Source organism: Rhinolophus ferrumequinum, chromosome 11, assembly GCF_004115265.2.
Source record: "Rhinolophus ferrumequinum isolate MPI-CBG mRhiFer1 chromosome 11, mRhiFer1_v1.p, whole genome shotgun sequence".
NCBI lineage: Eukaryota > Metazoa > Chordata > Mammalia > Chiroptera > Rhinolophidae > Rhinolophus > Rhinolophus ferrumequinum.
In genome coordinates this window covers 61,235,396-61,359,162 of record NC_046294.1, presented here as the reverse complement: position 1 = coordinate 61,359,162, position 123,767 = coordinate 61,235,396, and the positions used below count along the sequence as shown (strand labels likewise).

The following is a 123,767-nucleotide window of genomic DNA, read 5'->3' as shown; positions in this document are numbered from 1 at the left end:
ACTATGTTTGTGGTAATTTACTGCAGTGACCATGAAAAAAGTACTACAATCAGCAACAAAGTTCTCTTCGCTATTGGAGAAAGGTGAAAAAAACAAAAAAAATTCAGTCTTTCTGTATGTTCTCTCTTTCTTTCTGTCCACGCACACATACACATCTACTCTTTACAGTTATCCTAGCAAGAGTGTTTGAAAATGACGTGATCTGAAAAGGAAGATTGACCAAATCCCAGGCAGAGTGTAGTATTTACTCAAAAAGCAGTAAGAACAAAGTGTTCACACCTGTCTTGGGGTTTGGTTTTCAGAGCCGTCCCAGGCTTCCCAACCCGTTACATGATCTCTTGTCTATCCTAATAGCTGAACCGGACTGCTTTGATTCAGACTATTCTGATGTCTCGTGCTCATTCTTCCAAGGGTGGATTTCTGGTTCTGTTATTTTTATTCTGGCATAATTCTTGAGGCACACACCTTTCTACCTGTCCAAGATATACGCATTTCTGAAAATATCTTATTTTGGGACCAATTTACATGCATGTTATTTCCTCTCTCTAATATGGCTTTAGTCTGAATTTTCTACAAATTTTAGTGAGAGAAAATGACCATTAAATGTAATAATTTGGAAAAGGCATATTTATGAAAGGGAGCAATACTTCAAGTGCCAATTAGGGTCTTCAGCTCCTCTCATAGATAATTGCAACTTTTTCCTTCTAAAAAGTTCATCTAAAAATGAAAAGTTCATCTTTTCATTTTCTTTTTTATTCCTTGTGATCTCTTATTTTTAGACTCCTTCTCTTTGCATTTCAAAATCCATGCAACCCGTTTCGAAAGCACTGTGGCAATTCATTAGAAACTAGCCATAAAAGTGTTCGTATACTTTGACCCAGCAATCATACTACCAGTAAATAATTTAAAAGAAATCAGTTGCTAAATGTACCAAGATATTCCTTATAGCACTAAAGATAATTTAAAAGCTAGATAAAACCTAAATGTCTAGTAACAAGGAACTGGTTAGTTATGACACATCAACAAAATTAAATAATAAATAACAGTGAAATTTATAATTATGAATCATCTAGGAGAAACTGGATTCGAATCCCAGCTGAATTACCTAAACTAGTGAACAGACATGTAAACCTGGACAAGGTATGTCTCCTATAAAAGTCAGTCTCCTCATTTGAATACACAAATAATACTTATTCTCATACTGATAACATGAAGATGAAATAAGTTTATATATATGAAGTTCTTAGCATAGTTCTTGGAAAATCATAACTACTCGCTAAATTGTTACATCTTTGTTATTTATTTTTAAACAAGAAATTAGAAACTGTATGATTATGATTGTGAAACATATAAGTATTGGTAGATTAACATGAACTTATAAGAATAATTTCTTACCTTACTGTTAAGAAAAGAACTCATAAAACAATTAAACGTGGGCTATATAGCGTTTTAATAAGGCTTCTATTTAAAAGAAGATAGCTAAACTATTCCGATGTAAGTTTTAAATAGCTGAATGATTTGAAAGCCCGTAAGGCCTCCAGTGTCATAGGCCATTTTATCTTCACTATATTGTACAAACTAGGAAATGCTTTTGAAAATAAGCTACACAAAGTTTAAAAAAATACAGCTCCTTTTACTTGCCTTTAAGCAATTTTCGGAGGAGTCTAATCAGAAGGGGAGAAGGACTTTATTTCACTGATATGCCCTGCAAAATAGCACAGGCTCACAGTAGGGTGGCGACAATGAGTCCCTTTTTATGGTGACAAAGAAAACTGCTCCAAATCAAAGCCCGTATAAACAAGGGAAATGCTATTTTAAAACATTCACAATCAATGCTAGTTGTCACTCTGCTAGATACACTGGCTAAAATGACTTGTACCCATCTCATATTTGTTTCTACAGATGGAGAATTATATATTTGACTTGTTGGAAAGGTTAGGTACTAAAAATACTTTTTTTTTTTTTTTAATAAAACCAAAGGAACAGAAAAAGTGGCAGCTGCTTATTGCATATTTCTTTCTCTGTAACAAATTGTGACTTGTAATGTGGCAGTGAAAAACAGAAGAGCCGAAAATGGATCAATTTATAAAAACTATACTATAAAACAATGCCACAGAATGTAATGCTGATTAGAATTTAATAAAACTGCTATGGTAGGTGTTTTGAAATACCAGTCATGTAATTTTGGTACCTTATTGAGAGAACCATGGAATCAATGTGGTGGTGGTTTTATCACAGGTGTTACTGCTACACAGGAAGTTAGTTACCTTGAGCCTCTAGAGAAACAAACAATAGTCTCTGTTGAAGTGCAGTGATAAAGGAGGCAATTGGCTTGTGATAAAGAAAGGAGTGACTTTATACAGCTCCCTGTCAATGACAATGAAATTTCCTTAGATGGACTTTTATTCAAGATGCTTTGTAAAAAATGATTAAATATACCATCTGGACTAAAATTTTTCCTTCCAATCTAGCCTAGCTAAGTCATTGTTTTGTATTCTGGGATCAGAGTAAAGGCAACCATGATCACTGTTACTGCTTCTCCAGAATCTTCTGCAGATCCTTATCCAGATTTGTTTTCCCACTCCTTGTTATCAGTTTTATTTCCAATTCCCAACTAAATTGAATCCACGGCTTAGATGCTATTGCTATTTTACTTTAAATCTTTTTCTTTTTTTTCTTTCTGGTTATGCACCACGTTGAGGATATAATCCACAGTATTTGCCCTCTAGTCTCGCGGACTCCCACTGTGTCAGTAAGTAGGCTGCTTCCCATCCCTCGCCCGACTTTTCTCCACTAGGCATCAGAAATTAGACAAGCTGGCAAATGATAAATCTGACAACTCGTGAGACTGAGAAAAGGAATATTGCTCTATAATTGAGTTTGTTAACTATTAGTTCATTTCTTAAGAGTCAGTGACATTACTTCAGCAATAATTGTAAATTTCTAGTCATTCTAGATGAAAAATAGCCAAAATCACAGGGCCAGTTTGTAGAATAGGATGATTTTTTGCTTTTCTTTGAAATCCAAACTGGAACTAAATGAAATGGGATCATTTAAAATTATGTAATTTTGACTTCAGGTCAGTCTTTTCTAGGTAAAAGCACTGTCAAGAGCTCAATTTTTAAATGCATTTATAAACAATCTGAACACTATGCTTTAGACCTTACGGGAATTGCAGAATATTTTAGTTGAAAGGTATTGTACAGGTCAGCGGGTCTCCTCTTAAATTCCCTCGCAGAGATGGAGAGGCTCAGGCACCAGACCCAGGCAGGTTTCTGGGAGCCTGGGTTGTACAAGCCTGTCTTTAAAGCATGGCATCAAGAGTGAAAAGACTGTTCCGAGATGATGCTGAAAATGTAACTCAAATAGTCAAACTGAAGTACGTATTTGAAAATGCTAAGTGGACATATATAAGGGAACTGAGGAAACTGAGGAAGCCAAGACAGCAAATGAATTTGGGTGAAAGGGTGGAAGCTGAAATCTGACGAAGCCGAATACTGTGGCAGCATGATAGGGATTTTTTTTTATAGAGTATGCTTGGCCTTGCTCCTGAATGGGGAGTTATTAAGAGTCCTGAGTCAACTTAAATAAATACTACTATAGACTCAATACTTAAATTCTCTTTATAGAATTCAAGTTGAATTAGCCATCCAACCTATGTGTGAAGAATTGCAGTGATAACCACTTATTATTTTCTAAGGATGTCAATTTTGGTTTTGGAAAGCTCAGAGTACTGGTTAGAGTACTGTTATTGGACCCTTTTAACTTCTACTCACTGGTCCTAGTCTTTTATGCTATGTATTGCTATAATACAAATGTATAGCCATTGGACTATTTTTAGAAATTTAATTGGATCCAAAAGTTCAAGCACCAGGGTTATCTTGACATCCTAATTTACGGTTTTACAAGCCAAGAAAAATAGAAATGTTATTTTACTAGAACTACAGGAAGGCTGATATTCACATAATTGTTCTGAACCTTCAAATGTTTTATAGCATTTTAAACATTTTCTAATACAATGAAATTCTTCTTAGAAGATTGAAAAAAACACTCTTAATAAGATTATTATTGTCATGGTCAACATGTTTAACGAATACATCTTAAGACAGGCACTTAGCCAGATTTGTTGTAGGGGCAGGGCTCTTGTTTTCTGTGACCTTCAAAAGGTCAAGAACTGAAGGTTATTTTATATTTGATGTCCATCACACATTTTGGAGCACTAATGTAAAATACAAGGGAAACATTACGCTCTCTGAGGAAAATAAAAATGTGTTTATCAAGCTCAAAAGAGTCAGTATAAATGTGTTACTATTTTATTAAAATCAAAGAAAGGAGATAATAAAAAAAGAAACATGTCATTAAACAGTCAGAAGGAAAAAGTCAAATATTGCCACATTTTATAAGAGCACTTTTATGCAGACAAGTAACAATTACTCATTACCAAATGGCATAATTTCCTGGGAAATATGGGCTTGAGGAAAAATGTCAAAGAAGATGATCAAAAAACAGCAAGACGAGCACAGGTGCAATCTACCTGAGTTCGAGGGGGGATATACTTTGTATGAGATTACAATTCTGATCATGATCTTCACAGACAAATACCAGGGATTGCCATTGGAACATCCCCGGGAGACTCCAGCACCACTTGCGTTAGAGTGAAGTCAGGCTTCTTGGTCCTACCTTGTTGCCTAAGCCTTTTATAAACGGCTCTGATGCAACAAGCTGTGGTAATCTTCCTTTTCCATGAGGAGTGGCTGACTTTCTTCAGGGAGCTGCTTTCTCTTGCGACGACAATGACAGAACAGGCTCATAAGCCCTCCCAGCACAGCAGTGAGGACAGACCCCACCACAGCTGCCCCAATGAGCCATGGCCAGATCCGACTCGCTTGTTCTAAGTAGGGCTTAATGTAATCTTGAAAAAAGTCCGGCTCTGAAATAGAAAGACATCCCAATGTTTTTACTATCATCGTCGTCCTCCTCCTCTTCCTCATCTTCATCATCATCAGTACCCTTGGGTAGGACTTTGGAGTCACACACTTGAGTTTGAATGCCAGCTCTGCTACTTACCAGCTGCAAGAGCTTGGGAAAAGTAAACCTAATATTTCTAAGCCTCAGTTTTTTCATCAGGAAAATAGGAAAACAATACCGTCTTGTTGGGTTGTTTTAAAGTTTGTAGATAATATCTGATCTGTAAATTATACAGTGTCTGCCCCCAAGTCAGCTACTATAATGTTTTAGCTATTCATTCTGGTATTTGCTTCCATGTTTCTAAATAACAGGCAAATGTTACTATCTCTTAACTTATCAAGTTTATCTCCAGAGTTCCTCAAATACACATGATGATTTTAGCTCTCTTACAAACTCCCCTTTTCTTTCTTCGATCTTTTCAGAATAATAATATCATGATTGGGGACAAATCCACATCTAGGATTTTCATTACTTTTAGTATTTAGATATTATTGACAGTTGAACCAAATGTTATGCTATGATTACATTTCCTTTCTTACATTTTTTCCCTTGAACTTAATAATTTATTGTATCTTTTGCTTGATTTTAAAGTACCCACCACTATTTATAATCTACTCTAAGATATTCCATATCCATTTTGTAATACAATGGAAATGAGAGTGCATACAAAGCTTAACATAACAGAAAATTATGGCTATATGACTTAAGTCTTGAACAAAGTAAAATGTTCAACTTTTGCGCAGTTCCCTTAAAAATAAGAAAGTGTAGTTTTTCCTTTTTCCTTAGGTGGAGTGTGGTTAGTATCTTGCTGAGCCATCATGGACCATGTGGTCCATGTTAAACCCTAGGTCTTATGGGACTATAAGAAAGGAACAGTTCTGGTCCCTGAAATTATGAAGCTGATATTTAAAAATATTCCAAAATTGTTATTTGAGTAATAAATTAATTTACGTAAGCCTTGGGTATTTGAACCTAGATCTGCTCCCCATTCCTACTCTCCCACCCTTGTTGATGGAACTATAACCTTCCTTTATGATTCCATTCCTTGGCAATAGTCAATTAGTGCATGGTGGACCATTGACTCATCATGGGCCAATCAGAATCATTTCTCAGAATTAACTGTGCTGGAATTGAGAGTTGGGTAGTTCCAGAACTGATGATAGCCTTACTTCTCAACATGTGGAAGACAGGATGATGTCAACACACTCCAAAAACTAGAGACAAGAGTCAGAGAATGAATACAATAGTATATTATTGTACAGCAACAAAAAAATGGAATCTTAACCACTTGCAACAACATGGATGGACCTAGAGGGTATTATAATAAGTGAAATAAATCATACAGAGAGAGACAAATACCACAAGATTTTACTTATATGTGAAATACAAAGAACAAAACACACACACAAACAAACAAAACAGAAACAGACTCATAGATAGATACAGAGAAAAAACCAGATGGTTACCAGATGGGAAGTGGGTTAGGGGGCTGAGTGAAAAAGGTGGCGGGATTAAGAAGTACAAATTCCTAGTTACAAAATAGTTATGGGGATGTAAATTAAAGCATAGGGAGTATAGTCAATAATATGGTAGTAACTATGTATAGTGCCAGGTGTGTACTAGACTAGCCAGGGGGATCACTTCTTAAATTATATAAATGTCCAACCACTATGCTGTACACCTGATACTAATATAAAATAATATTGAATGTCAACTATAATTGAAAAATAAAAAGAAACCTGATAATGAAAAAAAAAATCGGAGGATGAGGGAGTTTGGCGGGGAGAGAGAGAGAGAGAATCAGTCCTTAGTTCCTGCTGTCCCTCAGTCAGTTGCATTTCTGTTTTTTCCACAGGTTGAGTCATCCTGTTCCTTGAGTTTTGTAAACTAATGAATTCTTCTTTTATCTAATCTCATTCCTATGGAGTTTCTGCTATTTGAACTTCAAAAAGTCCTACTTATTTAAAAAAGTTAATTGTATGCCTACTACAATAAAAGATAAAGTACCTTCGGATATTCTGGAATTACAATTATATATAAATTTCATATATAATAAAAGTGAGATCCATAATCAAGGAGAAAAGGAGTATTTATTTAATAAAATATCTTGGAAAAAAATAGGTAGCAACATGAAGTAAAATTTAAAATGAAACTCTCACTTTACCCCATAAACTCAATGATGTTCAGAACAATTAAAGCATGGATATTCTTTTATTCAATTCAGAGAATTTGTTAAAAACTAATTTTATATCAAAGCCTAGTGTTCATTCAAAGAAGATAAAGTGGAACTTCCAAGGTTTAAATGGGCTATAGGGCTAAAACCCTGTCCATGTCTCTTACGTTTTGTTCTTCCTTCCTTGGCACTGTCCTTTTGTTAGCTGTCACTAGGATACCTCTAAATACCTTAGAATTTAGTAAGCATAATTTGAACAGTACTGCTGTTTGTGTTTTTGTTTTTTTTTTCCCTATCAGGAAGGGACAAAAACTTGCAAACGATAAACATTATCAAATAAATTATAATATAAATGATTTATAACTTGGAATTATAGTAATTTAAATCTAAACAATGAAAACCAACAAAGCTAAAATAAAGTAATTTAAAAATGTTAAAATTTTGTTCCATCAAACATAAAAGTTATTGCTTTTAATGTATTTTAGAATTGTTTTGAAAATGTGACTACAAATGCCTCACTTATATTGCTATTAGTCACTTCAGTAATTGTACATTTAAAATATCCAATCAAATGCACAGTATACAGAGGTCACATAGTAAATATAATTTCCTTTATTTTATTTTTAAAGATTTAACTAGAAATTAGTAATAAATACAGTTAAGCCCCTACTGTGACTCTTTGAGTCTTTCTATCTTTACTCCTCTGATAGTTTTTGTTCCCTTTCAGTAAAAAGCACCCTTTGGACAGTAGGGAAAAAACAATGAGGTGGAACATATGTATACAAGACACATGGAGAATAAAGAGAACCCACTCTCCCATGGAGTAATGGAGAGATAGTTAGTGTGTGATTCAATATTGGCAACTTACTAGCTTTGTGAAAGAATTAGTCACTATTTTATGTTCTCAATTGAGTTATCTATAAAACAGAATAGATATCACTACCAGATAGGGTTATGAAGATTGGCAGAAATAACAATTTTTATGAATCTTTGAAAACCATTATCAATATGCTGCTTTCTTTATCTACTGTGGATATTTACACAAAGAAGGGAAAACGTGTTACTTGAGACTGTTCCTCTTTGACTCACACTGAGCCCCTTCCCTTACCATACCTCTATCCTTTGCAAAATTCCCTGTTCTCAGTTATCTTAATGTTTTCAAAGAGCCAATCTCCTCTGCCAGCCATTTTAGTATTCCTTGCATTGGCTATGCTCTTCAGATAAGGCAAAATAGGTCAACCATATCTGTTCAGTTAGGGGTCCCCCAAAGGGCAGGAAAATGTTGATAAAATACAGGTTCTCTCATTGACCCTAAATCATGGTTTTGCTATGCCATATACTATCTGGGTGGCCCAGGACAAATTACTTAAATTCTTTAAGCCTCTGCTTTCTCATCTGTGAAAAGGAAAAAGAAATAATAGTACCTACTTCATATGGTAGTAATGAAGATTAAGGGACGTAATGCAAACAGCACATCTAGAAGAGTTCCAGGCACATAAAAAATGCTCAATATGTGTTAGCTATTATGAAAGGACTAAATTTATCTCCTCGGTGTAATTTTCCATCGCTCATACTACCCAAATAGGAGAGTTTAGATTCATTAAATACTCTTTACACTTTATACCTCTATTTTTCTTGTTATTCTTTTAGTTTAAAATATGCCCTGCACTCTTCTATCTGCTACCTGCCTGCTCATCCTTCAAAACCTTGTCTTGCCTATTCAGATGAAATATTCAGAAGTCATTGTTTTGTTTTCTCCTCTATGAAATTTATGACTTTCTTACCACACTTAACACAGCCTCCTGTTTCATTCTTTCTTGCACAGTTGTCTGACTTCCACACTGAATTTATAGCTCTCTGAGGTCTGGCATAAGAGGTAGCAAGTTGGTACATGTCATTCATTTGTTCATTTTGTTTTATTTATCTGTGTATGTTTTCATGAATTATCAATGAGTATAATGAGACATCAATGCTTGCTGAATACCTCTCACTGACAAGCCTTGTGTTGTTTTACAGCTTTTGGTGTTGCCCCTCTGTGTTAGTGGAAAGCAGGGTGTAATGCAGTGAAGAGGACCTCCAAATGTTGAAATCTGACTCCCCTACATATTGGTGTTTGATATTGGGAAAGTCACTTAAATTCTCTTAGTGTCAGTGTCCTCCCCCCTTTCTAGGGATAATAATACTTAAATACACGGTTGGTTAATAATGCACGTATGGAATCTGCATGTAGCAGGCTCTCGAGATGGGGGAGACATAACTGTCTGTTCCTCATTTATTAAGAAGTTATTGAAATAGTTCTTTCTACTCAGAAAAAAAATATGTAAAACCAAGATCTAGATACAATACCACTACCTTAATTATAGTCATAGCAATTATCATTATAATAGTGGTTGTTGTTGTTCTTATTAATATTGCTTGTAATCAAAATGTCCATAATTTTTCTTGGTAATCCAGCAGGAAGTTCCCAAAGGAATTCCCAAACTGCTGGATGTTTATCTGTGCCACGCTGCCCTATGCTCTTTAACACATCTCATTCATTTAATTGTCATAATATCTCTGAGGTATTCTGACCCCAAATTTCAGGTTAAGAAACTGAGATTCAGGAAATTGAACTAAAATTTCCCAAGGCCACACAATAATCAGCAAACAGAGTCATGTCTGAAACCCATTTTTTTTTCCTGATTTTAATTCTAGTGCTCTTTCCATGGTTTTCATGTACAAGATGTATATTAAGCAGAATGAATATAAATTTAAATATTCTTGCAACTTGGTTCATGTGATAAATTGGTGATAAGGATTGCAATGCGCTTTCCCAATTTAAAGGATTTGGTGATAACATTGTCAAAACATAAGGTTTTGTATTCTCTCAAAAGAAATTGGTTGCACTTTATTTAGAAATTCATATGAAAGAAATTGAACGTTACCTGAATCTTGTAGGTAGCTATAGTCATAGCCCAGGTCTCTGGATGAAATAAAAAAATCACCATTTCTGTAGAGAGGTATGAAGGGAACCATGTAGGATTCCCGGTTATGTCCAATGGGTGCATTGGCTTCTGGATAAACTTCTTGAAGAGGTCGGTGCCTTCGGAGCCACTGTTCAAAAATACTGCAGAGGAAAGAATTATTCAGACTAGAAACATACTGTTTATAAAGGAAATATTTGGATTTCTATAGTAAAATAACAATACATATCTGACATATTTTTTTAAAGATTTTTATTAAAAACATAGCACACAATATTATATTAGTTTCAGTTGTACACAATAGTTATTCAACATTTATATAGCTAAAGAAGTGATCACCATGACAAGGTCGGCAACCATTGACACTGTACCATGCTATCACAATATTATTGACTATATTGCCTATGTTGTACATTACATCCCCATGCCTTATTTGTTTTATACCTGGAAATTTGGACCTCTTATTGCCCTTCAGCTTTCCCCCTACCCTTTTTAATTTTCCAGTTACAGTTGACATTCAATATTTATATTTCAGATGTACAGCATATGGTTAAACAGTTATATAATTTAAAAAATAATCCCCCTAACTAGTTTACCTGGCACTGTACGTAATTATTACCATATTATCAACTATATTCCCTGTGTTTTATTTACATCCCCATGATTATTTTGTAACTACCAATTTGTATTTCTCAATCCCTTCACCTTTTACACTCTGCCTCCAACCCCTCTCCCATCTATCAACTGATAAATCAAGTACCCATCTGACAACATATAGTTATTACAATATTATTGACTATAATCCTTATGCTATAGCCTACATCCTCATGACTACTTTCTAACAACCAATTTGTACTTAATCCCTGCACTTTTTTCATCCACCCCCTCAACACCTCTCCCATCTGACAACCATCAAAACATTCTCTGTATCTATGAGTTTGTTTCTGATTTGTTTGTTTATTTTGTTCTTTAGATTCCACATATAAGTGAAATCACATTGCATATGTCTTTCACTGTCTAACATACTCCACTCAGCACAGTACCCTCTAGGTCCATCCATGACGCAGCAGATAGGAGGAACTCATTTTCTTCCCTGGCCAAGCAATATTCCACTGTATATATATACCACCTCCCCTTTATCTATTCTTCTATCAACGGACATCCAGGCTGCCTCCACATCTTGTCCATTGTAAACAATGCTGCAATAAACATATGGATGCACACATCCCCTCGAAGTAGAGTTTTGGATTTCTTCGGATAAATACCAGGAAGTGGGATTACTGGGTTCTTCTTTGTCTCTTCGTATAGCCTTTGTTTGCAAGACTATTTTGTCTGTTATAAGTATTGCTACCCCAGATTTTTTGTTTGTTTGTTTTCATTTTCATGAAAAAAAACATTTTCTATCCCTTTAGTTTCAGTCTGTGTGTGTCTTTCGATCTGAAGCGAGTCTCTTGTAGGTAGCATACATAAGGGCTTTGTTTTCTTATCCATTCAACCAACCTGAGTTTTTGATTCCACTTACATAGAAAGTAATTGTTGATAGATATGTAGTCATTCCCATTTTATTATTCATATTTTTGATTTTTATTTTTTCCATCTTAAAGAAGTCCCTGTAACATTCCTTGTAATACTGGTTTGGTGGTGATAAACTCCTTTAGCCTTTTCTTGTCTGGGAAGCTCTTCATCTGTTCTTCAATTTTAAATGATAGCCTTTGCTGGGTAGAGTACCCTTGGTCTTAGGTCCTTGATTTTCATTACTTTGAATATTTTGTGCCAATCCCTTCTGGCCTGCAAAATTTCTGTTGAGAAATCAATTGACAGTCTTATGGGAGCTCCCTTGTAGGTAACTAACTGCTTTTCTCTTGCTGCTTTTGGGATTCTCTCTTAGTCTTTAACCTTTGCCATTTTAATTATGACGTGTCTTGGTGTGGGTCTGTTTGGATGAATTTTTTTTGGGACTCTCTGCACTTCGTGGGCTTGTATGTCTATTTCCTTCACCAGGTTGGGAAAATTTTCAGTCGTTATATCTACAAACAGATTCTTAATCCCATGTTTTCTCTCTTTTCCTTCTGGTATCCCTATGATGCAAATGTTGTTATACTTGATGTTGTCCCAGAGGTCTCTTAAACTATCCTCATTTTTTTCGGGGGGGGATTCTTTTTTGTTTTTGCTGTTCAAATTAGGTGTTTTCTGCTACTTTGTCTTCCAAATCGCTGGTTTGATCCAGCTGAATCACTGTTTCATGTAGTCTGCTGGTGATATTTTTCTAGTGTATTCTTCATTTCAGTTATTGTATTCTTCATTTCTGACTGGTTCTTCTTCATGGTTTCTAGGTCCTTTTTTATGCTCGCTATTTCTTTATTGAAATTCACATTAAGTTCCTTGAGCATCATTATAACACTTGTTTTGAACTCTGTATCTGGTAGGTTGCCTCCATTTTGTTTAGTTCTTTTTCTGGAGTTTTCTCCTGTTCTTTTGTTTGGAACATATTTCTTTGTTTCCTCATTTTGGCTGCCTCTCTCTGTTTCTTTCTGTGTATTGGGTAGCGCTGCTATGTCTCCTAGTCTTACCTGGTGGCCTTAAGTAGTAGTAGTCCTGTGGAGCCCAGTCTCCCTGGTGAGCTGAACTGGGTGCTCCAGGAGTGTATTTTGTGTGGGTCATGTGTACCCTCTGTTATAGTTGAGCCTTGGTTGTTGTTGGCATGTCAGTGGGCGGTACTGACCCTCAGGCTGACTGGCTGTGGTGTTTGGCCGTCCACAGCTTATGGGCTGCTGTGTGGGGGTCTTACCCCATGGAGTAGGTTTTGCCCCAGTGGGCTCTGGTGCCTGTTGAGACTGCCCTTTGTGTGTGCGACTTGTGGGGCTAACTGGGTGGTGCTGTACTGTGGTCTGAAGCCAGCCTCCAAGTATGTTGGTTCTGGTGCCTCTTGGGAGAGGCTGTGGTGCCTCGGTCAGCCACTGCCTGTGACTGTCCAGGGAGTACCTGACAGGAGCTACAAAGCAATTCATATTTAATTGCTGCCTGCGCTCTACCTGGAGGTGGGTAGGAGAGGCCATGCTGTGAATTGAGGATGGTTGCCACCAGTATCAGGTCTTGGGTAGCTCTGCAAAAAGCCAAGACACTCTGAGGCCTGTTGCCACCTGCTGGCTCCCATAAGTTTCAGCTACTGGTAAAACTTCCTGCAGTAGGCAAATTGGGTAAGGCAGGGTCTCATTGAGTCAGCAGGGTGGAACAGTGGAGCTCACCAAGCCAATCAGGTTCAGATTTGGCTTGTGAGGGCGGGCTCAATACAGGAAAGATAGCAGCTGCCTGCTGGCTGCCTAAGAGAAGGGTCCCACACAGGGAAAATAGAAACTGTCCCTCCAGTCCTCACCTGCAGTTATACAACTCAGTGTTTCCCCACATGTCTCTGATGCCCCTGGAGTCCATCCGCAGGATCTCAGGGTGGGCACCTATGCGGGCCCTTTACAAGGATGTCTGAGTTTCCCGGAGCCTTCTCTTCTACGCACATGGTTGGAATGCCCACTGGTTTTCACATCCAGAAGTTGTGGGGGATCCTCTTCCTGGCACCAGTACTGTGGACTGGGGATCCTGGTGTGGGGGGCTGGGGTCCCTTGATCCTTAGTGGGGAATCTCTGTAACCAAGATATTTCTCCCAATTTTCAACTGCCACACTTGGGTGTGGGACCAGCCTGTTTCGCGTCTCTGCCCCTCCTACAAGTCTCAACATAGCTTCTTTATATCCCGAGTTATAAAACTTCTGTTCATCTAGACTTACATTGGTTCTCTAGATTGATTATTCTATAATTTAGTCATAATTTTGATGTGTTTATGGGATGAAACTAACACAGCATTTATCTACTCTACTATCTTGGATCTCCTAATAGTGATTTATCCATATCTGACATATCTTAAAATCCCAAGATGTGGAAAGATGCCAAATATATTTTTCATGCTTTGAACGTATTTTATAGAGCACCAGTTTATTCTGTCAGGCTCTAATGAAACTCACTAATTTGAAAGAAATATTAGAGGGTAACTTTGAAAAAGGAATTTCTTAGAAGATAAATGAAACTTACATGACAAGCTTAGACCCTTTAGAATGCTGTAGAACAAGGTAATTATTAGTTGAGTGATAACTGAGTTATAGTTGTAAGTTAAATGTGTTTCTTGTAAAGAAAGAACATACGAAACTAAATTGGAATTAATACTGGAATTTGGTCATTTTTTTGGTCATGGTGAATGACTTTCAATTATTTCAACCATCTTGTTATGTTTGGTGAAATGTATGCTTAATGAATCTTGGAGCGAGAAAGAGCTCACTTTCCAAGTAGAGGCTAAAAATACTTGTTTAGTTTTCCAACTTCTCCTGAAGCTAAAGTATGACCTCATGATCAACACTCAGTCAATCAGACATACCCATCCAAGACTTTGAAACAGGACATGATGACACAAAGAAGTGAGGGCAATGGAAAACCAGTCTACTAGTGGACAGTCTAGTAGTAGCAGTTGTGATAACAACATCAAGTTTTTAGGGCCAGTATGGCCAGAGGTACCAGGAAAGGTATTTTCTGTCCTGTGTTCTCTAGCATGATTTTGGCAGATGCTTGGATGCTGACCTCTCCCTTGTTTCCACCTGTTCCTAAACCTGCTTCTCCATGATTTCCTGACCTATCCAATATCCTCTCAGCCAGAGTTAGTTTCTGTTGCATTCAATTAAGAACTCTAACTGGAACAATAGTTTAAAAAATAAAAAGATCAAAAAGGTCCAGTAAAAAAAAAAAAAAAGGTTTATGCTATAGCAGAATTTATAGTGGGTCATTAAAAGTGTGACAAAGAGAATGCTTTGTACTATTAGGTCATATAACATGGGAGGAAGAACCCTACATCACTAGATCTGGAGTCAGAGAACACCCCTTGAGGCCTAGTTCTGTGATTTAAGAGCAGTATGACTAAGCAAATCACTGGGCTTCTTGGAGACTTAGCCTTGTCATTCTTAAGATGAAAGTAATAATATTTGTCCTATCTGTTTTCAAAGGGATTATTCAGTGTGATAATTTTGATGAAAGTGCAAGCTAAGGAAGCTATTGTTACTTAGTTATAAAATTTGAGTTAGGAGGTAAAAGGTTAGTGCACAGTCAAGAGGATGGTATGTTTTGTTTTTTTTGTTTTTTTAAAGTAATAATGCTTCAAACTAACAAACAAACAAAACATTTAAAAAAAAATAAAAAAACATTCTGAAGGACAAAAGAGAGCAAGGAAGCCAGGTGGCAGAAGTGGTGAATCATTTTTCCGTGATGGAAAACAATTCTATTTGCTTAGAGAATATGGATTTCAAATACTAGCTATGGTCAAGGTTGGTTTTTAATTGTAATTAATTGAGGGATCAGCAGAACACTGTAGACACTGAAACTCTGGTCCTTGAATACCAAATGTTCCCTAACCTGCTCAATTATTAAGTATGTTTACTGAGTACGTACTGTGTGTCAAGTTTTGGAGCAACATGAACATTTATAAAAACTTGAATTCTGTGGGTTCTGACAAAGTAAATTTGTAAGATTGCTTAAGCTGTTTGATTCTCCTTTTCTTCATCTACAAAAGGGGAATAATATTTATGTCATGAAGGTATTGTGAAGGTTAATTAAAATACCATAAGTAAGATACATAGCGAAGTGCTTGATAAATGGTAAGCAGAAGCTATCACCATCCCTATGCCCTTCTTCCTCCACCACATTATTAATATCATACTGGGAGGACTTTACGACTGGTGAGAGAAATGAGACTTGCTTTAAGAGAAACGCCAAAGCCATGTATATTTGAGCTGGGTGTTTAAGAATGGTTATTTTGATGGGCAGAAATGGGAAAGGAGAGAATTCAAGAAGGTTCGTTTTTCTGGGTGCCTCTGTTTCCTCAACTGAAATAATTAGAAACTGGCTTAACAAATAAACCCCAAATTCTCTTCAAGTCCTAAAATTTTATGAGTTAGTATTTTTAACTTCCACAGTGTTCTAGTCACAAAAGCATTACTTATTCATTATGTACAATTCAGAAAATATAAACACACAATAAAAGAAAAAAAATCACATGTAATTGTTCCATAGTTTTGTTATATCTAGTTTTTAAAAATATGTGTGTATAACATTACATATATATTTAACGAAAAAGAATTGTATTATGGATAATGTTTTATTAGACATTTTATTTGTACTAAACAGTGTTTAAACAATGTTTACCAATTTTCAACTAGTAATTCTATTTTTTCATGGGAATGAGACTCTCTGATAATTAATCACTCATCCATCCCTATTAAACTGACTGATTTAGTAATAGCCAATATACAATGAGCTACTAGGCAAGGGCTTGAGGCAAAAATTGTGCCTCTTGTCAATTGAGAAAAATTACTACTATACTCCAATTTATAAATAATCTTGTTTCTGCCAAGAAATGAAAATTCTTTACCTAGGTAAGACAAGGACATCAATTCTTAGCACCAAAGGATTTAATGGATGAAACCGTTAATGTGCTCACCCACCTTATCAACCTTTTAAAATGAAGGTATTAATCTTGATTAAATTCTTCATTGGTGGTTCTCATCTTCAGTTAATTTCATCAAACCATGTCTAGAATGGCTCACATCAGAATACTAATGTTTAACTTAGATAATCACACTGACGTTTTGGAGGAAAACATATCCTCTCACCAAGGATACATTTAAACTATATCTATACAGTTTTCTGGAAGTCTGAGCAACAATGAAATGCACAAAATAGAAATACTGTAGGAAAGGTCAAGATGATCACACATGGAAACAAAAACGGATGAGTTTTATGTGTAAAAGTAACACAGGTTTTAGATCTGACATGGAAAGACTCTGGTCACTCTCATCCTTACAACAAGGAAAAACTAGAAAAATGGAAAATCAATAATTTTTCTCAGAACCACGAGAGAAGTGAAGTCCCAGGACAAACTGACTCCCCACAAACTGCAGAGATAAGTGCATTCAGATGAACACAATAGATTTGCTTGCCAGGAGGAGAAGCAGCTGGACCCATGAACTGTAGGAATACTCAAACACTTTGATGAGTGGCTGGAGGTTGAACATGGATCCTAGTGATAATAAGAAACTTCTGGGAGCCACAGTCTGAGGAAGATTCCCGCACATTTGGGGGTTTTACCTCCAGGAACTGTACCAGATTTTCACAATGAACATTTGAGAAAGATCCCCTCCTGGCTCTGTCAGAGGAGAGAGAGAGTGGCCATTGTTAAATATACCCAGAGCCTTCTCCATAGCAAAGCCCCTTTATCCAGGGGAAAAGACTCCAAGAGCCTTAACTCAGCCAGAGGAAGGGAATTCCTCTCAGTCCAGACTCTTCCAGCCTTTCTGTCTCACCTAATGGGAAATAAAATATAGGCCACATGGGTCAGGGCTTCAAGGAAATAGGCTGGGGATGCTGCAACTAAAAGAGGGAGTAGGGGACAAAGAGGAAAAAAAACTGGAGTTGAGAAACACCCTTGATAGTCACAGCCTCCAAGATGTTGGCCAACTAAAAGACTAAAATTTAATCAGAATATTTTAGAGCTCTACCCCCTCCCTCATATTTTATCATGATACCAACAGAGTTCCAGTATAATAACTAAGTCACAGCTAAAAGAGTTTCAAGACAAATAGTGTCTGAGGAATAGTATTCAGGGAAGCCCAAAGCCAAAAGTGGAAATTAAACAAAGATACTAGAAAAATTTGAAGCCTTTGGCACCTATACAGTACAAAAATCATTAAACAGATGATCTGCCAGTTTAACATAAATTCTTACATTAACGACCTATCTGCCTCAGCTCTTATCACCCAATAAAACATGTTTAACTTTCAATAAAAAAATCACAAGGTATTCCAAAAGGCAAAAAAAACAAGATAGTCTGAAGAGACAAAACAGTCATCAGACTCAGCTCATATATGACATGGATTTTGGAATTATCAGATAGGAAATTTACATAACTACGAATAATAAGTTGAAGTAGGAAAAGTAAACAACATGCAAGAACAGATAGGTAATGCAGGCACAGATCCAGAAACTCTAAGAAAGACTCAAAGAAAATGCTAGAAATCAAAACCACTGTAATAAAAATGGAAATGCCTATAATGGGCTCATCAGTAGACTACACAGCTGAGGAAAAAAATCAGGGAGCCTGAAGATAGAAACTTCCAAAAGTGAAATGCAAAGAGAAAACAAAAGGAAAAAGTCAAGAACTTTGGGACAATTTCAAAGGGTGTAACACGTATGTAATTGAAATAAGGAGAAGAAAGAGTAAATAGAGCAGAAGAAATATTCTCCAATCAAAGGAACCAGAGGAGCCAAACAAAATAACTCCCAATGGCCAAAAGTGGAACAATGTAGCCACAGAATAAATAAAGTAGTATTAGATTATAATCCAAAGTATAAAATAAATACAAATGAGTCCATACTGATATAATTTAATAAATAAATCAATAAATGGGGAAATACATAAATCTACCATGCAGGATTCCAAATAATTATGTAGATACTCCAAGTACATAAAGCAGGTGGCACATAAGTCCCCACTCCCTATGTGCTATGTAGTGACTTTCTTCCAAAGAGTACAGTATGGAAGGGTGATAAAGTCTTTTACACTTTAAGAAATCTGACATTTAATATTCTTCTACTTAAGTTTCAGGTGTATAGTGCAGGGGTCAGACATCTGCACAATCTATGAAGTGATCCCCCTGATAAATCCAGTGTCCATCTGGGGCCTTATATAATCTCTACAACATTATTGATTATATTCCCCACACTGTATTTCACATCCCTGTGACTATTTTGTGGCTACTAATTTGTACTTCTTAATACCTTCATCTTCTTTCCCATCCTCCAACCCCTTTGCCCCCTTTGCATCTAGCAACTATCAGTTTTTTTCTCTGTATCTCTGAGTCTATTTTTGTTTTGTTTGCTCATTTATTCTGTTCTTTAGATTCCACATACAAATGAGATCATATGGTATTTGTGTTCCTCAATCTGATTTATTTCACTTAGCATAATAATCTCTAGGTCCATCCATGTTGTTGCAAATGGTAAGATTTCATTCTTTTTTATGGCAGAGTAATACTCCATTGTATAAATGTGCCATGATTTCTTGATCCAATCTTCTATTGATGGGCACTTCAGTTGTTTTCATATCTTGGCTATTGTGAATTGTGCCGATGCCTGACCACTGCACTACATACTGGAAGTTATGTAGAATAATATTGAATGTCAACTATAATTAAATATAATTAAATATATATATATATATATATATATATATATATATATATATATATGGAGGGAGAGAGAGACAGAGACAGAAACAGAGAGAGAGAGACATGGGATGTGAAGTAGTAAAGTACAGCATAGGGAATATAGTCAATGGTATTGTAACAGCTATATACGATGTCAGAGGGGTAGTAGGCTTGGGAGCGGTTATCACTCTGTGAGGGGTGTAAGTTTATGATCATTAGGTTGTTTTGTATACCTGAAACTAATAAAAAAATAAAATTGAAAAAAACAACAAAACAACAACAACAACAACAGAACCTGGCAAACACTGTTTCTACCAGGTCATCAAGTTTATCATCAACAACGGTACATCATGTTGATAGTATGCACCCTTGATATTATGACGAGAATGGTGCTTTACCTCTGCTGTTTTCCTCCCCCAAACATGTAACTCTAGCCTAAATATTAGAAAAACATCAGACAAATGCCAATAGTGAGGAATCCTACAAAACATCTGAGCAGTTCTCAAAGCAGTGAAGGTCATCCAAAACAAGGGAAGTCTGAAAATAGTCATAGCCAAGAGGAGCCTGAGGGACATGATTAAATGTCAAGTGGTGTCCTGGATGGGATCCTGAGACAAAACAGATGTTTGGTCACTGCTAAATAATCCTAATAAAGTATGGACTTTGGTTAATAATATGTATTGGTACTGTTTCATTAATCGTGACAAATGTCCTACACTGATGCAAGAGGTTGATAATAGAGGAAACTGGATGAGGGGCCTATGCAAACTCTGTTCTATCTTTGCATCATTTTTGTAAATAGGAAACTATTCTAAAATAAAATTTATTAAAAACAACAACTACTAATACAGAAGCCTTAACGTTGTTAGATATTTTGGAATTGATTTGCTTTGTACATTCACCACCACCACCACAACAAAAATGTAACACACATATACAATAGAACACATTTTCATTCACTTATTCATCTATTTCGCAAATTGCTGACTATATACTGAGCATCTATAATCAACTGGTTCTGTGCAAGGTACTGTGAAGTTCCCTGTCTTTCTGGTACTTCGAGACTGGTGGAGGAGATAGAGAGTAACCAGAAATTGTAGCAATAAATTTATAATGACAGACCGACACATACTATGCAAGAAAGCAACACAATAACAAGATGGGGTGAGCTCATTTTGTCTACAGCCTGTGGGAAAGTCTTTTATGGTATACTAACCAAGAGTTGAAGAATGAGTATTTAGAGAAATGGTAGAGGTGTCTCTGAAGACTGGAATAGAATTTGAAAAGGGTTTTCCATGAGAGGTACATAGCAATTTCAAGGAATTAAAAAAATGACTGATATGTTTATGGCGAGCAAGGAGAGAATAGCTCAAAATGAGGCTAGAGAGGATTGGGGCCCAGATCATGAAGAGTAGTGGAGGCCATGTGAGAAATATTTGTAGTTTTTCCTAAGAGCAACAGGAAGTTGGAGGTGGTGGGTGATAACATGATAGATCATCTTTTTGAAAAGACTGCATAGTTTGCATTGTGGAGAAGAGGCTGACAGATAGTAAGAGATGATGTACAAGGAGAAAGGAATGAGTGAGAATCAGTGAGAAAACTACGTCTAGGCAAAAAGATAATGTGTGGCTATCCAAGCAGTACAACTGAGGGATGAGATGTTGCAGAACACCCCATTTTTCTGGCTTATGCTGTGGGATAAGATATTTTTATCCCCAAAGATGTAGATTACTGGAAAAGTGGTGTTGCATGAGGAAAGAATGCTAATGTCATAAGTTTTGATGTGCTATGCTTGAAGATGCTTTTGAAACATTTCAATGGGGATGTCAGGTGCACAGCTGGATATTTGGGTCTGGATTTCAGAGCAAGATGTACTCTGGAAATATAAATAGAGATACCGTAAGACTGTAGTAAATAAGTGAAGTTATGAGAGTAGTGAGACAATGATAAGAGAATCTGGAGTTATTTTTCTCAAATGTCATCTTTCTGAAAGGCCAGGGCAGATGAAGTTATCACATTGTCTTTGAAAACCACTGCTTGACATGCCTCTAGCCATCCAGTCAAAATTCTAGTCACTCAAAATGTATTGAGTGACTTCCCATCTTTTCACTTTTTTGTATTATTTGTTTCTTTCATGTAGCCCTAGTTTTGAAACATTTACCTGTTGAAACAAACATTAATTATTAAATGATAATGTCTTAATTCAAACTTAATCAGAGAAATCCCTCTAAGCCTCAGTATACTCGAGTGTAGAATGAGGATGGTGTTACCTACTTTAATATAGTTATGAGAATAAAAATTAAATAAGGAAGTGAAAAGTCCAATAATAACATTTAAGGCTAAAATGAAAGAATATTCGTAAAGTGCTTGACCCAGTTCCTGAAAAGCAATCGTTAATTTATATTTTACTTTCTTCTAAACCCCTCATTTTACAGAGGAAAAAAAATTATAGCCTAAACATCACAGCTAGTTAATAGCACAATCAAGATTGGAATTGCGTGCTCTTGACTGTCATTCTATGCCCTCACCCTCTGTGTGCTTACAAAGGCTGATGGGGCTATTTCTGCAGTTGGGAGAGTACATGTGCTTCTACCAAGGTCTGATGTGCAGATTCTATCTGAGGCAACTTGGAGGGGGTTCTGCTTGACCTTCATCTTGAAATGAAACCGGTGTGTTCCATAGACACCTGCTTTAATTACACAGTACTTACTCTAAGTGTTCCTTTGCTCTAAGGACTCATAGATCTCACAGTTTATACTCAGGGAACAGAAATGAGTACAATACAACACGATCAGGAAAGGATGTACATTAGCATAGCTCGTTCAACAAAAGAGAAAGAGTGAAATCATGAAAAAAAAAAGGCAGAAAAAGAAAAATAGAGAAAGAGGACATAGCATCTCATTGGGTGGAATATTAGTCAGGGTTTTCCAGAAAAACAGAACCAACAGGATGAGTGTATCTGTGTGTGCGTGCACATGCAAAGAGAACGAGATACCGAGAGACACACATAGAGAAAAGTGACCAAATGGCTGAGTACCATGACCTTGACAAGTTGAAACATAAAATTAACCAGCACAGGGGCTGTCAAGTAAGGTGCCTCACCTTAGATGACATTTGAACCTTAGTTTTGAAAAACGAATAGCAGAAGTCTAAGTAAAGTAATAGAAGGGAAAGTGCAGTCTAAGAAGAGTAAAGCACAAGCATAAAGAAATGGAGGTATGATTTGGGGCCTTGCAAGTAGTTCAGAGGGCAGGAAGGAAGGACGTACGTGGGTACATGTGGCTAAATCAAGATAATGTAGGGACTTTCTACACATTCTGACAGGTAAAAAGTCTGGTTATTATTCTGAAATCTATAAGGAGTCATTGGAGGATTTTAAAGAAGGGAGTGAAATAATCATATTTCATTAAGTATAATTAAATGAACCAACAGCTGAATTTGGGGGTCCAAAGAGTAACCAGGTCAGAGATATACAACCTACTGCACTGTGACCACTGGGAAACTTTAGAGCCTCCTTCTGGGTTTAAAACAACACATGTCCCAGTAGCTCCTTTTCTTCATGCTCCTGGCTGACGATAGAACTCATTTAAGAGGTATTTGGAAGTTTTTACTGAAAACAACACTTTCAAAAGAAATGCACTCTTTGGAAGCATAGATTGTCAGGGATGAGTAGCTGCAAATGAAAAGAGTGTTATACAGCTAAGAAATTAAACTGGGCCCAACCTCAATTAAGTTTAATTTCAAATAGATACTCTAAAAATTCCTAGCTCAGTTGTGGAAAGGACAAACGAGTCCTGAGGGAATGGGTAAGGAAGTGAAAAAACCAGATTAAAATCACTTAAGCTAATGATGAAACTTGAGGGAACTTAGTGTAAGAAACACAACATGAGTGATAATGAACCAAAATGAACCAAAGAACTAGAAATTGAAGAAAGAAAGACAGTTTTAGAGGGTTCTTTTTCTTCCTTTTTCTCATAAACACTTATGGGTACCATCACGTGGCAAGGCACCCTGCTATGAACTGCTTGGAGAGCAGATTAAAAGCACGCTGTAGTGCTCCCCGTGTGATTATAATGTGCAGTCAGGATGGAGAGCCACTACATTAGGCAGACACTGCATTCAAATCAAATGAGCCAGGCTGCACGCACAGGCCATAGACAGGGAGAGTGAATCTGCGAAAAGGTATCCTAAAGGACCAGCCCTCCCAGACAAAGTTGAGTATAAGTGGGGGGCAAGCTTTTCATTTAGCTCTCAACAGATATTACTGATTGACCTTCAAATTCTCAGTGCTCTTATCTGTGACGTGGTGAGAATAAAGCTTACATTACCCTTTCACTAAATTGCCATTTATTTATTCATTTTATGTTCTCTCATGTACCCCCTACACGTCAACCACCAAGAATGGATGAGAATGGTTCCTATACTCATGACTCATGCTCCATGTTGTGATAAAGAGATACAAGGGTCAGAGCCAAGGAAAGCTTTAGAGCAGGGATGGTATTTAAACGGGATGAGTAGATTATGGGCAAAGCGTTGCACTCAAAACACAGGGAGTCTGGGCACTGATGCAATTGAAAAATGAAAGTTGTGTGGTATGTCAGAATGGAATGTAGAATAATGCAGGATCGATAGGAAGTGAGAACAAAAAAGTGAGAAGGGTTAGATTGTGAAAAACCTTCTGTATACCAAGGAGAGGAAGTAGTTTGGACTTGACCCCAAGAGTTAATTTGCCACCTAAGTACTTTAGATAAAAAGTGACCATGACTGAATTTGAATCTTAGAAATATGATTGTAGTTGATATGTATAATATATATTACATTAAATAATATCAAATCAAAATGTATTCCATCTATTGGAGATCTATATTAAATAATAATGGATCAAAATATATTATTTCCATCTATTGAAGATCATAATGTATCAGTGGACCAACAGTAAATAAGGCAACTTCTATACAGGCAACTATTACTTTTTTTTAAAAAAGGACATTGTTTTATTTAAATCTCATTAAATGGAAATTGAAAAGTTATTTTTCAATCTCAAAACACACAACTGTTTTGTAAACTCAGGTGGGTTTCTTTGTTTCTTTTTTTTAATTTTTTAATTAAAATACAGCTAACATACAATATTATATTAATTTCAGGTGTACATCATAGTTATTCAACAGTACCCACCTGGCACTATACAGTTATTACAACATTATTGATTATATTCCCTATGCTAAAGAAGTGATCACTATGATAAGTGTAGCAACCATCTTACACTGTACCACGCTATCACAATATTATTGACTATATTTCCTATGCTGTGTATTACATCCCCAAGAGTTATTTGTTTTATATCTGGAACTTTGAACCTCTTACTCTACTTTATCTTTCCCCCCCTTTTTTAAATTTTCAATTAAAGTTGACATTCAATATTATTTTATATTAGTATAGTGGTTAGACATTTATATAATTTAGGAAGTTATCCCCTGACTGTAACCACCTGGCACTCTGCATAGTTATTGCCATATTATTGATGATATTCCCTGCACTTTACATCCCATGACTATTCTGTAACTACCAATTTATATTTCTTAATGTCTTCACATTTTTCACCCTGCCTCCCAACCCCTCCCATTATCACCCCAATAAATCTAGTACCCATCTTTTCCCATACATAGTTATTACAATATTATTGACTATAATCCTTATGCTCTATCCTACATCCCCATAACTACTGTGTAACAACAAATTTGTACTTCTTAATCTTTTTCATCCACCCCTAAACCACCTTCCATCTGGCAACCATCAAAATGTTATCTGTATCTATTAGTTTGTTTTGGTTTTGTTTGTTTGTTTTGTTCTTTAGATTCCACTTATAAGTGAAATCACGTGACATTTGTCTTTCACCGACTGACTAACTACACTCAGCCAAATACCCTCTAGGTCCATTCATGTTGTCGCAGATGGCAAGATTTCATTCTGTTTTACAGCTGAATAATATTCCATTGTATGTATGTATCACCTCTTTTTTATCCATTCATCCATTCAGGGACACCCAGGTTGCCTCCATATCTTGATTTATGTAAATAATGCTGCAACGAACATATGGATGAGTGGGTCTCCTCAAGGTAGCATTTTGGGTTTCTTTGGATAACTACCTAGAAGTGGGATTACTAGATCCTTCTTTTTCTCTCGTTATAGTCTTTTTTTAAAGTCTAGTTTGTCTTGTATAATTATTGCTGCCCCAACTTTTTCTTTGTGTTTTTGTTCCCATTTTCATGAAATACCTTTTTACATTCCTTTACTTTTAGTCTGTGTGTGTCTTTCGATCTGAAATGAGTCTCTTATAGGTAGCATATCTAAGGGTCTTGTTTTCTTATTCATTCAGCATCCCCTATCTTTTGATTGGAGCATTTAACACATTTACATGGACAGTAATTGTTGATAGGTATGTAGTTATTGCCATTTCATTTATATATATATATATGTATGTATTTTCGTCTTAAAGCAGTCCCTCTGATTACTGGTAATACTGGTAATACTCCTTTAGCTTTTTCTTGTCTGGGAAGCTCTTTATTTATCAATTCTAAATGATAATTTTTCTGGGTAGAGTAATCTTAGTTGTAGGTCCTTGCTTTTCATCACTTTGAATATTTTGTGCCAGTCCTTCTTGCCTGCAAAGTTTCCATTGAAAAATCAGATGATAATTTATAGGAGCTCCCTTGTAGGTAACTAACTGCTTTTTCTCTTGCTGTTTTTAAGATGCTCTCTTTTTCATTAATCTTCGGCATTTTAATTATGATGTGTCTTGGTGTGGGCCTCTTTGGGTTTATCGTGTTTTGGACTGTGCACTTCCTGAACTTGTGTGTCTATTCACCAGGTTGTATTCTTTTATATTCTTTCATCAGGTTATAGAAGTTTTCTATCATTATTTCTTCAAGTAGGTTTTTAGTTCCTTGCTGTCTCTCTTCTCCTTCTGCTACCCCTATAATGTGAGTGTCGGTATGCTTTATGTTGTCCCAGAGGGCCCTTAATCTCTTCTCAATTTTTTGGATTATTTTTTCTTTTTGCTGTTCTGATTGGGTGTTTTCTGCTACCATATCTTCCAAATCACTGATTTGATTCTCTACTTCACCTAACCTCTTGATTCCCTCTAATATATTCTTCATTTCCATTATTATATTATTTATTTGTGACTGGTTCTTTTTTATGTTTTATATCTCCACTTTTATGTTTCCTATTTTTTTGTTGAAGTTCTCCCTGAGATTACTGAGCATCCTTATAACCAGTGTTTTGAACTCTGTGTCTGGTAGATTACTTGTCTCCATTGTGTTTAGTTCTTTTTCTGGAGCTTTGTTTGGTTCTTTTATTTGGGACATGTTTCTTTGTCTCCCGATTTTGGCTTCCTCCCTGTGGTTGTTTCTATGTAGTAGGTAGGGCTGATATGTCTCCTGGTCTTAGTAGAGTGGCCTTATGTAGTAGCTATTTTGTGGGGCTCAGTAGCTCAGTGTCCCTGGTCACCTGAGTCACGTACTCCATGTGTGTCCCTTACCCCATGTTTTTGGGTTGTGTGTGCCCTTCTCTTGTAGCTGAGCCTTGGTTTTTATTTGCAACATCAATGGGAGGGATTGACTCTCAGGCTCGTTTGTTGTGAGGACTGGCCGTGACTACAGTGGAGAAGTTGTGGTGCAGAGGCTGACCATACAGAGCAGGATCTACCTCAGTAGGGCTCTGGTGCCTGAACAATCCACCCATGGGAGTGTCATTCTTGGAGGCAGTTGGGTGATGCTCTAGCTCAGTTCGTAGCTGGCCACTGGGGACAAGAGCCCGAGGGCCACCTGGGAGGGGACCCGCTGCAAGTCAAGTTCAGCACAGCCTGTGCCCCACCTGGGGTTGCCTGGAAGGAGCCACAAAGCAATCCACAGATGGCTGCCATCCATTCTGTGCTGGTAAGTGCTTTGCGGTGCCAAGCCATGAACCAAGGCCAGCTCCTACTAGTGCTGTGCTTAGGGCTGCTCAGCCAGAGGTATGGGACATGCTCAAGCCAGATGGTGCTATTCTGGGTTCTACAACACTTTGAGAGAACGTAGGAAAATGTGAAGCATAAGCCAAGGCAAGCGGTTTGTACAAAAAAGCCACTGGAAGCTGTTTGGGTGCATCTGAAAGTTCAGCGGGGAAGGGTCTCCAATTACCAGGGCATGGCAAATGAGTGGCATTGGCCAGCATGATGGAGGCTCAGATATGGTGGCAGCCTGTGTCTGCCCGCAAGGAAGGGGAAGGGCTCAACAAGGAAACAATGGCCTCTGCCAGCTCCTTCGTCCAGGAGAAAGCTGCCGCTCCATCCCATCCTGATGCCAGACAACTCAGTTACCCACCATATGTCCCTGCCGCCTCACCAGCTGCTGCCCCAGTGTTGAAGCTAGAGCTGGTGATTCCATTGGTAAGTCCATGTGCAGTCCCTTTAAGAGGAACGCCTCAGGCTCCAGCCACCCTCCGTCTCACTCAGTCATAACCTCCACTCGTTTTCACAACCAGAAATTATGGGGACTTCTTTCCCTGGCACTGGAACTCTGGGCTAGGAGGGGCTATCTCTGCCCCTCCTAGACCGAGATATTCTTCTTTATGTTTAGTGATCACATGCTGGTGTGGCACCAGCCCATTCTGCATCTCTGCTCCTCCTATCAGTCTCCAGTTGATACTGATACCTCCTCTGCATGTCCTTAGTTCTAGGGCTTTGGTTCAGCAAGATTTCAGGCGATTTTCAATAATGGTTGTTTTGTAGATTAGTTTTAATGTTGATGTGGTCGTGGGAGAAGGTAAACACAGTGTTTACCTACTGCACCATCTTGACTGGACTGCTTTTTTTAAAGACGACTAGGATGTGCCTCTTCCTTCCAAAATTTCATTTAACATAAACTTTTCCATTAGTTGCTACTGTTCTTCATTAGAGCAATGCTTCTGAGGCTCGTAAAATAACAAAACCAACCGGTCAATTCAGTATTAATTCTCTTTTAGTAGGTAGTTATGTATCTGGTATTAAACTGGGAATTTTTAACATATGTCATCGTATTATTTCTCCAGTGGTAGTAGTGAGAGTAAGCACATAAAATATGCCAGGGACTGTCCTAAGTACTTCTCACATAGGAACTCATTTCATTCTCATAACAATCCTGTGGGATATGTCTTATTATTATCCCTATTTTACAGACAGGAAATCTAAAGCAGAAAGAGAATCAGAAACGTGCCCAAGATTACACGGCAAGTGGCAGAACCAGGATTCAAAGCTAGATGGTCTAATCACAGTACCTATTCTTAGCCTTGATGAAGTGTTGCCTCGCAACAGTATTCACATTAAAACACACACACACACACACACACACACACACATACAAACAAGCAGACAAATAATAATCAGGAGTTTGAATAACTTTCTTCAGTTCATTTAGTTAATAAATGGAGCAACAGGAATCAAACGCAGGTTTGCTTCACTTGGCGCTTTCCATGACACCAGTGTTTCCAATTGTGGGTTTTACAAACACATACACACACACACACAGTGAACCTGCATGACTTGCACATTTTCTCATTTAATCAGGAAAAGAGGAAAGTATTGAAAAAGAACCTTCAGTGGAAAAACCCATGGCATTTTATATTAGGAATGAAAGCATAATCTGTCCACTGCTATATCCATAAAACCTAGAATAATGCCTGCACACAGTTGATACTCAATAAATATTTGATAAATAACTCTCCCAGAGGGATTCTAGAATCTGTCCCCTGAGAATGATGAGACTATATTGTATATTTCTCTAAAACATGTGTTCAGGAAAATAGTTGTTGAGCTTCTCTGCAGGCAAGTATGGGCAGCGAGTATGGTAATGTGGGCGAAAAAATGTTTCGAAAGGTAGGGTTCTTCCCTTAAGTAACTTTAGGGAGGAGAGCGCTTACTTCATTTATATAATTTTTGTATCTTTATGTTAGCCAAGGCCTGTGGATGGTATCTGATGTGGAAAGTTGTCTTCAGATACTATAGAGTAAAGGACATCATCACTCATGATATTCACAGTAACATATATTCAAGGCAGGAATAATTAGTATAGATATCATTTCACTGACCCAACATTTCTTTCATGAGCACCAGACAATAGCCTGTGGTTTCCAACATCGTCTGTGAACTACGCTTTTAGTACCATGTCCCTAGGCCCTAAGTGTCCACTTTCAATGGATATTAATAGTCTTACTGCTTTCCCCACATTGTGATAAATATCATGCACTTCTGAGGATTACAGTAGAGAGTTCATACTACATTTATTATATGTACAGATGGATAACTGCTTTATATAGAATGATAACTCTTTTCTTCATACAAAAGGATATTACTACCACTTTGGTATATGGCCCTTCAAACACAAACTCTAAGACAGTCTGTGTATTACGAGGAATCGGTATGGTATGATGGAAATTCAGAGATGTTGTGGAATTGCTCCTTTACCTAACAACCTACATCACAACCTAGAGATCCCTGAATTCACAGCTGCACAAAGATCGTAATTCCATTAATCAATTTTCTCTAAACTTCAACTGGAATTAGAATATCTTTTATTTTCATTGTAGACTTTATGAGTTGTTATTAATAAAAATCACTAAGAACCTCATTCTTCATCTTGGATCACTAATAGGACATTTGCCACCTCATCAATACCCATGTCTGACGTGTATGTCTCTTCTCCAGAACATATACTGAGAAAAATAAACAGGTCAGTTTGGTGCATATGAATAAAAAGAGAGAGTAGTGAGAAACATGGGCAAAGAGGAATAAAATAGAAAAAAAAATCTATGGGTGTCCATCTAAATCATTTTAATGTATTCCATATGTAATGAGAATTACTTTTGCCCTTTGAAAAAGTGAATGACATGAAAAAAATGTATATAGAAATATTTATATGAAAATGTTGTGCAGGATGGACTTTTTGTTGGAGAAAGAGATTAGAGGCAAGTGACCAACACATATGGGGTAGCTAAGTACCCCACTTACAGACATTACCTTTGATTTTGCTTACCCTTTTAGTATAGGTTCTAGGTACGTAGAACTAGGTACTTCTAGGTTCTTAGAACCTATACTAAAAAGGTAAGCAAAATCAAAGGTAATGTCTGTAAGTAAAACAAGAAAGCAAAGAAGGTCATACATGTTTGAACACTAGGGATTCCATCTGGCAGAAGGAAAATTCAGTGTGAGCTCAAATGCTTCTTTCCAATGAAAGGCAAAAATTCCATTCAGACCTAAGATTATTTCTGATGTACCATTAAAGAAACACATGGAACACAAATACACAAATTATTTATGGAGTAATCATGCTAATATCATTGGGAATTTAGATGAGAAAAAATATAACGTGTCCAAGTCTAGCCTAAAGAACAACGAAGATCATGTAAAACATCATTCCAAAAGCAAACTCAACTGGTGCTGGCAACCTGACATCTTAATCACAACAAGTGATTCTGATTGCTGGAAGAAAGGAGCCCACGAACAGATAAATCAAGGACTGAAAAATGGATCATTTTTTTGCGTTTTTCTCTAAAATAGTAGTATATACCCACCTCACTACCTTTTATTTTTTTCTGTAGCCAAAATTTTCATTTACCAATATTTCCAAGTCTTTTTCCTTTTATATTCCAGTTGAGGAAATTGATAAATGTGTTTCTTACAAAGGTCAGTGATCTGAGTGTCACCCAATCTGGAGTCAAAAATATAAGTTGTCACTTCAGGCGAAGGATAAATGTACCATTCTGTTTATACTGGATCTTCACTATGGGAAGGAAGCTAATGCAAAGGAAAGAATCTCTGTTTTCTGTGCTAAAAATTGATCTATAGAAAGGTGAATGATTAGTGAAATGCCTTCTGAAACAAACAATGGATAATGGAGGGAAGAAGACCAAAGGAGCAAACATAGTCCATCTCATAAAGAGTCAGAACTATCAGCCAAAGTGTCCACGACCGTGAGAAAGTTGGGATCTCTATAAGTATCCCAAGTTGTTATCACTTATTACCTACCTTCCCCAAGTGGTTAGTAAAATTCTTGAAATGAGGAAGGCCGCATTAAGTACATCAAGGGAAAACTGGAGCTATGGAGGAATCACAGCCAAATGGCAGAGAGGAATTCTGAGGGATGGAATGGATATGGCAACCATACGTATTTGAAAACTCTTCCTTGGGCCCAGCAGCTAATTGTATGGTATCTGGTATCCTCTGCATACAAGTCTTACATTTGACACATTCCTTGTCTGAAATCTAAATGTTTGTTAACCCCCAAACTCAAAGTCCCCACTCACAATTCAGCAAATATTTATGAATTCCTACTATGATTCTTGCACATAAAGACTTCAGAAATATTGTCCCTGCACTTAGAATCATCCATAGTCTAGAAGGTAAGAAAGATACATGAACATGCAATTTTAATAGACGCTGTGATTGAGATAAAGAAAAAGGAGGATGTGACCAGCTCTGATTGATGGAAAGAAAAAGAGAAGAGGTAATGTTTGAGCTGGAGCTTGAAGAGTAGCTAGAATCTCAGTTGGTGGATGGACAGGGAGGGAGAAGCTGGTAGAGAATTTTAAGGAAGAAATAACAGTTTGCACAATGTCCCTTGGAGTGGGACACATTCCTGATCATTCCACTTAGGATACCTTGACTCTTGCTAGATGAGGAACAGATGAGTGTACTTTGCCTTCAACTGTCAGTGCCTTGAGTTAAGGTATCTACTTTTTATTCCCTTCTCAAAGGATGTACACTTCCCTTCTCTGCATTTAGAGACCTGTATGCAAATAGGACGGAGCTTCATGATTGATCATGCCATACCAAAATATTTGGGGTCTGTCAGTCTGAGACAGAGTGAAAAACTTTGAAAAATATTTTACTTGCCTTTCTCCATAGAAAGAATTCTTCAGGGAGGAATCTCTGAGGGAATTTATATTTGGGACGGGGAAATAGATGCTATAGAATAATAAAAAGTTTTTATTTAGAACATGTTGTAATTATAAAGTTATTGTCTCACAGATCCAAATGCACTCTTCCATTGTCAATAAGATGGATGAATTGATACATTCCATTGATGTCATTCAGCCTCCTTTCCAAGTTGCAAAAGTGTTTTCTCAATAAACCCATGTATACAAGGGAGCCGTAGTGACAGAGATGGAGACTAGTCATATGTTCAACAATATAGCTTTCCTTCTCACAAAGGCTGACCTAGCTATCACCACTATGGAGTGTCAAACACGCTAATACCAGAGACCAACTGTAAGGTTCTGATAAAACACCTTCCCTTTAGAGCAGGGAATAGTTCACTCACCTGGCTCGTTGTTTACATTGGACTCCTTTCATCATAAATCATACATCAGTTGCTTTCACTAGAATAGATAAGGATCTGTATATAGATTTGCTTCCTCTGTGGATAATTCTTCTGCCAGCACCACTATGGATCCAGGGAATGTTTCTTCATTATCACATTTTTCTATTCAACATTGCTTCTGACTACATAACTCATTCCACAGCAAAAGCATTGCCACACTGTGCTCTTTCCTAAGGAATTCACTAGCTTTACCATGCACTCCATTACCTAGAAGCAACTGGTCTAATAAAAAGATGGATTGATCACTCAAGATTCAGCTGGGGTACCAGCTGGGAGAAAATATCCCAAAGAACTGAGGTCCTGTCTTACAAAGCAGTATATGCTTTGAATTTCTGACCAATATTTCTCCCATGTGCATTCTCTACAGGTGCTAGAAATAAGGGTGGAAGTGGGAATGGTTCCTTTCACAATTACGTCTTATAACCCACTTACCTAGGTTTTTCCTTCTCACCAAAATTTTGAAATTGTCTGGTTTTTAGTTTTGTTTTTTTGTTTTTTTAAAGTAAAAAGACTGCTTCTACTAGGGTACATAGACTATTGCTTTGAATTGGAAGTTTAATTGAAGGATGTTTTAGGTGTTTAATGCCACTGAGCATATTTATAAGAAAGAGGGATGTTACCCTAGTTGAGGCTATTGATCCTGATTATAAAACGATATTTAGATTGTTGCTACACAGTAGTATAGGAAAGATTATGTATGAAATTCAGGGCATTTTCTGGGGGAATTTTCAGCATTTCTATATTAAATAGTAACATCTAATGGAAGACTATAGTAACCGAAGAAAGGCAAAATGACTTAGAATTCAGAATCTCTAGGAATAAAAGTTTGGGTCATTCACTAGGTAAAGAGCCTTGGCTCCCCAAGACACTGGTTGAGGGCAAACAGAACATGTTATGGCTAATAGAAAAATTATACATAACTATGGCATTATAAGCTGTTATGCAAATCAGTTCTGCATCAATCATGTATATTTTCTTCCCTGTTTATTCTAGGTATATTTTTACTGGCTACCTAATTTGTGCGTCTGTCTTTGTATATACACATTTTAACATATTAATTGTTTTTCACATCTCCGTTCTTCTTATTTCATATAACAATTATCAATAAAATATAATTTTACAATTTAGTTTTTAGTGTACAGAATATTCAATATAGACTGTGACAGAATTTGAGAATCATATAACATCTCCCAGACAGGGATACTGTGATTATTAATTAGAAATGAATATAATGGTTTTTAGGGCTTTAGTTATCTCTTTTTGGGGATAGAATGAGAGAATCTGTTTATAAAGAGGGGAGAAAAAAGCATAGGTGCAGCTCTGCTTTATTATGAAATGTAACTATGTAGAGGAAGGTGTGTGTGTGTTGATTCTAAATGGTCAAGGGTGGACTCTGCTAGTCATTAGCTAGTGTTTCTTAGCCCCGGAGATACCGTGTTTCCCCAAAACTAAGAGCTAGCCGGACAATCAGCTCTAATGCGTCTTTTGGAGCAAAATTAATATAAGACCCAGTCTTATTTTATTTTATTATATTTTAATATAACATAATGTAAAACCTGGTATAATATAATATAATATAATATAATATAATATAATATAATACCGGTCTTATTTTACTATAAGACCGGATCTTATATGATATATAATATAATATAATATAATATAATATAATATAATATAATATAATATAATACTGGGTCTTATATTAATTTTTGCTCCAAAAAACACATTAGAGCTGATTGTCCAGTTAGGTCTTATTTTCGAGGAAATAGGGTATGCTGTACTCCACTTTGTGATACTGGGGCCGATACTCTGTAAGCCCTATTATCTCCTTTGTTAGCTGGATCCCTAACAGACACTGGCCACAGACTGGAAGAAGAACTCAGGACTTGTTTCCTCTTGTTTATTTCAGCAACTACTCTTTACCCTAAGAAAAGTGATAGAGTCCAGCCTCCAGCTTTTTTATCAGCATTCCCAGAATCAGCACCATCATCCTCTCCAAGAAGTTCAACATGAGTTGGGCTATAATGTCCCCATCCCCAGAAGTCTGAGATCTAGTTCTCTAAAAAACTGTGAAATTAAGAAACTGTGGTACATTTATACAATGGAGTATTATGCAGCCATAAAGAAGAAAGAAATCTTACCATTTGCAACAACATGGATGGATCTAGAGAACATTATGTTAAGTGAAATAAGTCAGACAGAGAAAGATAAGTACCATATGATCTCACTTATTTGCGGATTCTAAAGAAAAGAATAAGTGAATGAACTAATCAGAAACAGTTTGGGAGACAATGAGGAAAAACTGAGGGTTGCTAGATGGGCGGGAGGGGTGGGGGGTGGGGGGGAGGGTGAGGGGATTGGAGGGCAATCGGTGACCATAGGATGGCCACGGGCTTGAAAATTAATCTGGGGAACGTAATTTGGTGGTTACCAGAAGGTAAAGGGGTTGGGGGGTGGGGGATGAGGGTGAGGGGGATCAAATGCATGGTGATGGAAGGGGAGCTGACTCTGGGTGGTGAACACACAGTGTGATTTATGGATGATGTGATACAGAATTGCACACCTGAAATTTATGTAATTTTACTAACAATTGTCACCCCAATAAATTAAAAATAAATTAAAAAAAAAAAACTGTGAAATTCCTGAGGTATCGGTACCAGCTGACTAGAGACCCCCTACTCAGAGGTTTGAATTCCTGCTCCACGATGTCCTTCTTTTAATACCAAATAGTGCCAGGAGATACCAATACAAGCTGAACAAGGGCTCCTCGTCAGAAGCCAGAGTCCAGTTCTGTGAAGGCCCTCCAAAAGCCACTAGTTTCCATTATCTCTAACCATTCTCTTATCTTTTCCCAGCCCTAAGGTTGGTACTGCTTCCTCCGGTCCCTATCCTTGTGTTTTTCCTTTTTCACTTTTTAATTCTCTGATCTATTCAACCTATTATTTGTGTTAAAATTTTTCTGTCAAAATAACTGGCATTGTTTCTGTTTTCTCATCGAATCCTTACTGATACAGAACACACACACACACACATCTTTATTATTTTTTATAATAAGCTATAGAAAATAAAGCTCTTCTTGGCTAACTGGTTTATGGATTAATTTTTTTACAAAAGAAAAACCTAGCCAGTAATTACAGAGTATACTTTGAAGACATAAGACATAGAACGGTATCAGAAATACTCAATGTGTATTTGGATTTCATATATTTTACACATGAAAACACATATTCACATACTCAAATTGTTCCAAACATACCTATAGGTTTTCAATAACAGAAGCATACATCTGTTTTTAAATTAAAATTAAAATTTACACATATTCTACCAAACAGCCAAATTTGGAAAAAATAAATACATGTTCCACATGAGGGGAATGTATAAACAAGTTGTGGTACAGAGGTTTCTAATTAATAAATTTGGAAGGGGAATTTAAACAATTAAAGTGAATCTGTATAAATGGGTAATACATGTCAAAAGATACTATTTTAAAATGAATTGATTGGCATTACTTTGAAAAAAAGATAAAAATTAAATTAAAAAGATTACATACTGATTTGCACTAGCAAAATTTTGAGTACTCACTAGCCATATGTGCAGACATTGATGACTAGCTTTCTTGCTCATATTGCACCCTGATGATATAACAATCTATGAATATAAGTTTTGAACCATATAGGGCAGTTGCATGATGCCAAAGATCACAATATAAGTAAAACACCACTATCCAACAGTATTTCCATTTTTCTTCTTTCTTCTGCCCCTACTTGTGCCCACGAGACTGTCTGAGAAGGGAAGCACAGCTCTTTCAGTTGAATCCCATAGTAATAACAGTGCACCACAAGAATTACTCGGGATGGAAAATGGGACCACAGCAGCACTTGAGCCTTTTCTTTATTTATTCTGAGCTCTGATACTTACTCATGAACTCTGAGTCTTAATACCACTCCTATTTCGCAGTTCCTCTGAGAGCATTCTGTATCAGCATCTGAACACCTTTTTGTGTCTTAGTTATTATTCACTGCTCTCAGGATCCATTTCTCCCTCTCTAATCTTTGCCCCAACGTTTTGGCTTGATTACTTCCATCTTAACACTTACCATAGACACTAACTAGTATTGCCTTAACTTTGTGACTGAGAAGAGAGGACGATATGAATACTTGTTAGCAATCGGTTCTGCTTCTGCTTGAGGTAAAACCATTGCAAGGGAATATCATTCCCAATTTAACAGAAAAAAAAATGTTGTAATTTAAAAATCATATTTTTGCCTTATCAGAGAGCTAGAGTCATAAGAAAACCAGGCCAACTGATTCTAATGGATGGCAAGACATGTTGAGAGACAGGATATGTGAACTGTTTCAACTTTGGCAGACTATAAGAGGAAAGGTTAAAAGCCATAAAACGGAATAAGAGGGAAATAACTGAAATTTTAACAAATTGATTAAGTTACATGTGGACTGTGGAACCATTTAGAATTCCTGAGAGTCCAAGACACAGGGTGAATACCCATCCACGTAGCAGCTATTTTCCACAGGCCTTTACTGGATGCCCATGGGAAAGAATGGGAGACAGAAAAGGAGACATGTTTGTTGGGATTGCCCAGGTCTGAAGCTGAAGGAGATGACATCTGTGCTCTGGGCTGCATGAGCACAGTCTGTTAATTGGCTGCTAGTGAAGGGTAGCAGGAGACCTGCTCAGATCAAAGATATTTCTTTGATAGGAAGAAATCCGCTGCAGGCAAATGGGAAGAAACATTTGCACCTCCATCCAGTCCTTGCTTTGTTGCCAGGCAAAGATTAGCTGCCTCTGGGAGAGGACTAAGAATTTCGCCACTAAACTCCAACCTTAACTGACATGAGGCAAAACCTCATGTTATGAATCTTGAAGCTTCTTCTGCTTTTTTTTTTTCGCCGTGAGATGAAAAGGGTTTTGCTGCTTCTTTTCTTGAGGGAAAAGCACTTAAAAAACAAAACAAAAACTTTTATACTTTTGATAAATATATATGCATCTTTCTCCTGATAGATTGCCTTGTGTAGGACACAGCTACAAAAAAAAAACAAACCCTTTCATTACTGCCATTTTGACTTTTTGAATTTAGTAATATGTCTTTCCTGAGTTTTCAACAGATTCTCCTCCTCATTGTTATTTCTAGATTATTGTGACATTTTGTACTTGACAATAGTTATCTTGGTTCTTTTTGACTACAGGATGGAAATAACATTTGTATCATACATCTTTGGTTTTCTCTGTTCTCTACTTTGCCAATCCTACATGGAGAAATTTTCTTTTGATATTTCCAGGAATTCTCATATTATCTAAATACCTTAATTAAAAAAAGTCATATAATAAAAATACATTTAATGAATAATTTGACGGATAGGATTCTCAATATAACATTTCCTATGGATATTTTATATAACATCATTCATTGATTAATTTTCCTTAGAAGAAAATATGGGCTAATACCCCCTTTGGAATGATCTTCAGAATTGAAGCCATATATTTTTTTCCATAGGTTAATCTTAAAGGATTTCAATGTGCTTCATTTTTAATGTTTTTTTTCCTCTCATTATGAATTCAGTTGTGTCTTACTGTGTTTTTTAATTTTTAAAGATTTTTATTAAAAGATAGCTAATATACAATATTATGTTAGCTTCAGGTGTACACCATGGTTATTTAACATTTTTATACCTAAAGAAGAGATAACCATAATAAGTCCAGCAACCGTCTGACACTGCACCATGCTATCACAATATTATTGACTGTATTCGCTTGCCCTACATTACATCCCCATGACATGTTTTATACCTGGAACTTTGAACCTTTGTTCCCCTTTATTTCCACCTCCCACCCTTTTTAATTTTTCAATTACAGTGACATTCACTATTACTTTACATTCATTTCATATGTACAGCATACTGGTGAGACATTTACATAATTTAAGAAGTGATCCCCCTAACTAGTCTAGTTCTCACCTAGCACTATACATAGTTATTATCATATTATTGATTATATTCCCTATGCTTTACATTATACCCCATTGACTGTTTTGTAACTTCCAATGTATATTTCTTAATTCCTTCACCTTTTTCAACCTGCACCAAACCCCCTCCCATGTATCACCCTGATGGATCTAGTACCCATCTGACACCATATATAGTTATTACAATATTATTGACAATATTCCTTATTCTGTACCCTACATTCCTATGACTACTGTGTAATAACTAATTTGTACTTCTTAATCTGTTCCCCTTTTTACCCATCCCATTTGGCAACCATCAAAATGTTCTCTGTGAATTTTTTCTGTTCCATTTGTTTGTTTATTTTGTTCTTTAGAGTCCACTTATAAGTGAAATCATATGACATTTGTCTTTCTTTGTCTGATTTCCTACACTCAGCACAATACCTGATAGGTCCATCCATGCTGTCCCAGATGGCAAGATTTCATTCTTTTTTATGGCTGAGTAATATGTATAAATGTACCCCCTCTTCTGTATCCATTCATCCATTCAGGGATACCTGGATTGCCTTCTTGGCTATTGTAAATAATGCTACAATGAATGTATGGGTGACCACATTCCCTTGAAGTAGCATTTTGGGTTTCTTAAGATAAATACACAGAAGTGGGATTACTAGGTCTTTTATGTTTATTTTGTAACCTTAGTTTTAAAGTCTATTTTGTCTGGTGTATGTATTGCTACCCCAGATTTTTTTGTTTGTTTGTTTCCATTTTTATGAATTAGCTTTTCATATTCCTGTACTTTCTTTTTTTTTTAATTAGTTTCAGGTGCACAAGACAAAGTAATACTTAGACGTTTATCATTTATATCCCTCACACTGTGTGAGCCCCCCTCCCCCCATTCACTAACCCTCTGACATCACACAGAGCCATTACATTTCCACTGTCTCTATTCTTAATGCTGTACTCCGCTTCTTGTAAGTATATACATATACATACACACACACATATAGGACCTAGAGAACATTATGTTAAGTGAAATAAGTCAGACAGAGAAAGACAAATACCATATGATCTCACTTATATGTGGAATCTAAAGAAAAGAATAAGTGAATGAACTAATCAGAAATAGTTTTGGAGACATAGAGGAAAAACTGAGGGTTGCTAGATGGGACAGGGTGTGGGGATAAGGAGGAAGGTGAGGGGATTAGAAAACAGTCGGTAACCACAAGATGGCCACGGGGTTTTGAAAATTAATTTGGGGAATGTAATCAATAATGTTGTAAAGATTTCATAGGGTATCTGATGGACACTTGTCTCATTAGGGAGACCACCTCAGGGATGATGTAGATGCCTGATCACTCATTGTGCACCTAAAGCTGTAGCTGAACAATAATGAATATCAACTACAAGTTTATATATTCCTGTACTTTCAGTCTGTATGTATCTTTTGATCTGAAGTGAGTCTCTTGTAGGCAGCATATATATGGGTCTTGTTTTCTTAACCATTCAGCCAACCTATGTCTTTTGATTGGACATTTAATCCATTAACATTGACAGTAATTGTGGATAGGTATGTAGTTATTGCCATTTTATTATTCATATTTTTGATCTCCCCCCCACCCTTTATCTTAAAGGAGTCACTCTAAGGTTCTATGTAAAACTAATTTGGTGGTGATGAACTTTTTTAGCTTTTTCTGTCTTGGAAGCTCTTTATCTGTCCTTTGATTATAAATGGTAGCTTTGCTGGGTAGAGTAATCTTGGATGTAGGTCCTTACTTTTCATCACATTGAATATTTCCAGCCAATCCCTTCTGGTGGGCAAAGTTTCTCTTGAGAAATCAGCTGACAATCTTATGGGAGCTCCCTTGAAGGTAACTAACTGCTTTTCTCTTGACACTTTTAAGATTCTTTCTTTGTCTTTAACTTTTGGCATTTTAATTATGATGTATCTTTGTGTGGGCCTCTTTGGGTTCATCTTATTTGGGACTCTTTTTGCTTCTTGGGTTTGTATATCCATTTCCTTCACCAGGTTAGGGAAGTTTTCCATCATTATTTCTTCAAACAGGTTTTCAATTTCTTGCCCTCTGTTTTCTCCTTCTAGTATCCCTATGATCCAAATGTTAGTTGGTACACATGATATTGTCCCAGAGACCCCTTAAACTGTTCTCACTTTTTTTTGATTCTATTTTCTTTTTGGTGTTCTGATTGGGTATTTTCTGCTACCTTATTTTTTAAGTCACTGATTTGATCCTCTGTTTCATCTAATCTACTGTTTTTACCTCTAATGTATTCTTCATTTCAGTTATTGTATTTATTTATTTATTTCTGACTGGTTCTTTTTGTTTGTTTGTTTTCTATCTCCATTTTTATGTTTTTTATCTCTCTCTCTCTCTCTCTCTCTCTCTCTCTCTCTCTCTCTCTCTCTTTTTAATTCTCCCTGAGATCATTGAGCATTTTTTAAATCAGTAGTTTGAACTCTGTGTCTGGCAGATTACTTCTCCCCATTTTGTTTAGTTCTTTTTCTAGAGCTTTGTTCTGTTCTTTTATTTGGGACATGTTTCTTTGTCTCCACATTTTGGCTGCTTTCCTGTGTTTTTTTCTATGTATCAGGTAGAGCTGCTATGTCTCCTGGTCTTAGTAAAGTGGCCTTATGTAGTAGGTGAACTGTGGAATCCAGTGGCTCAAGTCTCCTTGGTCAGCAGAGCTGGGTACTTTAGATGTGTTCTTGTGTGGGTTGTGTGTGCCCTCCTGTTATAGTTGAGCCTTGCTTGCTATTTGTGTGTCAGTGGGAGGGGTTGACCCTCTGGCTCATTGGTTGTGAGGAGTGGCTGTGATACAGTGGAGGAGATGTTGTGCAGAGGCTGGCCCTACAGAGCAGGATTTACTTTATCAGGGCTCTGGTGCCTGCCCTTTGGTTTTGTCATCCTTGTAGATGGCTGGGTGATGATCCAGCTCAGTTCAAAGCTGGCCACTGGGCCCACCAGCCCCAGGACCTCCTGGGAGAGGACCTGCTGCAGATCAATTTCAGCCATTGCCTTTGCCCTGCACTTGACCACCTGGCATGAGCCACAAAGCAATCTTCAAATGGCTACTGTCTGTGCTGTGCTTGGAGGTGCTTTAAGAGGCCAAGCCACAAACAAAGTCCAGGTGCCACTAGTGCCAGGCTTAGGGCTGATCAGCCAGAGGTACAGGACACACTCAAGCTAGATGCTGTTTGTCTGGGTTTTGTGAACTTTTCAGAGACTTTAGGAAATTTTGTGGCATGAACCAAGGCAGGGGGTTTATATGAAAAAGCTGCTGGAAGTGGCTTGGATGTTTCTGAAAGTAGGGTGGGACATGTTCTCAGGAAATCAGGGTAAATCAACAGTGTTATCCTGGTTGATGGAGACTCAGATTTTGGTTGTCTGTTTTTGCATGCCGGGAAGGGGGAGGGTTCAACAAAGAAATAATGGTTTCTGCCAGCTCCTCTGTCCAGGAGAAAACTGCCCCTCCAGCCGGTACCCTAAAGCCAGACAATTCAGTTTTTCCCCATATGTCCCTGTTGCCTTTGGATTTGCTGCCCCAATGTTGGAGCTCATAGTGTGTGAGTCTGTCAGCAAGTAAGTCCATGTGTGGGCCCTTTAAGAGGAGCTTCTCTGAGTGCAGCTGCCATCCGGCTCACTCAGCCACAATCTCTGCTTTTTTTTTTTATAACCAGAAATTATGGGGACTTCTCTCCCCAGTACTGGAACCCTGGGCTGGGCAGCCTGGTTTGGCACTAGGACTCCTTACTCCTCTGGAGGGGTCCTCCATAGCCTAGATATCCCTCCTGATTTTTAATGGTCACATGCAGTTGTGGGACCAGCCCATTCTGTGTCTCTGCTCCTCCTACCAGTCTTGATGTGGCTTCTTCTGTATGACCTTAGTTATAGGGCTTCAGTTCAGCTATACTTCAGGTGGTTCTCAATGATGGTTGTTCTGTAGTTTAGTTGGAATTTTGATGTGGACGTGAGAGAAGGTAAGCCCAGTGTTTATCTACTCTGCCATTATGATCAGAATCTATCTCTTATTATGAAAGGGGAAAAAAAGCCATTTCAAAAACTATTTTTCTTAATTCTTCTTCCTTTTAAACAAGTTGCTGTCTTATCTCTCTAAAGCATGACCTAGTTTGATATTTTCCATTCCCATCCTGTTTTCATCCTACTACAGTTTGACCTTCTTTTCACCACCTGTTATGGGCTGAATTGTGCCCACCCCTCAATTCGTATGTTGAAGTCCTAGTCCACAGGACCTCATAATGTGACTGTATTTAAAGAAAAGGTCTTTAAAAAGATAATGAAGTTAAAGTGATGTCATTAGGGTGGCCCTTATTCCAATGTGACTGGTATCCTTTTAAGAACAAGAAATTAAGGTCAAGGCACATACAAAGGGAAGACCATATGAAGACACTGGGAGAAGACGGCCATATACAAGCCAAGGAGAGAGAAAACCCTGCCAATAACACCTTGGTCTTGGACATCTAGCCTCAAGTCTCCTGAGAAAATAAATATCTGTTGTTAGAGGCCACAGTATTTGTTATGGCAGCCCTAGCAAACTAACATACTGCTGTATAGATAATGTTTCTGATGTGATCAACAGTGACTTCCTGATTGGTATAATGATAGAACTGAGAGATGGGGACTTTCAAGTAAATTAAAATCCTATTTCAGTTAATTAATAGGTCTGAAACTTTGGATAAATATTTAATCTTTCTGATCCTTAGTCTTCAAATTTTAAAAAGGAGGGTAACAAGTTCTTATTTTAAGGACAAAAAAATATGGCATATATGGAAATGTCTTGTATAGCATTAAGCAGATAGTAATGAAACTTGTGATATTATAGCTCTTTCCTGTTGTTCAACCAACATGTTTCTTTAATTAAAAAAAAATCACTGCTACGTTGAATAACATAAATCGTACTTGGTTTATCTAATATTTTTTTCTCAAACTTACCACAAACTCTTCCCTTCCCCTTCTTATCCTACCCCATTTAAAGTTGATGAGCTCCTCTCATATTTCAATTAGGAAATAGAAGTAATCAGATCAGAATACCCTAAATTTTTCAGTACCAAATTTATATGCATCTACATATGCATCTACAGTGGAGCCTTTGTCTCCCTCCAGGTATAAAGGAAGACCAATCCCTAGTCATTGCAAAGGCCCACCTCTCCATTTGTCTTTGGAATTCAAATCTCAAGAACCTTGCTCTGACAAATTTTTCCCTCTCACTATCATGTCTCTCTTCCTTTACTTTCCCATTTCTAATAGCGTACAAATATTCTTTCACATTCTCTATCTTTAAAAAAATATATAAAAGTTCTAATTACTCCTTTGATCCCATACCCCTCTCTTGCTTTCCATTTCTCTGCTCCTTTTCTTGTTAAAACCTTTCAAAAGAGTTGTTCTGGACCTACTTAGTCTGCCTCCTGATACTTCCATTCTACTGAAATTGCTGCTCTCGTGGTTATATCTACCCCCAAGTTTTCAGACCTAATAGGCACTTTCCTCTCCCAATTGTATTAATCTCTTAAAGGAGTTGATAACATTTGTCCACTTCCTCATTCTAGAAGTTTTTTGCCTACATGGCTTTTGTGACTTAATATCCATGTTTGCCCCCTCCCTCTTTGGCCAATGATTCTTAGTCTCCTTTGCTAACTCATTTATATCTCTTCATCCTCTCAATGATGGGGGTGCCAGACTATTTATGGCTTTTCTTCCCTATACTCAGTCCCTGGGTGATCTCATTCACTTTCATGATGCTATATAATGCCTGTAGTCTAAAGATTATCAAATATATGTCTCTTTCCTTTCAGTTTCATAGTCCAAGATCTAACCAACTGCTTGGCAGCCTCTCTTAGATATCTAATCATCATATCCCAAAATGTCCCTTATATATTAAAAAAGAGAACTCTTGTTTTATTTTTCTTTATTAAATATATTACTTATTTAGTCTTTTCTGCTTCAGCAAAGAACCTCATTGTCTTCCCTAATGCTCCTATACCTAGGAGTCATTCTTCTTTTTTTTTCAATTAAAGTTTGAATTGGGGTGACAATTGTTAGTAAAGTTCCATAGCTTTCAGGTGGACAATTCTATAATACATCATCTATATATCACATTGTGTGTTCATCACCCAGGGTCAGTTCTCCTTCCATCACCATATATTTGATCCCTTTTCCCCTTATCTACTACCTTCCTCCCTCCTTACCCTCTGGTAACCACTAAATTATTGTCTGTGTCTGTGAGTTTTTGTTTCATCATTTGTTTGTCTTGTTCCTTTGTTCTTTTTAGTTTTATATACCATGTATCAGTGAAATCATATGGTTCTTTACTTTTTCTGTCTGACTTATTTCGTTTAGTATAATGATCTCAAGATCCATCCATGTTGTCACAAATGGTACTGTTCATCTTTTCTTATGGCAAAATAGTATTCCATTGTGTATATATATTACAACTTCTTTATCCATTCATTTATAGAGGGACACTTTGTTCCCAAGTCTTGGCCACCATGAATAAAAGCTTCAATGAATATCGGAGCGCATATATATTTACAGATAAATGTTTTCAGATTTTTTTGGTAGATATCCAAGAGAGGATTGCTCGATTGTATGGTAATTCTATTCTTAATCTTTTGAGGAACCTCCACACTGCCTTCCATAGTGGCTGTACCAATCTGCCTTCCCACCAACAGTGTATAAGGGTTCCTTTTTCTCTACAACTCTGCAATACTTGTTATTATTTGTCTTGTTGATGATAGCCATTCTAACTGGTGTGAGGTGAATTTGACTTCAAAGGCAAGGGAGTGAAAAACTAAAATAAATGAATGGGACTATATCAAGCTAAAAAGCTTCTGCATAGCAAAAGAAACCATCAACAACATAAAGAGACAACCAACCAAATGGGAGGAGATTTTTGCAAACAATGCCTCCCATAGGGGCTAATATCCAAAATGTATTAACTTATACAACTTAATAACATAAAAACAGACAATCAATTAAAAAATGGGCAGAAGACCTGAATAGACATTTCTACAAAGAGGACATACAGATGGCCAATAGACATATGAAAAAATGTTCAACATCACTAATCATCAGAGAAATGCAAATAAATGCCACAGAGATACCACCTAGGAGTCATTCTCAATTCCAACTTTTTCTTTTTAGCATTACCTAGTCAATTGACATGGCCAGTTGGTTTTACCTCTTAAATAGAGGTGGACTCAGTTTTACTTCAAAAAGGTCCGTCTTCACCTTTCTGGTTGAAATTACTATCTCTTCTCACTTGGACCAATGCAATAGAGTAATCCACATTCCACTAAACTTCTCACCCCAACATTTCACTTATCACAGCAGTCAGGATAACTTTAAAATGTCAGTATTGTTAACATTATTTCAGTATCCTGATAAAATGATGTAAAGTCTTTCCACTGTACACAGGCCTCTGCTGATCTCTGCTAATCTCTTGAACCTCATCTTTCACCGGGTTCCTTGTTTACCACCTTTACCTTTGCTGGTCTCCTAGAGAAAGGCTTAGCTCTTTCCTGCAGTGGGCCCTTTGAATTTGCACTTCCTGCTTTCTGAAACATTTCCCCACCCCAAATTTTCTATGGCTGCCCCTTCTCATGTCAAGTTATAGCTTACTTCCTCAGTGAAGTCGTCTATGACTTACCTATCTAAATTGGAAACTTGCCAAATAATTCTTTATAAAATACATATTTTATCTCCCATAACAGTGCTGAATTGAATTTTATGCTTATTTCTTTATTTCTTGCTTTACTTATGTTTTCCCTTACTGGAATGTAATCATCTTCATGGCAAGGACCTTGGCTGTCTTATAATTGTGTACTGAGGACTTTCTGATGTGTTTATAAAAATATATTAATTCACAAACCTACAACTTCAGAGAGCTACTAATATTAGCAGAATTTTATACTTAAGAGAAGGAAATCTTAGGGGACAATGAACAGCTTGCCAGAGATCATATAGCTAGACATAGCACCCTTGGGGCTCAAAATGAGGCATGTCTGATGCTAAATTTTATGATCTTAATTTCATGATTTATTGCCTGCTAGTCTCCTGATTTTCAGGCTTTTGATATATTTAAAGCCTTGTTCATCCCTTGGACCTGATATTTGATGCTTTTTCAATAGTCTGACTTCTGGCTCTCCAGATAATTATGATGAGGAGCTTCCTGTAGTCGTGTTTCTTCTGCCATCCTTGGTCAAATATCCCCCTCGTGTTAAAAATTCCATTCTGTCTCTGGACCTCCCACCTTGCACCACAAGACCTCGAAACACTCTTCCCTCTACTTTGCAGAAAACTGTATCCGTGGGCAGGTCACCTTTCTGGGCTCGGATTTTACAAATAAGGGGTTTGGATTGATCTTAACATTCTCTTTCAGATTTAAAAGTTCAGCAAACATATTGACAACTCATGTTTCTTTATCCTTTCATTGGGATTTTTTATGTTATCAATATTTTAACTTAAGCCATTTAATTTTCGTAGTACAAAAATATATTGATACTACAAAGAGTTGGGAGATTTTCCCAACGTGGGGAACGTTTCCCCACGTCTGAGGAACGTTAGTTAGGTTAATTCACGGCTTCTTCATCAGCTAATAGAGAGCAATTCAATTTCCTTAGAGTAATATTGTAGTCCACAACAAAATGTGTTTGATAACCCAGCAGATGGCTGCCTGTTTCAGAATAATCAATTATACAACACTTTTCTCTAATAAGTATTTACTGAATGTCTCCTCTGTGCCAGGATCTGTTAGGTGCTGGGGTCTGTGCTAAACTCTAGAGATGAGCAACACATAGACCCTGTCTGCAAGGAGCTCAAAATTTAGTGGGAGAGCCAGACAAACCTACAGATAAGTCTAACAAAAGTGACTGGTATAAGAGCTCAATCCAACAACAGGAAAAAGAGCGGTGGGAATATGGATGAAGACAACTATAATGAAATAACTGCTGCTTGTTCCAGGGAATTAATTCTCCTGCTTTAGAAAACAAACAGGGAGCACTTTTAAAGCTGGTCACAATCCAACAGTAGGAAAAGGGACCAAGAAATAGAGAGGTCCTCCTCTGCCATCTGTCTGATTCCTAGTGCCGCCTTTAAGAGATTTCTCTTGTTTCTAAGCTGCCTTTCTGATCAAGCCTCAGCCTTGCTATCACCAGCAGGCAAGCAATCTGCTGTTCATCCCTGAAGCTCCAGGGACCTGCCTTCTGCCTGGACTATTTCTGGGCTGCCAAGCTGGCAGGCACTTGGCTTGTGGGCACGTGGTTCAGTGCTGCCTTCTTAGCAGGGTGGCCCAGGGGATGATGCTTGGGGAGCAGAGTGGAGGGGAAGCTTCAGTGACAAATGCAGCCAAGAAGTCACTCCAAAAGGTATAATTAATCTTTAGCTGAGGAATGAGGCTGGCCTGCCATTCCAGGATGTTTTGTTTAAGGTTTGTACCTCGCCAGGATCCCCATACACGCAGGAGACAGGCTACAGGAGGACCAGTGATGTGTTGTCAGTACTGTGGAGCCCTCAGAAAAGACAGAAGAATAAAAGCACTGTGTGTACTTTTAAAATGTCCCTTATACTCTACTCTTTTCATAAGAACTAGTCCTTGTCTAATGTGTTACGCTTTATAAAGTGTAAAGTGACATTCCTAAGAGGAAGGAAGTCTGATGACTGCCATTTTATGAGGGAGGAAACTGAGGCTAGGAGAGGTTCAGCAACTTTTCTGAAGGTCACACAAGAGTCATGAAGCAGAGCCAAGATGTGCTCACAGGCTTTCTCACTCCGGGTGTCATGGTTCCACGACTTGAAGACTTAATCTTCCACACTTAGAATCTTAGGAACTAGTCTGTGAGCCCCTCCGGAGTGGGTGTCCCATGGTACCGGCCCCATCTCCAGTTCTCTTAGCTCCTGAATCAGTGCCTGAGGCTGATTAAAAGCCCCACCCGTCAGAGGAGGGTTTAAGAATCAGTAAAACTGCCGGCTTAAAACTTTTGGACAGTCCTGAATGGCAAACTTCCCCACCTCTAAATTTTTTGTTCACGTTTACATTCCCTGCCTCCTGCTATTCCCCTCACCCCCACCCCCCAGTTTGAACTTACTAAGTTTTTACCAACGTTTTTTCTGCCTGGCGGACTGGCCTCCTGTGGCAGTGACTAGCCCTCAAAATAGCTACCCCTGTGGCAGCTCCTGTTCCTCTGTTCTCTGTTGGGGGAAGTGTTTTTTCTCTTTCATATATGTATGAAAAGACAGGAAAAAACTGTATTAAAATTGTAATAATATATACTGAAAAACAAAAGATGAACACAAGTCACGTTTGACTTCTGCAATTACAAGAGGTGCCTAAAAATGGTTACTATCAGCGTCCAGACACTTCTGATTACGGCGAACTACTGCTTGAGCAACGTTGACCAAGTGTCCACTTGTATACATCTCTTGGCAACCCTGGTGTGCGTATGTGTGTATATATATACATACATACACACATACGCACACACTCATAAGCACTCAAATGTTAACTGTTTTTAGTATTTAATAGTGCTTTAAACTATTGCCTATTTCCTGAAGTTTCTTTTAACCTCACACTCTGTGCCTTTCTTGTTTTGTTTTTTTTCCCTAGGAATTGAATGTCTTTGCCACTAAACTTCACAAGTCAAAATCCTAGTTATTCTTCATAAAGCCACCAGTCATAAGGGTGTTCCAAACATTCACTGAACATTTCACAAGCATTCATTGAATATCCATCCCATGCCAGGCATGGGGATAGGTGCTGCAGATCCTGCCTTGAAGAAGACTGTTCTAGTGGTCCTTGCTTCATTGGTGCTCTTCTCTTGGCTCCCACATACCCTAGACTATTAAACCACTATTACTCCCAGATTACATTTTATTTTATGTTACTTAGTTATTTACACATCCGGACTGCTTCATGGGTGTTGTAGAGTTAGGTTGGTTTCAAGTTTCTAAATTTTCTGTCTTTAGCACGTCCCAAATCTGATCTTCTTAGAAAAAGAGAATAAACAAAACTCCATCCTATTCTTTGTGTTAGGGTGATTACTCCTCAACCCTCTGTCTTTGCCAAAAGGTTTTTTATTTGTTTGTTTTTTACAGACTTGAGACAAGCTTAGCCTCCCTAGTCAGACCTTAATCTGAATAGCAGAGAAAAATAGTTTTAACTATGAATTGGACTTATTTGTCAGTTACCTATTAATCATAACAAAAAAGCATGATTAAGCTGTCACTAAGAAACCCTCTAAAGCCTGTAGTTGTGGCAATACATTGTACTGTCATTTCTTCAAAAAAACATTATCCAGAGTATTGTAAGTTCCAGAAAGGACCTTGGAGCTTTAGATCAATGCATTCGTTTAACAGATAAGAATACTGAGAAACAAAAAGTTAGGGACTCTGAAGCCATGAACAAAAGATTAAATAAAAAGGAACATATAAAATCGATTAACTTCTGAATAGTGAGCAGCATACCATTAAAACTTTAAAAGATAATTAACACTGCAGAAAATATTTGTAATGTTTATGACAAAAAGGGCCAATTTAAAAGTATAAAGAGCCTATGTGGTTTAGTAATAAAAAGATAAATAAACCAAATATAAAATAAGCAAAGAATATAAAGATGTTTTAGAAAAAAATATATAATTAATCTATAACATGCCTAGAAAATAGAGAAATTCAAATGAATATTTTTCTACTTGTAAGAGTAGCAAAGGTTAATAAGGTTTATCACACCTAGTACAGGGTGGCAGACACACTTTTATTCTCTATTTGTGAGATTGTAGCTGGCAGGGTCTTTTTTGGAAGGCCATTTGGAAATTCTAACAATTTTAAACATAATAAAGTATAATAAACACCTTTCAATTCCAGTATTAAGAATTTGTTATTTAGCTATATTCAAAATCAAAATTTTTGCTAAATTATATATATAATATATATTACATATTATATGTAATATATACATATTTATATTATATGTAACATACATATTATATGTATATATATACATATTATATATATGTGTATATATAATATGTATATATATACATATTATATATATGTGTATATATACATATATATGTATATAAATTATAATGAAATTAGTGCTGACCTTGTGGAGACCCTAAAATCTGTCTTAAAGTCTGTGTTTCAGAATATGAAAGAGATAATAAATGACAAAAGGACAAAACTTGGAAAGTGCATTTTATTTGACCTGGTTTATAATACATAAGTTTGAAAAAAGTTATGATATTTGTTAAAAAATATTAGCAAAGTGTTCTCAGTTTTGATGGCCTTATTTCCTTGATTTATTGCTTATTTCATTTGCCTGCAATATAAAGGATTATTTTTACTTTTAGATAGCAGAGATTCTGTGTGTAACCAGAGTAATTCCTGTAATTGATATTAACTTTGTTATATTCTTGATGATTTAAGAAAGGAAGAAAAAAAAGAACAAAGTTTTCTCATCTCCACTTACAAAAGAACTAAGATTCTTTACAATCTTGTTATCTTCTTTTTTATTTTAACATGTTTTCTAGACACTTAGATTAAATATAGAACCAAATATTGTTTCTCAGGCACCCATAATCATATCTTAGTCAAGTGTCCAAGTCTCTTCTGACAACTTCTTTGATTTTGCCGTGCCCAAATCAGATCCTAAATAAATAAAATGTTAAATAAATCTTTTAGAATATCTTTTATACCTAAAAATACCTTTGTGGTTTTCCTGAAGGGCTTCTGGAAAATCACAAAGACTTGTTCTTTTCACTTTACAAAAAGAGAGATTGCTAGAAATAGTTAGGATTTTTTTGTTTTGTTTTGTTATTATTGATGAGTTATATTGGAAAAGTACTCGAACAGGGGGAGATATTTAGCCTTCCCTAGGTTAAATTTGTATAACTAAGTGTCATTAATATAAGTATTTTAGAATTTATATTCTTTATGGGACGTTCCTAGAGATTCATCAGTGCTCTCATTATCCATTTTATGTTTGAATTTATCAGAGTCCTGATGGTGCTTTGCCTGAAATCAGGCACATCAGTATAGTGTTATCAGTCATAATTCAGTATTTAAAATGTTAAAGTAGGCCACAGCCTTGATTGTGTTATATTTGTTTCTTTGTTTTTTAGAGAAGTTTTAGCTTTACAACAAAATTGAAAGAAAGGTACAGAGATTTCCCATATATCCCTTACCCCCACATACACCCTCTCCCCTATTATCAACATTCCCCACTAGAGTGCACATTGTTACAATTGAGGAACCTACAGCAATACGATATGATCACCCAGAGTCCATAGTTTGTATTAGGGTTCACTTTTGGTGGTGTACATTCTGTGGGTTTAGACAAATGTATAAATGACTTATACCCCTCATTATAATACCATCCAGAGTATTTTCACTGCTCTAAAAATCCTCTGTGCTCCACCTATTTATCTCCCCGACTCCCACCCTTGGCAACCACTGATCATTTTGTAGTCTCCATAGTTTTGCCTTTTCTAGAATGTCATACAGTTGGAATCTTTGAAATCTTATAGTATATAAGATTGTTTTTCAGATTGGCTTCTTTTACTTAGTAATGTACATTTAAGTTTCCTCCATGTCATTTTCTGGCTTGATAGCTTTTTTTTTTTTTTTTCTTTTTCTTCTTTTTTTTAGTGCTGAATAATATTTCACTGTCTGGATGTACCACAGTTCATTTATCCATACACACACGGAAGGACATTTTGCTTGCCTCCAAGCTTTGGCAAATATGAATAAAGTTGCTAAAAACATTCATGTGCAGGTTTTTTTGTGTAGACATACATTTTCAGCTCCTTTGGATACATACCAAGAACAATTGCTGGATCTTTTGGTAAAGAGCATGTTTAGTTTTTTAAGAAGCTGCCTAACTATCTTCTGAAGTGGCTACACCTTTTTGCATTCCCACCAGCAATGAATGAGATTCATGTCATTCCACATCCTGGCCAGAATTTCGTGTTGTTAGTGTTTCAGATTTTGGCCATTTTAATAGGTTTTTAGTGAGTAGTATCTTATTTTAATTTGCATTTCCTTGATGACATAAAATGTGGAATATCTTTCCATGTGCTTATTTGCCATTGCATGTCTTCTTTGATGAGGTGTCAAAGAATTTTATCCATTTTTTAATCTGATTTATTTTCTTATTGTTGAATTTTAAGAGTTGTTTGTATATTTCGTATAAAAATCCTTTATTAGATGTTTGTTTTGCAAAAATCTTTTCACAGTCTGTGGCTTGTCTTGTCATTGTCTTAACATACAATGGAATTCTATAAAGCTTTTAAAAAGAGAAGGATAGATCTGCATGCATTGGTGTGGAAATATACCTGAGATAGATTATTAAATAGGAAAAATAGTACAGAATCATGTGCAAATATAATTCTTTAGTGTATAAAAGACAGATATTATGCCTTTATCCCCTGGAAACACAAGAACAGAATGGCAAAGTGAGACTTCTCTTATTTTGTTAATTTGTCCCTTTCTATATTTTTCCAAATTTTCTAAGGTTTTTCTAGATGGTAGAATAGGTTTTAGGAAGTTTTCCCCAATTTTTAAAAAAGGAAAAAAAAATTGTATTAAAATGATGCTGATGGTAACCACTTTGAGCACCTCTTGTAATTGCAGAAGTCAAATGTGACTTGTATTCATCTTTTGGGATATTATATTATATTAATATTTATATTATATTATATTATAAAAGATATTATAATGTTATAGGAATTAAGTAATATCCCAAGTCAACTTTTATTCAGAAATCAATTTTAAAAATAAGTGTTTAAGAAAGTGTATGAACACCAAAATTATCACAGCAATATAATATCTTAACCACCAATACCCATATATATGGAAGGGAGGAAGAGGATCTTACCAGAAAAGACAGATTGAACTCTTTTTTACGGAGTCCTTTTTGTATTGTATTGTCCTTGTGAATTTTTGGCATTTTGTGATCTTTACTACCATTGCAATAACTTTAAAGAATTCTAGACTTCCCAGACACCTTGATGCCCTCTAGACTACGAATCAGCAATCTCTGGCTTATAGGCCAGGTCTGTCTCCTACCTTCATTGTAACTAAGGTTCTATTGGAACACAACCACATTCATTTATATATTGTCTGTGGCTGCTTTCACACTATAATAGCAGAGTTCAGTAGTTGTGACCAAGACCATACGGCCTACAGAGCGCAAAATACTTAGTTTGCAGTCTATTAGAAAAAAAGAGTGTGCTGACCAGTGCCAAACCACAGAATTCCTTATCTATACCAGATAAGAGAAAAAAATTGGTCTTTAGCAAGCCCACCTATAACTGTATTTATAAAAAATGCTATAATTGAATGCAATATCTGGAGGCATGTTTGTTTAACAGAGATAAAGCCATTATGCAGATGTGTGGATTTTAGATGCCAATCTGCCCTGCCACCTTTGAAAATTCAAAATGTCTCCCCACTTAGAATTGTCTCCTAAACCTACTTTAATATCAGACAGCTGTATAATTATTACAATAACTAAAGCATTATCAGCAAATGGCAAAGTATTTCTCATTCAGCCCACACAGCCAAGCTGACGAAGATTCTGAGGATGGAGAGGGAAGAATCATGATTATGAACAAGGATAGAGAAGTGTGGATTATCATAGAATACTGTGGCACCTGAGCTGTCCTCTCAAATCTCTTCTTACCGAGACTCATTTCTTCAATGAGATGGTCTATTCACTGCCATTCAATTACCGACAAATGTATTTATTGGGCACCTACTATGTGCTGAGTATATTTGCCTGAATATTTCACATTCATTCCTGCCTCTATGCAATGCTTAGCTTTGGAAAACCATTTTCCAACTCTGGGACATATTTTCTTTGACGTATCTAATTTCTATACAATTTTCAAGACTAGTTTCAATTTTATCTCCTCCACGAAGTATGCCGAGACCATGCCTGTCTATAACTATCTCTCCCATCCAGGGTGTATTAGAGACAGTGCATACTGACCAGTGAGACCTAATATATACATCTTTTCCCAACTTTCCTTCAGTATATATTGAGTATTACAATTTTAATACAGTTTTTTTCCTTTCTTAAAATGTGTATATAGTTTTTTTGGCACTGATGTGTTTGCATGTATGTGTGTATAAAAGAAAACAAACACCTAAAATATTTTAATTTAATCTTTAAAGTTTTTCAAGGAAGACAAGAACATATCAGGTCCTTCAAATATGATCCTTTCTTTCCCATTACTTGCGTATTGATTGGTGCCTGTTCTCCAGCTTGGCTATAACAAAGTTTCTTCAACTTGCTATTCTCTGATTTATCTATTTTGTTGCCGAAGTATGACATATGCTTTCTTACCTTCCTTGTCATATCTGTAATTTCTCATCTTCAAGAATCAATCTAAGTGTAGCCTTTTCTAGAAAGAATTTAATTTTCAAGGCAGAGTTAAGTTCTTCTCTTTCTGGATTCATATATCTCTACTTCTTTTACAGGCTGGACCTCATGCTTCTTTTAAGGACTGAGCTCATATACCATCCATTATAGGTAGCTTTCCATGATATTTTTTTTTTCTGTCTTTTTGAATGACTGGAATCATTTGGAGTTCAGCTCTTTTTATTCATCTCAATAAATAAAAAGTCATAGTATCTCACATGGGATCTAGATATAGTAAAAGCTTAAAATGTTTGATGAATGAATTAATTTTTAATGAAAGTGATTTATCCTTAATCAAAGAGCAGTCTGGACTCATATTGCATCTCATCAAGGAATTGTTCACAGTGGTTACGGACATGATTCTATAGTAAGACTGTATTGTTTAACTCTCAACTCTGTTTTTTACTATAATTTGGACCAATTGTTGAATTTCTCCATCTCTCTTGTTTTGATCTATAAAGTAGGGATAATAAATACTAGAACCTACATTATAGAATTGTTGGTATAGATTAAATGAAACAAAATTTGTAAACCTTTAGAATAGAGCCTAGAACATAGTAAAAAAATAAATGTGTATTGTATTTTAAAATTATTATATTAGATCCATTCTCTGATTTTTTTAAGTGATAAAGAGAATTGGAATTAGCTTATGTTTATTTTTGTTGTTGATGTTTGTTTTGTTTATTAGCACATTAAGCTTATGTCTTTATTTGCCCAACACTAGTACCTTTTAATGGCAGACTACTCGGCCACTGGAATTTTATTACTTTCTCTGCATATGAGATTTGAGGCTATTTCTTTGTTTTAGATGCCAAGCTTCCACTTTCTTCTTTAATTCATACTTCCAGTTTGTGATTGGTGTGAATAGTGGTGCGCTGTCCATGTCTGTGGTGTGAGATAGGAGTTACGCTCCTCATCCTTGAATATCCATCCTTGTCTTGTAGATCTTCTCTTTTTAAGGACTGAGCTCATATACCATCCATTATAGGTAGCTTTCCAAGAATGTCTTTCACAATTGTGCAGAAATCACAATGTAGTATAGTTGTTTACTTGTCTGTATTTACCACTAGACTATGCTTTTTCAGTGATTCTGTCTCATTATTCTTTTCTCAGTGCCTAGAACTATGTCTGAAGGTCTAAAGACATAGTAAAATCTTAAAACATGCTCATAGCATTAAACGCATGTCACATTTTGCTGTTCAAGACTTGCAAAATAATTTATTCAATTAAAATGGCTTCTCTATAGAGTTCCTTTTGTATTTTCTAGCTGTATTAAATTTAACTTGCTAAGGTTTTTAAAAATTACTAACTTGATAAAAATTAATTATACATCTATTAATTACATGTTAGACAAAACACTGAGAAAAACAAATATAAAAGGCATGGGCCCTGCCATTAAGTAGCTTACAGATTAGTGGGAGAGACAAAGCACAAATGAGCAACATAATCAATAAGAAAGATAGAAATGATGTGCCCAAAATAAAGTGTAGAGAGAAAATGTGTGAGAGGTGGGAATAGTGGTGTGCTGTCCATTATTTTAACAACTAGTTCTCAGAATAAAAGCCCTGGTTTATAGCATTTGCCAATTTCATGGTGTAAATACTCCCACTTTAGCTGATTTCAAGCTACAGCTTGAGGTCACTGAAGGAAAGTTGGGAAAAGATGTATATATTAGGTCTCACTAGTCAGTATGCACTGTCTCTAATACACCCTGGATGGGAGAGATAGTTATAGACAGGCATGGTCTCGTCATACTTCGTGGAGGAGATAAAATTGAAACTAGTCTTGAAAATTGTATAGAAATTAGATACGTCAAAGAAAATATGTTCCAGAGTTGGAAAATGGTTTTCCAAGCTAAGCATTGCATAGAGGCAGGAATGAATGTGAAATATTCAGGCAAATATACTCAGCACATAGTAGGTGCCCAATAAATACATTTGTCGGTAATTGAATGGCAGTGAATAGACCATCTCATTGAAGAAATGAGTCTCGGTAAGAAGAGATTTGAGAGGACAGCTCAGGTGCCACAGTATTCTATGATAATCCACACTTCTCTATCCTTGTTCATAATCATGATTCTTCCCTCTCCATCCTCAGAATCTTCGTCAGCTTGGCTGTGTGGGCTGAATGAGAAATACTTTGCCATTTGCTGATAATGCTTTAGTTATTGTAATAATTATACAGCTGTCTGATATTAAAGTAGGTTTAGGAGACAATTCTAAGTGGGGAGACATTTTGAATTTTCAAAGGTGGCAGGGCAGATTGGCATCTAAAATCCACACATCTGCATAATGGCTTTATCTCTGTTAAACAAACATGCCTCCAGATATTGCATTCAATTATAGCATTTTTTATAAATACAGTTATAGGTGGGCTAGCTAAAGACCAATTTTTTTCTCTTATCTGGTATAGATAAGGAATTCTGTGGTTTGGCACTGGTCAGCACACTCTTTTTTTCTAATAGACTGCAAACTAAGTATTTTCCGCTCTGTAGGCCGTATGGTCTTGGTCACAACTACTGAACTCTGCTATTATAGTGTGAAAGCAGCCACAGACAATATATAAATGAATGTGGTTGTGTTCCAATAGAACCTTAGTTACAATGAAGGTAGGACACAGACCTGGCCTATAAGCCAGAGATTGCTGATTCGTAGTCTAGAGGGCATCAAGGTGTCTGGGAAGTCTAGAATTCTTTAAAGTTATTGCAATGGTAGTAAAGATCACAAAATGCCAAAAATTCACAAGGACAATACAATACAAAAAGGACTCCGTAAAAAAGAGTTCAATCTGTCTTTTCTGGTAAGATCCTCTTCCTCCCTTCCATATATATGGGTATTGGTGGTTAAGATATTATATTGCTGTGATAATTTTGGTGTTCATACACTTTCTTAAACACTTATTTTTAAAATTGATTTCTGAATAAAAGTTGACTTGGGATATTACTTAATTCCTATAACATTAGCGTTACCATGAAGGCAACAAAAATCTGTCTAATAATCATCTAGACTAATGGTCACTTTCTTATTTGATACTATGTCCACGTTCTTGGGAACATGAATGAGGTGGAGATGATGATAAGATGAGAAAAACATCTAATATGCAGTTTCAGTTTCCTTATCTTTAAAACAGGAAAAATAGAACCTGTTATATTTTCCAAAGAGAAAGACAGTATTATTTAATAGCAGTTATAAATCTGTGCCCTTTATTCATTAGCTGTCGTGAGAAAATTACCTTATAGGGGTCAAAAAAAGATCCCTACATTCATCTGTCATGATTCAATGCTTTATTTCCTCCTCTCTTGAAGAATTCCAGAAACAGACAGGTGACCTTCCTCCATGTACTTTTTTTTCTGCTATCCTATTGTCATCTATGATTAAGTCCCAAATCTATATGGTTAAGACATTGCACATGTAATGGAAGAGGATTACTAAGGGGGAAAAAAGCCCTCAGAGAATTAGATCACATTAAACAGGATGGTTGGGCCATTAGTTTGCTTCTGGTCTGGAGAACTACTCATATAATGGTCAGGTATGATTGAGATCAAAGACTGTATCTGTTACTATCTGAGGGTCTGAGGTTGGAAAAGAAGAAATAACAATAACATTGCCAAAGAAAACTATGTATATTAATAAGAGATGTGTCATAATAGGGCCCTGCCCAGATGGCCTGACATCCCTTACACCAGCTCTGTGTGCCCACCTCCCTGATTCTACATCCTACTCTTAACCACATGCTGCTGCAACCTTCAGAAGACTTCCCTTGGGAACTGGAGGCACATTGTCTGTAATCACTAGTCCTGGGAGCTTCACAACTCCTCCCTCAGTGCAAACTGTAGCCAATGGCTGTTTAATATGGGAGTCCAGCAATTCAGGCAGGATAAACTGAGGTGTACTTTACACTTTCAAGATCTGGCTGACTGCCAACTGAAATTGGAAAAAAGAAAAAGAGAGAGAGAGAGAGAGAGAGAGAGAGAGAGAGAGAGAGAAGGAGAGAGGAGAGAGAGAGAGAAGAGAGAGAGAGAGAGAGAGAGAGAGAGAGAGAGAGATCTGGCCAAGCCTCGGACTTCAACTGAAATTGTGCTCTTATTTGGCTTCTTCCTCCTTCTTATCCTGCTCTACCCATTCTCTTACTGATTTGGCTTTCCTAAGACACTTCAATAAAACATTTGCATCCAATTCCTTAGTTTAGGGTCTGGAGAACCTGATCTGAGATGATAGACCATTGTAATTCCTTAACACCAATAAACACATAATTTATAAAGAAATGTCCACCAACCTGTCAACAAATGCATGGTGAAGAAGAAAAATGGGATCGTTGGCAGATCCCTGTACCTGAGACATCGTTCCGTTCATATAGATGTGCAAGGCATTGTGCATACTGCTTTGAGAGGCATCTGCTATTCCAGTGAGTGGACTGGCAAATCCTGTTGGCAAAAGGAAAATTGAAAAAAAAAAAATTAGTTTGCTTTCGTGATTGAAAATTCTAAGTGACTATCTCATTTGGTTTATAACTACTATTGAAAGCCTAATTCAAAGTAATGAAATCAATGATAAAATCCATTCTATATTGGGATGCCCAGTGAATATTTTATAAATCTGAGGAATTTAGTGGTGTTAATCTGGGTACCCTGGACTGATTCATCAATGGAATAGGCTGAACCAGTCTGTGTGTCCTCCCTCCTGTTGCTTCTGCCTATTATTTCTCCTTTAGATATTGAAAAGTAGTGAGACTTTTTTTTATAATAATCAGCATAGTCACTGTCACTTCAATCAGTAACAACACTTAAGAGCAGATCTTTCTAACCTGTTATGTGTCTCTATGCTTTCCGGTTCTAGTGGTTACTTTTAATTACTTTTCATTTTGGTTTCTGGTTCCAACGAAAGCATAAGATGTGTGACCTTTCACATTACTATTCATCTTCAACAGTCCAGGGGACTGCCATCATGGTTTTAATTTTGCAAAACATTCATTTCAAAGTTAATCAGAACTCCATTAAATGGTTCTATTCATTGCATCAGGAATACCAGTAGTGGGAATAATAATTATAAGAGTTATTATTTTCTGAATGTTAATTGAGTTAAATGCTTTTTGTGATGTATGTTTACCAATCTACAGGAACTCTGTCAGTTAGAAATTATTATCCTCATTGAAAAGAAGGAAAAACTGAGGTTCAGAGAAATTTGGTGTTTCCCAACGCCACAGAGGTAGTGGTAGAGTTGTGATTTTAGCCCTTATCAATTACGTTTCACGATCTGAGCTCTTGGTATTTTGTGTTCTCTCTCACACACTCTCTGGGAAGAGGTGGAGTAAGATATCATTCAAGTCCATTTAGGCAAAACAGAAAACATAAGCAGGACTCATTCAGAACCAGACAAAGAAGTCAGAGTAACGAAGTTAAGTTCCAAGCAGGAACCAAGTTGGAGGAATATGGCTGTGGGGACAGAGTCCCAGAGAGCAGTTGCCAGGCTCTTGGCCTCACGTGGAAAGGTGCTGGCTCGGGTAGTAGATGGCCGTCAGCTGTGGCTAGTTGGCCGTCAGCTGTTACCAGTTAGCCATTGGCCACTGATATAACTGCCCTGGCTGCGTTGGTTGGAGAGGAAGTCGGGTGGAGTCGGCCGTTTGTTAGACAGAGAAGCGGATGGCAGGTTACAGGTCGTGTGATTCCAGCCTCCAGTGAGACTATAGTGGTATGACTCCCCTACCTATGGCTCCGTGGGTGTTCCTTTTTGACCTAGCCACATCCTGCGTTCTTATGTGGGGAGCGGGAGCAGAGACCCCGCAGGCCACCTTGCACGACAAATGGCGGAATGAGCAGGGTCTCTCTCCCGCACGACAATGGCCAAGGACATATTACTGAATTTCAGAATTTAGAGATACCAAGCAAGCAGCAAATGTGAGTAAGATAATATACTACAACTACTACTACTACTAATAATAATAATTATAGACACAGTGAATGCACTACGATTTGGGCAGGGGAGTTCTAACTGTATTTTATGCAATTAGGATTATTGTATGATCAATGTCTTCATTTTTAAAGGTATAATTCTTGACTTTTACATTTGATGCTTTGCGGCTCACAGTATTTCTGCTCCCTCAGCTGGTGATTTATTCCCTTTTTTTGAGCTTTTTGTACTCTTTCTAAGAGACCATACCAAGCCCTGTTGCCTCTGGAAGCTTAGCCTAAAAACAAGCACTTCCCTCCCATCCAATGATTATTACAATATTATTGACTATATTCTTATGCTGTACTTTACATCCCCATGACTGTTTTTGTAACTGGCAATTTGTACATCTTAATCCCTTCCCCTTTTTCACCCTTCTCCCCAATCCCCCTCCCATCTGGTAACCATCAAGTAATAACTTATTAAAACACATAGACATATAAAATATTTTACAAAACAATTATTAAATATAAAAAGGAAAATTTTATTAAAACTTGTTTCTTAATATTAATGAAAGATTGTTAATTAAAAATTAATTTGGAGACCCATGGATGAATATTATCCATATCTAGAAAGGATCAATTTCAGCATAAATTCTATTCTAAATTTTTAAAAAGAAATCTAAGTCCTGAGAAAATGTTTTCATATATGACTAGATGGGAAATGAAAATATCTTTATAGTAATTTCACTTAATTATTTGAACTCCTTTTTAGTTGTAATGCCAAAAAAACATACTGATCCATCATCAAAACGATCTGATCCATCAGCTGACAACTCAATCAAGAATTCTTTCATGGCAGCAATGCAAACAATTATGAATCTGTTTACAAACCACTTGACTTGCAAGACTTTTGCTACCTAGTCATTAAACTCATTCCGTTTAGCAACACTGGCAGCAATATTTTGAATCCTCTCTTGTTTGGCACATTGTTTAGTTTTTAGCCTTTCTGGGAATGCACTGTGTTGAGAATGGGTTCAGGATAGGGTGAGACGAACTCTTTTCTTCTGAAAAGTCAGAAAAGGGAGATTGTGAAAGGGGAGGTCTTAAAGGAGAACTTTCAGGAAGCTTCTCACTCAAATTCATTTAGAAAGTATACTTGGGAGGAGGACCTGGAAATAAATTTCATTAAAATCCTCTGTGCCATGTCCCCTTTAGAAAATCCTAGTGAACCTGCAGTAGTGTGTTTATCCCAGTCTGAAGATACTGCTGTAGAGGAAAAACTTACAGCTAAGCAGAACGGGGTTTAAATTCTATGTTACTTACAAAAAATATGTCCTTTGTCAAGTTAGTTATTGTTGTTGAGCCACAGTCTCTTCATGGATAAGAGAATACTTAATGTCTAATAAATAATTAATGGATAATTAATGACGAGGATGAATTTTGATAGCAGGTGTGAAGCACCTACTATAGAATTTCATGCAAAATGAATGGAACGGTGGTAGCTGTCGTTTCTCAAAGCTCATTGCATTTGATAAATGGGTGCTCATCATGAGAACTGCTAACCAAGACTAGCAGAAAGGACTCTTTTACCACAACTCCCACCATCGGGACCATCCAGCGTCAGACACCTCTTCCTTCCTGAACTCCATTTCTCTACATTAATCTGCTTGCTGCTTGCCTTCATCCAACACTAAGTGATCCTCGGAAGTAGGATTGCCATTGTAAGATAAGAGTGTTTTCAGCAAGGCTAGTTCTTCTTAACTTCTTTTGCTAACTTGCCCCATGTTGCATCTAGGAAGCACCAGTGTTATAAAGGAAAGACATCTGAATAGAATTTTTCTCAGAATACACTGTGATATGTGCTCAGAAATAGTTCAAAAAAACAGGTTCAGCAAACAGCGAGCCCCTTTGTGGTAGGTACCAGACTGGTAATATAAGCAATATGATTATATTAAAAATTTTAAACGAACTACAAGTACCTCGTGTCTTCCAAGAGACTGGAAATGCCTCAGAAGTAGGGACCAAATATTTTGCTTTGATTTTCCACAGTGAAAAAACAGAGCCTTGCATATCTTTGCATTAAAAGAAAACCAAACAAAATACTTCTCAATCTTCCCTTACACAGCTCTATTATAGGGATTGGAAATAGGAGAGATACATTTCTCTCCATAAAATCTATAAGGGTCCTTCAAAGAGCTCTACTCTGCTACTTAATGAAATACAGACAATGTATGGATGTGAATAATATAAAAATATAAATAAATTATTTTCTATTTTACATCTTTACTCAATTTATTTTGGGGCTGGTAAATCACCTTGGAAAAGTAAGAAATGATTACACCAACATCAGTAGCTTCTCTTGCTGAGATTTTCATTCTCTTTTAGAAGAGCAAGTCAAAGAGGAAATTCTAGGCACCGAGTATGTAATAATAATTCATACAACAAAATATTCAAATATCTTTCATGTACGTGATCTCATTTGAATTCCAGAACTACTTGTGATATGAATATTGTCATTGTTCCAATTTTACAGATGAGAAAATTTAACTTTGTACAAGTTAAATAACACATCCAAATTCAAGCTAGTAATTGAGGGAAGCAAGAAATTGAATATAGCTCTGATTGATTTCAAAACCTGTGCTCTTTTTTGTACACTAGAGTGGAATTGTATCTGTACTAATTTGCTGACACACCTTAGGAACCTCTCTTTACTATGTACTGTGCAATGAATTTATTGACTTGCTATTTTCATCCATTAACAGAAAGGTGAAGAACGTGGTACTGCCTCACGCTTGTCCACAAATTCCCCATGGATGGAAAGTCTAATAAGCCAGCAGGGACCTTGTTAGCAGTCACAGATGCCAAAATGGCTCAAAGTTCTTGGTGAAGGGCAGTGACAGTTGCCCAAATTATTCTGTGTTATGCCTTCGAATCTGTGTGCTTCGTTCCTAAGGGAAATTAATAAACACAGTTTCAGGCTGATTACAACAGGAAACTTCAACTTGTCAATCTCTCTCTTTCTCTTTCATTTCTTTCCCAATAGTACTCTGGAGAGTTTTTGTGTTTGTTTGTTTGCTTTTTAATATTGATGCCTATCTCTGATTCCTGGAGATTCAGATTTAATTGGTATAGAGTGGGGTTCAGGCACTTGGAGTTTTAAAAATACCCCAGGTGATTCTAATGTGCAACCAGTGTTGAAATTCACCAATTTAGGCTAAATTGCTCTCCATCCTCTAAATATGAACTCATACTTTAAAAAATTTACCTCTGAATATATTATTTTCTTCACTTGAAATTTTCTCCTCCTATATTCTGACAGTCCAAAAATGCTTCTGCCTTTAAAATCCCACATCACATACTTCTGCCTTGAAATATGTCCATACTAGTCACTACTCCAACGTGTACCCTTAAAAATGATGTTTCAAATAATTGAGCAACACTATGTGGCAGGCGCTGGGTGGGCGTTTTCATATATCATCTTCTTTAATTCAGTACGCTCCTATCTAGCTAGGAAGCTGGGTTATAAATGATATACTTTATCTTTCCTGTTAGATTTTGAAATGTGAAGAAGTACATCGTTAAAACTTCAGAACAGAGTACATTTAATTTATTTGATTTAATTTTCAGTGCATCTCTAACCAATTTACCATTTCATAGTCTCAGAGATATAATTGGAGAAAAGAAACCAAAAAGAAGATAGAAAAATGTACATTAGTGCATCTGAAGATTGAAGACAAGTGACTGTTAGACCCCCTGACTATATTCCCCTTAATTTACTCTCCTAATGTGCGACTTAATTCAGAAACTATGAAGTGCATATCCTCACACGGTTACACACAATGATTTTAGGAGGTAATATTTGATGGCTGAATACTTTAAAAAGGCTTGTAATTTAACCTACTTGCAGCAGAAATATAATATTGCAGATCAAAAAAGATCTTGGATCTAAGCAAGTCCTTAGGTATAATGGAAGCATTAACTTCCCATCCAATTCAGGTTTTCTCAACTGAAGAACTAGCTCTGCGGCTATAAATTGCAATTAATTAGCATTTATGTTTACTAAGAAATACTTTTAATTTGACTCAGGGAATTCTTTCAACTACGGGAACAGAGCAATGAAGCAAATATAGTGGTGGGTGATTGTTTCTTACCGTATAATTGCATATTCGATGATAGCTAACGTTACAAATGCTCCACAAATTCTGTGGTTCTGAAAAATGTGGGCCCCGAGCCAGCAGCATCACCTGTAAACTTGTTAGAAATGCAAACACTCTACCAGTGTCTAGCTCTACCAGAAAACTACTGAATCACTGAATCAGAACGTCAGCAGGAATCACCATTTGTGTGGCAAGTCTTCCAGGTGATTCTAATACACACCGAGTTTGAGAACCACTGCTCTAATTATCTTCATTGTTCCCACAAAGACAGTGGTGAATCAGTCATAATTAGTCATGGTCCTCTCCATAAACTCAATAAAAAAGAGCAACAGAATTATTTCATGTGTTATCTTCAAATCGTTTATTATTTTAAACCTCGGATTAATTTCTGCTATTGGTAACCTCAGTGTTTTTTTTTTTTTTGTGTGTGTGTGTGTATGCTGTGTTTGTGCACCCACATGTGTAATCATTTTCTTTACATACATGTTATAAATACATACTGTATACATAATTACATTATACTCTGATTTTTCTTTTCAACATTTCATAGATCTTAGCTCCAGTTTATAAACATCTTATACATCAAGAGTAATTGTCCATTTCTTCATGTAAAAGTTGTCTGAAACTTGTTTTAAGGTAACATTTTATAATGGCTTTCTACATTCTAAGATTAGATTTGTGTGTTTGGGAAGCCTCAGGGACACTGACCCACACAGAAAAGTCATTTAGATCATTAACTCTGAAAGACTGAAAGAAGCAAAGATCTTTATAGACAAACGGTTATTTGAGCTGTATTCTTTTCCCTGTTCTTATGAACCTGGTATTTTTGGTGTATTTCATCGGGTATGTTAAACATTGATAACATATTAGTGCTAACTATTTTTGAAGCAAAGGTGGGGTAAGTAACCATCCTTGGCTCTGTTTGCCTCAGACTGTTCTGGTTTGGGCACTGAAAATCCTATGTTCTAGGTAGGGCAGCTTCATAACCATGCAACTGAGTGTTCCCACCCAGAACTACCCACTTTGTTTAATGTCCTGTTGCTGCTATCTTGAAATTCTTAGTAATTTTTGAACACGATGTTCAATGTTTTCATTTTGCATTGGGCCCTACAAGTTATGTAGCTTGTTCTGGTCCTGGGAAAACCCATAGTCTTGGGCAAAGGTGGTTAGTTACCCTGCAAATGTTCTATATAACAATCCCTTAATTGGCTTTATTCGATAGGGCATTTCTATAATATACAAGTCAATTACATTATTTAAATGTGTCCTACTATCTCATTTATGTCTTTGCTTTTTAATTAGGCAAGATAATTTAATGATATTTTCAATGCAAGTCACAGATTCCCTGCATATCTATAATTTTCCTTCATGAATATTATAACATTTGCATTACATTATAGTTCGCAAAACACTTTCAAGCACATTTTCTCATTTGACATTCCCACTAGTGTAATAGCAAAGATTAACCATGAAATCTCAGAGGAGAAATGTGGAGGGGTGTGGAGAATATTTTGATTTGTAGCATACGTCAGTTTCCAAGGTGTAAATATTCCCATGATTGTTAATTTCAAAGTCCCAACTTAATGTCATTGAGTAAAGAGTTGAGAAAAGATGCTGTCAGTTCTCACGGCAGATAGGAGTCAGGTCCAGTACACCACTGGATGTTCCTTATATAAAGGAGATAGAGTAAGTACCAACAGGCTCATATTGCACATGAAGACATTGAGATTGGGGAATCTAGAAGACGTATTAAAGGTCACATGTCTTCTGAATGGTTACTGCCAAAACTATATCCTCAGTCTTCTCTTTCCCCTATACTATTCTACTTTTATCTTTCATACCTATAAATTTGTATATAGGAATCACTGTTCTGAAAGTATAACAAGAGCATACATATGTCAAGGATAAAAAAATTAACATCAAAAAAAGTTAGTTGTAGGGAAACATAATTAACACTCTACTTATATTAGATGAAGAGTAATTATTTTTTAAATTAAATTTATTGATAGACATAGACAATAGTTTAGTGGTTATCAGGGGGTAAGGGAGGAGGAGGGTGATAGATGAGGGTAAACAGGATCAAATATATGGTGATAGACTCTGGGTGGTGAACATACAATATGATATATAGATGGTGTATAACAGAATTGTACACTTGAAACCTATGTAACTTTACTAACCATTGTCACCTCAATAAACTTTAAACAAATAAATAAAATAAATATATTGGGGTGACCTTGGTTAGTAAAATTATATAGGTTTCAAGTGTACATTTCTATAATACATCACTATATATTTGACCCATTTTTTCCTCTTCTACCATCCCCCAACCCTTTAAACTCTGGTAAACACTAAACTGTTGTCTGTGTCTGTGAGGTTTTTTTTCTTTGTTTACCTTGTTTGTTTCTTGCTTTCAGTTTTATGTCCCACATATAAGTGAAGTTATATGGTTCTCGACTTTGTCTGAATTATTTTGCTTAGCATGATCATCTCAAAATCCCTCCATGTTGTCACAAACAGCAGTATTTCATCTTTTCTTATGGCTAAGTAATATTCCATTGTAGATATGTACCACATCTTCCTTATCCAATCATCTATCAAAGACACTTTGGTTGTTTCCATGTCTTGGCCACCATGAATAATGCTGCAATAAACACCAGGGTACATATCTTTACAGATAAATGTTTTCAGATTTTTGTTTTGAGTAGATACTTAGAAGAGGGATTGCTGGGTCGTATGGTAATTGTATTCTTCATTTTTTGAGGAACTCCATACTGTTTTCAATAGTGGCTATACCAATTTACATTCCCGCAGCAGTGTATGAGAGTTCCTTTTTCTCCACATTTGTTATTACTTATTTGTTGATAGTAGACATTTTAACTGGTGTGAGGTGGATTCTCATTGTGGTTTTGATTTGCATTTCCCTAATAACTAGTGAAGTGAGCATTTTTCATATATTGGTATCTGTTGGGTGTTTGTCTTCTTAGCAGACGTGACACTTGAGTTCCTCTATCCATTTTTTAATTGAATTTTTTGTTGTTAAGTTATATGAGTTCTTTACATATTTTGAATGTTAGCTTCTCATCAGAAGTGTTGTTTGCAAATATCTTCTCCCATTTGGTTGATTGCCTCTTTGTGTTGTTAATGGTAATGGTTTCTTTTGTTGTGTGGAAGCATTTTAATTTGATATAGTGCCATTCATTTATTTTTGCTTTTACTTCCCTTGTCTTTGAGGTCAAATTCATAAAATCCTCTCTAAACCCAAGATCCATAAGTTTGGGTTCACAAGGTCCATAACCTATGATTTCTTCTATGCAGTTTTATTGTTTCAGGTCTTATATTTAGGTCTTTGATCCATTTTGAGTTAATTTTCATGTTTTTGTTCATGACTTTCCAATTTTCCCAGCCCTATTAATTGAAGAGACTTTCTTTCTCCTTTGTATGTTTTTGACTCCTTTGTTGAAATTTATATATGTGGGTTTATTTCTGGGTTCTCAATTCTATTCCATTGGTCTCTGTGCCTGTTTTTCTGCCAATAGCATGCTGTTTTGATTATTGTGACTTTGCAGTAGAAACTGAAGTCAGGGAATGTGATACTTCCAGTCTTGTTCTTTTTTCTTAGGATTCCATTGGCTCTTTGGGGTCTTTTGTGAGTCCACTTTTTTTGCTCTGTTTCTTCTAAAAAATGCCATTGGGACTTGATGGGGGTTGCATTAAATCTCTATATTGCTTTGGGTAATATGGCCATTTAACTACATTGATCCTTCCAATGCATAAACATGGAATATCTTTCCATTTCTTTGTGTCTTCTTCAATTTCTGTTAATAATGGATTATAATTTTCTATGTATAGGTCCTTCACAACCTTTGTTAAGTTTATTCCTAGGTGTTTTATTCTTTTTGTTGCATTGCAAATGGAATTATTTTTTTCATTTCTTTTTCTGAAATTTTATTTTTAGTATGTCAGAATGCAGTGGATTTTTGTACATTGATTTTGTATATTGCAACTTTACTGCATTTGTTTATTATTTCTCAATAGTTCTTTTTTTCTTTTTGTGGAGTCTTTAGATTTTCTATATAAAGAATCATGTCATCTGCAAAAAGTGACAGTTGAACTTCTTCATTTCCAATTTGGGTGCCTTTAATTTCTTTCTCTTGCCTGGTTTCCCTGGGTAGGGCAATGACTTACAATGCTATGTTGAATAACAGTGGTGAGAGGGGAATCCCTGTCTTGTTTGGTGATCTTCAAGGAAAAGCTGTCAGTGTTTCACCATTAAGTATATTACTGAGGGTTTGTCATATATGGCCTTTATTATGTTGAAGTACTTCCCTTCTATACCCATTTTATTAAGTGTTCTAATAATAAATGGATGTTTTACTTGTCAAATGCTTTTTCTGAATTTATTGATATAATCACATGGTTTTTATCTTGTGTTTTGTTTATGTGATATATCACATTTATAGATTTACATATGTTGAACCATCCTTGGGCCCTGGAATGAATACCTCTTAATCGAGATGTATTATCTTTTTAATGTATTGTTGTATTCAATTTGCTAGTATTTTGTTTAGGATTTTTGTGTCTGTATTCATCATAGTTGTTGGTCTGTAGTTTTCTTTTCTTATGTTATTCTTAACATAAGAATTTGGTATCAGGGTAATGTTGACCTCAGAAAATGAGTTAGGAAGTATTGCCTTTTCTTCAATTTTTTGGAAGAGTTTGAGGAGGACAGGTATAAAGTAGTCTTTGAATGTTTGGTGGAATTCACTAGAGAAGCCATCTGGTCCTGGACTTTTGGGAAGGTTTTAGATGATTGTTTCAATTTAATTACTATTGATCAGCCTATTTAGGTTTTTCAGTTCTTCATGATTCACTCTGGAAAGGTTATATATTTCTAAGAACTTGTGCATTTCTTCTAGGTTATTGAATTTGGTGGCATAGTCCTTCATTGTATTCTCCTATGATCCTTTGAATTTCTGTAGTATCTGTCATAATTTTTCCTCTTTCATTTCTGATTTTATTTTTGTCTTTGCTCTTTTTTCCTTAGTGAGTCTAGCCAAGGGTTCATCAATTTTATTAATATTTTCAAAGAATCAACTCTTTGTTTCATTATTTTTTCTGCTGTCTTTTTGTTCTCTATTTCATTGCTCTCCTCTAATTTTTATTATTTTCTTTCTTCTGGGGACTTTTGATTTCATTTGTTCTTCTTTTACTAGTTCTTTAAGATGTAATATTAGGTTGTTTATTATGGGATTTTTCATGTTTCTTATGATAGGCCTCTAATGATATAAATCCCCCTCTTAATACTGCTTTTGCCGCATCCCCAAAATTGTGATACAATTTATTTTCATTCTCATTTGTTTCTATGTGTCTTTTGATCTCTCCTTTTATTTCTTCTTTGACCCAGTCATTCTTTAATAGCATGTTGTTTAATGTTATATTTGTGGTTTTTCCTGCTTTCTCTTTGTGGTTATCTCCAATTTCAAAATGTTGTAGTCAGAGAATATGCTTGCTATGATTTCAGTCTCAATTTGTATCTCAATGAGAATGTTCCATGTGCAGTAGAAAATAATGTATTGTCTGGTGTTCTAGGATGAAATACTCTATAGTTGTCAATTATGTCCATTTGGTCTAAGTGTCATTTAAGAGTGATATTTCCTTATTGAATTTCTGTTTGGATGATATATCCATAGGTGTCAATTGTGTATTTAGGTCCTCTTCTATAATTACGTTTTTGTCAGTTACTACCTTTATATCTGTTAGTAGTTACTTTATATATTTTGGTTCTCCCTGATTGGAAGCATATATATTGATAAGTGTTATGTCTTCTTGTTGTATTGTCCCCTTTATCATTATGAAGTGTCCATCTTTGTCTCTTGTTACCTTTTTTATCCTGATGTCTGTTTCATCTGATATAATTATGACTACACATGCTTTTTTCTGGATGCCACTTACTTGGGGAGCATTGTTTTCCACCCTTTCACTTTGAGTCTATATTTATCATTGTAGCTGAGATGTGTCTGTTGGAGGAGCATATAGTTGGGTTTTGTTTTTTGATTTTATCTGCTACTCTTTGTCTTTTTATTGGTGAATTCAGTCCATTTATATTTAGGCTGGTTATTGATATATGAGGATTTCCTGTAGCCATTTTATCTTTTGTTTTCTAGTAGTTCAGTCCCTGCCTCTGCATTTCTCCCTTGCCTCCTCCCCTGTTTCCCTGATTCACCCACTTTCAGATGTTTTGATGAGCAGATCTCTCAGATGTGTTTATGTGTGGCTTAGGGAATCCTTTGTTGAATTATACCCATTTAATTTGTTGTAGCTTCAAGGGGAGATATCAAGGGACACCCTTCATGCCACCATGTTTCTGACCTCCAAGGATAATTATGTTTAAGATGCTTTGATTAAAATCACTTGAAAATATGTTTGAATTTTTCCCAGGTGTGTTTATATTTATCAACCTTCAGTTTCAAATAGGGTCTTCTCTATACTTACATGTCACAAATCCTCATCTTCACAATTTAATTATAAATGAAGTATGATTCATACATTTTCTTATTTCTCTTTATTACTACTTAGTTACCATTTGGCAACAAAGATTACTGTTATCACTGTACTTTCAACTTTTGGGTGGTAGGCATTAGGCTAATTGTTTTCTTATGTTCTTATGAAGCTTAAACCTCACAGTAACTGTAAAGATGACAATATTGTTTTCTAGTTCTTTTCTAGTTTCAATAGTACCCTTTTCCCCTGAATTATTTTCAGGAAAAAAGCTATAAAAGCTCAGGCACCTGATCCAGCCCTGTTTTCTGTAATATACTGGTTCAGGATAGAGAAGGCCCTATGATAGTGGTTCCCACTCTCCCTCTTCCTTTGGATGAATACTGTATAAGCTTCCTATCACAGGATTTCAGATGGGATACAGTCAGCTGGATCAGTCAGATTCCTGTCATAAAACAGAGAAAGCTGGAATTCTTTGGTAGTGCCATCAATATACAAGGCCAGATGTTCACCTGCTTAGCCTAACGTTTATATCTGTCAAATTTAATTCCCTTCCTGAATTTCAAAAGTTTGTGAAAGAATATAATTGCATCTCAAAGGTTGTTTTTGAAAAGTAATTCTAAGTAGAAAGTACTATCATTTTGTTACACTTTGAATATCAGTTCAATTTAGAACGAATGCTTTTCTGCAACAATTTTTGTCCACTGGAGGTTTCAATTACTCATCTCCTCTGTTGTCTAGAATTTGGTTTCTATAAGGAGCTAGAAAATTGGGCTATGCATTGGGATGCAAGACAGTGACTCTATTATTTAATGATAATTTTCCATCACAAAGGTGTTCTAATTTACAAACATTAAATGATATAATATTTATAACAGCACATGAGATAGGTACTGTGATTATCCTCATTTTGTAAATTAAGGATTTCAAGTAAAGACACGTTAAACTTACCAAAAGCCATCTGGCTAGTGAGTGATAGTATCAGGATTTTAACCAGGTAGTCTGACTCTTAACCACTACTCTCTGCTTCCTCTAAAACTTGTTCTCTCTATTTGGAAGACTTGGGGACATGATCGCCCAGTTGATGATCCAATTTTGCTACCTATCAGCTGTGTGACTTTGTCAAATTATTTAGAGTCTCAGAATCAAAGTTTTCTTATCTATGAGATGAATGTGATAATAAATATGTTATAAGGCTTTTGAGAGGAGTAATTAAAATAATATATATAAAAGGTTTTAGGAACTGAGGAGTAAGACTATATTGATGTCAGCAGTTGATATCAGCAGTGATTATTAATTACAGGGACTCTCTGGAAATTTGTAAGACTATTTTGTTAGGATATTGGAAAGAATTTGTAATTTCCCCCACTTTTCTTCTTTGCACTTTACCTGACCTGCTCTAACTCATTCTTGAGGATACCAGATCCTCCATCAGAGTTTCTCTGACAATAAACACTTGGTTAGAACCCTCTGTTTAATAACACTTGTACTTCCCTTTTTAAAATTATTTATTTCCTTTGGTTTATAATTACTAATTCATGGTCCAGTTCTTAATTGGACTGTAAGTTCCAAGAGAAAAAATAATATCTGTGTCATAGTCACTAGTTATTCCTATATATTGGAAAGTTCCGCAAACAGTAGATGCTTTGTACATGTTTTTTGAATAAATAAATATGGGGTATTTATTTCTTTCTCTATTTCCAAAACCCAGTCCTTAACCACTATGTTCTGCAGCTTCCCTATTTTTTTCTCGCACAATTTTAAAGTCAGGTAAGATAGAATTTTTTGAAATGTGCCCATAATGTTCCAAGGTTAATGACTAAGATGGATCATGGCTCTGAATCTGTCTCTTATGTTTTTATCTAATAGGCCATTTTCTCAATGTTCTCCTGATGGAATAATTAATTGTATATAGAGAAAGGGATGAGCAGCTTGTATGAGTAATGGCTATGGTGTTGCTCAGCATGGAGGAGATAATAGTAGATGTTAGGAGAGAAGAGATAGCTGATTCTTCATTGAAACAAAGCATGTTAATAGAAACAATCATCCACCCATCAATTATGGACTACACTTTGGGAGAGGCCATTGAGAAAGAATATATAATGGCTAGCAAAAACAGAATTTCACGAACTTTTTCTACTTGGTGGAAAATGGGATAAGTGGGAAAATATTGTTGAAAGGGGGTTGGGGGGAGAAAGCAGTGGCCAGTGGGAGAAAATAAATTTTATCTTTTTTCAGCTGAGAATTGAAAGGCTTCAGTTTTTAATGAGGCATCCCTGCCTAAAATGAACCCCCTCAGCAATTACTAGATCCTAGAAGGGAAAAAAAATTAAAAAGGCTCAAATAGAAAGACACAACAAAACGTGTTCATGAAGCCCGTTTCCCCAAACTCCTGGATGCACAACAATTCACGTATTTAGGTATGGCCCTATGAATAAATTGTGGCCTGTAGAATGTGGGTAGAATGTAGGTAGGCCACTGCCAGGCTTGACCGGTGTATTTCTTCTGTAAGACCCTCTGAACACCTTGTTCCCTTGTTTCTCAGGAAACCGCAGATCCATCAGAAAGCTGGGGGATGGTACTCACTAAAGTGGCCATGCGAAAGACCACTCACCAAACCTTATTAGAAAACTGAACTTTGTGCAGGCAGGAAATCAAACAATTTTTATTAGATTAGGCCACTAAGTTATGATGGTTTGTTTGTTATAGCTTCTATGGTTCAGTCAATCTGGGCTACCATAACAAAGGTAGCCCAGACTGGGTGACAACAGACATTTATTTCTCACAGTTCTGGAGGCTGGAAGTCTGACATTAAGGTGCCAGAATGGCCAAGTTCTGCTGAGGGCCCTCTTCCAGGTTGCAAACTGCTGACTTCTTGTTCATGGTGACTTTTCACATGGTAGAGAGCAGACGGGGAGCCAGGTCGGCTGTGACTCCTACAATGGCACTAATTCTGTTCATTAGGGCTCCACCCTCATGACCTCATCGAATCCTAATTAAATCTCAAAGGCCCACCTTTTAATACCAACACATTGGGGGGTAAGGTTTCAGCATATGCATTTGGAGGGGATACAAACATCCAGTTCATAACATCCTCACATGCTACTCTAACACAGTCCAGTTCTCTTAAGTTATATAATAAAAGCTCACAAGGTTAATAACTTGGAAGGTCTGAAGTAAAATAATATTTTGACACTTCATTCACCACTACAGAATTAATTGTTTTATATGAAACTTAGTAGACAGACCGCTGTGGTAAGAGTACTTGATTTTAATTTTACATTATTTCAATCAACACTAGGAAAAGGGATTGTGACATAAACTACTCTCCTTTTTTCACCAATACCAATTCTCCTCTTTCTCCTAATAATGATTATCCTAAATGTAGAAGGGCACATGGCCACTAGCTGGAGATGACATGTTCCAGTTCCCCTTTAGAGCTAAGCATGGGCATGCCTGTTTAGCCATAAGGATAAAATGGAATTGAGAGACACTTCTCACTTATGCCTTTAAAGAGGAATAGACATGAGTCCTCTTCCCACTGATTAAGATGACATTAGAATGAAGATCTAGAGATAGAAGCTGGGAGTCGAGAATACGTGATTGCACTACTATTCCTGGGATGTCTACCTCTGCATTGTTTCATGAGACCAAAATGAACATCTGTCTTCTTAAAGCCACATTATTTGGATTTTCTTTCTTACAATATTTTAAAGTGAGCCCTAATTAATAGAAGGAGAAATAGACTAATTCAGCAATATCCTATGAAACTAATGGGCTGTGAAATCTCAGAACAAATAGTTAGAACCATAGTTGGCGTTTGGTGCTTATATGTGATGTTTCTTACACTGATAAATTATCATATTTTAAGTATTTCTACCTATGAAACTGATCCTTTTTATTGGTGCATTCTCTTTTACTCATTCAAGCAACTACATTTATAATTCCAAGTCCACAAGATTTCAAGTCTTTTATTGGTAAGTCATCTACTGTGAGATCACTGTTACAAGGTTCTGAATTTACTACAGGAGGAAAAAGAAAAAAATATATAGTTTGAGTTAAAATTATTGATAAAAGATAATATTCTAACACCTTGAATAAATTCTAATAAAGATTTTCTTCATTGTAATATAACAAACATTATCTTAGAGATAGATAGTACAGAAATATTGTCTATATTTTATAAGTGAAAAAGATGTGCTTTGTGAAGTTGAATGACTTACCCAGGGTCTCATGTCTTAAATTCAAGTGATCCCTCTTCAATGATGGTCATATACGTATCATATTTCTAAATATTTTCCAATGAGATTATGAGCTCAGAATTGGTATTGATTTTGGATTTCAGTTCTGTCACTTATGATCTATATTGCTGTACGCAGATGACTGCCTTTTTGACATTTTTTAAAAATCTATAAAATGGGGATAATAAGTAGAATTTACCACTTAGGATAAAGTTGATAAAAGGTAGATAAATTATTTACTAATGTACTTAACATTTAATAACCTCTCAATAAATGTTAGCTTTTAGTTTTCTTTGGCTTTTAATTTTAAGGGAGGATAGATTTATAGTGCAGTAAAAATGCAGAGCCCTAGGGAATATCATTTATGTTAAATTTTACGATAATTTCATTCTCTAGAGCACAATACCATAAAATTTGGGTGGTATCCTAAGAGTCGTACAATGCAGTAACTTCAATTTTTTTTAAGAACTGCTAGATGACCTTTATGTTGAGGAAAGTAGCATATTATGACATACTTAGCACAGGAGACAAGTTTCTGTCTCACGTGTTTTCCCTTGGATCCAACTAAAGCTCAACTACAGATTTCTACTAACCTAAATAAGTAAATAATTATATCGAGCCTCTTAAACTTAACTGTAAAGAAGGAATGGAAAATTATTCAGTCACTGGTATATAATTTATTGCGTCTAAAAAGATGTAGACTAGAATTAATCCTTGGTATTCGTAGATGTAACATTTTAATTTTAGACCACATTTTCCCAAGTAAATTTCTGGGAATTTACAAACCAAATGATTTTTAAAGAGTATTTGGGATAATAAAAGACACAAGGTGATGATGGTAGATGGGTTTTATTGTCAAATTAGCTGTAAATATTTTGGGTTAAACAAATCAAAACAACTCTCTATTGTAGTCCTTCTTAGATCTCTTATTCCAAGTTGTGTTTTGAAGCTATAAAAGGGTATGTACCATCTATATTTCCTAAATACCTTAGTCTAATGATCAACTTTTCTATTTATCCTTCTCTATACAGATATGTTTAAAGAAAAAAAAATACTTATTTCAGTGCATCGTTAGACAATTTATATCAAATTTCCAAAGCCAATGATACATAACCATTCATATTTTTTTTTGCCAAATCAGAAATTTGATTCAACTGCAAGACTTAAAAATAGGAGCAAGACTCTTTCTTAACTAGTAAGCTAGCCTACTATCCACATCGCCATTGCCTTATTAAAAGGTTTGTAGTTCTCACCTTACTACAACATAAATAATAGCCATGATGAATTGATACGGAAACCCATTCCTTCATAAAATATGACCATGAAGTAAAAAGCAACTGCTAATGCTGTTTTTATAAATAAAAACAAGGCCAGGTCATCAAAGAAGGATGGTTCTTAAGATTAATAAATATGTTTTAGAGGTATTTACAAAATTAGAGATTCAGATAGTTCTTGGTCTACTAGAACTATGATGTATATTTAAGGAAATTCTTTGTAAACAATCTAGGTTCAGGTGAATTTTACAGAAGTTATTGAGCAATTATTCTCTGGGGCAATAATGCTTCTATTAATCTCAAACTTTCGGGAAAAAAGGTGATAATAGCTATTAGTGGACTGCAACATTTAGAATAAAATCCATATTATGTTTGCCTTAAGCCTGCTTTTAGACATATGAATAATTGTAATATCTTGGATAGTGCTACAGATTGCATCTCTTCATGTTAATGAATCAATAACTGCCAATGCACAAGAGTGTCATTCATTGTTTGACCAAGAGAAGGTTCTTAGTATTGTGGTCTTTTATTTCATCCATCTATTTAAAAGTAAATTTCAAATATTAGCCTAAAACTGTTTTGTTTGTATTTTTGTTTTGTTCTATTGTAATTAAACTTTTAATTTTGAGACAACTCTAGATTCATATGTGTTATAAGAAATAATAGAGCGAGCTCTCCTGTGTCCTTTATTCACTTCCCCCCAATGGTAACACCTTGAAAAACTATAACACAATATTACAGCCAGCATATTGTCATTGAAAGAGTCAAGATACAGAACACTTACATGTTGAACTACCTTTGTATTTTTAGAATAAACTTCACTTGATTCATAATGTAGGATTCTTTTTTATATACTGCTGAATTCTATTTGTTAATATGTTGTTAAGGATTTTATATCTACATGCCTGATAGATATTGGTCTCCGGTTTTCCTTTTCAATTTTTTGGATGATATTTTCTTGTTATCTTTATGTTATTGATTTCTAGGTTCATTCCATTATGGTTGGAGAACACAATCTGTATGATTTCAATTTTTAAAAATTTGTTTAGGATGGTTTTATGGTCTAAGATATGGTCTACCTTAATACGTGTTTTGTATTAAACACTCAAAAAGAATGTTTACCATTTTGTTGGGTGAAGTGTTCTATAAATATCAATTAGATTCTTTTGGTTGATGGTGTTATTGAGTTCTTCTATATCCTTGTAGGTATTCTGTCAAGTCCTATCAATTGTTGAGAAAGGGATATTAAAGTTTCCGTGTATAATTGTGGATTTGTCTATTTTTCCTTTCAGTTCTATTAGTTTTTGCTTCATATATTTTGGAGCTTTTTTTGTCTGGCACATACATATTTAGGATTGCTATGTCTTCTTGGTGGAATGATTCATTTATCATCATGTAATGTCCCTCTCTGTTATCTCAGTGTCACTATCTAATGATTGTCCTTTTTCACTAAAGTATGAGATTTTCTTGGTATGCTGAGTGATTTTTTGCTTGAAACTTGAATGTTTTGAATATTATGAGATTCTGGATCTTATTAAATCTTCTATTTTAACTGGTTTTCTCTGACTCAACTCCAGCAAAGGAAGGGAAAACAAACACTGCCTCATCAGAGCTAGTTGGGGAAAGAAGTCGTTCCCCACTTGACCAGACTCCCCACTAGTCCTCTAAACTGTGCTGGCTGTAAGAGATAGGAATGACTCATTTCTGCCCCACTTGTCCTCCACTAACACCGCTGATTGGATGGCCTCAATATCGCTGGGTAATAGTTGAGTTCCTGCCTCCCTACTAGGTTTCCTCTAACACAAGTTCAGCAGAGAAAAAGAGAGTCATCTCTTTACTGCCAAGTAGGTGTGGAAATGCAGCTCCCCTGCATGGCTCCCATATAACGTAGGGGGAGTGGTTCCTTACTTCTTGGTTGGGATGCACATCTCTGTTTCCTACTCAGTCTCCTCTGACATCCTCCTGGCTGGGGCATCAGCATACATTGTTACAGTCTGGCAAGGGTGGAGGCCTAGTCATTCCAACCAGCCTTTATTGGTGTGGGTGGGGGTTGTGCCATAGGGTTTCTTTTTTTGTATTTTTTGGTGTATGAAAGGAGTGTAGTGGTTATTGCTTGAAACTTTTTTGCCCCTTTCCTTGTCTTTTGGCTAGAGAGAGCAGGTTTTGTTGTTTGTTTTTTTGGTTTGTTTTTGTCTGCAACTCTTGCTATTGCCAGGTTTTTTGGCTTTTCCAGCTTCAAATCTTGGATGTATGAGACAAACAGAAAAAAAAACCCGAGAGACTCACCACCATGTCAAGAGATCCCAGACTTTCTAGCTATTCTGCCTTATCTTCATCATTTATATTGTTTGTTTTCTATAAAATATGCAGAGATTTTAGTTGTACTGAGAAAGGAGAATAGGGAAAAGTGTATTTACTCTATTTTACCAGAAGTGGAAATCTATGTAGTTTTATTAATTTATTGATTGTAATTCTTCTTTAGTTTTTGGTCCAAAAAATTCTGTTTTTACACAAGGATTTCTTCCCAGAAATCCACAAAGAGTACAATGATTAGAGCTGGCCACATAACAGAGGCAAGATTGGGAGTGTATGAGAGAGCTAAGCTCCACTATGGCAGCTTAGAAAACTCAGAATAGGACATACTTATGTAATATTTTGATGCATTCTGAAGTATGATGGTAATTTAGAGGAAAAGCACTTGTGTATGGCACGTGCATTTTTTTTTTTTTTTTTTTTTTTTTTTTGTACTGAGAGCTAAATAACCATGTTTTTTATGGAATGCCATTTTACCAGAATGCATATTTGAGAGATAAACCATGGTCATTCAGACTTAGGCATTTGACAGACATTTTCTGGAAAGTGAACAACAGAAAGAGTTGTAAGTAAATACTACAACCAAAATGTTTTAGATAATTCACTATGGAAGATTACAAAACAGACCTTTCTACATATACATGGGACATAGTTAATTTGTCTTTGGTATCCTGACATCTCTCAACTCATATCTGCTAAATGAATAAATGCATGAAAATAGAATTCCGCTTTTTCATTGCAGTGTTTCGTTGCTAATGAGTGGTGGCATTTTTTTCAAGATTTGTCTCAAGAAAATGAAATCTCCATGTGTCTAATACCTAACTCTGTACCTGGAAGCGGTGCATTATTATTTTGCTCCTTAAAGATCTTCCAGGACCTTAACTTGAATTATTAGAAAATGAGATTATTCTTTAGCAAATAGCCATTTTCCACACAGCAGTGAATTCAAATGAGGAAAAATTAAGTGAAAGCAGTCTATTATGATTAAATATATATCATGAAGACTAATAACCTTTGCTAAAGTCTAAGAAAAGTTGGAATGACTATTGAAGATTACAGACAAGACAGGAGCTGGGAAAGGGAGACATTTCTTGTGTATACAGTAGGAGCCACATTTGTGAACATTTTCACAATAGCCTAAACGTGTAATAAGTAAATTTTTAATATGAGGGAGAAGATTCTCATAAAGTTAGAATTGATGCTTAAATACAGTGCTTCAAAATCAGTGTTGCACTACCATTTCCAGTCTGGGAAGCTCTTCTCTCTCTTTCTCTCTCCTGTGTAGCTTCTGCCCAAGATGATGTTTGCCAGTACATAATTCCAGCACCTTTTACTTCATAGCAAAAATGACATATGCCTAAATAAATTACTTTCTCAATATTCACATCTGGCGAGCACAATTTGTATGCCAGTGCAACTAGTAGAAGACGGAAGGTGTAGGGAAGTCATTTGAAACTGTTTAACTGTATGGGAACTGACACTCTTTTTTCTTTTTCTTTTTTATGGAGATTGCTCAGGCTATATATCCTTATCATATTTGTTGCTAAAAGTTTACTGAGTATCAAGCAATAATATCACCAAATTTTAAGCTATTATGTTTTAAAGATATTTTGTTTGTTTGTTTGTTTGTTTGTGAAAGAAATGTAAAACTGTGGGTTACTACCACCCAGATATCTGACCAAAATCTCTGGATCTAAAGAGATCTGTCTCTGCAAAAATCAGATTGTCCCCTAATGTTCAAACAGTCACAGTTTCCAGCAGGCTATCACTGCATCCTAATTAGAGAGTTTCTAACAACCAGATAAAATGAATATTTTCTGGCCTTGCTACTCTTCTGCTTTGGGAAACAAGGCACTGATTAAGAATTTAACAGGATTTGTGTATATAGAAGTTATGATACACCTGTTTTTTTTTTTTTAATTTTTTAAAACCTAGTACATAAGTATTAACTCTCCTATTTTTTAATTTCAACGATTTTAATGATGTTTATTTTATTTTTTATATTTTTAATTAAATTTTATTGGCAGGACAATGGATAGTAAGTATTAACTCTTCCTAAGAGCCCCTTCTACCCTAGATGTCTTACAACATTCGTACATCTCCACAAAGTCTTCTCTATAATATAGCAGTCCCTATTTTATTTCAGACTTTTTAAAAAGGCAACATTATCTCCTGATTAAAGAATCACATTCAAAATAAACCCACTTGGAAAGTAATGCAGAGGATATCTGTTTGAATTCCCTACTTGTTATAGGACAGGTCCTACCTATTTGCCCTGAGAATTTGGAGTAAAGAGAAGAAAGTTTATCCTTTAAGTCCAATGAGATGAATCAGCTCATTCAATTGGAAAGAGACAGATTGTCACCTAAACTCATGGGAATAACTACTTTATTAAAAATGGTGCTTCAGCTTAATCAGTGAATATTAAATATTATGAGACTGTTGTAAGAATTAAATAATATAATGTGTAAGAATGAGACTGTCTGGTATGTAAGGATTTTTATTATTGTTATTATGATCAGGATTATTTCCCGATCAGAACATCAAGTGTTGTGAAGGAGGTAATTCTAGGGGGTTAAGTAATCCAGGGTTGGAAAAGTTTTCCTGATCTGGATGAATTATCGGTCAAAATCTTCCACCTCTGTTCTGGATCAGTGTATACCAATCTAACCAAGCCACTCAGCTTTCTCAGACTCCCTCAGAATTGGTACAGATGTGTAGGAGCCATCTGATCACTTGAATGTCTCACCCTTATTTGAACAGTGTCCTTTGTATTTCTGGTCTGTACAATCTGTCACAATTGAATTTATTTTTTTGAGTCAGTGTGATCATTTCTGGATGTCCTAAGAAAGCCCATTTTTCAGGCAGAGAGATTGAAAAATAGGTTATTCTTTGAGATTTCATTTTGACGGGCTGCTGGCCTTTCTCTTCAAGTATGCACAGTGCTACCTTACAACTTTATTCAAAACTTCCCTTCCCTTTTACTTAAAGCTCAGAACTCATTTACCACTTTCTAGACTGTTCCTCAAGAAATCCTAGCAAATGAAGAGGTAAGACACTTCCCAGTGAAGTGTTTGACAGTCACAATAAATTAGACAGGATTGAAGGGCTGGATACAGGGAAAAAAGCTCTAGAGACTAATAATAGCGGGGTTTTTTTTTTTTTTTTTTTTAAGAAAAGCTGTTATATGAAGACAAACTAGATTTTTTATGGTTTAGAGCTTAAGAGGACAAAACAAGGACCAATTATTAGAAATTAATGGTAGACATTTCGGAATCATCCTTGATATGTTGCTCACCTTTCTGCCTCATAATCCCTCACCAGGAGCTTCTGGCATGCTATACTCTAGAGCAGGGGTGTCCAAACTTTTTTCAACGTTTTTCACCAAGGGCCATCTGCGGTAAAATACACAAACAGCCGGGCCACTCACTCGAGGTGATGTAGGTATTGCCTCACCTGGTTTATTTAAGTAAACTAAATATATTTCTGGAATTTGCTGCGGGCCAATTAACAATGGATCATGGGCCACAGTTGGTCCGCGGGCCGCAGTTTGGACGCCCCTGCTCTAGGATATACACATTTCTGTACTCTAACCGAATCATCTTCGTCTCATTCTCCTTACCTTAAAACAAGCACTCACCATCCATCGTCCCCCCATTAGCTCATTGATTAATCTTTGTGCATTCTGCTAAGGCTACTAGCTTCATATCTTTCTGAAATGTTGATAGCCTTACATCTCTCCTGCTTAAAAACCTCTCATGACTAATTGTCCGCAGCAGTGTTTCACCAAACAAGGTATGTAGATATAGTCTTCAAGATCCGAACATTTTATCATGATTGTTAAACACTGGGTTTTCAAATATATCTCTTTTCCAGGGAAGATATGAAACACATTTACATAGAATAAAGTTTAGTTTCTTAATTCCTTAGTGATCTGTGGACATATCCTTAGGGGCTTATACCTTTTTACATTTTTTCCTTTAGAGAAGATTGAGATACACTGGTGTGCATGGTATATTTTGAACTCTTTAGGCCTCTTGTTATTTCCTACTACAAACTTAATATTCTAGCCAGATACAACGTCTTATTTTCTGTTTTGTGGAATAGGCATTGCCTTTGCCTTTGTCTCCTTGTTTTTGGGAAATCTTCTGGAAGGCTAGTGATCTCCTGAAATGCTATCTATCTCTCAGTCTATGAGTAGAATTTTTCTTTTCCACCCTTCTCCCTCCCTAGTTTTCCACTACACCTATCTTATCGTGATTTATTTTTTCAGGTACCAGTCTATACTTGTTTTCTAAGCTAATTGTCAGAAAAATTACTGATTGATAACTGATTGTCAATAGCGAATTAGAGTTGAACATAGTAATAGCTGTCATTTATTGAATAAATATTATACATTTACATGTGTTATATCACTTAATCCTTACACGAACCCATAAATTATTATTTATGTCCATAATTTTTCAGATGATGAAACTAAGGCCCAACAGTAAAATAATTTACTTAAGGGAACACATCCAAAAAATGGTGGAGTTTGAATGAAATTCCAGTCAGTTTGACTGCCTTTGACCACTTCAGTAAATAGCCAGACCTCCCTCACCCTCCAACACACACACTAGTGCTGATTTCGCACTAGCCTATTAGACTATTACAAACTGAAGTGCAAGATACCATGAGTAGTCTTTGAATCTAATAGCCCCCATTCCATGGGGAACAACTGTATAGCCTAATCATAATGCATTCTCATATTTCTTTGCCTTATCTAAAAATATGAGTCTCTTTTACACAATTTATAAATTGCACATCTTCAATATTTATTTCAGCATTTAAATCTAAGAGAAAAGCTGAAGATACATACGTAAATAACTTCAGTAGATGGAAACACAACAGCTCCTCTATCCCAGGACTGGCTGTGAGAATTTGTTCTGTGGGCTGTACATGACACACCACTCACAAGGCCCAAAATAAAAAAGGGCAGCAATAACTGTGATATTCACGAAAACCAACCACTCAATTCCACCTGCATTTATTGAGAGAGTAGGGTCCAATGCTTGCCTTTGCTCCTGCTTCTCCAGTCCTGTTCCCCTTGCAGCTGTAGTCACTTGAGCACTCCTAGTAGGCCAAGACATCCCACATGCCACCCTGTCTGCGTTTTCAGATAAAATGTGTCTCTCCAATGAGCAGAACAAAAGTTACTCCCAGATCTTTTTCTCTATTATCCTTCCACACTGAAAAGAACGAATGTTTCTTGGAGATGTGGCTGATTCCAGATCTGGGACAGTGTAGGTGCAAGATGACTCTAGAATATGTATTATATTAGGAAGAAAGAAAGTGCTAAAAAAAAAAAAAGTGGGAATATGAAACAAAGGCATAAGAACCAGCTTGAAGATGTGCCCACAGGTGAAATCTGGGACCATTTAAGCACCAAGATAATTATGCAACTTAATGAATTATATACCTTTGAAAAAATGGAAAGTCTTTACTCCATATAATGGATGGATAGATGATAGATAGATAGATAGATAGATAGATAGATAGATAGATAGATAAATAGATAGATAACAGAGAAAGAAAGAATGAAAGAAGGAAGGAAAAAAGGAAGGAAGAAAGGAAAGGAAGGAAGAAAAAAAGGAAGGAAGGAAAGAAAGAAAGGCGGGCAGGCTCTTGCTAATAGTGGAATCCTGAGTTCTGGCTAATAAATGTAAAGGGAGTGACAAAGTCGGAAAGTCATCATTTTGTAACATTCAACGGATGGTAACTGCAGGAGGAAATTGTAATGAGAAGCAGGATATTTGCATTGTCTTAAAAAATGTCTCCATGTAGTCAATTTATTAGTTGGAGAGGGGGAAAAAGTAACAGTGTGGAAAATAGGACCATACCTGGAGCAGGTGATCAAATTAATGTCATCAATGCGAGACAGATGGTCATCATGTGCGTACAGATGTGGCACCCTCTTAGACACAAAATCACCTATGTAGAATTCTGGCTAAGAATGAATTCATGAGGAAACAGCAGACAAACTCAAATTGAGGAAAATTCTGTTTTAAAATAGGGGAAGAAACTGTATTTCCCCAAAATGTCAATCTCATTTAAAAAAAAAAAAAGGCTGTGAAAATAGTTCAGATCAAAGAAGGCTAGTGATACATGACAACTGAATACTTCCTGACTTTAGACTGGCTCCTATTACAGAGAGGGAAAAAAAAAATGCTATAAAGAATATTATTAGGTCTGTTGAAAAAAATTGGAATATAAACATTAGATTAGAATAAAGCATTATATTGATATAGGATTTCCTGAGGTTGATAACTGTTCTGTAGTAATGTGAGAGAATATTCCTTTCTAAGGAAAAACACACTGAAATATCCAGGGGTAAATGATTCTGATCTATACAATTTACCCTCAAAAAAAAATAAAAATAATGGTTAAGATTGGGATACAGAAAAAGAAAGCAAACAAGATAACATGTAAACAATAAGTGAATGTGGGTCACTTATTTTTTTTATATGTGTGTTTTTTGTACTGTTTTTATTGTTGCAATTTTTTCTGTAAGTTTAAAATTATGTCTGAAATAAATGTTTAAAGAAAAGAGTAACAAAAAATGTGTCCCTGGTCAGGAAAAGCCCTTGTTAGAGATCGGATCATTGTTTTCTAACATTTTTCCACCAGTACATTGACTTCATATAACAATCATACCTAAGCTAAATGGTGGGTTAGGTGCAACTTGAAGTACCATAGATATTATTTATATATTCAGTTATCTATACTTATTGAACACCTATTATGTGCCAGACAATGTGCTACAATATGCCGTTTCTCTCCTCTTCAAGAAACCATACTAGAACTGTGTGAATGAGAATTATTGGGGGGGGAAAAAGCAAGAAAATAATTCACAAACAATTTATTAGTGGTAGCAAGTTATTTGCAATAAACCTGATGTTCTCTACTCATCTCTGTGCATTAGAAACTCATTTGAAAGCCACTTGGCTGCGTTGACACAGCCCAAGTCACTTTTCTTTATTGATTTGAGAGCCAGAGAAGTGAGGCTCCATCTTATTTCTGTGACCTGCCCATGTTCCTTAATAACAAAATCCATGCTTTCTCACTGCTAAAAAAAAAATCTGCTTGAGATACCTGTAAAGCCCTCCCTCCAGTTCCTTTTAATATAGAGCCCCACTTTGCAATGTCATTAAGTCAGCATTTGGCATCCTGTTAAACCCTGCACAGTCTACAAGGACACCCAATCCTCCCAGATGGGGACTGTCAATTTGTATGTATGCCTTTGCCTTAGTATCTGAGACTCCTGATCACCATGCGTTGCCTTCTTACATGGTATTATTGAAAGACCAGCTTGATATTGTCCACCTTCAAGAAACGCTCAGCCCACTCTGAGTCATCAGAGTACAATAGAAAGGATTCTTGGATTTTGGCACTTGACAAATTTAGGAACAGATGTAGCTCTGCCACTTACCGGATGAGCAATGGTAGCCAAATTACTTAATGGCTCTGATCCTGTTTCCTCTCTTTAAACTGGAAATAAGGATGCCATCTTCCTCAGGATAATTGTAAGAATTAAGTGAGATAGTGCTACACAAAATGTTTGGTACTGTGCCTTGCATATAGCGATTACTTGGAAAACATTAATCATTCATATTATTTTAGGAAGATAAAAATCATTTTTTATTTTAGCAGCTCACACTGGGATTCTTCCTTAGGATGATGTTCTCCTTGTTTAAGTTGCTTCTGAGGGATAGTAAGACCTTGAGGTAATGGATTGGAAGGATACAGGGAAATGAAAGAGACAGTGAAACTACTGTCACAGTTGAGCAACAGAAGTTAAAGGAGAAAACAACAATTAATGACAAGAAAAAGAAGTAAAGGAAAAAGAAATAAGGGAAGAGACAAAGGTTTTTCCACATGGTAGGATGCCAACAAGTTTTTAGGAGGTGGAATGTTAAATTTTGAGTCGCCTGCCTTGCCACAAGTTAGTGCCCTATGTCTTTCCAAACATCCAGTTAAAACTGACTTGAGTTAATGTTCTTGTTTTTGTTTGTTTTGTTTATAGGTTTGTTTCCAAAATGCAAATTGAAGTGAAGTGGATGAGTTTCACGAGTGGTACAGCGTTGAGCAGAGAAGAATGAACAGATGCTGAAGGGAAGATGCAAGCAAGATTTGCAGCCAAAATAAGTAGGTAGGACCCAAAAGAAACTGTGAAAAGGAATCTCTGATGAAGCGCAGAATCTTAAGAAATAATGGGATGGGAGCTTAACGTCACATGTGGGTTTTATCCTTATTTTAGTTAAGAGAATAGACTTGTCTCAAAGAGCCTGGTGTCCAGAATATCTTAAGGTAGATAAAACACTAAAACTTAGAAAAGTATAATAGGTTTACAGTCCTATATTTACACGCATAATTCCAAAATGCAAAAAGATCTGAAAATGTATTATTTTGTTTGGTACTAATACTCTTTTCTTGGGGAAAAAAACCTGACTTTATTCATCATTAGCCTGCCTATTATCTCTATTTATTGTCACAGTGGGTATATTTATACATTTCGCTAAAGAGTTTTTAACATGTTGGATTATGATATGCTGCCCAGACTCTGCTAGGATTGTTGGGCGTCTATGTATGCATGCCACACGTCCTTACCCACCTCAGAAAATTCGGAATTCTCAAACACTTCTGGATTAGGGTTTTGCATAAGAGATTGTAAACATAAATTTGGAAAAGAGGAAATTTTAAATACGTGAAAAGTTGGATTACCTTCCAGTGTATTTCTAAAGCTGAAGTTGGCCGTTTTATCCATGGAACCCGATTCATACTGGGTCAAACTCAGGCAAAATTCCACATCAGCTGAGGAGGGGAGCCGCTGGGTCCTGGCTTTGTCGTGGTTTCCAGGATTGCGCAGCAACGGTCCCTCGGGAGTTCCATTGCATAAAGCCTGACGGCTGTTGTACTCCTCCAGTTGGCTACAGATGATCTGCATAAAACATCTTTATGTTAAAAAACTTGTCACCACCTCTAAGTCAAAAAGAGAAGGTAGGGACGTTGAGATTCCTGATTATCACATTTGGATTTCTAATCATCAGGAGATTAATAATTTAAAGTAAATTGTTAAAGGAAACAGTTTTCTGAGGGTTGCCGAAGAAACCGTGAAAGTTACAACCTAGAAGAGAGTTGTAGTCATGCATCTGCCACTTAAGAAAACACGAATTCCCTAGGCCTCATCTATCATATGGGATAATAATAACTAATTCATATGATTTTTGTTAAGTTTTATTTTTGATGAGAAAATTAATTTGACAAACATTTGTTAAATCTCTGTTGTGCGACGTCACTGGTTACATGCCCCTGAAGCTAGCCCAGAGTTTAAGTCTGCACCCTCTTATTTTACCTTTTTATATCTTCTCCTTTGGCTATAACAACTAATTTCATGGCTTAAATGGCAACCACATGATAAAAACTATCTTATTCCTATCTCTAGTCCAAACTATTCTTCTGAACTCTAAACCTGTATATGCATCTCTGATTTCATTTTTCAGTGTTATTTTATGGATCTCAAATGTAACATTAAAAATCCAAAATCTGTTCCTCTCCTTGTATTTCCTATCATAACAACAACCCTGTAACTCAAACCAGAAACCCATAAATCATCATGTTTAAGCCAGAAACTGGTGAATTATTGTTTGTATTTTATTCTCCTTTGTCTTTCACATTGAAACATCAGCCAATATCGTCAGTTCTTCCTCCAGAGAATACCTTGAATCTGACAACCATTCTCCACTTGTTTACAAATTATGTGATCCTACTGCTAAATTCAGGCTGACTCCTCTTCTCTGGACATTGTGGATACTTCTCTGTCCCATGCCTTTGTTTATGCTTAAGAATGCCCACTCCTTGCCATGTATCTGATATTCTACCTAATTTTCAAGTCCAAGGAAATATTTTAGGAAAAAACATACTATAGACTCTGATTTAAAAAGTAATTCAAATGGTCTGACTCTAAATATGAAGAAGTTTTAGGGACTATCACCAACTGATTTTACTTACAGTTTCCTTTATATGTGGGGGGAACAGTAAACTATGATACAAATATTTGATGAAATAAGTCAAAAGCAGCTCTTTCAATAAGTATAAAATAAAAATTCTAAGTTCTTAATAATATCATAATTTAATTGGTAGATTTATTTTTTTCCTCAGGGGTATATAAATCTTCATCTTAAAAATCACTGATGCCTTAGATTCAATGAGAGCAGTAACTAGGTAGTGAGGTAACAATTCTAAACCGAAACGTAAGTGCAATAGAAAGCAGCCTGCCGTCACTAACTAACTGTTCACAACACGCACATACTTTCATAGGAGACCTGTGTGCACTGAGTAGGTAACATCTTTGTCAAACTTAAATTTTGTTCACTATAATCTACCTTGATAAACAAGCAGTATCACCTCCCTTAAAAATATATAGTCTCCACGGGGACAACTTTCCTTTTTTATTATTATTGTTGATTCTCAGGTTCTGGAATAGAGGCTCAATAGATATTTGATGGAGGGATGACAAATCAATGGATAAACCAATGAATCTTCGACTACAAATGTGTTGAACACCTTTTGTTCCTAGTCCTGTTATTGGTACCAACCTCCACCCTAGAAAGTATTTCCAGAAAATTATCATTTTTATTACATATGTATTGTGGCCCTACTTTGTCCAAGACCGTGAGGAAGGCATCACTGTGTTCATTATTTTAAAATTTGCACCTTGATGGTTTATATGATTTTTATCCCTATTTTAATGATGGGGAAACTGAGTCTGAGTATGGAAGAGTTCAAAAGGCTAGTAGGATCTCAAACCCTCGGCATGATTAATAATTTTATAGACAACAGATAAGGCACATAGAACAGTGTTTTACGAGTGAGAAGACTTCCAGGTCAGCTGTTTGCACCACAGTTAAAAATAAGCAAGACAATCCTATCAGTCTCTTGCTCCAGTGAGTTTGCAATCTATAGGAATGTAAAAGCAAATTAAATCACCATCAACTAGAACTGAATGAGCCACGCATCCCAGGTATGGCTGCTACTGTGTTAAACAAGATACACTTAGAGGAACTTTTAATTTTTGGTCACTAAGATATCATTTATGAGTTGAAGCATTGTGTGGTGGAAAAAAATCAGGCTCTAAATGCAGGTAGATGTGGGATTCAATTCTGGCAAAACTACATACTAGCAGTATCAATGAGCACATTACTTAGACTTGCTAAGTCTCAATTTCCTCAACTGTCATATGAAATAATGTTAAATATAATATGAAATAATAAGTAAATATGCTATTTTATATAATATGTTATTAATATATTGATAATATAATAAATAATAATATGAAATAACACAGTTTCTGGCTCAACAAATGTCAGTTTCTAGTTTTCTTCATTCTTCGATACATTTCTCAATCCTTTTATGCATAATTGAGAGCTAGAACAGTTAGGTGACTATTCTAAGCTCATAGGATGTTTACAGCTAGAGCTAGAAAATTAATACACAGTCCTCCTGATTCCAAAGCTATATTCACTACATTTATTACTGCCTGTAAATGGCATAGGAATGGCTGAGTAAAGCTAACCTAACTTTTGCATTGAATGTAATATATTGGATTCCTTTAGAGGGTTGATTAACTAGACATCACAACAGGTACATAGACAAAACAATTTTCATTCCTGTTTGAATATAAAACATCTCAGCATATTTTCAAAAGATCCTACTGCCTGAAAGACTCCTACAGCAGATTTAGTTAAATTAGAGAGGTTTGAATGGAACTATAAATGCCAAGTGACTAAGTGTTCAGATGCCTGGATGTATTAGTACCAAGGAGGAAATCTACCTTGGTTCCAGAAATAATTTGAAAAACTTAACCCCTAATCCTTGTCTTTATATTTGATGCAGAAGTAGAAACAAGGTAGGAGAAATGGTTAGCACTAATGTTTTGACCATGTAGATCATTTAGAAAGACATGGTTCCCGATATTGACTCTATTAGCTATATGACCTTGGGGAAATTATTTAAGCTCTCTGAGTATGAACGCTTTTCATTTGTAACTGGAGATTATAACATTCTATGAAGAATCAAATAATCCAACATATGTAAAGCAGTTAGTTTATAGTGCCGGATACAGAGTGTTCAGTAATCACAGCTCTTCTAATTATTATTTAATACAAGATGATTGGGTAGGCCACCAAATTGTTTTTAAATCAGCCTCTGTAATAGTGGTTGAATATTCATTATTATAACTAACATTGATATATCATATAAAGATATATTATAATAATTATTGCTACACATGGAACTCAAAGAATGTGTCAACTACTAGTCATTTTACATTAACAGATTTCATTGAATCATTTCCCAGTACTGCTCTATGATATATTATTCTAATTTTAGAGAAAAGGGGTTTCAGAATAAATAAATATCTTCTCCAGGATCTTGCAGCTAAGCAAGTTACAAAAGTCTACTGAAACTCATGTGTGCATGAGTCAAGAGGTTATACCATTTCCACTACGTTATTCTGCTTTCCATTCCATTTAGTATCTCTATTATCACAGAAAATAAGCACATATGATAATTGTGCCCTATTTTTGTTTTTGTTTTTGAGAAAAACCAAAGGTCAAAGATTCTAAATAACTTGTCCAATATCATCTAGTAAGTGGCAGAGGTCTTCTGACGAGGAATTTGTTCTTTCTCTATTTCAACACAGGTGGTTTAAAATATATGATAAGAGAAAAAAAAATCAAGTGTCCCAAGTCAAATGAAAAAAAAAGGAGATAGAAATACAAAACAGATGTGTTAATGGAGAAAGTGAACCTAGATAGTACTCTCTTAAAAAAACAAAAAAAAGCAATAAACTACCAGTTATTAAAAGCTTTCAGGAGCAAAAATTATATTATGGCAATTGAGGTTTTATCTGAGAAAAAAAAAAGTAAACCATATGACATTCCACAGAATCTTTTTCATAAAGAAAAAAGAGCTGTTGCCATAGTTACCTAAAACCCATGACTCTCTGCTGAAATGTGACTTTTTTTCTTCCCACTGTTTTCCTTCCACGTGATGTGCTTTTCACCTGATGAGTGAATTCCCTGACCACATTGCACTCATGTCTATCACCTAGGAAATGTTTTTTCTCTTTATTTTGATTCATTATGACAAAGCTACTCTTGATCTGCCTTTTATGTTCATGGCTGCCTTACCTGCTGCTTGCATAACATTGGATCTAATTGTATTGAGCACAGGTATTTGTACTTTAATGTTATGAAGCACCACCCCCATTTCCAAAAAAAATGGGCTATTTTAATTTATGACAGACATGCTTCTACTTGAAAAGCTCTTAACACTAAACAAACAAATAAATGAACAGACATACAAAAAAGATGTGAATTCTGAATATAAGCTTTCTAAGAAAACTAACATTAGTTACCTGATATATGTATGTGTGTGTGTGTGTGTGTGTGTGTATATATAATTTTATGCAATAGAAAACCCTACCAGTAAATATTATTAATCACACAACTCACATGTAACTTGCTTGATCTTCTTTATTGTGTACTGTCTTTTTTTTTGCATGCACACACACACACACACATACATGTAGAAGCCCTGAGAGAATTATACAAAATGTTTTATTCTAGACTTTGCATAAGTTGCTGCTTATATTGGCATTATTGTGCCCTTGGCGTTGGAGATCCAATACTATAAAGAAGTGTGGTGTAAGGTTCTAGAAATCCAGCCACGCAGAATTTAATTTTTATTGAATATTAGCATCGGAACTAACATTTCTTTGATTTTTAATTTTTTGAATTCAACATACATTTATAAAGCCAAGTCTATGTATATGATATGATCTTGGGCTCGTTGGATATAAAAATAAATGAGAAATTGTCTCTACCATGGTACAACTGGCAGTCTGGTAGCCAAAGCTAGGTTTGAAACAATTATATGTACTGAAGAGTTATAGGTGCTATAATATAGATCTGTATAAAGTGTAATGATAGCACAAAAGGACGAGGGACAATTCTACCTGAATAAGGGATGTGGATCAGTAAAAGTCGAATGGAGTTTTTTCATTATAACATGAATAAGAAGGAACTATATCAATATATCTATACTAGTTGTCTGTGCAATTGAATTTGGAGGGAGTCAAAGTGATTACAAGTCAAAATTTACTTCCATAAATTAGTGGCTTATTTGATCCCTTCTGAGCCTAAATGGCTCCTTATAAACAGGGAACAACGTGGTTGACTTGAAATAGCACTGGAGTTAGAGGCACTGGGTCTGAGTCCTCACTGTGTGACCTTGGACAACTCATCCTACATTTTTAGGCCTTTCTATCTTCTTTTATAAAAGGTGGGCACTATTAGACACTACTGTGGGTTTCTTAGGCTCAGAGTTCATAAATGCTATGAATCTCGAAAACCTCTATTTTTGTATCAAGTGAAAAATATCTGAAATCAAGGGGAAAAAATGGAAACTTTGTATCAAAGGGGCCATTAGTCTAACTAATTTGGAAGGTATAAATGAACTCACTGAGTATGGAAGCTCTGTGATCTCATCTCACACAAAATAGTCTAGTCCTTGATTTGAGTGTTTGATTCAGGCAAAAGCATTTAAACCAGTGGTGTGCTTATTACAGAACCTGAGTTTGTAAAGTGAAGGAGGTACTAAAACAATTTCATATTAATTGAATCAGCAATTCTCAGTGCTGGCTGCACATTAGAATCACATGAGAAGGTTTTAAAAATGTAGATGGCTGGACTTCACAGTGGACAACCTGGGAGTGATTTTTCAGCAGAAGTAGTATGGGTGGAGCTCATGCAATTGTTTTTTGTTTTGCTTTTGAATGCTCCTTACATGATTTAGATGCTGAGAACTACTGAATTAAATCAATAAAATAACTGATCTTAATTTTTAAACAACTGTAACGAGAGAGGCTGTGTGAAATAATGGAAACAAGCCAACTAGAGTTGGGTAACTCTCACTTCACAGAGTGATACCACTCACAATAGGTGGACAAAAATGTTCATTTGTTTCACCTTCCTTATTTAAGTCGTCAATTGCTTGTTTTTTCTTCAATGGTCTTTGTCCACTCTATTTCCTAATTTTATTTTTAACACCAGTTACTGCAGAACAGTTTAATCATAGAACAATAGTGAAACCTAATGTTTTAACAGTTTCAGTCCAGTGTTTACCTACTAGACCCAAAAAGTTTTATTTATAAATAGAACGAGCCATAATCATAAAGAAAAAAAAATAAAGGAAACAGTTTCCACTCAATAAATAATAAACAATTAGAAAACAATTACAAACATAATTCTGGGTCTCACCAAGTAGCATACATCTCGTAATTAAATATCAATTAGTATCTATCTAATAAGCTTTAGTGTGGATGTGATAACTTGCTTGGTAATTTAGATAATCCTCCAGCCTTTTTGGGTCAAGTGAAGTTGTACAGTTAAGGAAAGCATTATAACAGACTGAACATCCCACATCCAAGCTTACCAATATTTTAAGCAGTAACAGAGGATGTGAGAGCTAGATGAGAGTTTTGTACTTTATAGATTAAGGCAGGAGGTCTGAAGTGTTATTGAAATAGATTTTTTTCCAAGCACATTTTTTTCCAGCCTTTCCTGCACAAATGCACTCATTATTCTTGGTAAATAGCTGACATTAGTGACACAAGATATTATACAGTGACTATTTTTCAGTGGGCTTCAAGAGGCTCCATATGGAAGGTGTGTGAACTTAGTTGGGTGGGGGATGGGAAACCAGCCACATTTCAAAATTGCAGAGTGCAAGGCACAAATGCGATTCTTCCCATCATATTTAAATCTTGGGTTTAGTTCCATAATGCACTGCTATTCAAAAGTGCTGTATTAGAACTGTTGGGAATATGAGCAGAAAAACATTCCTTCTGCCTTATGGTGTATATAATTAAAAGCATATTTCTTTAGTTACCTTTTGCCTCTAAGTGAAGAATTCTGAATAGGAGAAATAGAAATTAAATTTCAAAGTAGCAATGCCTTATATTTTTCCTCTGAAGTTTTAGGGAAAATCCCAGTGCGACCCAATGAACAACGTGAGACAGAATGGGACAATCCTTTGGTTAAAGACATCATAGCAGTCACATGCTTGGAAATAGTACAGGGTGGGCACGAAGCCAAGCTATCTGAGAACAAATCTTATCCCTGTTACTTTTATCTCTGATCATGTATAAATTACCTAATATCTGTAGCTCAGTTTTTAAATCTTTAAGAAGGGGAAAAGTTAGTAAGAGTATTAAATGAGTTAATGCACAAAAGCATTTGCAACAGGGCTTCACACATGCTACATGCTCAATGAATATTAGCTGTTTTCATGATTTACCTATTTGGGTCTCAGAGTCCTCATATGTTTTTTTAAAAGAAGATTTAATCTAAAATAATATTCCCCAAATTTGCCTGATCATAGGAATCACCATAGCCATTTAATATATAATGCCTTCCCAGGACCCTTCCCTGAAGATTCTAATCCATCGGTCTGGGATAAGGCCACGAATTTGTATATTTAATATGTGCTCTGTATGAATTTCATGGAGAAGAAAATTTCAGAAACACTGACCTAGATCATTTATTTATTTAATTATCTAAATATTAACTAATGGATGTATCCAATGAATACTTAATACGCCCTTATCATTTGCCAGTCACTACCTTAGGTGCTGGGGGATACAGTGACGAACTAAGTACTCTGTTAGAACTTAGGAACCTAGTAGAAGATATTAGACAAATAACCACATAGACGTCTCTGTGACGATGATTGTGAAGTGTGCTCTAAAAGAAAAATACAAGGTATGTTCAGAGCTCTTGATAGGGAATCTTTTCTCCTCTTGCTGAGAGAGATCAGGAGGGAGGTTTATGAAGACTTGCCTGAAGAAGTGATTGCTCAGTTTCCTTTATGCTCTGATACTGAGTGTCCAGTACACCTTACCTGCCAGGAGGAGAAGAAGGATGCCGGGCTGAGTAGGTTAGGGTTTGCTGCGTTGCGCCCTCCCATGTACTCATCAGTGCAAATTTCACAGTTTTCAGCATCTCTCCAGTCCCAGTATGGAATGGTAAAGTTCTCATCCCTTGTCAGTGTCTGGATTTCTTGTTCCCATAGCAGCAAGAAGAGTCTGTGCCAAGGCAGAAACCCTGGTGCTTCATGAGCAAAATCAATGTCTCTCCAGATTTCAGATCCTCCAAGCAGCGTGTCCCTTGACACGTAATAATGCATCCAGACAAAGAGGTCATAAATGTTGATGTCATTAAACATGGGTGATGACCCATTATTCATTTGGCCATAGGTGCCTGTGGGGATGACATAGTCTGGGCTGGTGGTATGCTTTGCTAAATTGAGGTAGGCAAGAAATTTGTTCTTCTCTGGCACACTCAAATCAAAGATGTTTCTTCTCACCAAGAGACGCTTCTCTGTGCACTTTGGTCCCCAGAAGCCAAACTTGCAGTTTCCACAGTTGAATCCCATGAAGTTGCCAAAGCACTGGCATGTCCTGTTGTAAAAGACGGAGGGCCAAGACTCCCGGTCATCCACCCCTGTGAAGGGGAATTGAGGCCCAAGTGGTGCATTGGACAGAACAATGTCCTGACAGGAACCCCTGCCTGAAAGCTGGCCGCAGGGACTCCCGTCACCACCCCATGGTGGGCAACATTCCTTCTCCATCAAGTTCTTAGAGGACACACAGGCTCGAGGGAAATGGCCAGTGGAGGTCTGGAAACTCCACAGCAGGCAGGCCAACACAGCCAGTAGCATTCTTCCTCTAGTCCTCACAAGATCTGTTTGAGCTGGGTAACTGAGCCACACAGTTTTCTTTCCAGCTAGCCCTATAGTGACTCTCACATGTTTTGGCTTAGACCTATATAACACCACGCCCACCTCCGGCATCAGACACTCTCCGTCTTTATTGTAAGCTTTCGTCTTCTGAAAACCACATGACTGACTTGTCTGCGGAGTTGGCATGTATCCCACCAGCGGGATAGTCCTATGTTAAAGTGGACTTAACCATTAATAGTTTCTTGTGGTTAGGATAATAACAACTAATATTAATATTAACAATACTAATGGCTGATCTACAGAACCCCAGTTAATTGACTGTGAAATTAATGATGATTTTAATTTAAAAATTCGAAGTCGTGTCAGGAATAGAGCTTCTCTCATTAACAAAGGTCAGTAAGGGTTAGACATTGTGAGTGCAGGGTAGCTGTTCCTCAGAGACCATAAATGGAGCCACAGCATTTGCAGAAGTCAGCTTTGGAAAAAGAGACTCCTTTCAGAGTCTATAGATTATTTATCTATATATTTATGTATCTGATTATATTGCAGCTTATTTGTACAAAGTATCAGAAGAAAAAAAAAATCTTGCTGTTTCTTCTCCCTGATTATCTTGATGCATTTGGCTGTTTGCTAGCTCTCTAACCACACTCATTTTCTGATTATTCCTAAGGATAAGTCACCTTCATAGGTGGGTAGTCTGCTTTACTGTGAGGACTTTTACTAGTTCATATTCCAAAGGAATCTCTCTCTCTCTCTCTTTTTTTCTATCTATCTAGCTAGCTAGCTATCTCTTTTTTTCCCAATGCTGTAGCCATCTTGTGTCACCCATAAGTTCTGGAAATCAGGAATTTATTTGAAATTTTGTTTGCAATATGGTCTTGCCAAAGGAATTCTCATTTTAGTGAATTAATAAGGATTCTTATATTTATTCAACAAATATTTATTGATGATCTAAATCCTCTCAGGAATTCTTTATCTTGTGTACAGTGAGCTAGATAAATTGAAATGCATAGATAAAAATATAATTTTTCCTCTTATGCTGATTTTCCAATGAGTAGTATAGACAATAAGTATATCAGACTTTCAATGGAGGGGACATCTGTGAACTGAAGATCCTGCAGAGTTGCATAATTTTGGATAACAGTATTGAAATGTTATTAAGGGAGTCCCGCTTGAATAAACCTTAAAGGGTGGGCATGAATCAGAAAGGCAAATGAGAATGGAGACGCCACTTCAGGTAGGGGAAACTGCAGAGATGGGAGCTATGTTTCAGGTGCAAAGTTAGAGTGCTGGTTCAAATAGACTCCCCATGCTATAGGGAATAAAACCGGGGATTAAAAACTAAGTGGTTTGAACTAAGGTGAGTTGAAGTTAGAGGAATGAGAGTAGTCAAATCAAAGTTGTGCCTCTGAGACTTCTTTCCTTATCCTGCTCCATACTCAAAGCGGGGTGGTCCCAAGAACATAAAGAACAAGTGAGAAAAGTGAAAGCTCTGAGGAAAGCAGCAGCGCTGGGCTCTTAGCTGCACAGTTCTAGGGAAGGGCATCACTGCGCTGGTGACGTTGGAATATCAGCCTGTCTGTTCTCTTCCGTTTCTGCTGGAGTTTGTCTCATGGAAAAACATCAAGGCTCCTCCATACAATTCTTCTAAGCAGTGTGTGGGTGAAGAGGAAGAGAAGTTTCCATGGAAATGCTGCCTCTGGCTGGGATGGGAAGTCATCACATGATCTCCACAAGGAGGCTCAATCTTTTTTCTTCCTCCTTTCAGAGCCACAAAGAGATTAAAACAGGGCTTCTTGTCCCTGGGGTGTCTTGATTCTGTATTACTTTTAACCATATGGGGCCTTTGTAATTCTGTTCCATCTACTTGCAGACAAAATTCAACTTCTCATGTTCAATTTAATTACGAATTTTGCTTTACACTTGCCCGACTATCAGGCTTCTCAGTGAATGACTTAGAAAGCCTCCATCACGCTGCAGTGCTTCTGTGGTCTACTCTCTCAAATCTGTTTTTCCTAGTCTTCAGAACATTCATAGAGAAATGGCTAAAATGTACTTGTCCTCTTAAGTTTCTTCACAAGGTTGATTCCTTTAAATAGACGGACCTCATTATTACTCTCAAATATAGGACGTTATCTCCTCTGGACCATGTATGTATCTGTCTTACTGTCAATACAAACTTCTTAAATATCAAACCCCATTTAGACTAGTTCCTCCCTAAACTCTAGATGTGTATTCTCTAGGTGTCTATAGTTTATAGAATTTGAAAGTGTCCTTTCAAATTCTAGGTTTGAAGTGATGTCAAACTGAAATTATAGGTTTGAAGTGATGTCAAACTGTCTTGTCTACCATTACATGGTTTTATGACAATTTTTTTTTTACCTCATGGTTTTATTATTCACTGATAATTGTTTCCTATATCCATTATTTCATTAAAGAACTCAACAATAGTGAATTTTGTATGTAATTCTACATGCATTTATTAATTGTGATTCTTTGGTAAATTGTAACTTTTCCTCATCAACTATTTAGTTACTCTGACATACATTCTGTACAAGAAAGGAAGGGTGAATGCTTGAGTCTTGTCCTTTATTTATCAATTTTTCAGAACAATGATTTGGTGCCTTAACAACCTCTAAACATAACCAATATATTTGCTTTAACTACTATGAAGACTTCTAGAGTTTTATGTATTTGATGTGTTTCTTTTGGAGGTAAGAATGAATAGATCTTTGCCCAATGGTTAGCTAATTAGTAGACATCAGCCAAGCTACATTATGATGTTGAGTAATGATTATTATGACTGTGTTTATGTGTATGCATATTGAAGGGAAAAATATGTAGTCATCAAACCTCCACAATTTAAGTTTAGACTCATTCATGTATTTAATAAAGATTGAGACTCTACCCTGCCCAAGATCCTATACTAGAAAACTGGAAGATGCAAAGTTGTATAAAAGTCACTGCCCTTGGATTTGATGCTTTGAAGTCAGACCCTGAATTTTTATCCAAGGTCTGCCAGTTATTAGTTCTTATGCCCTATGCGAAGAAAAAAGGGAGAAGAGAATAAGTCTATACATATGATTTGTCCAATAATTTAACTTATCACCTCCTCTGTATACTCAGCCTTACCACATATGGCTCTTTGGAGTTTTAAATGATGTAATATACATGTTAAACACTCGTTACAATTTCTGACATATATTAAATACTCAATAAATGTTAACTGTTATTAAAATCACAAATTGGGTGCTCGTGGTATTCATTGCTATAGGGTTTTCATTACTTCTAGGCCTTTTCAGTGTTAAGAGCTAGGAAATAACTATTTTATTAGCTATAACTAGATATCATTATTATAAATTGACCCCTTCTCTACCTGTTATTCTCACTTGTTCTTTTCTTCCAATTAAAAGCTTATTCTCTAAGACACTGATCTTCTGCCATTACATCGAGGTGTCATGCTTCCTTAGGATTCTGAGTTGAGCACATGCTCTTTTCCCTCTTTAACTCACTTGCATAATCAAATCATGCTGGAAAGATTCAGCTCAGATGTCATAACCTCAAGGAAGTCTTTGCATTCTACAGGACTCCTCCAAGTATGTGTGGTGGACTTCTATTCTTTCATTGTACCCTGAGTTCATTTTTGTCATTTAAGCATCACAATGCATTGCAATAATCTATTGATTTGTCTGATACTCCCTTCAGGCAATCAGTCCTTTGAGGGCAAAAAAGTGATTTCATGCCAATTACCTGGTACAGTGCCTGGCACTTTATGTATATCTCATTAGATGGAATGGATGGATTGATGAATGGATAGATCTGTTTCTTTTTCTTTTCTTTTCCTTATTTTGTGAAATGCATTTTAAAGTTCTAAAATATTTCAAACATATAAAAAAGATAGATCCACTATACTTATTCAATACAGAAAACATGGCAGACTAATGCTGAACTTTTTAGATCACATAATACCATTTTTGGAGACATGAAATGCAGAGTTGGAGGAGGATGGGAAGAGGCTAGCCCTCATTTTGAATGTAGTGTCAGGCACTCAGTCAGGACAGCAGAACCCAGCAGTACACAGCATATGCCAAGGAAAGCAAGAAGGCCCACTGTGAAAAGAGATAGACAGAAGAGAGGGACACATTTTATCAGCACTCTGGTAGAGGCTTAGCTCAGTGAAGGGAGGGAACTAGTATTTACCTAGGATTTATTCAACAATCATATCCATACCACATTTATTGGATGTCTACTTTGGGCTGGGTATTTTACATGTAATTTTAAAAATTTAATCCTCCAAACAAGCCTGCAATATACATATTAATATCCACCTATAGTTAAGGAAACTGATGTCAATGATTAAGGTCAAAGTACTACTAAACTGCAGAGACCATATCTGTCTGTATAATCTCACAAATCTCACAAATATTCTATTTTATTGTGTTATCTTCTTATGTTAATGCAGTTTTACTTACCGATTGCACTTGACTGTACGAATCCTACTTCTGTCTAATGTTAACTTCATACGAGGTCGGACAATTAAGTTTGTGAACAAATTCTAGAAAAAGTGTTACACACCTAATTGCTGAATATCACTACGGTCACCTTTGAAGTACTCCCCTTGGGAAGCTATGCACTGATGCCAGGGCCTAGTCCACCCTTCAAAGCAATTTTGGCACTCTTTTTCTGGAATGGCCATCAGAGCTGTTGTCATATTAACCTTGATGTCCTGAATGTCATCAAAATGTCTTCCTTTCAACATTTCCTTTATCTTCGGGTAAAGAAAGAAGTCACTGGGGACCAGATCAGGTTAGAAGGGTATTCCAATACAGTTATCCGTTTACTGGTTAAAAACTCCCTCACAGACAGTGCTGTGTGAGCTGGTGCATTGTCGTGATGCAAGAGCCATGAATTGTTGGTGAAAAGTTCAGGTCATTTCCAACTAACCCTTTCACGCAGCTTTTTCAGCACTTCCAAATAATAAACTTGGTTAACTGTCAGATTGGTACAAACTCATAATGAATAATCCCTCTGATATAAAAAAAAAAAGGTTGGCAACATTATTGCAAAATGTTCACGAATTTAATTGTCAGAATTTGTACTCTTCTTGTGCCATATTCTCATTCTCATAGCTGTTGTGAAGGTCACCTTCGGGTATTTGACCATATCCTTGACAAGCTTCTAGAGCAGGAGTGTCAAAACTGCGGCCCGCGGGCCAACTGCGGTACGAAATCCATTGTTAATTGTCCTGCAGCAAATTCCAAAAATATATTTAGTTTACTTAAATAAACCAGGTGAGGCAATACGTACTTCACCTCGAGTGAGTGGCCTGGCTGTTTGTGTATTTTACCTCATATGGCCGTTGGTAAAAAACGTTGAAAAAAGTTTTGACACCCCTGTTACAGAGTATAGATGAGTCTTAGCTATCCCCTGCTCCAGTGTAAAGGGAGTCTTTTGTGATAAATTGCCTCAATCATACACTAAATCTGCCTTCAAAACTGATCCTCGTGGACTATTGACTGTTAAGCAAATCATACTCACCACCACAATGCTGATGACTTGCATTTTCTTGCTTCAGTTGAACTGTCTATAAATTATCCTGAAGGCAGAGGCTATTAATTTTCGATTGTCCGTTTCCTGATTGTGCACTATTCTACTACATGCAGACCTAGTTTGGCTATTGCTTGATGCATACCCCACTTGTAATTAAATCTTTGTTAGAAATTACCTAAACAGCACTTACAAAGAGTAAAATTGGCATTACAAGGACAGGGGGTATAAATTTTAGATACGTTATAAAGAAAATGGGTTAGTAGGAGGACACAACTGTAGGTTGGCTACTCATAGACAGCACAGCACAGCCTCTGAAGACATGACAACAAACCTAGCTAATGAGCCAAATGTGGAAAACTAAATGGCACAGTCATTGCAAATAAAAAAACAAAAACAAAAACAAAACTTGTTTTAATGTCAACAAATTGTGCAGATCCTCTAGAAGAAAGTACATGTCTTTTAGTATTTATTTTTTGAACATAAATAATCTTCATTTTTATATTTTTCTTTTTCATACATTAAAATTTATATTTTCTTTCTCATAGTTTATACACGCATTTGTAAAATATTAAATGTATATGTTCAAGTCATAGTAATTACTCAGTCTATGAATAACCACTGGTTGTTTTTGAATATTCAGGACCCCATACATTAACTGGTTTTTTCCTACGTCTCTGCCTATAATGACTGGAAATCATTGACTTGAGCAATGTCATCCAACAGTCTCGGTGTGCTTTTAACACCAAGGATGGTTTTAGGAAGACATTGAAACTTAAATCAAAATGAAGGTTCACATGCGCAATTCCTAAGTGTTTCATCAATAAAGATAATCTCGTATTGTTAAAAAGAATCTCATAAAAGGATCAAAAACAACATAAATAAGTTAAGTTTATTATAATAGAATATAAACACATAGAACTCTTAAAAAAAAGAAAAGTTTGGCAAATGGGTCTACAATAAAATCAGGTAAACAACTTGCCAATTTGGGATTAGAAGAGTCATCTGGTAAAGTGGAAAACGCTGGGTCACAGATTAATTCAAATTAGTTCTGGTGCTGCCATGTTCTGTGTGACTTTGGGCAAAGCACCTAACCATTCTGATTTTAACCTTCCACAGTAATAAAACGGAAGTGATAATGCCTGCTCTGTCTACTTCCAAAGAGTGTTAAAATGATGCTGCCTTCTCATACCTTTAGATAACAAAAGACATTCACAAACTCCATCTCCTTGTCTTTTAAAGTTTAAACTACTAATCCCAAATCTGAACCCCCATCACAACCCGCAATTTCTGATTGGACTTTTGTAACCGATGTCTCTCTCTGAGCAGCTCCTGTTCTTCCTGTGTAGCCAATGATCCCTGCAATCAATGCAGGAAAGAGTGCAATTCCCAACATTATTCCTACTTCACTAAATTAATCTACTTAGCATGTGTCTTATGGTGAAGAGAAAAAATTAACCTAGTGGCTATGCTTCAAGTGGTATCTTTCCAAATGGATGCACCAGAATAATGTTCTGTGCAAGCAAATGGTTGAAAAACATTTACCTAAATAAAGGGACTATAGAATACTTTCCTTCTCAAATCACGTATTTTCCAAATAGTTACATAGATTACTGAACTAAGTATGGATTTATAAACATTTTTACCTAATCTCAATTTTTGTGCCCTCTCTCCAGTTCAGTCAGTCCTGCCTGTCCTTTTAAGCCAGTTTTATATGGCACTTAACCTGATGGCTTGTTGACTGTTCCCAAGATTAATTTGCCCTGAAACATTCCTTTCAATCATCTTATACTCTTATTTCAGGACAAATTCAAATCCATTACAGCCAACATTTATTCATATTACCCAGTGTGAAGCACCGTACTTAGAAGAATAAAGGGCAGTGCCTACTTTTGAGGAGTCAGAATAATACACATTTCTTCCTTCCTTCATTTAATCAATCAACAAACATTTATTGAGTGTTTTTATTTTGCCAAGCAATGTACATGACAAGAGAGGGTAACAGTGACAAATGAGCCATGGTCTCTGCTCTGAAGTAGTTCACAGTCTGGCAAGGGATTCAGAGAAATCAAGAGACAATTGCAGAACCGTTTGTTAAGTGCATATTGTTAATAATATTGAATGTGGCATCAGTCAGGGTTCTGGCAGGAAGCAGCTGACTTTTTAAGGGAGGTTTTAATAAAGGAACCATTTACAATTTTGGGAGCAGGAGTTGAAGGAAATGAACATGGGATAATGTAGTATCCTCAGCATGAAGGGCAAGGGGAAGGAACAATTACTGGAACACAGAAAAGTCACTGTATTGACTGAACCAGCTGGCAGGAGCTATAGCCTTGCAGAAGGATGCGGGCAACCTCTGACTAACCGGCAAAGAGGGATTGGGGAACTGAAAACCTTGACTTCCTTTTCCTCCTGCCCTCTGATCTTTCTATCTGTGCACTTCTGTGGATGAAGCCACGCTGAAGCCACAGGACCAAGAAGCCCATTAATGAGGTTCTTATTAGAAAGCTTCCTGGAGCCAAGAACAGGGTAGAAAAGACAAAGAATGGGCCTGGGAGGTCAAAGGAATGGTATGTAGCACAAATGCCTACTCTGTGCTTTTCTCATAATGCCATTCATCTTTGCAGCAAACCTGCATGAAATGGTTATTCTAATCATGCAGATATACAAAATAAGGTTCAGAAAATTTACATGACTTACTCAAGAGCATGCAACTAATAATTCATAGATCCAGGGTTTGAGCACACCCGTGTGGTTGCACTATCTCTGTTCTTTTCACCAGGTCTATATGTTAGGATTTGTGTGCAGGGAATTGTGGGAACAGTGAAGACATGGGACACAGACCATCTGTGAAGGGGCTTGGGGAGACAAGATTGTCAGGAAAGGCTTCCTGGGGAGATATGATGCCTGAACTGAGCTTTGAAGCAAGAATGGTATAAGTAAACAGAAGGAGAAGAAAGCGTAACCAGGGTAGGGGGAGCAGTAAATGGCAGAGATGACAAGATGCATTTCAGACTTGAAGTAATTGATTATGATTAAAACAGGACAGAAGAAATGAGAAAATATGACTTCTGTACTAGCAGTGTGAAAAATTGATATGATTTAGGGACTTTTAGGTGAGTTAAAGCCTGCATGTCATTATTTCATAGTGTATAGAGGTTAGGATTTATATAGACAAATAAATAGGGTTATTTTAGGTGAAAATAAGAGAAAAAGAGATATATAGGAAGATCATTACAAACAAAGACACAGCTCTTTCACCATTGGCCCTCAGTTTAGCACCCTCAAGGACTAGACCAACATTTTCTAGAAGTTTTATCATTATGAAATTAATAAATCTTATTGCACACATTATAGTAATTATATGCTAGTAAAGTGACTGACAGTCCCAAACCCACTATAAATATTACATATATTTAAAAAGTAAATCAATAACACCAACCAAGTCTATAAGAACATTAGCAAGACTTCTGGCCTAGAATTTCTGTAATAGTACATTTGGATAGCTTGGTCCCCATACTGTTTAGATATATAAACTCTATTGTCAAACCCCTCCCTTTCATCCAGTGGCCAATAATACAGCACTTACCTAGAGTTAATCAAGATCAAAGCAAAATTAAACAAATGAGCAAAAAACAGGCTTTTATACAAAATTTTCTTATACCGGCAATTGACCTCATTTTGAGCCTCAGTTTTTCTTTTTGTAAAACAAAGATAATAAAATCAGCTCACAGGATTACAATGAGAATTAACTTAGATAATGTCTTTAAAATAGGAGGCTTCTATCCTTAGCCCCTCAAAAAATTCCAGACTATTTTTACTTTGTATTTTACGTATCTTTTTTTTTTTCCTGAAGGAAAAGACATTACATGACTTAAAAAGGATAGGTAAAATTTAAAAATGTGGAATTCATATATATTTAGTTTGTTCCGTGTACTAAGCAATTAAAATGCTAGGCAATGAACATGGAAGAATTATATAGAATTCTGGATTTTTCAACTTCTCTTTCATCTCACGTTATCTCAATATATACATAGTTGAGCTTCTTAGTAATTATATCTTGGTGCTACTAAGATGCTACATCACATTATTTCTATTTTACATGTTAGAGAATCAGACAGTCTAAGGGATAACAAATTTTTTTCTGATCCACTGAGTATTTCATAGCTGTAACTAAATTCCCAGACATAGAACTCTTTCTGATCACTTTACTCCTCAAGGATCTGCTATTTATTTGTAAAGCCCTTTGATAGCACCAGATGAAAACTGCTACTGTGCACAAAGGCATATTTATATCATGTGGTCAGAAGCACTGAAACACAGAGAAAACATATGCTTCATGCCACAAGAAAAAACTCTGATGCAACCTGAACTTTTGGGCCTTATGTTAGCATAGAAGAAGCTGGGGGTGAGGCAAATGCCCCACATCCATTTATTTTATGTAGTTCTAGGGAAAGAGAAATTCTGGAAATAGCTGCTAGTTTTCCACAGAAGCAGGAACTTCCACCTATACCACATTATACACAACTTTAATTCGGTGTGTCCTCCCAGTAACTCGAGCAGAAAACCAGCCTGCTTTCCTTCTTTCAAGAGATGATAGTTTATTACAAACTAGGAATAAACAGAGAGCACTGACAGCTTTCAGATGTCATACTTTTCACGCTAAATATATGATTCAGTTTCACTTCATGGAGGCATAATGAGCAAATGCAAAGCCAAAAGAAGGCCACACTGTGCCAAGGGTGAGCTAAGGGCATCAAGGCTGTGTCGGAATGACAGAAGAAAGAGGAGCTTTTCTTTGATTTGACACTGCAGGCTCTAATGGAGAGTCAGAGTACTTTGTCTACACTGCTGTTTAGTGGCTTAGATTCTTTCCAGCCAAGAGTTGGGCTAGCAGAGATATTTTTGTAATGAAAGTCACGTTACTTCTTCTAGTATTCAAATTAAGAAAACATAAGAGACTATGTCAGATGGAAGCTTTTGTTTTAGATTCCTAGGGATACATGTAATTATTGTTTTCCAGATTATAAATACATGTTTATAGAAAAATGAAGTAAAAAAACTGATGCCGACTCTCAGCACAGTTTAAAATAGATTAAAATGCTGAAAAAATATTTTAAAAACACATCAATTGGTAGAAGGCAGAAAGAAAGGAACAAAGAAAGAGTTCAGTTCAAGAAGTTGAGAAAAAAGAAGCCAAAGAAAGTAGAACCAAAGAAATAAGATACAGCAGTGATTTTTAAGACAATAATAAAGAGGATTTTTTTTGAGAACTAATAAAATGTTGTATTTTTTGCGAAGATTATTAATAAGAAACTCAAGAGAAAGTACAAATTAACTCTGTTATAAAGGTTGCATAACTATAGATGCAGAGTGCATTAACAAAATCATGAGAAGAATTCTGAAAAACAAATATGATTAAAAATTTAAAAACTTAATTGAAATGTATATATTTAGGGGAAATATGATGAACAAAGCAGACTTTATAAGAAATAGAAAATCTGAATAAACTCTCAAACTCTTAAAGAAATTTAATCATATATATATGTGTGTGTGTATATATATATATATATATATATGTCTTTGAAAAGATTACACTTAACTTTCTTAGTGCCACAATAGATTATTATCACACTTAGTATTTACCAGTATATTATTTTTGTCACAAGATCTGAAGTTGAATTAGGTCTCTCTCTCTCTCTTTCTCTCTCTCTCTCTCTCTCTCTCTCTCTCTCTCTCTCTCTCTCTCTTTCTCTTTCTCTTTCCCCATCTCTCTTTCTCCATCTGTTTCTGGGTACTTATTTTTCTCTCTGTCTCTCTTTCTTGCTTTCTTGTTGACATGTTTATGCCTACTTAGATTAAAATAATTTCTTAAGATTTTCATGTCCATCTTTAAGAACTCAGCGACACATTTCTTATTCACCCAAATTTTAGTTTTACGTACCTCTCCGTATAAACACCAAAATTTTTTGCAGCACAGATTTCTTTGTGGAACAGTAAACAAACTTAGAGATAATGCCATTCTATCCATTCATTTTATAAAATAGGAAAACAAGGATAAAAGAGGCGTAGTAAAATAGCTAAAATTATAATCTCATAAGAGCAGAACAAGGATCAGACATTAACCCAGTCTTCTTGACCCTTGTGCAATGCCGTTTAATTAAATTCTTCATCCCCCACCTGTTGTGAGAAACTTAAAAAACTTCAAGATTTGAAGGCTTTGCAAATTGCCTATCTCTCTTATTTACAAAGTGAGAGCAACTTCTCTATGTATATTTTCTTACGAAGAATTCCATTGTGAGGTTTTTCTCCCATCCCCATTTATTCCTCCCTCTAAACCATTAATAATGATTAACTCAATGTGACTGCCATCCATTCAGTCCTACCCCTTCCCAGAGACTTCTCTGCTCACTACCAGATGTTGGTCTAACAATAAATTGATTCTATGTGCAGTGGCTATTGCATTGCATTCTCGACAAGTTTGTGAGACTCTAGATTTAAATTCAGGATATAATTTTAGAGTGATTAAAAAATAGAGTATCACTGAACACCAAATACCTTCTTTCTTCTTAGTTCCTACACTTTCTCTGGTGTTGCTTTGAAGACACTCTATTCAAGTCAACATTTACGTATAAGATAAAGGCATCTGTTAAAAGTTTGGGGAGTAAGAAATATATAGAAGAAGCACTTGATTGGAAGAGAGAGGGAGTTAAAAGTCTCTTTTCAAAATAATGAATAAAAAAGATAATCCTACCATAGTTTACTGTTGTACAATGCAGCCACGCCAGCAGGAGAATTACCTGCAGAACATTGTAAAACATGAGTACACAATCCCAGGCTCCATTTTCAAAGTTTTACTTTCAAGAGATCCAAGGAGAACTCAGGAAATTTTATCTTTGGAAAGTTTCCCAGATGATGCTGATGTGAAGCCAGATTTGATTTCTCTTATCAATAGTTGGTAGTTTATGGAACACAAATTTTGCACGTTTCTTGCACATATTCTGTTTGATTTATCAATAAGGATTTCATGCATTTTGATCTAATTGTAAATGGTACCGTTTTTAAATTTTATTTTTTTTAAATGTGTATTGCTGTTCTATAAATATTCAATTAATGTTATGCTTTTTGGGGTTTTCTTTATATTCAGTCATGTCGTTTGTGAAAAACAAAAACAACAACTGTTTTTTTTTTTTAATTTCAGGTGCACAAAACAGTGTAATAGTTAGACATTTGTCATTTATGTCCCTCACACAGTGACAACCCCCCTCCCCCATCCACTATCCCTCTGACATCGCACAGAGCCATTACATTTCCACTGTCTCTATTCCTAATGCTGTACTCCACTTCTTGTAACTATATATATATATATATATATATATATATATATATATATATATATATATAAAATTGTAGTTGAATTCATTATTGTTCAGCTTCAGCTTCAGGTGTACAGTACAGTGATCAGGCATCTACGTCTTCCCTGAGGTGGTCTCCCTAACAAGACAAGTGTCCATCAGATACCATCAATAAATTAACAAATAGCAAGTGCTGGCAAGGATCTAAAGAAAAGGGAACCCTTGTGCACTGTTGGTGGGATTGCAGATTGGTGCAGCCACTATGGAAACCAGTGTGGAGGTATCTCATAAAATGGAACTACCTTATGACCCAGCAATTCCACTCCTAGGTATCTATTCGGAGAAATCCAAAACTCCAATTCAAAAATCTTTATGCACTCCTATGTTTATTGCAGCATTATACACAATAGCCAAGACATGGAAACAACCGAAATGCCCATCGGTAGATGACTGGATTAAGAAACTGTGGTACATTTATTCAATGGAGTATTACGCAGCCATAAAGAAGAAAGAAATCTTACCATTTGCAACAACATGGATGTTCCTAGAAAACATTATGTTAAGTGAAATAAGTCAGACAGAGAAAGACAAATACCATATGATCTCACTTATATGTGAAATCTAAAGAAAATAATAAATGAATGAACAACTGTTTTTATGCCTTCCTTTCCAATCTGTTGTGTTTTTTTTTCACTCCCTTTTGCATGCTATTCAGTACTGGCTACAATATGCTGTACAATTGTGAGTATAAGTGATGAGGGCTGATGTTATTGCCTTGTCCCTGATCTTAGGGGAAAATAATTCTATTTTTAAAAATTAAGTATGATTTTTGCTGCTGTAGTAAAATTTTTGCAGATATACTTTATCCATGTGGAAGTTTCTTTTCTAGTTATCTGAAAAAGTTTATTGCTTGTTTTTATTTTTGTTGTTTTATTCCATCATAAATGAATGTTGAATTTTATCAAATATTTATTTCAGCATCTATGAAGATGATCATATGATTTTTCCCTTTTAGTCAGTGTATACTCATATGGTGAATTATGTTTGATTTTTCAAATATGATTAAACCTTACATTCCTGGGATAAACTTCACTTCATCATGATGTATTTTACTTTTTGTAAGTTACTGTATTTGATAGCTTATATTTTTGTAGGAAGTTTTACCTCCCTGTGATCTAAATACGAAACAAATTCATAAATTAGATGTTTTAGAACAAGAAAAAGGTTGAGTTCTAGACTAAATTCTGGCCCAGATTATGGGATATGATTCATTGTAAGCCACTGCTGTCCACTTTAACAATATTAATAAAATCCCTTGCATTTCTCATCAGTTTACACTTTAAAATTACTTCCATAATCATTATACTATAAGATTGTAACAATAACTCTGTGGAGGAATAGCCTTTCTTTTTTCATTTTTCAGATAAACAATTGAAATTTGAGATGGTAAAAAAACTCATTTCAGTTCTCAGTTTATTAATTTCATTATTAATTATGAAATTACATCTTAATATAGCTATTATTTTGGAATATAATATTTCTAACTCCAAATCAATGTTCTTAACACAACTCCTATCTTCTTGCAAACACATTGGGTTATATTGTATTTTACCGTGTACAATGTGCACTTTCTTGCCCAAATTTGTGAGGGAAAAACAAGGATGCGCATTATGCATGGATAGTTCTAATTCCATACCTATATAAATGTTTTTAATTCTTTTATTTATGCTTATAAGTTAAAAGTGTCACTCTAGAAATCAATTACGATATCCATATGCAAAATAGTACTCTGGAATATGATTATTGGTTTTCTTGAACTTGCGATGAGCGTACAGTGATGAAGAGTTCTTGGCCTTCTATGATGTGTAAATATCATAAATTCGTTATATAAATTTGACACATAAAATTTCTTGTACCTTGTATCTATTTTTGTATTTTGTAATTATCTGTTACATAATATTTCTTGTATCTTAATATGTTTAAAAAATAAGTGGTAGAATGCCTTTATAATACAAAAAATAAGTACCTAAATGTAAACAAATAAAAATTTGAATTAAAAAATTAAAACAAAAGATTTTTTTTCCCTGAAAGTTTGGGCCAAAAACGTGGTGGTGCATTATACATAGGAGCACATTATACACGGCAAAGTATGGTAAATTTAGTCAGATATTTTGGTGTAGATGGTTTATTTTCATGCTCCTGGCCACCCTGCTCTGTACCCTTCTCTATTTTTCCTGCCCATGTTCTGTTCTGAAATCTTAGATATTTAGTGTCTCTGTAATTTGTTTACCAAATCCTCCTCACACACCCCAATACATCTCAACCATCAGAGCTATTAGACCTTTCATTCACAGTGTCTTTAAGAACTATATTTCATTAAATCTAAGACACTGCTGGTTATCAGATATATTATCAGTAGCACCATTAATTTATGTACTGGTAAAAGAGAAATTTATCATTGCAAATTATACTATGCAGTGATGCCTTCTTATCACATTCATTCTAATCCCAACAGTAGAAATGCTAAAATGTGAAAAAGGCTCTTTCATTTATCTATTGCTATGTAATTACCCACTCCCAAATTTAGTGGCTTAATATAAAAAATCATTAGTAGCTTTTTCATGGTTCTGTGGGTTGATTGGGCTCAACTGAGCCATCCTCTCTTGGGTTTTCTCAAGCAACTGTATTCAAATGAGAGTTATGACTATAGTAATTCAAGGGCATTACAGGGATGGATGTACCATCTGGCTCATTCATATGATGGTGATTGATGCTGACTACCAGACGAGAGTTTAACTGGAGATGTTGAATAGAATGCCTACGCATAACCTCTCCTCATGGCATGTGCTTTTTTCATAGTACAGAAACTGGGTTCAAAGAGGGAACATTCAAAGGGTGCTCCAAAAAGAGAAAGTAGAAACTGCCAATCTAATTAAGGGTTGGGCCGTAACTGAACTAGCATTATTTCACTTATAATCTATTGGTAAAAAAAAAGTCACAGGGCCTCCCTCATTCAATTGAATAGAGGAATAGAATAGATGATGGAGGATTGGCAAGCACAAATATATTACAAACATAAATATACCTCTTTGAGTTCAAGAAAAAAATGAGGATATACACCAAGCTTGTTAATTGTGATTACCACTGGGTATAGAGATGAAAGGGGGACTAACTTTTTTGTAGAACTAAAATTTAAATGCTGGGGTTATAATAGATTTTCACATTTTTGTTACCACATGTTTTCCAAATACATTTTAAAGAGTATTAAAGAAATATATACTGAATTAATACTCACTAACTGCCCTCCCCCAATTTTTCCATGGTGCTTCCAGGGATAGAGTGACTACTACTATTGAAACTATAGTTTAGCTGGATTTTCCTCAATTATTTCTGTTTTTCTAAAAATTGCCTTAGAAAATTACTGTTGTATTTTTAGTCCTTACCCTCCCACGTGAATTAACCCCTTAAAGGAACAAAGTTAGTAACTTTATACTTCAAAGTCCAGTGCCCACATTTTTGGTAAAGGAATAAGACTTGGAAACATAAGGGAAGATCATTGGAAAGTTTAGGGTTAGAAATATTTCCCCTTAATCCTTTATATTATATAGATTTCTATAATGATGGGGAGATGAAAGAATTGGGGGGATTCTGGTGGTATTATTTAGCTATCTCAACTCTTTGTGAAATCGTCCTCATTTTGACTTGGTATAGGAAAGGTCATGTATTAACAAGTTCTAAGATCTGCCAGGCAAATGGCTCCACTTCTTTCTACAGTTGAACTTTCAACAATATAGGGGTTAGGGGCACCAACCACCAGCACAGTAGAAAATTCACATATGACTTTGACTCCCCCAGTACTTAACTACTAATAGTCTACTGTGGACCAAAGGTCTTACTGATAAGAAACAATTAGCACATATTTTGTATGTTATATATATATATTATATGTGTATACTGTATTCTTGCTGTCAACAAAAGAATATCTAGCCTATAGAAGAGTTTTATAAGAGTTTATTTGAGCCAAAATTTTGAGGACATGCCTGAAAGCAAAATCTCAACAGATTGAGAAAATACTTTCAAGAATGAAAATTTTGCGGCTTACTTTATACATTAGAATCAAAGGAGAAGTAATGAAGATTACATGAAATCAATTGATGATAGATTCAGTGGGTGAGAAAAAGCAGAGTGGGAAAATCTCTAGGATTGAATAAAAAACAAAATGGAGAAACTCACATACTTCTTTTACATTGGTGGGTACAGGAGAGTTGATATTTAACATTAACAGTATGTAGAAATGGTATACAGGCAACAAGATAACAATGAGGGTTTCTGTGGTCTCAGGCTCTGGTGGCCTTTACTCTGGTGCCAGTGGTTGTGGTTTCAAGGGATAGAAAAAGAAAATTACTCTGACATTTCAAAGATACGCTATCTTAGATGCACAAAGACAATAAACAGGGCTCACTTAGGTAAAGATGAACTTTTATCAAGGAAGCTACAGGCCTAGGAAGTGACTAACCATTAGGACCCACTTAGTTAGGAATGCTTACATTCAGACCATCCTGTGTGGTTACTTTTGATCACAGAGTTCGTAAGGCCTGCCATGTGGGCCCCCACCTCTCTGAGTTTGTCAGGTTTATTTTATAGCCCCCTTCTTCATTCACATTATAATAAAGTACACTAGAGAAGAATAAAGTATTATTAAGAAAATCACAAAGAACAGAAAATACATTTACAGTATTTATCAAAAAAAATTCACATGTAAGTGGACCTGGGCAGTTCAAACCTCTGTTGTTCAGGGATCAATTGTATATCACTTATTTATTTATTTATTTATTTATTTATTTATTTATTTATTTTTACCTCAGGCTGTCCTGAGCTTGTCAAAAAGGCCACGTCAACTGAAAAGGGAAGGGATGGAGTGAGTACTCATAACAAAAACACGATTGATTCCCAGTTAGTGGAAAAACAAGTGATCATTATTTTTGTAATCACTATAGAGACATGATAGATATCAATAATTACTATTAAATCAACTTCAATTCTTCATCTTATTTTTAATAAGCCCTCATCAGGTGAAAGAACTGCAAATTGGAATGGAGGCTCCTAAAGACTTCAAAATGAAGTCTCTGAGAGCTTAAACATGTCCCAAATCTGTAATGGAAGACTTTGTAAATACCATATATTACTATAGATATACACAAGGTGCCAAAAAATGTATACACATTTTAAGAAAGGAAAAACCTGTATTAAAATTGTAATAATATATACCAATAACAAAAGACGAATACAACTCACGTGTATAAATTTTTTTGGCACCATATATATATATATATATATATATATATATATATATATATATATGATATATATATGTGTGTGTATATATGTATATATATATATACGTATGCGTGTGTGTGTGTGTGTATATATATATATATATATATGCACTCATATATATTTCACTATAATGCTTTCTCTTTGGGCCACACTACTTTTTGAATTTCTATTCAAGCTTGCTATAACAGTAGATACTGGAGTAATGAGAAATGAATTTTGTGATATTTATAGTTAATTTCCCCTTTCTTGATTTTCTCCCTTCCTGTGCTTAAAACTTCAAGAGCAAAACTTAACTCTCTATGGATCAGATTGCCACTGACAAAGGTATATCCAGAGTTTGAGACTGAATCTGTTATGACAGGTAATAAATCACCTGAAAATTCCTTTTATATTTGAAGATGTGTCAAAAATCACTTTTATAGCAGGTTGATGACAGATTATTTTTTTTCCCCTCAGATGGCAAGAACTTTCACACTCACCACAATTTAGAGTGGTTACTGAACTAAGGACCCAGTTCTAATCAAATACTTGTGATATTTCTTGTCATCTTTTTTGTGGGCATGGAGAAGATGGGATACTGAAGGTACTGATACTGAGATTTTTTTCATAATTTAATTCACAGTCAGAGATAACATATTCTTATTAATCTCACACGTACTTCCTCCCTATTTTTTTCTACTCAAAATAAGCAGGATGTCCAGTGAGGTTCATCAATAATATTTCTCTCCTAGATATCCAGAGTGACACCACTAGGAAAACAAAACAAAGCAGAAATCATAGGCCTGTGATCCTCTGATCCAAACAAGTTAAATCTGTTCAACAGGACTTTTACAGCTCCTATTCATCTTTCCAACAAAAGATACTCCAAACTAATTTTTTTTTTATATACTCGCTTCCTCTTAGCAGATGACCTGAGTTTTACTTTAGCTAGAAAATTTCTCCTTTTTCAGAGGAAGGGAATTTTCTGCCCTTCCTCCTATTCTTTGATTTCTCTTGCAGCTTGCTTTCTTTACCTTTTGTGTCTCCTCGCAAGCCCAGCCCCCAACCCCATAACATACCCTATACCTCACACAGTCTTTGCGTTCTGCCCTGATGCTCATCAAGTCTTTCCTCCATGGAAAAACCTTCTCTGACTCTTTCAGGATTGTTTTTTTCTTGCCTTCATTTCATAGCCCAATTCCCACACTTTTCGCCCTCTAATCTGACTACAGTTCCCTACGTGGTAGGAAACACATCTTTCACAGGTCAGTGGTAGATTGTTAAGAAAAACAAATTCATTTTTCTTAGTTCTCATTCTTTGACATCCCTCTGCAGACTGGTTTTATTATCTTCATCCCCTATATCGAAAATCTCTGCACTTTGGTTTTCTGTGGTTTCCTCCTCTCTGATCACTCCACCTAATCTTTCATCTGTTCTTCTTCCTCCTATTATCATTTATGTGAAGGTTCCTCTGTGTTTTATTCTCAGTCCTTTCATCTATTTATTTTCTTTCCCTGGGAGAATTTCTAAACTTTTATAGTTTTAAGTACCTATTCTTAAAAAAAAAAAAATTCCAAATCTATATCTCCTAAATTGCTTCACTTTCTGTATTTTAGCTTCCCAAGCAAAAAAATATAGGTGTTATTTATAAAATTTTCTGCTCTCTCATCCTCCCCATTTAGACCAATAAGTGTTGAAGAGAAGCAGAATTTACTACTCCAAAATATGCCTCTTCGGCATAAAGATAATCTTGAGCTGATTGTTTTTTTAAGAAATAGGAAACACAGAAACAGCTCTGAAAACTGAGTAGAAGTTACAGCTTTTTAAAGGGATATTTATATGTATAAGAGAAATCTCCATTTGTAAGTATGTCTTCCTCTTTGTAACAAGAAAAGGAAGGTGACTAAATCTGCAGAAACTCTTAGCAGTGGAGAAGGCAGCACTTAAATCTACATAATAACTGTAAGCTTGTTTATTAGACTTTTTCTGGTAAACACCCATAACTGCTTTTTCTACCCCTAAACCTCATCTTTTATCTTTGACTGGAGATGATATTATATTTAAGGTGATGGCTTGGGCCAGCCATTTTGGAGACTTAGTTTTTCTGGTTCTCTCCCATGTATACAGGAGTACGCATGTTATTAAACTTCTGTTTGTTTTTCTTCTGTTAATCTGTCTTTTAGTTATAAGGTGGTCCCAGCTAAGAACCTAGAAGTGCAGAGGAAAAATCATTTTTCCTCCTCTACAACATCTAAACCAGACCAGATCAAAAATACTTCTACTTGATTCATTTCCTTCATTTCTCTTTGAAGCTTCATAATCTCGTCTAGACATGTGGAGAACAGTCTCCTAACTGTTCTCTATACCTTCAGTTCCTGTAACTTACTAGAGTATTCTTTCTCAGTGTATTCCTAAAAAGCTCTCTCTTTTGCCTGTAGAGATTTTTGCAATAGCTCTTCAAAGTGTGTTCTACTCAACGTAAGATCTATTTCTCTTTCAAATCATCATTATCATGTGATCAATCAATGTCTGCTAATATTGTCATTTCTCAAATGGAAAAATTGAAATCTGGATTATAATGTTTTCAGATCTATTTTTAGATCTCAGAGCAACCTTAGGCTTCTATCTCTGGAGTTTTCATTTTTTTTTTTTTTTTTTGGCTTATCATCCTGATTAGTTATACTTATTCAAACTCAGATAGCTTCTAAATAAGTAGATAAACAAACAATGAAATAAACAAGTGCCATTAGCATCTGTCTTGATAGATGGGTACTCTTTAAATAAAAGGCAGTAAAATTGCAAAGCAGAGGTTATTAACCTGTCTGGATATGAAAATCGTCTAGGGATTTTTTTCCCCTTTTAGTGTTGATGCATAAGCTTCACCAGAATCTCTGGAGATAGAGCTCTGACATCAGTCTTTCTTTCTCTCCCTATATATAATTTTTAAGATCTTCAGCTGATTAAAAACATAGAACCAACAGTCTCCCTTGCTACTCAGTGTGTTATGGAGGAGGAAGAAGCTTTTCTCTGTCCTCGAAGTTCTTTCTGCTTGTCTAATAATCAAATCCACCTAAGACAGATTAATGAGAGAAAACAACCAAATTTAATTACACATGTATGAATGGGAACCCCACATACATGAGAGAGTCAGAGAGATCACATAAATGAGAGGTTCAAAGACAGAAAGAGAAACTGAGGTATATACGCCATTCTGAGCTAAGGATGAAATAAGACACATTGGGGCTTCAGAGGGGAGAACCGTCATTGCAAGGGGATGAGAAGACCAGATGTTCAGTAATTAGTAGTTTGCCCTGTCATATAGATAGGTCAAAAAGTGTATTTCTGGAGATAACTCTTATTGTGGAAAGGCCCCTAATTGAAATTCTTTATGGGAGAAGTAAAAGTTTCTCATGAGCCTGCAGGGTTTTGACTGCCTTCAGCTAAAAAATAATTTGCACACCAAAGTAGCACATTTTGTAGAGACCTGTTCTGAATCTCTGCATTGTGGTCCTCTTACTGCTAGTAACAGCGTTACTCTCAGAGCTAGTAAGAAATGCAAAATCTGGGACGTGGCCTGTGATTCTGTATTTTTAAAGCAGTTTCTGAAAGTGGTATATGGGATGTTACAGAGAAATGTATTTAAGGACCATTGTATTATACAAAGTTAAACAGAAATGTTTAGTGTTTTTAATATGCAAATATATGAAATTCTTCTCTGAGAAGAGATATGGTATTCAGAATTGAACGAATACACTTATCACAAAACACTGTTATTTTGTTTTTTTGAGATGTTGGTTTGTTTTTCATATAATTTCCTAGGACTAAAATGTTCCACAGAACATAATTTAGTAAATAATTTGTGTATCAATGTTTCTCACAAGAGAACTATTGGCATTTTGGATGGCCTAGTTATAATGGTTGTTATTAGTAAGTCTGTCCTACACATTTCAGGATGATTTGCATTCCTGAGCCCCCTTCACTAAAAGTCAACAGCACTCTCCAGTGATTTTGGTAATCAAAAATACCCCCATAAACACTTTTAGGGACTGGTACTACCCCAGGTTAGCTGGTCCTTACACATAAAAAATAGGGGAGATCAAGTTTACCAGTTGAAAATGGTTTTCATTGCAAATCTCTGAGCCTCGTTCACATTGGTCTAGATCTTTCATGTTGCTTTTGCACCATTATGTAAAACATTGATCCCTGTTAGTGCCCTATCTAGACTTGCCAAGCCATCATTCAGAGCATATCCAAAAGTTATAGAAGCCCCAAGGTCAGAGAGGTTCTTCCCTGTGCAAAGATTATAACACTGTATACCTGATGGGGAGCATTGCACAATGCCGAGGATGGAATTTCCTGGGCTAGACAGACCTTGACATCAGACCCATCACATCAGCCTTAGCTTTTTTATCCTTGCCTTCCACATGTCCACTACAGTAATTGTTTCTTAAATCTCTGACCAGAGTATGTCATCCCTCTACTGAAAAACCCTTTATTGTTTTTCCATTGCTAAAGATTAAAATCTAGATCCTTAGTGTGACATTTAAAAAGAACTATAATATGTGAAGAAATTGCTCTTTTCACATACACTTGCACACTCACATATACACACTCTCTCTCCATTTCTCTCTCTCTGCCTATTCCAGTAACATGACTGAATTCTCACTATTTGCCCAATGAGATAAATACTTCATATCTCTCAGTGTTTGCTTTTATTACTTGAACTATTCTTTTCAACTTGACTGCCTAATGAAAACCCTACCCAACTTTCCAAATATCTTACAAATGTCACCTCCTCTGCCAAAAAATCTCCAACATTTCCATCTACCAGTCACTTCTTTCAGATGATGGCTACAGAGTCTTACCATCCGTGGTAGTCATCCACCTGAGTGGTAGGTATGGTAAGCAGATTAATCAAAGGACTCTGTTTCTTGTCTCCATCTGGTAAGAATCCTTGGGTCAGAGTCCTAAACTGCCTTCTAATGATGGTAACCTCAGTCTCTCTGCCCACCTGTGTGTGTGTGTGTGTGTGTGTGTGTGTGTGTGTGTCTTTCTCCTTACCTGTCTTTGTGTGTGTTCTCTGTTGCCCTCTGTCTCTGTCTTCCTCCTTCCTTTTCCTGTGAATAACTGGTAAGTGTGGAAGGCCTGAATTATTTGTAGCTGATAGTCAACTCTTTCTATAAATGAGTGATCCAAACTGTAAACATGGGTGGTTTATAAAAGGACTCAATTTGACTTAAAAATAAGCCGCATTCTTTAGCCTGGTTTTACTTTGAGAGATTTGTGTTTTGGGGTAATCTGGCACTTGCGTGTTTTTATTCTCTTAATTCTAGTCTTTCCATTAAATGGCACCTGTAGACAACCCTCCCACTTAATCTCTAACATGTTGGAATATTGGAAGGTGGTGGTTGCAGGGAGTGCTGGGAAAGAAAATGGCAGCTCTTACATGGCTATATTGATTCTGAATCTTTGTAAATGCAGAATAAATAAGAAAGCTTGGGTTTTCAGAAGGCAACTCTTATGAAGGGAACCAGGTTCCATTTAAGTAAGACTGTCTTTGGATGAATCCAAGAAAACTAAGATATTGATGTTGGAAGACATTTTGGCTTGATGTAGGAAGATACTATGGGGAAGAAGACAGCCTCAGTAAGACCTGGTGTCTAGATAGGACACTGTAGGAAATTTTTAAGTTTTGAAAGAATACGTGAGCTTTTGAGATCCTTCACATGATTTTCCTCTGTAATTCCCATCTCCCCAAATACCATCTAAATGTCTTTGCTATGGATTTTTATAGTCCTTCCATTAATTTGCTTACCATACCCACCACTCATTATAATTCAGGTGGATTGCTGCCGTGGCTGGTATGAGTCTGTAACCACGAACACCTTAGGTGCTGGGAGCAAAATTTGCTTAGCATAATTTTTGAAAGTATTGTTTTTGCATTTTTAGAGCAAAAAAGCATAGGTAGTTGTAGAGCTGATTATGTGATATTTTTCTCAGTCTTACTGACTTCTTGGCCTCTATAAAAGTGCAAGTTACAAGAGTCTTAGATTGGGAGTAATATAACTTTGAAAATGCTGAAGATATAGCTATACAGAGGAGCCCAGATATTACCTGAGAAAAATGTCTTCTGATGAGACTGAGTAGATTAAGATATTAAATAGTTAAAAAGTTCTGATTTGAATTTCTTTAAACTATAAAGAGTGGGTGTTTCATATTTTGGACTTACGTGTTCTTAGTGAGAGGCTAGAATTAATATTCCTTAAAAGTGATTTTTTTTACATTGCAAAAACTGTATTATTTTTAATAATCTTATGCTATAGCTCATAGCACTCACTGTCCTACAGGCCCTAGGGAGAAACACTGGACTACATGACAAGGAAAATTTAAGATGGGAAATTAAATTGGAATAAAATGTAATCCGTATCCTTTCTTTATCCATTGTAGATTGATTCGTCTAAATATGAACACTGAACTACCCACATCTCGTCCTAGGAGAAGAGAAAGGATCAGTGATAGTAGAGATTAGGGAACAACATGATGAAGGTGAGTGCAAAACAAGCATGATTTGTTGCTAGTCTTTTTTCCCGATGGACTTATAAATAGCCTTGGTTGACCCTAGGTATCATTATTGCCTTTTAAATTAAAGAACAAAATCTAAAGCATATCAAAGGAAACCTCCTTTTTATAATTTTTATTTTTTTCCTCTGATATTCTCAGTTTAGCCCCTGTAGAGAAGTGCTGTAAGGGAATTTCTGTCTTACTACCCTGCCTTTTCCTCTTACTCTTCCATGTAGCAATAAGAACAAATGATTGGACTGGTGAGAATTTGTCTTTCAGTAAACTGAACACCCTCTGCAGTTAGTGTTCTGTATTCAAACTCACTGCTCATGTAAGACGTGGTTTCTTCCTTGGACTATGTTTGCTACCAAGCACAGTGGGTGCTCACATTCTCTTGTCTTCTCAAATACGTGTTGTTTCCATGTAATAAACATACCATCAGACAAGGACAGATCCATCTCCTGACTACACTACCTCCCCCTCAGAATTTGGTCTGTTTTTCCTGACCTTTCCATTTTATAAGTAGTTTGGTGCACGAACAGGTACCTGGCAAAGCTTATGCTACAGATCCCTGGTCCCCATCAGCATGACCCAAGGTTTATAGATTCAAGGAGGGAGTGAGATGGCCCATTATAATATCAATTAAATCCACACACTCTAACCCAGTATTCCAGAAATTCTACCACTGGGGATATTTGAGCATCAACTGTTCTGTTAATACATTTATTCTTTGATCTCTATTTATAGTGCTTTTTTTTATTTGTTTGTTTATTGTTCCTATTATTTGAAACTTGGATGAAAGGAGGGCTGAATAATGAAAAGATTAATCTTTTGATGATATATTTCTTTAGTACATCATCTATACTCATTTAATATGTTGAATTGAAATGCAAAATTATAATGCTATCATCTATTTCAGGAACTCTGCAACTATAGAAGTATTTCAAAAACAGTCTAACTATTACATTGTTTTGTACACCTGAAACTAATAGAAAAAATACAATTAAAAAATGCCTCTGGGACAAAAAATTACAAGAAGGTATGCAACAATTCTCAGCTGCCTTCATATTAGTATAATGCATTTGGGAAACCTAAGATAAGGCTTCATTTACAGACAAATTTATATTGATGTCATTATTATTTAATCGATAGGTATGTATTTTGGTTACAGTGTGCATAATGTAAACCATGTGAATATCGATCCTTCATCAGACACTGTACTAAGCACTATTTTACATTTGGGAATCAACAGGTACCTGCTCTTAAGGTGTTTACAGCCCAGTGAAGGAGGAAAAAGATTCAATCTCAGCAGACTCATAGTACTAACGTAGGTATAGGCTCGTAGAAGGAATGCCTGACCCAGTGTCTAGAATCAAAGAAGTCTTCCTGGATGAGGCAACATCTAAGCTGGGACTTCCAAGGTAATATGAGTTCAAGAAGTCAGAGGAGATAAGTAACAGGTGTTGGCAAGGGAAAGATCAGGAGCAAAGGCTCAGAAGCAGAAAGGAGCCGTACACACAGAAGAGATTGAAGGTATAGAGGTGACAGGAAGTTAGGATGGGAAGGA

At 36.0% G+C, this 123,767-nt stretch overlaps 1 protein-coding gene across 1 annotated transcript; it reads right to left on the bottom strand.

Moving 5' to 3' along the window:
* Nucleotides 1-4,297: 4,297 nt before the first annotated feature.
* TYR (tyrosinase) lies at nucleotides 4,298-97,895 on the bottom strand. The gene is made up of 5 exons (XM_033120448.1): nucleotides 96,582-97,895; nucleotides 88,341-88,557; nucleotides 59,483-59,630; nucleotides 10,066-10,247; nucleotides 4,298-4,930 (listed from the first exon to the last, which is right to left on the bottom strand). The coding sequence occupies exons 1-5, from the start codon at nucleotides 97,605-97,607 to the stop codon at nucleotides 4,698-4,700; spliced, it is 1,806 nt and encodes a 601-aa protein (XP_032976339.1). The 5' UTR covers nucleotides 97,608-97,895; the 3' UTR covers nucleotides 4,298-4,697.
* Between the last annotated feature and the right edge of the window lie 25,872 nt (nucleotides 97,896-123,767).

Coding starts and splice junctions, on each gene's coding strand:
- TYR (XM_033120448.1), bottom strand. CDS start 97,607: ATGCCAACTCCGCAGACAAGTCAGTCATGTGGTTTTCAGAAGACGAAA. Junction 88,558..96,581: donor CCTTCTTCTCCTCCTGGCAG/GTAAGGTGTACT, acceptor TGTTTTATGCAG/ATCATCTGTAGCCAACTGGA. Junction 10,248..59,482: donor CACCATGCATTTGTTGACAG/GTTGGTGGACAT, acceptor TTTCCTCTGCAG/TATTTTTGAACAGTGGCTCC.